The following is a 144,179-nucleotide window of genomic DNA, read 5'->3' on the forward strand; positions in this document are numbered from 1 at the left end:
TGCCCCTGTCTACATCAACAGGGACAAAGTAGAAAGGTCGAGAGCTTCAAGTTTTTAGGTGTCCAGGTCACCAACAACCTGTCCTGGTCCCCCCCATGCTGACACTATAGTTAAGAAAGCCCACCGATGCTTCTACTTTCTCAGAAGACTCAGGAAATTTGGCATGTCAGTTCCGACTCTCACCAACTTTTACAGATGCACCATAGAAAGCATTCTTTCTGGTTGTATCACAGCTTGGTATGGTTCCTGCTCTGCCCAAGACCGCAAGAAACTACAAAAGGTTGCGAATGTAGTCCAATCCATCAGGCAAACCAGCCTCCCATCCATAGACTCTGTCTACACTTCCCACTGCCTCAGCAAAGCAGCCAACATAATAAAGGACCCCAGGAACCCCGGACGTTCTCTCTTCCACCTTCTTCCATCGGGAAAAAGATACAAAAGTCTGAGATCACGGACCAACCTCAAGAACAGGTTCTTCCCTGCTGCCATCAAGTTTTTGAATGGACTTACCTTGCATTAAGTTGATCTTTCTCTACACCCCAGCTATAACTGTGACACTACATTCTACACTCTCTCTTTTCCTTCTCTATGAACAGTATGCTTTGTCTGTATGGCGTGCAAGAAACAGTACCTTTCACTGTATGCTAATACATGTGACAATAATAAATCAAATCAAATCAAATCTCACATTACTATCTAATTAGCCAACATGCATACTCTCTCTAATAATGTATTTCACAAAGAGCTGCATATGTTTAAACCTATGCGGAAATCAGCCTAAGCAGAGGTTTGTATAAAGCGATTCTTGCATAATTAATATATTTTTTGAAATGCTGGGTGTAAGTATCACAATTCTGAAAGGAATTTGTTAATTTTTACTCACTTTTATGTTTGAGGGCAGCAGTTGGACAGGATCATACCCAGGCAACGATGTTAGAACATGGCGACTGGCTTTGCAACAGCAAAATTAACACAGCTTCTACTGCATGTCACTTGAAGAAAATATTTTAGTATTTATTCAGTTGGTTTCCCAGTGGTTATTACATTGAAATCCAGTTTTAATAATCACAGAAGCCACAAGTGAACAGCCGGGGCTGTTGCGAGCATTGTTACAGCGAGGACATCATCTCCAGCAGAGAGGTAGGAAGAGGGCGGCACGGTGGCACAGCGGTTAGCACTGCTGCCTCACAGCATTAGGGACCCAGAGTCGATTCTGGCCTCGGGTGACTGTCTGTGTGGCGCTTGCATGTTTCCCCATGTCCGTGTGGATTTCCTCCGGGTGCTCCGGTTTCTTCCCATAGTCCAAAGATGTGCAGGTTAGGCTGATTGGCCATGCTAAATTGCCGCTTAGTGTCCCAAGATGTGTAGGTTAGGGGGATTAGTGGGGTAAATATGTGGGTTACAGAGAAAGGGTCGCAGTGGAAGGCTCTATCAGAGAGTTGGTGCAGACTTGATGGGCTGAATGGCCTTCTTCTGTACTACTGTAGTGGTTCTATGAGGATGCAGCTTAAAGTCAACAGACAGATGATTAAAACGTGAAGGATTACATCTTCAAGGGCCTGTACAAATGGTGTGTATCTTTTCTCACTTATCTAAAGCATTGAGAATACACACAACAGTTGAGATGCGGAAAAACATATCTGCATCTTGATCGTGAACTGTGAGTGAGATTGAAGCGTTTTCTCTCCTCAGGTGAAATCCAAAGTCTTGCAGCATCCTCTGCGTTATTTCAAACTCTGTATCTGTAAGCTGAAGGGCTAGTGCTTCCAGAATCTCCTCAGCTTCATGCAGATTTTCTACTGGATCCATTCCCGTGGGAAAAAAGCTTTCCTCAATCCTTTCCAACTGGAAAACCAATCAAAATAAAAATAGTTCAGAACGATCTTTATCTCTGCGGCTTGAAACAGTTCCATGAAAGATCATTCTCGTATTTTATACCACGCAAACTACAGTATAAATTGCAGAATTAATTAAAGACAACCAACGGGTAACTCGGCATAACTAATTCCTCTCCTCAGCTACATCCAAGGACGGGATTTTATGGCCTCGCTCATCCCAAAACCCGTAAAATCCAGCCCAAGGTCAATGGACCTTCCCACGCTCCTCCTCTCGCACGCTCCGATTCCCGTGGCGGGAGGGATGGTAAAATTCCTGCCCTAGAGTTAGCTCATAGGTTTCATTCTAATTTTTTTTAATTCATTCGTGGGACATGGGCGTCGCCGGCTGGCCAGCATTTATTGTCCATTGTAGTTGATAATCTAACCACATTGCTGTGGCCCTGGAGTCACATGTAGGCCAGACTAGGTAAGGACACCAGATTTCCTTCCCTAAAGGGCACTAATGAACCAGGTGGGTTTTTACAATAAGCGACAATAGTTTCATGGTCATCACTAGATTCTTAATTCCAAATTTTGTTTTGTAGAATTCAAATTCCACCATCTGCCATGGCAGGATTTGAACCCGGGTCCACCAGAACATTAGCTGAGTTTCTGGATTAATAGTCTAGCAATAAAACCACTAGGCCATCGCCTCCCCTAAATCTAATTGTTTTTCCCTTTCAAATTTCTTGTTTCCTTCGGGTATGGAGCAGTGCTGGGGAACAATTTCACTGGTGCCAAGTACTTTCCAGCATCTCCCTCAGGTGTCCATTCTGAAAATCATAGAATCCTGCAGTGCAGAAAGAGGTCATTTGGCCCATCGAGTCTGCACCGACCACAATCCCACCCAGGCCCCATCCCCATAACCCCATGCATTAACCCTAGCTAGTTCCCCCTGACGCTAAAGGGGAATTTAGCATGACCAATCCATCTAACCCGCACATCTTTGGACTGTAGGAGGAAACCAGAGCATCTGAAGGGAACCCACGCAGACACGGGGAGAACGTGTAAACTCCACACAGACAGTGATCCAAGCCGGGAATCGAACCGGTGTCCCTGGTGCTGTGAGGCAGCAGTGCTAAGCACTGTGCGACCGTGCCCCATTCTTCTGTGGGATAGGTTCTTAACTTGCAATGTTATCAAGTCTGAATTTTATTTTGCACTCTTGTACACAAGGGGATGGAAATCTATGTTGAAGGCATCAGGTATAGCACGGCATTCGCTGACTGTACGGACTGAAGCACTGACCAAAACGGTTTTCTTATTACACACATCCTTTCAATTCATATGTTGGAACAGGAATTCACAATGAATTTGCACCATTAGTGCAATGTGTAACTAACAGTGCATTGTCCTCAGCTCAACTCAGCAAAAGTATCAATTTTGTGATCTTTAAACACTGGGGCAGAGCAAAGACACTAAATACAGGATCTCACTCTGGTGGAAAAGAGAACAAAGAACAAAGAAAATTACAGCACAGGAACAGACCCTTCGGCCCTCCAAGGCTGCACCGACCATGCTGCCCGACTGAACTAAAACCCCCGACCCTGTTGGACAACGGGTCTGAGGGTGAATATGCTCCTCAAAAGAGATCACAAATGTTGAAAGAGCATCTGTTAATAGGAAGAGATAGAAGCGGGATAGAGGGTGTAGAACAAAGAACAAAGAAAATTTCAGCACAGGAACAGGCCCTTCGGCCCTCCAAGCCTGCACCGACCATGTTGTCCGACTGAACTAAAACTCTCTACCCTTCCGGGGACCATATCCCTCAATTCCCATCCTATTCATATATTTGTCCGGACGTTCCTTAAAACTCACCATCGTATCTCCTTCCACTACCTCACCCGGCAGCGAGTTCCAGGCACCCACCACCCTCTATGTAAAAAACTTACCTCGTACATCTCCTTTAAATCTTGCCCCTCGCACCTTAAACCTATGCCCCCTAGTAATTGACTCTTCAACCCTGGGAAAAAGCTTCTGACTGTCCACTCTGCCCATGCCCCTCATAATCTTGTAGACTTCTATCAGATCGCCCCTCAACCTCTATCGTTCCAGTGAGAACAAACCAAGTTTCTCCAGCCTCTCCTCATAGCTAATGCCCTCCATACCAGGCAACATCCTGGTAAATCCTGGTAGTTTAACAAGGTTAAGGAATATGGCGCAGAGTGGGAACGCTACAAGGGGCAGAAGTCCATGTGATCAAAATTAATGAAAGATGCCAAACTTCAAGGGTTGCGTGGCTGGAAAGAATTTGGGTTATCCACAGAGGTGGAAGATAGGGGGCAGCCAGCCTGATCTCGTAGATGGTTATGCACAGAAAAGGTACCTCCTGACGGGAGTTTTAAAGCTAACACCAGGCTGGTGGCATGAGGTTTTGAAGAAAAATCTGGTGACCAGATATAAGGAGCAGGAAAGGTTTATTTGAAGATGTTCTTGGCTCCGTGAGCTACAAATTCTTGGGAACGTAATTCGATTGGTGTTAAAGCTGCTTTTTTTCAGGGGCACCATCCCAAAGGGAAGATCTTCCCCATCCTCTGAAAGAGGCGCCAAACACAGAGGAGACACTCTGGACATTTAATAAAAGAGTATACGGTTTAAATGGCATCTCCAGAGTGAGGTCAGTTTTGCTAAAGTTCAGTTGCCTTCAGTTGAAAGCAGACCCTGCAATGTTTTATTGGCACAATGGAGGGAAAGCTTCAGGCATCTTCATGAGGCATTTTGTAGACGGTTGTTTTGTAGGGTGGGGTAGCAAATTTGAAAAGATTGTCATTAATGGGCATGGAACAGAGTTCAAGATCGGAAGACATTTAAATACAGTGGAACCCTGATTTAACGCGAATTCGGATATAACGCGATGAATCATTGGACCCTTTTTTTTCCGCTAAGATTTAGCAAATTTAGCGCGACCCCGATTTAGCGCGACCCCGCTTTTTTCGTGATAGCATTTTATGTACCCCAACCATCGTGTTATAACAGGGCCGCACTGTACATCAGATTGAAAATCAGGCAGTGTGATCAAATGTCACTTTACATCGGCAATGCTTTTCGAGAATGTTAATCCCATTGCAACCTGTCAGCATAGGGCCTCACAAAAGGATGCAGCAAGGGCGGCACGGTGGCACAGTGGTTAGCACTGCTGCCTCACAGCGCCAGGGACCCGGCTTGGGTCACTGCCTGTGCGGAGTTTGCACGTTCTCACCGAGTCTGCATGGGTTTCCTCGGGTGCTCCGGTTTCCTTCCCCAGTCCAAAGATGTGCAGGTTAGGTCGATTGGCTATGCTAAACTGACCCTAGTTTCGGGGGGGATTAGCAGGGTAAATATGTGGGGTTACGGGGATAGGGTGGGATTGTTGTCAGTGCAGACTCGATGGGCCAAATGCTCTCCTTCTCGTACTGTTGGGATTCTATGATTCTATGAACTCCTAAAACTGAACAAGTGGTACTCAGAAGTCAAACTGGGCAACTGAATTGGTGAAGCAACTAATCAAAACCAGATGTCAGGTTTGATGTTTTAGAATTGAGCACTAAAATGAATGATCCCAACGCTGAAGAAATTATTTGAGCAAGGTTTACTTTAGAAAGGCGCTGTGTGTCGATGCAGGCTTGGTGCGTCAAAGGGCCTGTTCCTGCGCTGCACTGTTCTTTGATCTTTGTCCAAACAAGACAGTGACAACATTAGAAATCAGAAAATTGTGTTTTGAAATCCCCATGATGTTCGAGAAATGAAATGTTGTTTAGTGATGCGTCTGATGCAAATCAATGTGATGGGTTTTCAAACACAAGAGGATTTATAATATTTCTCATGGGGGGAGGGGAAATGGTAAATGTTGCTTTTTTTGCGTGGGAAGCTAAAAAGATATGAAGAGTTGTAAAAAGTACATTGACAAGGGAGACTCTCTCCCTTGTTGATGGGTGGATTCTTCATATCAAATAGGCTGACAGAAATGTCAAATGGAAAAGGGTATTCGGAAACAATAGCTCATACATTTCCTTTCTAACTATAGGACTCTGTCGCACATGGAGACAGGATTAACCCCGGAGGAGCTATTGACACCTTCAGACTAGGATTAGCCTGATGTTCCCAAATTTGGGGGTCGGCAATGTTGAGTTAAAACAAGAAACCGAGAAAAAGGACCATGATGTTCGGAGAGTTATTTTATCCTTTCCTCTCTCACTCAGCTGAATTAATAACAAAGTGTATTTCTTACCAGCTTTAGTTGTCTGGATATAATCTTCATCTCAACACTTGTAGCCAATAGGTTTAGAGTGTCAGCATTCAATTCTGAAAAAGAAGCATAATAATTCAGACATCCTGTGGCGTAGGCTGCACTGAGTTGCACTCGCACACTGGAACAACGATAGCAACAACCAGAATTTATATACCGCCTCTAACACAGTGAAATGACCCAAGGCACTTCCTAGGAGATTAATCAAAAGGAAATTGACACATAAGAATGTGCTGAAACAGAAGACCTAAAGCTTGGTCAAAGAGGCAGATTTGAAGCGACATTATAATGAATAAGCGTGAGGTGGAATGGCAGAGAGGTTTAGGGAGGAGATTCCAAAGCTAAGGGTCTAGGCGACTGAAGAAAGATCCACAAGTGGTAGAGCGATTAAAATCGAGGATGCACCGAGAGGCCAGAATTGGAGAAGCGCCGATGCCCGGGAGGAGGTTACACGTTTAATGAGGGGCCAGGCCATCGGCAGTCTTGAAAAGAAGGATGAAAATTGTAAACACGAGAAGTTGCAAGTCCAGGAGCCAATGTAGCCTCGCAAACACAGGGTCAATAGGTGAATGGGGACCTCGTGCAAGTTCAGATGCAGGCAGCAAGGTTCTGGATGAGGTCAAATTTTAAGTAGAATGACATTATTTAATCCTATTGGTTTTTATTCAGCTGCATGTGCCTAAAGGTTCCTCTGAAACTAATAGCTGCTGTTGATATTCTCACTGGCCACATCCAATGCCTGGCTTCTCCCCAACTACAAATTGAAATGTCCTGTTCCAGTAAGAACTTTGCATAAGCTTGGTTGTAGACACGTGTATCCGCCCCCCCAACCCCACCTCTATAATTAAGAACTTAAATGTTTAGTGAGCAGGCAGGGGCAGAAATACTGCTCTCTAGAAATTTCAAATAAGGCCAGATAGATTGAGAAAGTTTCTAGGGAGGCCAACAAACTCTGAACACATTGTAAGCTGGATTTGATAGAATAATAGAATCCCTACAGTGCAGAAGGTGGACATTTGGCCTACTGAGCCTTTACCCACAACAATCCCACCCAGGCCCTATCCCCATTTGAGTCGGTCCTGGACTTAACCTCCATGAAATATCAAACTGGTCCTTGTTAGTCAACCTCCAGCAGGGAGTCTTATTTGAGTTCACTTCAGAGTCAGGTCAAACTTGACCCAGGGTGACATGGTGGTTAGCATTGCTGCCTCACAGTGCCAGGGACCTGGGTTCGAATCCCAGCTTGGGTCACTGTCTGTGCGGAGTCTGATTCAAAGAATCTCCCACTCCGATTTCAGCAAGGGAAAGCTGAGGAGTTTCAAAATTCTTCACCCTCACTTGAGAGCCAGGGATATATTAAGCACAGTAGATACTGGCAATCAACCAACTGGATCTGTCGAGGTGTCTGTCAGCTGCTAAGCAGCTGACAGAAACAACAACATGGATTTATATAGCGCCTTAATGTGATAAAATAGCGAGAGACTTCACAGGAGTGTTATCAAAAACTGACACCAAGCCACATAAATGGATTCCAGAGCAAGTAACCAAAGAGGTGGTTTTAAGTAATGTCTTAAAGGAGGAGAGGAAAAACTCAAACCAGAGGGCACAACCTCAGGCTGAAGGGACGATCCTTTAAAACAGAGATGAGGAGGAATTTCTTCAGCCAGAGAGTGGTGAATCTGTGGGAACTCTTTGCCGCAGAAGGCAGTGGAGGCCGGGTCATTGAGCGTCTTTAAGACAGAGATAGATAGGTTCTTGATTAATAAGTGGATCAGGGGTTATGGGAAAAAGGCAGGAGAATGGGGATGAGAAAAATATCAGCCATGATTGAATGGCAGAGCAGACTCGATGGGCCAAATGGCCTAATTCTGCTCCTATGTCTTATAGACTTAGGTGTAGAGGCAGAGAGATTTCGAGAGAAAATGCCAGGGTTGAAGGCTGCAGGAGGCAGAGGGTCAACAAAAACAAAATCAGAAAATGCTGGAAAATCTCAGCAGGTCTAATAGCATCTGTCGGAACGTTGGCTTTATTCTCTCTCCACAGATGCTGCCAGACCTGCCGAGATTTTCCAGCATTTTCTGTTTTTGTTTCAGATTCCAGCCTCTGCAGTATTTTGCTTTTATAGGAGGCAGAAGACGATTTGTTAATTATGTTACGGATAAGTGTTAATGAAATACACTTTCTATCGTACCATTGAGTGCCTGGATGAAAATGGCTGCAGTGGTTATGATTCCGTTCTGATGGGGAGTCAAGGTGAGGGGCTGTCCCGGTGGATCAGCCGTCCAAATTCCCATCAGATCCAGCAGCTTCTCCACACACGCTCTGTTCTCATCTTCCATCAGCTTCAACACGTGGAGGTCGGGTTGGAGACTTTCACACATCTGGTCAAGCTGTGAACATGGGCGGCGGGGTGGAGGGGGGAGAGGGAGATGTTAGAAATAGATTAACGTTTTTTTCTATTAGGACAAGGGTTACTTTGTTGGGAATTAGAACACTTCCCAAATTCAGAAGTTCAATGCTGGTATCTTGCATCCTCTGATAAGAGATTACATAGAATCCCTACAGTCCAGAAGGAGGCCATTCGGCCCATCCAGCCCGCACTGACAACAATACCACCCAGGCCCTATGCCCATAACCCCATGTATTTATCATGCTAATCCCCCTGACACTAAGAGGCAATTTAGCATTACCAAACCACCTAACAGGCATATCTTTGGATATTACACGGCCTGAGGCAGAATAAAGTTTCTCAATTTTGCCTCATCGATGTGTTTTAACTCCATTGTTGCTGCCCCAGTGAGTAATTCTCACCTTTTTAGGAAATCTGTGTAAAATTGGTTTTGACAGTGGCAACTCACAAAAAGAATCGGCATAAAACTGTTCATAAATTGTCACTAATCTCACTCAAAGAGGCAGGAGGACATTGGGTGCGGTAGATGAGAAAGGAAAAGCACATTGGAATAACAGGAGCATTCTTCCAAACTGGAGCTGGAGTCTAAGATTGCAGAGAGAGTGGAATATGTATTGCTCTATTCCACACTGCAGTGCACCACAGCTCACACAACACTGACACTGAGAGAAACAAAGATTCCCCAGTACCAAGCATCTCTGAGCTCACAAATAGAAAGACAAAGCATAAATAAGTTCCTGCAACTCACTTGTTTTAAAGTCAATTTGAAAGGAACTAAATTAAATGATTTGAAGTCTCCTTTGAATTGGTGGATTGTTATGAATGTGCAATAGGTTGTCCAAGATCATTAGTGGACTAGGGTCTGGTTAGTTTAAATGGCTAGTGTGTGGTTCTGAATTGGAGCAACACTGCATGGTGGTACAGTGGTTAGCACTGCTGCCTCACAGTGCCAGGGACCCAGGTTCAATTCCTGGCTTGGGTCTGCGGAGTCTGAACATTCTCCCCTTGCCTTTGTGGGTTTCCTCCCACAGTCTGAAAGACGTGCTGGTTAGTTGCATTAGCCATGCTAAATTCTCCCTCAGTGTACTCAAACAGGCCCTGGAGTGTGGCGACTAGCGGATTTTCACAGTAACTTCACTGCAGTGTTAACGTAAGCCTTCTTGTGACAACAATAAATAAACTTTGAAACTGATTTCCAATTGAATTGTTGAGAAAATCAAGGTACAAACCATTATCTCAAGATCTGGAACATAATCAGAGGTGCGCAGAATCTCTCGGAAAGTGTCGAGGATCAACAGACTTATGTCTTTCGGCAGCTTAGCTAGTTCAGTGAGTGGAATGTCAGCTTTCCAGCGAGAGTTTGATCCTAATGAGGAAAAGGGATTATTACTGAGAATCGAGCGCTTTATAAAATTACAAAGATAATCAATAGTCAGTCAGATACAGTTCCATTCACCCAAAGGGAGAAAGTGAAGTTAGGTGCAAAAGTTAATGTAAATAACAGAGTGAGGTTTTTTTTTCAATAACAGATAACCTGATTAAAAGAGCAAAGACTAGAATAAGCTCCACCACATAGGGCAGATCTTCAGACCACTCATCTTACCTGACTCTGACGATTTCATCTCTGATCGTGGGAACGGGGTCATAATTAGTTCAATGAGATGGCCATTCACATCCTTAATCTGACTACAAGAGTTCACATTGCATGGGGACTTCAGTATCTCAGAGCACCATTCTCAGAATTGTTTGAAAGGGAGATCTTGAAGAGTTATGGACAAATATGAATTTCCGTGAGGGTTCCCTCGATCTCCCAGTGGAAGATCGGTGTAAATCCTGGAGGAATGGTGGGCTGACTCCTGTGAGGAATGGTAACCACCGTGGATTGCCACTCCATTCCTACTTCTTCTTACTCAGCAATCAAGCTCCACATTTCTGGCTCGGACTCCCGAACCAGACTTCTTCAGAAATGTTGAACATATCTGTCCTTCCTCATAGTACAGGATCCTCAGGAGAAGCCAAGCCTTTTTGGCTTAGCTGCCATATTTTGGTAAGTCTTCATTCATTAAGACATTGAAAATGTTTTGGCATTTCAGTGTTTTAGCGAGTGTCAGTGAGGTAGGTGGCACGGTGGTAGGTTGGTAGGTGGTTAGGCTGGCAGGCTGGCAAGTGGAAGGTTAGGGAAGGAGATAGGATAGTAAGATGGTGCAGTGAAGTCAGGTCAGGTCACGTCAGGGGAGTCGGAGGGTCGGGGGGAAATTGGTCAGGGGTGCAGTAGGGAGTCTGGAGGATCCATTGAAACCATAGAATCCCTACAGAGCAGAAAGAGGCCATTCGGTCCATGGAGTCTGCACCAACAACAATCCCACCCAGGCCCTATCCCCATGTCCCTACATATTTACCCACTAATCTCTCTAATCTATGCATCCCGGGACACTAAAGGGCAATTTAGCTTGGCCAATCAACCTAACCCGCACATTTTTGGACTGTGGGAGGAAAACGGAGCACCCGGAGGAAACCCACGCAGACACGGGGAGAACGTGCAAACTCCACACAGACAGTGACCTAAGCCGGGAATCGAACCCAGGTCCCCCGGCTGTGAAGCAGCAGTGCTAACCACTGTGCCACCGTGCCACCCCTATGAATCAAACATGGGGTGGGATTTTCAAGCTCGTTTCATTGGTCAGGGACAGAAAATCCCAGCCATGGCTTTTCCCTGGCTAACATTCCCCAGATAGGTAAATGAATCGGAATCCCCTCACGTCTTTGGCTCTAACTCAAGAGCTGGAGACATTTCCGGATGGTTCCAGATGCAGGGGAATTGCCCACTGGATTCAATGGAATGTTCAACCATTGAATAGATTCCATATCCATAGAATCCATAGAGTGTAGAAGAAGGTCATTCAACCCATCAAGTCTGCATCAGAGACATCAAGTCTCTGACAGAGTATCTTACCTAGGCCCACCCTCCACCCTATCCCCATAACCCCACACATTTACCATAGCTAATCCACCTAATCTACACATCTTTGTATGCTAAGGGGCAATTTAGCATGGCCAATCAACCTAACATCTTTGGACTGTGGGAAGAATCCAGAGCACCTGGAGGAAACCCACGCAGACACGGGGGGAACGTGCAAACCCCACACAGACAGTCACCCGACGTCCCTGGTGCTGTGGGGCAGCAGTGCTAACCACTGGGCTACTGTGCTGCCCTGGCCTTCCCGGGTATTCACAGGCAATTCCAACAGAATCCTTCCGTTGAGACTTCCAAAGGGTTTCGCAGTGCATCTTCCAGGAGCATCCGATCTCTAACCATCCGGAGACCAGAAAATCCGAGCAGTGCATTTTTATTAACATTATCAGGATAATTATGCATGTTAGAAATCTTTATGATGGTCCAAATTATGTGATAATATGATTAATAATTTGGGTTGATGATGGTATTTTGAGAAGTGAAGCTGGATTCAACGTGGTCCAGTAAATACTGCATTACTTCCACCATCCACCACTTCTCCATGTCTGACTTTGAACACTTCATCGTTTCATCAAATTCATTCTTCAAATGCATATAATGAAAATATAACAAAACTTACTCCAAATTCTAAATCAAAGAAAGGATTTAATAAAGAAACGTCATTACTCCAAACTTGGGGCCTTGCCCCAGGCCAATCCAAGCTCTCCACTCAATTCCCAACAGGTTCTTATTTATAGTGAGTCAGCTGGTCAGCTGACCATCACATCATTCTGTAATTGGTTCCATGGTTTACTGGGTCAGCTGACCCTTACAGCTCGTTACCATTGGTCACATTACATCCAATACACAGTTGTCATCGGTTACATTCTAACATCCATGACATGAAACATAAAACAAACCTACCGATGAAATTTGAAACGAACGTACCGGCAAGGAAACATAATAGTTTAGGTTCCTTCCAAATCATTTCTGAATAAACAGAAAAAAAGTTCAAATTTTGAGACAGTTGCAGTTTATCATTCATAGAAACATAGAAAACAGAAGCTGGAGTCAACCATTCAGCCCCTCGAGCCTACTCCACCATTCAATTCTTTGATTTGATTTGATTTGATTTGATTTATTATTGTCACATGTATTAGTATACAATGAAAAGTATTGTTTTTTGCGTGCATACCGTTCATAGAGAAGGAAAGGAGAGAGTGCAGTATGTAGTGTGACAGTCCTAGCTAGAGTGTAGAGAAAGATCAACTTAATGTGAGGGAGGTCCATTCATAAGTCTGATGGCAGCAGGGAAGAAGCTGTTCTTGAGTCGGTTGGTACGTGACCTCAGACTTTTGTATCTTTTTCCCGACGGAAGAAGGTGGAAGAGAGAATGTCCGGGGTAGGTGGGGTCCTCGATTATGCTGGCTGCTTTGTCGAGGCAGCGGGAAGTGTAGACAGAGTCAATGAATGGGAGGCTGGTTTGTGTGATGGATTGGGCTACATTCACATTTGTAGTTCCTTGCGGTCCTGGGCAGAGCAGGAGCCATACCAAGCTGTGATACAACTGGAAAGGATGCTTTCTATGGTGCCTCTGTAAAATATGATCATGGCTGATCCTCTAACTCAATGCCATACTCCAGCACTCTCCCCATACCCCTTAGCATCTTTGGAGTCTAGATTTGGATTGACACAGAACACAAGTGCAACATCAATGATCCTTTCCTTGTTTTACCCATTAATCATCACATTTATTTTCTCCCCTTCTCTACCATGAGTTGTCACTCTACTAATGACTGGAAAGGAAAAAACAAAGAGACAATTATCTTGAATTACACTGCAATAGTAAAGTGGCAACACTTAATTTTGTAAAACATCTTGGGATTTGGGTGTCATTGGGTCAGGTTGACATTTGCTGCCCATCCCATGATGCACTTAAATAGAACCTCTGCAGTCCATGTGGTGAAGATGTTCCCACAATATCCTTAGATAAGGAGATCCAGTGAGATCCTGGAAAATGTGGACCATTTTCCATATTAAGGGAGCCTCCTCTGAAAGAAAGGAGACATAGATGATAAAGTTCATCATCACCTCCCATATGCTAGCTCAGACTTCAGCCAACTGAGGAAAAGAGCATTTGAGGACGAGAATCTCAGACCGGAAAACAAGGTCATGGTTTATTGGCAGTTGTGAATTCCATGCTCCCATCTACTTCAGAAATTTGGACAACACACTTGGAGAAGGGAGACCAATGGTGCTTTTTCAGATCCTCGAAATCCAGTGGCAAGATAGGAGAACCAATACATGGAGATAGGACAAAAAATGAAAGATTATTGAATTACTCATTCACCAGGCAATTTGCTACTGGGAAGATCTCCTGACTGGCTCTTAGTTTTGCTTTTAGTTCTGATGAAAAATCATCCACCCTCGAAACGTTGGGGCAGCACGGTGGCACAGTGGTTAGCACTGCTGCCTCACAGTCCCAGGGACCTGGGTTCGATTCCCGGCTTGGGTCCCTGTCTGTGCGGAGTCTGCACGTTCTCCCCGTGTCTGCGTGGGTTTCCTCCGGGTGCTCCAGTTTCCTCCCACAATCTGAAAGACGTGCTGGTTAGGTGCATTGACCGGGACAGGCGCCGGGGTGTGCCGACTAGGGGAATTTCACAGTAGCTTCATTGCAGTGTTAATGTAAGACTTGTGACTAATAAATAAATTTTACTTTTACTTTCTGTTTTCTCTCCTTACAGATGCTGCCAGACCTGCTGAAATTTTCCAGCATTTTCTGTTTTAGTTTCTGATTCCAGCATCTGCAGTATTTTGCCTTTGTCTGAGTTTTCTTGTCTCTGTTTACTTACCCAAGGTGTCGTCCTGAGTGATCCTGAGTTTTGAGACCTTGAATGCAATAGTAGTTCCAGCGGGAAAGGATAATTTCTCGTTCATATTTGCCGCAACCCCTCCTTTAACCTAGTACAACAAAGAAAATTAGAATATTTAAAACTGAAACTGAATTCTCAGCAAAGTCAAAACCTTTTGAGAGGTCCTTCCTTAGGTAACAAGAGCTCACAGTTTTCAAGTTGTGGCCTCAAAAAAGTCCTATCCAATTGGAGCAAGCCTTGTTCATTCTTAAACTTAGAATCATAGAATCCTGCAGTGCAGGAGGAGGCCATTCGGCCCATCGAGACTGCACCAACCACAATCCCACCCAGGCCCTATCCCCATAACCCCATGCATTTAGCCTAGCTAGCCCCCCTTGCACTTGAAAGCTAACATACCATTTTCCTTCCAAATTGCTTGCCATTGCTGAAGATTGACTTATGGAATCATAGAATCCTACAGTGCAGAAGGAGGCCATTCGGCCCATCGAGTCTGCACCGACCACAATCCCACCCAGGCCCTATTCCCGTAACCCCACATATTTACCCTCCTAATCCCCCTGACACTAAGGGGCAATTTAGCATGGCCAATCAACCTAAGTCACGCATCTTTCGGAGTGTGGGAGGAAACAGGAGCACCCGGAGAAAACCCACGCAGATACGGGGAGAATGTGCAAACTCCACACAAACCCAAGCCGGGAATCGAACCCGGGTCCCTGACGCTGTGAGGCAGCAGTGCTAACCATTGTGCCACCATGCCGCCTTTAAGAATCTTCCTTTACTAAGATCCATTCGTTTGCCTGGAAACTAACAGGCAATTTTCTCAATTCAGCACAATGTTAAGGACAATGCAGTCAAAATATCCCACCATAAGCCACCTATATTTCAATTAATGTTGCAAATGAATTGGCTATTGCTCAGTGTTAGCTTGGTAATACTCACATGTATCATCTGAAGACGCACTTCCACTCCAGTTGTTGCCATGGATGTTGTAGTTAGAGAGCATTTTTGGTTTGTTTCAACCACTTCTGATATGACGTACAAAATATCACCCTTCAGCTGTTTCACAAAACAGTTTCCTCTGTTTACCTTCCTGAAGGGGAAAAAAATTAGAACTCATCCATTTTTTTAAAAAGTTTATTTATTAGTCACAAGAAAGGCTTACATTAACACTGCAATGAAGTTACTGTGAAGTTCCCCAAGTCGCCACACTCCAGCGCCTGTTCGGGTCAATGCACCTAAACAGCACGTCTTTCAGAATGTGGGAGGAAACCGGAGCACCCGGAGGAAACCCACGCAGACACGGGGAGAACGTGCAAACTCCACACAGACAGTGAATTGAACCCGGGTCCCTGACGCTGTGAGGTAACAGTGCTAACCACTGTGCCACCATGCCGCCAGGATATAAGAATGACCAGAAGAAGTGTTTTTGTTATGCAGAGATCATAGAATCCCTGCAGTGCAGAAAGAGGCCATTCGGCCCATCGAGTCTGCACCGACCACAATCCCACCCAGGCCCTACCCCCATATCCCAACACATTTATCCGCTAATCCCTCTAACCTACACATCTCAGGACACTAAGGGGCAATTTTAGCATGGCCAATCAACCTAACCCGCACATCTTTGGACTGTGGGAGGAAACCAGAGCACCCGGAGGAAACCCACGCAGACACGAGGAGAATGTGCAAACTCCACACAGACAGTGACCCAAGCCGGGAATTGAACCCGGGTCCCTGAAGCTGTGAGGCAGCAGTGCTAACCACTGCGCCACCATGCCGCCCTCAATTTTGTGAAAGACTGACAGAGGAAATGATTTTAACTTGTTGTCCATATCCATGGATACCTATGAATTACGTCAATGCTATTATTACGGGGATCGTTCTCTGTGTAATCCTGAGCATAGTGTACTTCAGTGTAAATACAATATGTTAGTAGAAAAAATGCAAATACACGACCAATTACAAAGATGCTGAGTGCATTGCCTCATACAGAGGGTGGCACGGTGGCACAGTGATTAGCACTGCTGCCTCACAGGGCCAGGGACTCGGGTTTGATTCCCGGCTCAGGTCACTGTGTGTGTGGAGTTTGCACATTCTCCCCATGTCTGCGTGGGTTTCCTCCGGGTGCTCCGGTTTCCTCCCACAGTCCAAAGATGTGCGGGTTCGGTGGATTGGCCATGCTAAATTGCCCCTTAGTGTCAGGGGGACTAGCTAGGGTAAACACGTGTGATTGTGGTTGGAGCAGCCTCGATGGGCCGAATGGCCTCCTTCTGCACTGTGGGGATTCTATGATTCAGGGCTTCAGAAAGGAAAATCAACTCTAACCCGTGTACAATAATATTCAATGTAGGGATGTGGAGTGTGATACCAGGGAGGTTATATTACTGGACTAATAATCCAGAGGCCAGACAAATTATATGGACTCATGGGTTCAAATCCCATCATGGCAGCTGGAATTTAATTTGAACTAATTAAACAAATGTCCAATAAAAAGCGAGTATTAGTAATGATGACCACAGAACTATGGGATAGTTCATAATGTTCTCGAACGAAATCTGTACGTCTGACGTGCAATTGACTGCTGGCCGACACCCCAACGTGAGAGATTTTTAACTGTCCTCTGAAATGGCCTAACAATCCAATTGGCCTTATTAAAGTAGACAGCTCAATGCCATCTACTCAAGGGCAGTTAGGGTTGTGCAATAAGTGCTATCCTTGCTAGCAATGCTCACATCCCAAGAATGAATAAAATAAAAGAGATAAAAGTTTACAAAATAAAGCACAACATTAAATTATGGTATAAAGCAACTGATGTTTCCAAAGATCATTATTAAGCCTATAGTTTCATATCCACTGTTAGTTATTATAGTGGACGACAATCTTGTAACTAAATGGTAATTTGATATATAATCTACTACCTGAGTTTGATAGGAACTGCTACTAAATATCCCTCACTGGTCCACAGCAGAGTTTAACTGCTTAACTGTCAAGTGCAAAAGTCTACATTGCCTATTGCCTTACTTTGGGTTGAGACATAGATACCTGGTTTGAACAACCTCATGCAATGTGTTTTCTGAGATTGTTCGCTTTACCATTTCTACGGCAGACATGATATCTGTCTTGGCTCCTGTTGCATGCACTCCAGCATCAATGGAGTAGCCACTTACACCGATGTCTCCAGAGGCTGAGATGGTACCTTGCTGAGAGTAGCAGCTAAAACTTGAGCTTTGTAATCCTGCAGAAACAAAATAAATCCACCACAAACATCATTTGTTCCTCTCTTTCTCCTCTTCCTGTAATTATACATGCATGGCGTTGGGTGTGGACATAACTAGGCTAATCTGAGAACGCATTTGCTGACAACACTCACTGTCCATTCACACATGGAGCTGGCCACTAGGGTGAGGTACTGGAAAATCCCAGTTAGTGTCCCCCAACGTGGAGTCAAGATCTTTAGGTGGTCAGGGATGGAGGGAGAAAATTGAAGGGAAACAGATTTGATCGGGGCAATTTTGACTTTAGGCTGCAGTATTAAACATAAGAAATAGAAGAAGGAATTTAGTACGGTCTCTTGAACCTGCTCAGTACATTCATAGCTGATCTTCTTCCCAAGTTCACTTTCCTGCCTGCTCCCCTTATCCCTTAATTTACTAAGAGACCAAAAATCTATTCTTCCCTGCCTTAATTTCATTTGATGTGATTTGTTATTGTCACAGGGCGGCACAGTGGCGCAGTGGTTGGCACTGCTGCCCCACAGTGCCAGGGACTTGGGTTCAATTACGGCCTCGGGTCACTGTCTGTGTGGAGTTTGCACGTTCTCCCCTTGTCTGCCTGGGTTTCCTCCGGGTGCTCCGGTTTCCTCCCACGCTCCAAAGATGTGCGGGTTAGGTGCATTGGCCATGCTAAATTGACCCTAGTGTCAGGGGATTAGCAGGGTAAGTGTGTGGGGTTACGGGAATAGGGCGTGGGTGGGATTGTGGTTGGTGCAGAGTCGATGGGTGGAATGGCCTCCTCTATGCTGTAGGGATTCTATGATTCTATGTATTGGGATACAGTGAAAAGTATCATTTCTTCCGTGCTACACAGACAAAGCATACCGTTTATAGAGTACATGAGAGAGAAGGAAAGGAGAGGGTGCAGAATATAGTGATACAATCATAGCTAGGGTCTAGAGAAAGATCAGCTTAATATAAGGTAGGTCCATTCAAAAGTCTCAATGAGCGTTCAAACCAGTGATAATGCCTCACCTACCAAGCATCTTGTTTTCATCAAGGTCAATTGAAACGTAATTGAGAGAGATGTTTAATGGGTGACTGGGTCAGCATGGTACATTTTATATAAATGTCAAAATGTCTCCCGACTTGTTCAATGAGACGTAGCAACTCCAGATAACATTTATGACAAATCAAAATCAACTTGAGATAAATACTTGTAGACTTGACATTGTCTTGGATGGTCAGGCATGAGGACTAGGAAGGCAGACTGAGGAGGGAGAGAAACCTTCTTCACTTTTACATACAGACATACTACAATGCAGGAACAGGTCTGAGAAATTACTGAGAATTTAACTTGATGTAGAAAATTTATATGCATTAAACAAGGAAGAATCACATATAGAATCATAGAATCCCTACGGTACAGAAGGGGACCTTTCGATCCATCGAGTCTGCACCGACAACAATCCCATCCAGGCCCTATCCCCGTAACCCCAGGTATTTACCCTAGCTAATCCCCCTGACACTGCACCACCGTATCAATTTACATTTGTTCCGCGGAATGATATACACTCTTCACAAAAATAAAGACTGCATTCTCTCCCTTTGACATTGCTGACTTCTTTTCCTGTTCTGTATTAATAGCAGTCTTGTATTCGGGAGACACGGTGGAAGAGCTATTCTATGCCAAGGTGGTGATAAGTCTCACAACACCAGGTTAAAGTCCAACAGGTTTATTTGGAATCACGAGCTTTCGGAGAGCTGCTCCTTCATCAGGTGAGCATCACTCACCTGCTGAAGGAGCAGCGCTCTGAAAGCTCGTGATTCCAAATAAACCTGTTGGACTTTAACCTGGTGTTGTGAGACTTCTTACTGTGCCCACCCCAGTCCAACGCCGGCATCTCCACATCATTGTGGTGATAATCCAGGAAAGTGATGATGCAACGCTGGCTCAACTACTCATTTAAAACTGAGTGGGAAAGTCAGAGAGCTCTTGTTCCAATGTGAACGTGCTGTAGACCCCAATGTCCCACAACACCAAACACTAATGGGGACCACCTAGACCCCACAGACTGACATAGTTAAACTTAAATAAATGGCAAGGTTACCAAAGTTTAAATCGCCGCCATCCTTCAATATATCAACCAGTCTGATGTGCGTCAAAATGTATTTGTTCTTTGTGAAAAAGAAAACTTTTCTCTTCTTCCTGACAATGTACAGGGGCTTGAGGATGTCAGAATAATAGGTGCTCGGTGCAGGGATCAGTGTGTTGCCATCAGGGTCAATCTCTTTCACAATTTTACAGGCTGCTTGTTGGAACATTATTGTAAAAATCTGCAAAGATACAAGAGAAATCATTTGCCATTAAATGTTGAAGCTGAAACAATAAGCATTACATGACTTTAACCACCTTCCCTTGATGGGCAATGGTAAATTCCACACCATCAACATCCTGGAGGTCACCATAGAGCAAAAACTTAACTGAAGCAGCCACGTGTGTCCACAAGGGGAGAGGTTGGGTATTCTGCAGCAAGTTACTCACCTCCCGACTCCTCAAAGCCTTTCCATCATTTACAAGGCGCAAGTCAGGAGCGTGATAGAGTACTCTTCACTTGCCTGGGTGAGTGCAGCAACATGTGAGGGCTCGCAGGTCCGACCCCTTGGTCGAACCGGTCCAACTCCTCCACGCCAACCCTCAGTATGCCTATGTGGCATATCCTGACAGGCGAGAGGACACTGTCTCCATTCGAGACCTGGCGCCCGCAGGGGACGTAGCAACTCCTGTCGCTCCCATACCCCCTGTCACGAATCCCCTACTACTCATTTCTTCCCCAGACGTGGCGCGGTCAGCACCGGGACCAGTGCATAACAGTTATACTCCCATGTACAGCTTGCCTGAGACTCGGAGATCGGCGCCACCACCGAAGGTTCCAGGATCCCCTGCACCATCGCCTCACCAGGGCCAACCGGCCCGGGAGTCCTTGAGGGGACAGCCGGACGCTGTTTTGGAGAGAACGCCACCGCAAGCACCTGCTCCGGTTTCGCAACCGGTGTTGAGGAGATCACAGCGACGGTGCGGTCCTCCAGACCGTCTGGACTTGTGAATTTTGTACATATATGACCTGTTTTTTGCACCCCGCCGGCCTTTGTTTTTGAAGGAGGGGTGAATGTGGTGAACCATCGTTGGTTACCACTGGGGGTTGTTCTTATGTTACTGTTGGGTTAGGGTGTTGTCACTGTGGGGGTTGTATAACGTTGTTGGGTTAGGGTGTTTACCTGTTGTAAATGTTATTATGGCACATCCCGGTGGGGCCCCGCCTCCGGAGGAGAGGTATAAGACCCTCTGCTCCGGCAGGACCCCTTCAGTCTGAACTGGTGTACTCGTGTTAGTTTGTTCCATTGTTTGATAATAAAAGCCTTCAATAACTGAAGCCTTGTTCCACGTGCTTGATTGTCGCGCATCAGTCATCCAGACTCGAAATATTGGTCGGAATTTTACCGGCACTCCTGCATTCACCGTTGGCCTCGGCTGGGATCTTACGAGCCTCGGGCGGGCGAGGCACTAAAATTGCAGCTGTTGGTTCTGTTCTCTCCCCACAGAGGCTGTCAGATCTGCTGAGATTTTTCGACATTTTCCTGTTCTTTGTTTCCGATCCCAGTATCCGCAGTATTTTGCCTTTACTTTTAAACATTTACTTATTCCCGCCACACAGTGGCAGCACTGTGCACCATCCAAAGATGCACTTCAGCAACTCATCAAAGCTCCATCCAGGCCACCATCTATAGGCGCGGTCTCAGCTGTAGAGAAGGACAGGGACAGCTGGTGCATTGCTACACTGTGATTTGGAGATTCCTCACACGCCGGCCTGATGTGCAAATCATCATTCCTTCACTGTCACTGAGTCAACTTCTGAACACTACCCCTATTAGTATCGTGGACATAGAGTGCAGCGGTTCAAGAAGACCACGAACTTCTCAAGGGCAATTAGCGATGGTCAGTAGATTCTGACCTTTCCAACAATAACCGCCCCCCCCCCCCCCCCATGAATGAATAAAAATGACTGGCAAATAATGATAGTAAGGAGTCTAACAACACCAGGTTAAAGTCCAACAGGTTTATTTGGTAGTAAATGCCACTAGCTTTCGGAACGCTGCTCCTTCGTCAGGTGAGTGGGGAGTTCTGCACTCTATGTCCACGATACTAAGAGGGGTAGTGTTCAGAAGTTGACTCAGTGACAGTAAAGGAATGATGATTTGCACATCAGGACGGCGTGTGAAGAATCTCCAAATCACAGTGTAGCAATCAGAACTCACCTGGCGAAGGAGCAGCGAGTGCTCCGAAAGCTAGTGGCGTTTGCTACCAAATAAACCTGTTGGACTTTAACCTGGTGTTGGTAGACTCGTTACTGTGCTTATCCCAGTCCAACGCCGGCATCTCCTAATAATGATAGTCCAAACTTTGTTATAACAGTTATACTGTTTACTGCCAAATCTGTTATTGTCTTTTATATATATTATGCAAGAAGATAGCATTAGGGTGAGGGTTACTGAGACAGGAGCACAAGGGAAGTTATCCTAGGTCACAAACACCACCCCTCCACCCAACCAGGGAAACCGAGACCCATTTTGTTCTTGTCCATTATGTCGTTCGGAGTTTGTGCTGTGTATTTATTGTTAAAAAACACACAGAATGAGAAAGTTCATTGTTTGCGCATCTTCGGAACCCCAATTGTTATAAAGAGTTTAAAGATTTGAGAGGGCAAAGATGAGGGGGAGAAATTGTATGCTTAAAATTCCACAGTGTTCTCAGACTCCAACATTCCAGTTGGTGGCAGAGCTCAGAACTCCCAGACTAAAACTGGGAACAACTTATCCAAACTTCACTGGTCATGATATGGACATGTGGGCAGGGTTCCGAAGTTCGGCTGGATTTAGGAACAGGTCTGGTTCAGGAACTTTAGGATTAGGAGCAGGACGGGGCTTAGACAAGCAAGCACGGTTTCGAGAAAGGGGTGTCAAGGAACTGGGGATGGGGTTCTGGTTCAGAGACTTGAGGAAGCGCTGGATTCTCAGACCACAGATCCAAAGAATCCCTTCAGTGTAGAAGGAGGCCATTTGGCCCATTGAGTTCATGCTGACTCACTAAAAGAGCATCTTACTCAGGCCCACCAACCCCCCCTCCATCCGTGCCCCCACCACCACCCTATCTCCATAACCCCACGCATTTACCTACACATATTCGGACACTGAGGGGCAATTTAGTGCGGCCAATCCACCATCTTTAAGTTTTAACTCCTGGAATTGAGACTTTACCCCCAGAATCTTTGCCAAAAGGCCAGCATAACTGAAAGAGCCAGGCTTTACCTCGGATGGGGCTCAGTGGGGAGTACTCTCGCCTCTGAATCAGCAGGTTATGGGTTCAAGTCCCAGTCTGGGGGCCAGCATGTTATGAAGGGTGGGGGTGGGGGAGGGGGGATGGTAGCAGACTGTTTAACCCCCCAAATCAAAGTCAGCAGGAAGCTGACATCCTGCACACCAGCCCACCCTGCAGCATGACACACTGTGATTGGGTTAAATTGCCCGCCAGGAGGGTTTCCACCCCTCACTGGGACTGGCCGGTCGCTCCAGCAATCCCGGCAATGCCAAGAGCTCAACAGTGGGCACTGCCAGGACTGCAAGCAGTCCAGAAAGAAGGCCCAATGAACCCTGCAGCAAAGTAAGTCCAGGATATTGGGTGGGGAGGGAGGATTCAGCCAATCTAGGGATGGGAGCTGGGGGATGAGGCAAGCGGGGGAGGATGAAATTTGGCTAAGAGGAGGGTAGGAGGAAAGGAGGAGTGCTATCTTTGGAGGCTGCCCCAGGCTGCACAAATAGCACTCCCGCGGATGGTTACCCCACCCTCCTGCTTGTACCTTTGGAACCTTTTTACCTACTGCCCATGCCAGCCCTGTTATGGTTAGGCAGCATGTTGTCAGGGTAAACTGGCTTATTAACAGGCCCAATTGATCCTTAATTATTTATTTAAATACATCAGGTAGGCTGCAAATTATAGCCCACCTACATGCCCATAAAACCCGCACCCTATTGGCAACATGCCTGGCAGGGGCATGTAAAATCCAGTCCTGAGGCCTGAGCACAAAATCAAGGCTGAATCTCCAATGTAGAATTGAGAGTGAAGTGTTGGCCTATTGAAGTCCTTTAGATAAGGTTTTTTTTTAATTCATTCGCGGGACATGGGTGTCGCTGGCGGGCCAGCATTTATTGCCCATCCCTACTTGCCTAAGGGCAGGTGAGAGTCAACCACATTGCTGTGGCTCTGGAGTCACATGTAGGCCGGACCAGGTAAGGACGGCAGATTTCCTTCCCTGAAGGACATTAGGGGAACCAAATGGGTTTTTCTGACAATCGACAATGGTTTCATGGCCATCCGTAGATTCTTAAGATAAGATATCAAACCAAGGCTTCATCTGCCCTCTCAGATGACGTATTATTTGAAGAAAAGCAGGGAAATTCTCCTCAATGTCCTGGTGAATATTTATCCCTCAATCAGCACCTCAAGAATGAGATTATTTAGAACATAGAACATAGAACATAGAACATAGAACATTACAGCGCAGAACAGGCCCTTCGGCCCACGATGTTGCACCGACCAGTTAAAAAAAAAACTGTGACCCTCCAACCTAAACCAATTTCTTTTCGTCCATGAACCTATCTACGGATCTCTTAAACGCCCCCAAACTAGGCGCATTTACTACTGATGCTGGCAGGGCATTCCAATCCCTCACCACCCTCTGGGTAAAGAACCTACCCCTGACATCGGTTCTATAACTACCCCCCCTCAATTTAAAGCCATGCCCCCTCGTGCTGGATTTCTCCATCAGAGGAAAAAGGCTATCACTATCCACCCTATCTAAACCTCTAATCATCTTATATGTTTCAATAAGATCCCCTCTTAGCCGCCGCCTTTCCAGCGAAAACAATCCCAAATCCCTCAGCCTCTCCTCATAGGATCTCCCCTCCATACCAGGCAACATCCTGGTAAACCTCCTCTGCACCCTCTCCAAAGCCTCCACATCCTTCCTGTAATGTGGGGACCAGAACTGCACACAGTACTCCAAGTGCGGCCGCACCAGAGTTGTGTACAGTTGCAACATAACGCTACGACTCCTAAATTCAATCCCCCTACCAATAAACGCCAAGACACCATATGCCTTCTTAACAACCTTATCTACTTGATTCCCAACTTTCAGGGATCTATGCACACATACACCTAGATCCCTCTGCTCCTCCACACTATTCAAAGTCCTCCCGTTAGCCCTATACTCAACACATCTGTTATTCCTACCAAAGTGAATTACCTCACACTTCTCCGCATTAAACTCCATCCGCCACCTCTCGGCCCAACTTTGCAACCTGTCTAAGTCTTCCTGCAAACTACGACACCCTTCCTCACTGTCTACCACACCACCGACTTTGGTGTCATCAGCAAATTTGCTAATCCACCCAACTATACCCTCATCCAGATCATTAATAAATATTACAAACAGCAGTGGCCCCAAAACAGATCCCTGAGGTACACCACTTGTAACCGCACTCCATGATGAATATTTACTATCAACCACCACCCTCTGTTTCCTATCCGCTAGCCAATTCCTGATCCAATTTCCTAGATCACCCCCAATCCCATACATCTGCATTTTCTGCAGAAGCCTACCATGGTGAACCTTATCAAACGCCTTACTAAAATCCATATATACCACGTCCACTGCCTTGATCATTATCACACTGCTGTTGTGGGATCTTCCTGTGCACAATTTTGAATTTCCTACAGTGGTGACAATATCTTTTGTAAAAAGTACCTCATTGGCTGTACGGCATTTTAAGATGTCCAGTGGCCAAGCAACAGGCTAGCTAAAGTCAAATTGTAATTTTATTTTTCACTCAAAACCCATCCACTCGCACAGTTAAAATTTACAGGGTTACCTGTTGGACAGGGAAGGTTCTGCTAAAGGTTATCACAGAGAGTAGAGAGATTGGTGGGGAGGTTACAATGAAGAGCGGGGTTGGGTCAGGGGGTAGGTGGAAAGGGTGTCAGTTGGAATCATAGAATCATGGAATCATATAGTGCAGAAGGAGGCCATTTGGCCCATCACATCGGCACTGACCACATCCCACCCAGGCCTATCCCCATAACCCCATGCATTTACCCTAATCCCCCGACACTAAGGAGCAATTTAGCATGGCCAATCCACCGAGCCCACACATCTTTGGACAGTGGGAGGAAACTGGAGCAGCCGGAGGAAACCCATGTAGACACGGAGATAATGTGCAAACTCCACACAGACAGTGACCCAAGCTGGGAATCGAACCCTGGTCCCTGGCGCTGTGAGGCAGCAGTGCTAACCACTGTGCCATTGTGACGCCCAGTTAGCGGGTGGAATTTTACATCCACTCTTGCCCATGGGGTTTTTTTGGTCCTGCCAAAGTCAACGGACTTTGGGACGGCTCTCCACATTTCTCACCCCAGTGGGTGGGGTGGGGTATCAATCTCTGCCCATAGCCAGAGTCAAATCAATGTTGGGTCAGTGATGACGGTGGGCGATGGAAATTGAGGGGTACTTGTTGATGTGGCATTTGGATATATCAACGGGATGGTGGAGGGGCTATAGGTTTGCTTGTTGGACTTGGAGCGAACACCCTGCATCTCCTGGCCCACAGCAGCATCGAGGCTCTTACCTCTTGATGATCCAACTCTTCTCGACTCCTTATCTTGTCAGTCTCCTCGAAGGTTTTCAAAGTCTGACACAGATCTCACTCCTTATCTTGCCTCTTATAAAAGCAGAATTGGACGGGGGTGGAGACACATTGAGTTCTTCTTGGAAACGTTTGCAAAACTGACGTCCGGTTTTCCCTATGTGACCACAGTGATTAGATTTCATTACATACTTCATTAACTGTACAGTGCTTCCAGATTCTCAGAATGTTGTGAAATTCACAATTTCTCAGAATCCAAAGATGTGCAGATTAGGGGAATTGGCTATGACAAATTGCCCTTTAGTGTACCAAGATGTGTAGTTTAGCGGGTAAATGTGTGAGGTTGTAGGATTCGGTGGGGTGGTGGGCTTGAGTAAGATGCTCTATCAGAGAGTCGGTGCAAACTTAATGGGCCGAATGGCCTCCTTCGATACTGTAGGGTTCTAAGGAAATAGAGACCATCTGTTCAGATGCCTCTGATGCTTTCATCTTCCTCTAGGCCACCAACCCAAATTTCCCCAAGTCTCCCTCCACCCACCTTATCCCTCTATCCACGCAGCTCTTGAGTTTCTCTTCCTTCTCCCCCCAATGGCCTCTCCATACTTTTCCCATCTTCCAGGCCCACTTTCTTCTCTGTCTGTGCCATCCCGGTAAACATCCAACCACCCAACTTTCCCCCTGCCCTTCATGTTAACATGATGTGGAGATGCCGGCGTTGGACTGGGGTAAGCACAGTAAGAAGTCTCACAACACCAGGTTAAAGTCCAACAGGTTTATTTGGTAGCAAATACCATAAGCTTTCGGAGCACAGCTCCTTCGAAGGAGCTGTGCTCCGAAAGCTTATGGTATTTGCTACCAAATAAACCTGTTGGACTTTAACCTGGTGTTGTGAGACTTCTTCATGTTAACATACATGTCTGGTGGTTCCCTTTCCTTTCAGAACTGTTGTCATCAGCACATCCTCAAAGTCACCAACTCTGTACAGGCTTCCACGCCTCTGTTTGAAAGTACTTGAATGTGACATTATCTTCCAAATGTATGTCCAGTTCTGCCACTTTCTCTGTTGAATTCACTTTTTACCAACTTAGACATCTCTAACTAAAGTCACAAACTGCATCCTCTATGGCTCGCACTGTTGTGTATTACCTTTTCTCATTCTTTTCAACCTGTCTGAGATCGTTGACCTGGTCGACCCCATAGTTTTCCTCCAGTCCTTCCCCTCAGTGGGACTGAGCCCCACTTCAAACTCGTCTCCCACTGTAGCTGCAGCATCTCCAGCAATGGCTTCTCTTCTAACAACTATCACCTTTAAGGGCGGCACGGTAGCACAGTGGTTAGCGCTGCTGCTTCACAGCTCCAGGGACCTGGGTTCGATTCCCGGCTTGGGTCACTGTCTGTGTGGAGTTTGCACATTCTCCTCGTGTCTTGCGTGGGTTTCCTCCGGGTGCTCCGGTTTCCTCCCACAGTCCAAAGATGTGCGGGTTAGGTTGATTGGTCATGCTAAAATTGCCCCTTAGTGTCCTGAGATGCGTAGGTTGGAAGGATTAATGGGTAAATATGTAGGGATATGGGGGTAGGGCCTGGGTGGGATTGTGGTCGGTGCAGACTCGATGGGCCGAATGGCCTCTTTCTGTACTGTAGGGTTTCTATGATTTCTATGACATCCATGGCCTCCTCCTCTTCTCATCTACCTGCTGCCCCTTGATGAGTAGCCATCAGTTCAGCTTCCAATTATAAATTCATGAAATCCAGCTCTGCCTTTCTGTCACCTTTCTCAACCCCTCCGCCAAATCTGTCTTGCCATGCTGGTTGTCAAACTTGGATGAGTTGCAATTTCCTTCAGATTAAAAATGGATAAGTGCAAGAGATCTGTTCTTTTTCTTAACTCTTTCATGGAATGTGGGTTTTGCTGGCTAGACAAGCATTGATGTGGAGATGCCGGCGTTGGACTGGGGTGAACACAGTAAGAAGTCTCACAGCACCAGGTTAAAGTCCAACAGGTTTATTTGGTAGCAAATACCATAAGCTTTCGGAGCACTGCTCCTTCGTCAGAAGGAGTGGAAATGTGCTCTCAAACAGTGCAAACAGACAAAATCAAGTTGCAGAATACTGATTAGAATGCGAATCCTACAACCAGCTAGGTCTTAAAGATACAGACAATGTGGGTGGAGGAAACATTAAACACAGGTTAAAGAGATGTGTATTGTCTCCAGACAGAACAGCTAGTGAAATTCTGCAAGCCCAGGAGGCAAGCTGTGGGGGTTACTGATAGTGTGACATAAATCCAACATCCCAGTTTAGGCCGTCCTCATGTGTGCGGAACTTGGCTATCAGTTTCTGCTCAGCGACTCTGCGCTGTCGTGTGTCGTGAAGGCCGCCTTGGAGAACGCTTACCTGAAGATTCAAGGCTGAATGCCCGTGACTGCTGAAGTGCTCCCCCACAGGAAGAGAACAGTCTTGCCTGGTGATTGTCGAGCGGTGTTCATTCATCCGTTGTCGTAGCGTCTGCATGGTTTCCCCAATGTACCATGCCTCGGGACATCCTTTCCTGCAGCGTATCAGATAGACAACGTTGGCCGCGTTGCAAGAGTAGGTACCGTGTACCTGGTAGATGGGGGGAGACAATACACATCTCTTTAACCTGTGTTTAATGTTCCCTCCACCCACATTGTCTGTACCTTTAAGACCTGGCTGGCTGTAAGATTCGCATTCTAATCAGTATTCTGCAACTTGATTTTGTCTGTTTGCACTGTTTGAGAGCACATTTCCACTCCATCTGACGAAGGAGCAGCGCTCCGAAAGCTTATGGTATTTGCTACCAAATAAACCTGTTGGACTTTAACCTGGTGTTGTGAGACTTCTTACTGTAGACAAGCATTGTCCAGCCCTAATTGCCCTTGAGAAGATTGTGGTGAGCTGCCTTCTTGAACCATTTCAGTCTATGTGGTGTAGGTACACCTGTGTTATAGATCTGGTTGAAGTGTGTAGTCGGACAAGTTGACAATGGACTTCCCTGCAGTGGTACTGTCTTCTACTGTGGTACCGGGGGACAACTTGCCTGGTCTTGCAGAATTTCACTGGCTGTCCTGTCTGGAGACTATACACATCTCTTTGACGTGTCTTGGTGTTCTCTCCACTCACATTGTTTGTACCTTTAAGACTTGATTAGTTGTAAGTATTCGCATTCCAACCATTGTTCTGTAAATTGAGTTTGTGTCTTTATATGCCCTGTTTGTGAACAGAATTCCCACTCACCTGAAGAAGGAGCTTAAGGCTCCGAAAGCTTTTGGCTTTTGCTACAAAATAAACCTGTTGGACTTTAACCTGGTGCTGTTAAACTTCTTACTGTGTAGGTACACCCACAGTGCTGTTGGGGAAGTTGTTCCAGGATTTTGACCCAGTGACAGCAAAGAAATAGTGATATATTTGCCAAGTCAGGTGTGTGGCTTGGAAGAAAACCTCCAGGTCGTGGCGTACCCGTGGGTCTTCTATCCTTGTCCTTCTAGATGGTAGGGGTCGTGGGCTTGGAAGGTGCTTTCTGAAGAGACTCTGTGAGTTCCTGCAATGCAGCTTGTGGATGGTACACACGGCTGTCACCTATGCGTTGGTGTTGGAGGGAGTAAATGTTTATGGATGGGGTGCCAATGAGGTGGGCTGCTACAAAGCAGATGGTGTCGAGCTTCTTGAGTGTTGTCAGAGCTACACTCACCCAGGCAAGTGGAGAGTATTCCATCACACTCCTGACTTGTTACTTGCAGATGGCGGACAGGCTTTGGGGAATCAGGAGCTGAGTTACTCGCCGCAGGATTCCTAGCCATTGGCCTGCTGTAGTAGCCACAGTATTTATGTGGCTAGTCCAGTTCGTTTCCTGGTCAATGGTAACCCCCAGGATGTTGATAGCTGGGGATTCCGAGTGCTCCGGTTTCCTCCCACAGTCTAAAGATGTGCGGCTTAGGTGGATTGGCCATGCTAAATTGCCCCTTAGTGTCAGGGGGACTAGCTAGGGTAAATGAATGGGGTTATGGGGATAGGGCTGGGTGGGATTGTGGTCGGTGCAGAGTTGATGGGCTGAATGGCCTCCTTCTGCATTGTAGGGATTCTATGATTCTATGATGGCAATGCCATTGAATGTCAAGGGGTGATGGTTAGATTCTCTCTTGTGGAGATGGCCATTGCTGGCATGTGTGTGACACTAATGTTACTTGCCACTTGTCAGCCCAAGCTGGGAAATTGCCCAGGTCTTGCTGCATTTGGACAGGGACTGCTTCAGAGGAGTTGCGAATGGTGCTGAACTTTGTGCAATCATTACGGAACATTCCCACTTCTGATTTAATCCCATTCTAATGAAAGCAAGCCTTTGTCTTGTGTCAGCTTTGGTCAGTTGGTAGCACCTTCATCTCTCAATGACAAAGTTCTGGGTTCAAACCAACCCAAGGGATTGAGCAGAAATTCAAGTTTAACACCCCAGTGCTTCACTGGGGGATATATCGCAATAAGAAGTTTAACAACACCAGGTTAAAGTCCAACAGGTTTATTTGGTAGCAAAAGCCACACAAGCTTTCGGAGCTGCAAGCCCCTTCTTCAGGTGCTTGCAGCTCCGAAAGCTTGTGTGGCTTTTGCTACCAAATAAACCTGTTGGACTTTAACCTGGTGTTGTTAAACTTCTTACTGTGTTTACCCCAGTCCAACGCCGGCATCTCCACATCACATATATCGCAAAGCAGACTATCTGGTTATTGTCGCACTGCTGTTGTGGAAATTGCTGAGTGTGTGTTGGCTGCCGTATCCTGCATTACAACAATGACTGCACTTCAATAAAGTACTTCATTGGGTGATAAATAATCATAGAATCCCAACTGTGCAGAAGGAGGCCATTCAGCCCATCACAATCTGCACTGACTACAATCCCACCCAGCCCCTATCCCCGTAGCCCCACATATTTACCTGCTGGTCCCCCTGACACTAAATGGCAATTTAGCATGGCCAATCAACATAACCCGCACATCTTTGGACTGTGGGAGGAAACCGGAGCACCCGGAGGAAACCCATGCAGACACAGGGAGAATGTGCAAACTCCATGTGGTGAACCATTGTTGGTTACCACCAGGAGTGCTGAGCCATGGTCTGGCCAGTACTATGAGTCTGTAGATATGTTACTGTTGGGGTTAGGGTTGGGCTGTTCTACCTGTTAATATAGTTGTTATGGTACACCCCAGTCGGCTCCGCCTCCTGGGAGAGGTATAAAGGTCACTGATGTGCCTGGTGACCCTTTAGTCTGGGATCGCATACTGTATATGGTAGCTCTGTTATTGTTGGCAATAAAAGCCTTTATTTCCTGAGTACATCACGCCTCCCGTGTGATTTATCGCGCATCAATTTTATTGCCAACAAGCAAATTTTTTTTTTGGAAAAAAAACGACAAAGAAAACATGGAGCAAATGCTTAAACCCGAACGGCTTATGTTGGACCCACGTGCGGCGGGAGCATCGAACACTTTCGACCACTGGTTGAAGTGTTTCCAGGATTACCTCGACGCCTCCACAGCGGTCACCGACGACGCCGACAGACTCCGGGTCCTCCACGCGAGGGTAAGCGACGCTGTATACTTAGCGATCCGTGGGGCCACCGACTACAAAGGGGCCCTCGAGCTTCTCAAGAAGCGATACAACAAACCGCCAAATGAGATGCATGCTCGATACCTTCTAGCCACTCGACGGCGGCAGCCCGGCGAAACGACGGAACAGTACGCGTGCGAGCTTCAACAGCTAGCCAGAGCCTGCAACTGCAAGGCAGTGTCGGCAGACCAGTACATGAACGACCTAGCTCGAGATGCGTTCGTGGCGGGAATCGGCTCGTCGTACATCCGCCTTCGGCTGTTGGAGCAAGGTAACCTCGACCTCACTAAATCTATAGAGTTAGCTGACGCTCTGGAAACGGCCTCCAAAAGTCTGGCGATGTACCCTGACGACCACGTGGAGACAGCCTGGCAGGGGCAGTCACAGACCCCACTTCATTCAGTGGGACCGAAAAACTGCGCGATTGCGTTCCCAGCCTCGGACCCGATGACGGCAGCAGCTCCAGGTGGCCCGCGGTGTTACTCCTGTGGGGGGGTGAAACACCCTCGGCAGCGATATCCAGCTAAAGCGGTGTTGTGCTCCGCCTGCGGCAAGAAGGGGCACTATTCCAAGGTATGCCGGTCCAAACTTCCATCCAAGAACAGCAGTGCGGCGTGTGATTCCCCGGAGCCGGCCTCCTTGTCTTCTGCATCTTCAAGGTCTTCTGCCACGTGCGATTCCAGGACGTCGCCATTCCGAACGACGGAGTCGCAAGACACGTGTGACCTGCAGGGGCCGCAGGTTTTGGCGCCATCGTCCACGTGCGACCTATGGGGGCAGCCATTTTGGTCGGCACCGACCACGAATGACCAGCAGGGGTCGTCATCAACCATCTCAGCTGCCTGCAGTTGCGCCCACGAACCAACGGTGGCGTCGATCATCCTGGACCAGGCCAAGCCTCACAGACTCGACAAGTCCATGATGGACATACAGGTAAACAAACGCCCGATTTATTGTTTGTTTGACAGCGGGAGCACGGAGAGCTTCATTCATCCAGACACCGTGAAGCGGTGTGGTCTCCAGATTCGGACTGTCAAGCAGACAATTTCGATGGCGTCAAGGTCCCGGTCTGTCACTGTGCTAGGGAGTTGAGTGGTCAATCTGACGGTGCAGGACACAGTTTACGAGAACTTCAAGCTCCTTGTGTTATCGCACCTTTGCGCGCCAATACTCCTAGGACTAGATTTTATGGTCCACTTGAAGAGTGTATCCCTGCAGTACGGTGGGCCACTCCCTCCACTTTCAGTGGGAGACCCGCAGCCTCTAAATTGCCTAACGCGCTCCACATGTAGTCTCTCAACGCTTAGGATTACCACACCCTCCCTATTCCAGAATCTCGTGCCAGGCTGCAAGCCCATTGCAACAAAGAACAGGCGTTACAGCGCTGAGGATCCGATCTTCATTCGATCTGAAGTTCAGCGGCCCCTCAAGGAAGGGATCATCCAACCTAGCACTAGTCCTTGGAGAGCGCAAGTCGTGGTGGTTAAGAATGGGAACAAACCCCGGATGGTCATAGACTATAGTCAGACCATTAACAGATACACGCAGCTGGATGCGTATCCCCTCCCGCGCATATCTGACATGGTCAATCAGATTGCGCAGTACCGGGTGTTCTCCACCATCGACTTAAAATCTGCTTACCACCAGCTCCCCATTCGCCCAGAGGACCGACAATACACGGCCTTTGAGGCGGATGGTCGCCTGTACCATTTTTTAAGGGTTCCTTTTGGTGTCACGAATGGGGTCTCGGTCTTCCAGCGTGCTATGGACCGAATGGTGGACAAGAACGGACTGCGGGCTACCTTCCCGTACCTGGATAACGTCACCATCTGCGGCCATGACCAGCAGGACCACGATGCCAACCTTCTTAGATTCTTACGCACTGCATCTCGCCTGAATCTGACCTACAACAGGGAGAAGTGTGTATTTCGCACGCGCCGCCTAGTTATCCTCGGATACGTGGTGGAAAGCGGGGTCCTTGGCCCTGATCCAGACCATATGCGTCCTCTCCTTGAACTTCCCCTGCCCACTAGCGTCAAAGCACTGAGAAGATGCTTAGGCTTCTTCTCATACTATGCACAGTGGGTTCCCAATTACGCGGACAAAGCCCGTCCGCTCATCAAGTCTACCTCTTTTCCCCTAGCAACAGAGGCTCGCTTAGCCTTTGCAAGAATAAAAGCCGACATCGCGAAAGCCACAATGCACGCTATCGATGAGTCCATCCCCTTCCAGGTGGAGAGTGATGCATCTGATTTCGCCCTGGCCGCCACACTTAACCAGGCGGGCAGGTCCGTCGCCTTTTTTTCTCGCACCCTCCAAGGCCCTGAAATTCGACATTCGGAAAAGGAGGCCCAGGCCATTGTGGAGGCCGTCCGGCATTGGCGCCATTACTTGGCGGGAAAATGGTTCACTCTGCTCACGGACCAGCGGTCCGTGGCGTTCATGTTCAACAACACGTTACGGGGTAAGATCAAGAATGATAAGATCTTGAGGTGGAGAATCGAACTCTCCACCTACAATTATGATATCATGTATCGTCCAGGGAAGCTCAACGAGCCCTCGGATGCCCTGTCGCGTGGAACATGCGCTAGTATGCAGGAGAATCGATTGCAGGCTCTCCACAATGACCTCTGCCATCCGGGGGTCACTCGGCTCTTCCACTTCATAAAAGCCCGGAATCTACCCTACTCGGTGGAGGATGTCAGGTCCATAACCAGAAGCTGCCGGGTATGCGCGGAATGCAAACCGCACTTCTACCGACCTGACAGGGCACAACTCGTTAAGGCCACTCATCCCTTCGAAAGACTGAGTGTGAACTTTAAGGGCCCCCTTCCCTCGACAGATCGGAACGTGTACTTCCTCAATGTGGTTGATGAGTACTCACGATTCCCTTTTGTCATTCCCTGTTCTGATATGACTGCTGCCACGGTTATCAAGGCATTTCGTGATCTGTTCACCCTGTTCGGTTACCCCTGTTACATCCACAGAGATAGGGGCTCGTCGTTCATGAGCGATGACTTGAGGCAATACCTGCTCTCATATGGGATTGCCTCTAGTAGAACCACGAGCTACAACCCAAGGGGTAACGGACAGGTCGAACGAGAGAATGCTACAGTCTGGAAGGCTGTCTTACTGGCGTTGAGGTCTAAAGGTCTTCCAGTCTCCCGTTGGCAAGAGGTACTCCCTGATGTGCTCCACTCCATACGCTCACTCCTGTGTACGGCAACCAACGCTACTCCTCATGAGAGAATGTTTTCATTCCCTAAGAAGTCTTCCTCTGGGACCTCATTACCATCTTGGTTGACGTACTCAGGACCTGTCCTCCCGCGGCGACATGTTAGGACCCACAAGTCCGACCCTTTGGTTGAACAGGTCCATCTCCTCCACGCCAACCCTCAGTATACCTACGTGGCATATCCTGACGGGCGAGAGGACACGGTCTTGATTCGAGATCTGGCGCCAGCAGGGGGCTTGGAAACCCCTGTCGCTCCCACACCTACTGTTAGGGACCCCCCCATCCATTATTTCCCCTCCTGACACGGCGCGGGCAGTATCGGGACCACCACTTAACCCTCTTACTCCTGTGTACAGCTTGCCTGAGTCCAGGAGATGGTCGCCACTTCAAGGCGTGCCTGAGTTCAGAGGATTGTCACCACCTCGTGGTCTACCGGCCCGTGAGGCTCTGGAGGAGTCGCTGGACACCGCCTTGGAGAGAACGTCACCGCGATTGCCTGAACCGGTGTCGTCGCCGGTGTTGAGGAGGTCACAACGACGGTGCAGTCCCCCAGACCGCTTGAACTTATAGACAAATGAACAATTGTTCTGTGTTTTGTACCCCGCCGGCCTTTGTTTTCAAAGGAGGGGTGAATGTGGTGAACCATTGTTGGTTCCCACCAGGTAGTGCTGAGCCATGGTCTGGCCAGTATTATGAGTCTGTATATATGTTACTGTTGGGGTTAGGGTTGGGCTGTTCTACTTGTTAATATAGTTGTTATGGTACACCCCAGTCGGCTCCGCCTCCTGGGAGAGGTATAAAGGTCACTGCTGTGCCTGGTGACCCTTTAGTCTGGGATCGTATACTGTATATGGTAGCTCTGTTATTGTTGGCAATAAAAGCCTTTATTTCCCGAGTACATCACGCCTCTCGTGTGTTATATCGCGCATCACTCCACACAGACAGTGACCTAAGCCGGGAATCGAACCCGGGTCCCTGGAGCTGTGAGGCAGCAGCGCTAACCACTGTGCCACCATGCCGCCATGTGGAAACATTTGGTGGTCGTGGAAGGTGCTGTATACATGCAAGTCTTCCTCAGTTCATTTTAGAGTAACAAGGGCGAGAGACAGAGAACCAGAGTTCAAGGTGGAGAGGGAGGAAGGTGCTGAGTAAAGGTATTTGAGATAAGTTTGGAGGACTAACCTTGGACATTTACTTCAGCGGGGTTCGGGTGCAGGGGTGTAAGAGTTGTGGTCCAGGGAGTTTTAACTCCAGGGCCTGTGTGTTTTTATACTGACAGGTTCCTTGACTAAAAGTCAAGTGGGGGCATCCTGCAGCAATAGGCAGCTGCCCGGGAATAGATTTGATTTGATTTGATTTGATTTATTATTGTCACATGTATTGGCATACAGTGAAAAGTATTGTTTCTTGCGCGCGAGACAGGCAAAACATTCCATTCATAGAGAAGGAAAGGAGAGGGTGCAGAATGTAGTGTTACAGTCATAGCTAGGGTGTAGAGAAAGATCAACTTAATGCAAGGTAGGTCCATTCAAAAGTCTGACAGCAGCAGGGAAGAAGCTGTTCTTGAATCGGTTGGTACGTGACCTCCCGAAGGAAGAAGGTGGAAGAGAGAATGTCCGGGATGCGTGGGGTCCTTAATTATGCTGGCTGCTTAGCTAAGGCAGCGGGAAGTGTAGACAGAGTCAATGGATGGGAGGCTGGTTTGCGTGATGGACTGGGCTTCATTCACGACCATTTGTAGTTCTGAATAGGTCGGTTTGGTGCTGATGAGGTTGGATGTTGTTGAGGTCAACATTGCTTGAAAGAAGAAATTCTGCTAAAATATGAGATATATCTTTGAACACCAGTTAGGGAATGGGCAAGTTGGGTTTGTGTTCCTGATTTTAAAAATATCTAAGGAACAGAATGTTTCCCTTAAAGTAACCCTGACCATCAATTTTCAGTAAGCGAGTTGCTTAATACACCCCAAAGAATTGCACGAGTCACTGAACCATATCCTCCTTTTTGTTTGGGAACAATTGATCACTGACTTTAGGAGGATGGAACTTCTCTCGAATATAAAAATATAAAACGGCTTTTGTCTGTCGATGAATAGTAACATCTTCCTTGTAAAACCTTTGGTGATAACACTGTCAAAAATAAAAGACAGAGGCAGAAAAAGCCCAAAGGTGTTTAAATTCAATTGGAAATTCTGATGAAAGACCATTAACCTGAAACATTGGGAGGGGGATTCACTGACCTGGTCAGACAGCCATCGAAAATCCTGATGATCCGCTGAATGGGGAAAAAATCAGGATTCCTGCTGGGCATGAGGGCTGTTAGGAATCACCTGACCCTTCCCGATTGGGTTCCTTCACATGGCGCCTGGCAACCTGATTTTGAAGGAAACCCTCTAATTCTAACACTGTGAAGCGGGCTTCACGGTGCTTTCATGCCCCACCCACTCCCTAATTCACCTGCCTCTCCAGAGGGTAATTCACCAGGTGGGCTTTGGTGCTGGTAATGACTAGCATACACCTGGTGTGCTGGACCCTCAAGGGTGTTCAAGGAGTTAGGTCCATTGGCCATTTGCCTCTCTGTCACTGACAAGTTGCAGAGTAAAGTAGTCCAAGGGGAAAGAGCATCTGTCTTGCCACATACCATTCATTCAGTGCTGAAGGAGCAGGGAGACCGTAATGCTGAAATAGTGAAGAAGATTAATGACATCTGAACTCATGTGAACTTTGAAGTCCTGAGCTTAAGGTCCCCCCCTAAAATGGTGCTTCCCCCTCTCACTGACCAGGGGAGCACCACCAACCCCTCAGCAACGAGGGGCACCCTCCCCCCACCACTCAAATAACCCCCCGCCCTCCGCCATATCACACAGGCATGAGGGTGACCCAACCCAACCCCCCCCGCCACCTCAGGAACCCCCTCCAGCTCCCCCATTTAGTCCCACCTTCAGGCCACATGCCTTGGCAGTGCCAATGGCACACTGCACCCTAACACCCTAGTACTGGAGCCTTGGGCTCTGAGGGGGTTCAAGGAGGTACGTCCAGTGCCCATGTGCCCTCTACCACTGTTGCTAGAGGACACATGGGCACTGCAGAAGAAATGTCCCCCAAGAGTTCTGGGGGTTGGGTGGCTCTGGCTGAGGGCAATGGGTTGACCTCACCACTCTCTCCCCCGGGATGTGGGTCTCGTGGCTGGATTGCTCCTTCCGGCCCTGGCAGACCTGAAGATCACCCCGGCATGGTGATTTCAGGCAGCCCTGTGATCAATATTGTCTTGCTGCCTATTGGCTGTGAAACGTTGAAGTGACCAGGTCACTTTAACCTCTGTGCCCCCTGGAAAGCTGGCTTTTAAATCACAGCAGCACTTCCATTCTGCAGCAAGGATTTTTCACCCTCTCTGTCAGAAGCTGCAGGTGTGAACAGACTTCTTTGAAGTCCTCTGACAGAGAAGAGATATCCATTTCACTGGTAGTGATGGTTCCCTTCATCACATCTATTCACTCAGCCTCAGAGTATTCACATAGCTTTTATTTGAAGACTCTGAGCCTCCCCAGAAAGCTGAAACCTTTGACACCCTCTCAATTCCATTGAAAACCTTTGATTTTCTCTTTCAATTTAATCATGCAGTGCTTTGAAATAGGCTTTGATTGATAACTCAATAGATTTCGACTCAGTCTCCAATTGGCTGTGTTTTCTTATCTTTCCCTTCATGCTTGAATGTATCTCAAGTGCCTCCATTGTTTCTAACTGCAATATTTACAAAGACTCTAAGCTTGATTGACAGCTGTGGTTTCTGCAAAGCGAATGTGGTCTGCAATAGAGATAATGAAATCCCTTGGGATTTAAAGCACCAGGCTAGGGTGTCAGTGCCAGGGTGCAGTGTCTCATTGGCACTGCCAAGGCATGTGGCCTGAAGGTGGGACTGAGTGAGGGTCTGGGGGAGCGGTTGGCCTCAATTACTTTCTGTGCTAGTGAATTCCACACATTCACCACTCTCTGAGTGAAGAAATTTTTCCTCACCTTCGCCATAAAAGTTTTACCCCCTTATCCTCAAGCTATGACCTCTAGTTCTGGACTCCCCCACCATCGGGAACATTCTTTCTGAATCTACCCTTTCCAGTCCTGTTAGAATTTTATAAGTTTCTATGAGATCCCCTCTCACTCTTCTAAACTCCAGTGAATATACTCCTAACTGACTTAGTCTCTCCTCATATGACAGACCTGCCATCCCAGGAATTGGCTTGGTAAACCTTCGCTGTACTGCCTCTATAGCAAGAACATCCTTCGTCAGATAAGGACGCCAAAAGTGCACGCAGTACTCCAGATGTGGCCTCACCAATGCCCTATACAATTGCAGCAAAACATCCCTATCCCTATACTCAAATCCTCTCGCTATGAAGGCCAACATACCATGTGCCTTCTTTACTGCCTGCTGTACCTGCGCGCTTACTCTCAGCGGCTGATGCACGAGGACACCAAAGGTCTCACTGAGTAACCACCTCTCGCAATTTACACCCATTCAAATAATAATCTGTCTTCCTATTATTGCAGATTCTCCCAGTGACAGCACGAGTCACTCCTGCTTTCACACAGACAGGAGAACGTAGCCTGCAAACTGGCGAATCATAGCCATTGTCTTCATTTCGCCACAAGCCTGTCCTGCTGATCCACGATTTTCTGTTTTAATTTTGGATTCCAGCATCTGCAGTATTTTGCTTCTGTGTTCATCAAGAGCTCCGAAGTTGTGTTTCTAAACTAGAGTCTAGAACTAGAGGGCATAGGTTTAAGGTGAGAGGGGAGAGATACAAAAGGGTCCAGAGGGACAATGTTTTCACACAGAGGGTGGTGAGTGTCTGGAACAAGCTTCCAGAGGCAGGAGTAGAGGCGGGTACAATTTTATCTTTTAAAAAGCGTTTAGACAGTTTACATGGGTAAGATGGGTACAGAGGGATATGGTTCAAACGCGAGTAATTGGGACTAGCTCAGGGGTTTAAAAAAAAAAGGCAGCATGGACAAGTTGGGCCAAAGGGCCTGTTTCCATGCTGTAAACCTCTATGACTCAAGAACTACCCCATAAACGTTACCGTACAAAGCTAAAATCTATCCACTTTATTTTTCTCTTCTGAATGACACTGAAGGAATGTTGGACAACAGTAACCGTTTAATTGGCTTGTCTCAAGATTCTTGCCACTGAATTAGTGAGTTGGACACTAGAGGGCATAAATTGATCAGAATGACCTGAGAGAGAGGTTCGGAGAAGCTTTACGGGGGGCTGGAATAGCTTTACCAGAAAGTGACACATGGCAGAATCCAGAACAGATTTCGAAGTGGAAATGGGTAAATATTCGAAAAAGAACATTTTTTTTGAAAAGTCGAAGGGGAATAGATGGGGGGATTTTCTTTTTTTTATTCATTCATGGGACATGGGCATCGCTGGCTGGCCAGCATTTATTGCCCATCCCTAATTGCCCTTGAGAAGGTGGTGGTGAGCTTCCTCCTTGAATCGCTGCAGTCCAGATGTCGTGGATTGACCCACAATGCCGTTAAGGAGGAAATTCCAGGATGTTGACTCAGCGGGTGTCAAATGTGGAATGTGGAGCTTTCCTTCAGAGATCTGGTCAAGGGTGACCTCCTGTTATAAAATTCCGTGGCTGGGAAATTCAACTGAAAGTAGAAGAGATTTCTGCTACACACCTGCCCAAGGAATGTTGGCAGACAGGGAAAAGCTCCTTCAGCTCTTGGTCTTTTTGTCTGTCCATCCATCAATCCTTTGTCAAAACATTGCCCTCTGAATTATCCTCCATGGGCTGTTAGTTCATGATGTGAAAAGAACCTGTGCAACACAAGTAAAATCATTGTAATGCACAATGGAATTGGCAAGAATTACCAATGGGGCTTCAAGGCATGAAAACCCTGGCTGTGATTCTCCCATCCCGCTGCGGGCCGGGAGAGTCTCGCGTCAGCCAATTTGCAGGGTTCGCGCACATGTTCGCGCCCCGCTAGCGTCTCCCAGTGCCGGATCTCCGGTGGTGTCCGATCGGTGGGGAGAGACAAAGACCATTTAAATGGTCATTTGCATAGAATCTAATTGTGACGAGTGGGCCCCGGATTGAAGTCTCAGGGTCCACTCGCATCTCCCACCGCCAGAATGGTTCACTCCAGTGGGGTTTAGAGTAGCTCCCCACCAACAGAGAACTAGCGGCCTGACCCCGCTGAAGTGAGGGGGGGGGGGGAGCAATCAGGGCCCCCTCAGAGGGTCGGGCGGCAGGGGGATTCCCTTTGGGCATTGGCACCCTGGCAGTGCCAGTCTGTGCCCACTGGCACAGCCGAAGGGGCAAAGTGCCAATGCCCAGGGAGACTGCGGGGGGGGGGGGGGGGGGGGGGGATGGTTATCGGGGCAGACCGGGAGGGGGAGGTGTTTGGGGCTAGCCTGGGAATGGTCAGGGGTCCAGTGATCGGACTTTGGGGTGCGAAGAGCTGGTGTCATGGGGGTCGCTGGCCAGCAATCGGGAGGCCATCAGTGCAGGGACCCACTGCGCATGCAGCGATCTCGGCGCTGACAGAGCGACACATGCACAATAGCCCGCTCAGCGCTATGCTTATTTCAGCCTCTGCAGCGGGAACAGGCTCCGCCCCCTGGTTTTTAATGAGATTCACGCTGGCGGCCTGTGCAGTGCACAGAGGGTGGGAGATCCTTCTCCGAACTCCCACTGAAAACACAGCGTGAATTACTCCGGTTTTCATGCAAATTCAACCCTTTGATTTTTTTGGGAGAATTCCAGGCCATATGTCCAGACATGATTACTGCAAGACTGTCAATGTGGTTGTTTGTGTATTTAAGCTTGTTTCTTAAGCATCAGCAATATTGCTGGCACTTTCGATCGGAACAGCAGAACTGGTTCTCGTTTCCCCATTCGGAACTGGATTTAGCTAACAGAGTTAACCAGTGTTACTGGGACTTCTTTGTATTGAATGAGGTGTGATAACCCTCAGGACTCAGGTGGGAATCTCTGATTGACCTCCCTGTGGGGCTCGTGGAATACGAGTTCCCGTGGTAACAGGCAATTGCCTAACCAGGTGGAACTTGTATCCCGAGCCCTTGATAAGGGGGACCCCTGAACGGGTCCAGTCTTCTATTGTCCCTGATGGGACTCGTGTATACGCACCACAGGATTGATGCTTAGCTTTTGCTTTGATAAATAAAACATCATTCCTTTCCTTCCTGAGTTATGACATGAGGTTTTCCAATTCAATTGGTTGATTTTTAAAAAATACTGGGAATGTACCACATACACACATTCTTCAAAACCAATCATATAAGGTTCTGCTCCGAATGAGTGGTAAAAAATTAGCACAAACTATCTGTCTGTAGGTGTGCCAGTGGTTCAGATTATAGCGCTCCCCCATGATAGGAAATGGAACTGCAAATAGTTTGCCCAGCAAAGATCATACACTAAGAGCGACATTTAATGCAAAATAAGTGCCAAATGAGTGAAGAAAATTGGGGAGTTTCAGACCTGTTTTTTTTTGGACGATTTTGAAAATGCAATCTTATGGCACTTAGGTGATGGGGCTTTGGAGCCTGAGCTTGCAGGGGAAGCTGGCTGCTGAGTCCTAGGGGCGCCATTGTGCGGGCACCCCGATCTCTCAGTGTACTGCCACCCTCCTTCACCCTCCTCACGGACATTGGACCCCTCCCCCCACCAATCGCCCCGGTCTGCAGCCTTCCCTCCCTCTCCGATCGCCCCCCCCGGGAGAATTCCCTCCCTCCCCGATCATCGCCCCAACCCACCCCCCCCCCCCCCCACCCCCACCACCATCAGTAGAGTTCCCACCCACCTAAATTGCCCCCTGATGGAGTTCCCTTCCCTCCCTTCCACCTGATCCCACCCCCACCCCCCCAGGAGAGCTCCCTTCTCTCCCTCCCACCCCGATCGCCGCCCGGCAGATTTCCACTCTTCCCTCCCGTCCTGGCAGAGTTTCCCCTTCCCTCCCATTTCGGTGGAGACCCCCCCCCTTCCCACCAATGCGGAGCTCCCATTCCTTCCCCTCCCCTCCTCACCCCCAGTCATAGCGGCACCCCACAGATTCTGCCCTCACCCAGGCCCCACCCCCTTGGCACTGCCCCCGGCACAGTTATGGTGCCTGGACGGCACTGCCAGGGTGTTCAGTGGTAGGTGCCAGGGTGTCTGGCGGGTACTGCAAGGCTGGCACTGCCCTATGGGCACTACCCAACTCTGCCCCCGACCACCCAGAGGCTTCAATGGCCTCCGATCCCCCCCGCCAAGGCCACCACGTCTGGTGCCCGATGATGGAGACCAGCTAAGCATGCATTAATATCTGAATTGGCTTCACACCCAGTTTCGCTGGCAAAGCGGGGCCGGTGCGATCGGGGGAGGCACAAATTGGGCGTTTCTCGTTTCTCACCTCCCGTCCGATCTTACCACCTCGCCTCGCCGAAGGTTGGGTGGGATGAGGTCGTAAGATCGCGCCCTAACAGCTTCTTCATTGAAAGGTCACAAGGGTAGGTTTGTCAAGAGCTTCCGCTCCATTCTCTTATCAATCTACCCCAGAATGCAGCAAAGTCCTGTCACATCAAGCATTCCCCTTTTCACCACATCATCCTCCAACAGGAAATACTGTGTACTCTGACCTGGCTCAGAGAATTCGAAGCCTAACAGGTTATCATGACACAAGGGAGACAATGGCAGAGTCCGAGACAGTTCGGGCATTCTCTAACAAACCCAGATACGATTTTACGCAAAAGGATAGCCAGGAAAACTTGGAAATTAAAGATACCAGTAGAATTTGTCCGATCTGGCCTTGTGTAACTAAAATGGAACTCCAGTATTATCAATGCAAGTATTACTGATTTTTACTGGGGTGTGAACATTTGGAACTGGTCTTCCCTTCGAGTTAGCTCAATCTCTGAGCCACTGTTACTCCTGGTTGAGTTGGACCTCATATGCAGCATTGATATTCCTTGTGCATCAAGTCATTGCACTTCATTGCTCCAAACTAGATCCAAACATTCATCACATGTTTATTTGAGGATAGTTTCAAGCCTGTGATAAATCTGATTATTGGATAATAGATTACTAGAATCATAGAATCCCTACAGTGCAGAAGGAGGCCATTCGGCCCATCAAGTCTGCACTAACCACAATCACACCCAGGCCCTATTCCCGTAACCCCACATATTTACCCTGCTAATCCCCTGAAACTAGGGTCAATTTAGCATGGCCAATCAACCTAACCCGCACATCTTTGGATTATGGAAGGAAACCGCACCACCCGGAGGAAACCCACGCAGACACGTGGAGAATGTGCAAACTCCACACAGACAGTACCCCGAGGCCGGAATTTAACCTGATCACTGGCACTGTGAGGCAGAAGTGCTAACCACTGTGCTACCGTGTCGCCCTAAACTCTACTAGTTTAGAGTGGGGAAACAAGTTTCTTTATTTTTGAGGCAGATTTATCATACTTCCATTGCTCAATGCAAACAGCTTATATTTATCAAGTGCCTTCAACGCGGAAAGAAACAATCAAAATTAATTGGTGCTAAGGCACACCGTGAATTTGCTGTCGACTAAATGTCTTTGTGTTCGACTATAATGCCAAATTCAAAATAAAAAACAACACTTTCCATTGACAATTGGGTGACACGGTGGCACAGCGGTTAGCATTGCTGCCTCAAAGCTCCAGGGACCCATGTTCAATTCCGGTCTCAGGTGACTCTTCAGGGAAAGAAATTGCGGCCTCAGAGGCCAGTGTCCCTTCATCAGATTCTCTTTATTTACAAACTTATCCCCACTCCTAAGAGTGCTTCTGGTACAAAGTCAGAGACCTTGTCAGTAGACCCGATCAACACTCTATATATATATGCATCTATATATATATAGTGATACTCCCTGATTGGGCAGGCAATCACTACCTCAATTAGGGAGCTCATAGTCCATGAGGCCCACCTCATGGGCTTCGTTGAGGTGTCCTTAGACAGACCCACAATAATGTGGCTGACTCTTAACTGTCTTCTGAAATGGTCTGTTCAAGGGCAATTACGGTGGACAACAAAATGCTGCCCTTGGGGTGGCAGAGTGGTTAACACTGCTGCCTCACAGCACCAGAGACTCAGGTTCGATTCCCAGCTTGGGTCACTGTCTGTGTGGAGTCTGCACGTTCTCCCCGTGTCTGCGTGGGTTTCCTCCGGGTGCTCCGGTTTCCTCCCACACTCCAGAAGACGTGCTGTTAGGGTGCATCGGCCGTGCTAAATTCTCCCTCAGTGTACCCGAACAGGTGCCGGAGTGTGGATTTTCACAGTACCTTCATCATAGTGTTAATGTGAGCCTTACTTGTGATACTAATATATAAACTTTAAAACTTAAAACTTTTGTCAGTGACGCCCCATCACATGAAAGAATAAGCAAAGTTTGAACAAGTTTGGACAAGTTTGGAACTCTGGGCTGTAGTTACCGCAACCCACCGCTAGGGGCACTGTTCACGGTCCTATGACGTCTATCTGACTGCGCCGGAAGTGACGCAGTCATTCCGCGCGGCGGGGGCCGAGCGGAGGGAGGGAAGGGGAAGATGGCGGCACTGCAGGGCTTTCCCGTCTCTGTCGCTTACAGTCACAGCGGCTCTGCCGACACGGCGGCCGGCCCGCAGCCCCCGCCGCACGCCGAGCGGAGTAAAGAAGAGGCGACAGGTACAGACCAGGCCCCAGGCCGGTAAAGCCCCGCGGGGAGGGAGGGGGACAGGGAACGGGACATGGGGGGGGAGGAGGGGAGAGCCGGCAATGGAGCTAAAGCGGAGACATTGGCGGGAGTCGGGCCTCAGACTGGGGCTGGATTACCCGCCCCCCGGCTTTGAGAACCCCTCACTTCCACTGACTCCTGGGGACCCTCTCCATTCAGCCCTGTGTGAGAACAGGCCCCACTTAAAGAAGCTGAGTGAATAAATCTGAATGGGGGCAAACCGCAGCATCTCAGATCCTGGCTGATTAAACCAATAGATGCAGGGTTGTTTTGTTGGGGGTGGCAGGGTAGGGATCGGTTGAGTTGTCTTCATGCTAGAGACAAACCTCTACCCTGAATTTCCAATATTGTTCAACGATAGCCTCCCCGGGCACGCACACCTTGCCGTCAAGGTGGTACAGTGGTTAGCACTGCTGCCTCACAGCGCCAGGGACCTGAGTTTGATTCTGGCCTCGGGTGACTGAGCAGAGTTTGCATGTTCTCCCCGTGTCTGCGCGGGTTTCCTCCGGGTGCTCCGGTTTCCTCCCACAGTCCAAAGATGTGCGGGTTAGGTGGATCGATCGTGGTAAATTGCCCCTTAGTGTCAGGGGGGCCAACAGGATAAATATGTGGGATTACGGGAATAGGGACTGAGTGGGAGTGTTGTTGGTGTAGGATCGATGGGCCAAATGGCCGCCTCCTGTACAGTAAGGATTCTGTGAGTATGTTCTCCTTGCATTTGACTGACAACCTGGTGACAGTGCAACTCAATCTCTGACTAAAACTTTTTCAACCATCGCTGTCACTACCTGAGTCATAACAGTCCTTTTAAAGATCTATGAGGGTGAATGTACTCTTATTTGTGTCTGACTATTAGCATTCATTTCTGGCTTGTGTGAATGATGTTTTCCATAATAATGAAGACATGGTGCTGCTTGCAAGAAAGTCGGAGTTAACTCTATTTGACCGATGAGGCTGCAGATAAGTGTGTAAGAAATGGGAACTGAAATTCCATCACGTGTAAATTGGAGGTTCAGATCTGATCACTGCCCTATTAATATGTTTATAGTATAGATTCAGAGAATTATGGCGCAGAGGAATCCATTCAGCCCATCATATCTCTGCTGGCTGAAAAAGATTGAACCAACTTGATCCAAATCTCCACCATCTGTAGCCTTGAACGTTATGGTACTCCAAGTATACATCCAAATATGGGGCAGCACAGTGGTGAGCACTGCTGTCTCACAGCGCCAGGGACCCGGTTTTGATTCCTGGCTTGGGTCACTTTCTGTGTGGAGTTTGCACGTTCTCCCCATGCCTGCATGGGTTTCCTTCGGGTGCTCCGGTTTCCTGCCACAGTCTGATAAACATGCTGGTTAGGTGCATTGACCCGAGCAGGCGTCGTAGTGTGGTGATGAGGAGAATTTCACAGTAACTTCATTGTGTTGATATAAGCCTTACTTGTGACTAATAAATAAACTTACTTAAATGTTATAAATCCAGTGAGGTTTCCTGCCTCCGCTACTATTTCAAGCAGAAGTTCCAGACCCCCGCTGCCCTCTGTGTCAAAAGATTTCTTTTCAATTCCCCTCTAGTCTTTCTACTGATTACATTAATTCTTCGCCCTAGTTTTTGACCTCTTTGGTAAGGGTTTTTGTGACTGGAAGTCATTTTCCAGTGAGGTTCCACAGGACTCGTTAGGTTCCTTGCCTCTTGTGATACTAGAAATCAATCATAGAAACCCTACAGTGCAGAAAGAGGCCATTTGGCCCATCGAGTCTGCACCGACCACAATCCCACCCAGGCCCCTACATATTAACCCGCTAATCCCTCAAACCTACACATCTCAGTACACTAAGGGGCAATTTTAGCATGGCCAATCAACCTAACCCGCACATCTTTGGACTGTGGGAGGAAACCGGAGCACCCGGAGGAAACCCACGCAGACACGAGGAGAATGTGCAAACTCCACACAGACAGTGACCCAAGCCGGGAATCGAACCCAGGTCCCTGGAGCTGTGAAGCAGCAGTGCTAACCACTGTGCTACCGTGCCGCAGACTCATGACTTGTGCTTAAATGTTGGTAGGCAAGGTAGTGAGGGAGAAAGCTGTACTGCATGAAGGTATTAATGAATTGCTGAACTCATAGAATCCCTACAGTGCAGAAGGAGACCATTTGGCCCATCGAGTCTGCACCGACCACAATCCCACCCAGGCCCTATTCCCGTAACCCCAGATCAGGTAAATTTAGCATGGCCAATCAACCTAACCCGCAGATCTTTGGACTGTGGGAAGAAGCCGGAGCACCTGGAGGAAACCCATGCAGGCACGGGGAGAATGTGCCAACTCCACACAGACAGTGACCCAAGGCCAGAATTGAACCTGGAACCTTGGCGCTGTGAGGCAGCAGTGCTAACCACTGTGCCGCACTAACTCGGCAGAAAAGTGACAAATAAAAGTCAATCCAGAGAGACTTCAGATAATGCATATGGGGAGGGGAAACAAGGCAAAGGGAAAACAATGAATGGTGGATTATTGAGAAGTACAGAGGAACAGAGGTGACTTGGTGCTCACATCCACAGGTGTCTGAATGTAGTAGGACTGTTAGATAGGTGGTCAAGATACATTATTAGCAAAGGTACAAAATATAAGAGCTGGGGAAATTATGTTAGAATTATATAAAATGCTGGTTAGAATACTGCATGCAATCCTGATCACTGCACTACACGAAGGATGTGACTGAACTAGAGAGGGTACAGAGGAGATGTGTCAATCCGTAGTTGGCCCTCTGCATGACGTTATTGACACGTGCAGTATTTTAACGCATGCAAGTTGCTGCTGTTATTGCTCGGACAGGAGAATTTCAATTGAGGAAATATATAATTTTCTTGAAGCTGAGGAGTGATTTAATTGAACTGTATAAAATTCAATACAAAAGATAGGAAGGAAATAGCATACCAGAGAGTAAGTATTAGGTGTATATCCAAAGCATTGTATACAAATTATCCGAGTCTGTTACAAGGGAAAGTACCAAAAGCACAATCGAAAAGAGGATGATTTTTGAGTGGCTTTGTAAGGAAGAGCCCGATGTGCTTTTGGAAGAATTCTGAAGAGCAGTGGCTAAAAAACTGGCCCTGGTGATGGAATGGGGGGAATGCAGCAGCAATATAATCTCTGATAACTACTTACTTGTGGTGGCACGGTAGCACAGTAGTTAGCACTGCTGCTTCGCAGCGCCAGGGACCCGTGTTCGATTCCCAGCTTGGGTCACTGTCTGTGTGGAGTTTGCACGTTCTCCTCGTGTCTGCGTGGGTTTCCTCCGGGTGCTCCGATTTCCTCCCACATTCTGAAAGACGTGCTGGTTAGGTGCATTGACCTGAGCAGGCGCCGGACTGTGGTGACTAGGGGAATTTCACAGTAACTTCATTGCAGTGTTAATGTAAGCCTTACTTGTGACTAATAAATAAACTTCTAGAAAAAACTTTTAGGTTTGCTCTTCAGTTTGACGGTATCTCAATCCCTTGGTGTGAAGGGATTAGGGTGGCACAGTGGTTAGCACTACTGCCTCAGCGTCAGGGACCCGGCTTCAATTTTGAACTGTTTTTTGAATTTGTACATTATCTCTGTGTCTGCATGGGTTTCCTCTGGGTGCTCTGGTTTCCCCCCATACTCCAAAGATGTGCAGATTAGGTAGATTAGCCATGATAAATGTGTGGTGTTATGGGGCAGGGTGGAGGAGCGGGCCTGGGTGGAATGCTCTTTTGGAGAGTCAGTGCAGACTCGATGGGCCGAATAGCTTCTTCCTGCACTGTAGTGATTCTATGGGTTTTGCCTTATGTGTAAAGATATCAACTTGACCAGAATGGAAATTAGAGGCATTGAGGGAGTGAAAAGAATTTATCTTCGGAAATGGTGCATTTAAATTTGCCTTTGTTTCTCACTGAGAATTTATACGCAAAAGGTGAATATTCATTATTTTTATTAGAAATCGTCAGCTATCAACAGAGAAAATAGGAATGGTCACTTGTGATGGGAAATATTTGAGGAAACTTGAGCAACATGAAAAGGAAGGGTCAGGCATGAATCAGCGAGGAACATGGAAAATACAACCGAGTCTTGCTGATGGTCAAGATGCCTTTGTGCTGGGTTCAGGGCATCTGTGATCAGAAACATGTTGAATATCTTTAGGAAAAGGGTACATAGAAGCAATCAAATCGCAGCAGTGTGAAAGGAAATTTTAGAAAAAGAGTGAAGTGAGGCAGTTTTACGAATAATATTGCTGGTTTAAAATGAAAATATATTGATAGCTAACCTTTAAAAGCAAACTCTGCTTCATACAGGAAGGAGGTAAGGGTAATATATTGTTAAATGAGGGCTGTAGTTTGACTGCAGTGTCTGTAGATAAAAGCAAAATACTGCAGACAAAAACAGAAAATGCTGGAAAGTCTCAGCAGGTCTGACAGCGTCTGTGGGCAGAGAATAGAGTCAACGTTTCAAGTCTAGATGGCCCTTCGTCAGAGCTCTGACGAAGAGTTATCCAGACTCGAAACGTTGGCTCTATTCTCTGCCCACAGCTGCTGTCAAACCTGCTGAGATTTTCCAGTGTCGGTAGAGTTTGATGTGCAATAAACAGATCTGAGTTGTACGATCAACTATACTTTGGATTCATTTTGTCATCAAATGGACTCTTACCTGTACACAATTCCATTTTCAAACTGTTCATTTTTAATATCATGAGTAAATAGATGAATATTTAATTTTAGCAACTTGCTTAATTCAGCAGGAGTACTTGAGGCTTTGTCAGAAAGTCAAGGGTTAAAGCCCTGCAGTAATGAGAGAGTGCTGCATTGTTAGATGTGCTGTCTTTCATTTGAACCAAGGTCTGTGATTATGCTGACAAAAGACCCCATGACATTATTTAAAGAAGCAAAGGTAAGTTCCTCTATCGCCATGGTCAGCATTTATCCTTCAACCACCTTGAGTAACTGCCCATTTATCTCATTACTGTTCGAGCCCTCAATGGTTACATTTGCCGAGTTAATTGCAGTGATTGCGTTTCAAAAGTAACTTGTTGATTTTTAAGTACTTTATGATGGTTTGAGGATTTGTAGTGTATATATAAATGCAAGTTCTTTAGTTTCATTGTAAACACATGAAAACAAGCAGCCCATTCTACAGGCATACGTAGGAGCATGTGAATTCGGAGCAGAAGTAGACCTTTTGGCCCCTGGAGCCTGCTCCACCATTCAATAAGATAATGGCTGATCTGATTGTGGCCCCAATTCCACATTCCACCAACCTCTGATAATCTTTGACTCCTTTGTCAGTCAAGAATTGACTTGCTGCCTTAAAAATATTCAATGACCCTCCACACTCCACCAATGCCTCCACCACACTCTGGGGAGGAAAGTTCCAAAGACTCTCAATGCTCTGAGAGAAAAAATACCCCCTCCTCTCCATCTTAAATGGGAGACTCGTTATTGTTGAACTGTCTAGATTGTTGTTCTAGTCTCCTCAACAAGGGGAAACATGCTTACAGCATCCACCTTAACAAGGCCCTTCAAGATCTTGCATGTTTCAATAAGATCACCTGTAATTCTTCTAAATGCCAATGGTACAAGCCAATCTGTCCATCCTTTCCTCATAAGTCAGCTGAGTGAATCTTCTCTGAACTGCTTCTGACACATTTATATCTTTCCTTAGAAGAAGGAGACAGTACTCCAGATGTGGTCTCACCAAAGCCCTGTACAACTGTTAACAAAAATCCCTACTTTTATATTCCATTCCCCTTGCAATAAACAACATTCTATTTCTTTCCCTAATCACTTGCTGTATCTGCATACTAATCTTTTGTGATTCATGTACCAGGACGTTCAGATCCCTCTGTAACACAGAGCTCTGCAATCTCTATTTGTTTAAATAATATGCTGCTTCCCTCTTCTTCCTGTCAAAGTGGGCAAGTTCACATTTTCCTACGTTATACTCCATCTGCCAAATTTTTGCCCACTCATTTAACATAGCTGTGTCAATTTGCAGATTCCTTATGTCCGCTTCACAACTTACTTTCCAACCTACCTTTGTGTTATCAGCAAATTTAGCAACCGTACGTTGGATCCTGTCGTCCGGGTCATTGATAGAAATTGTAAATAGTTGAGGCCCCAGCATTGATCTCTGTGGCATCGCAATCGTCATAGATTACCAACCCGGAAATGATCCATTTATGCCTACTCTTGGTTTACTGTTAGCTACCAATCCTCTATCCATGCCAATATGTTACTCCTTACACCATGAAGTCATATTTTGTGGAGTAACTTTTAATGTAACGTCTTTTCAATGCCTTCTGCAAATCTAAGTACCCCACATCTAGGGGTTCCCCTTTATCCATGTTACTTTTTAGTTCAGGGGTCTCCAAACTTTTCAGTACGAGGGCCACATCGTATATTTTACACATTTTTGAGGGCTAAAGAAAAAATATTAATTTTATAAATGAATTGGCGATGATTAAGCCTGTGAGATCGAATGAAATTCACTGTTGAAACAACAGGTTTCAGAACGCAAGACATATCCACATATTTTCCTCACAATGCTTGTTGATGGATAATGCAATGCAGAAACATGGGCTTTGAGAATCCACCAACCTCACAAGCTTTTGTGATTTGTCCAACCAAACCTTTCTTCAGCCCAGACATGTTCTTTCCTCCATCAATTGTCACGCATTGCAGTTTATTCCACTCCAGATTATATTCTAACAGTTTTTTGCAATTCTTTGAAGATGTCTTCTCCAGTTACTGTGCTGTGCATGCTATGCACTGATGCTAATTCTTGTGTCACATTAAACTCACTGTCGACGCCACGGATGAATACCTGGAGTTGTGATGTGTCACACACATCAGTCGATTCATCAAGTGCGAGAGAATACAACTGAAAATGTCTTGCTTTGTCTGCAATTTGATTAAATATATTGCTTCCTATATCCTCAATTCTACGAGCAAGAGTATTTGGCGCAAGACTGATGATTTTGAACAGATTTGCTTTTCTGGGCATAACTCTTCCACTGCTTCCATTATACACTCTTTGATGAGATCTCCATCGGTGAATGGCTTTCCTCTTTTACAGTAAGGAGTCTAACAGCACCAGGTTGAAGTCCAACAGGTTTATTTGGTAGCAAACACCACTAGTTTGCTACCAAATAAACCTGTTGGACTTTAACCTGGTGTTGTTAGACTCCTTACTGTGTTTACCCCAGTCCAACGCCGGCATTTCCACATCATTTCCTCTTTTAGCCAACACATAAGCTAGTTTGTAACTGGCCCTGGTTAAAGCTTCATTTTCAGTTCTCTTCTGCATAAAAAAAGCTTGTTGGGAAAGCAACCTGCGTTGCATTGATTCAAATTTTTCCGAACGCTGTGTTCCTGTGAATTGGGAATAACTTGGTTCATGTTTGGTCTCATAGTGCCGACGGACATTGTACTCCTTCAAAACTGCAACAGTTTCGTTGCATGTGACACACAAGGCTTTATCACCTGCTTGTACAAAGAAGTACTTTACACCCCATTCTTCATTAAACAGGCGGCACTCACTGTCCACTTTTCATTTTTCCTTCCATAACTGAATTGGTCTGAATTTGCGCCATCATTGTCATTGTTCTCGCTCATTTCAGACAATAGGCCGGTAAAGAGGGCGGGGACTCCCATGGGTCCATCAGACACCGCGCGGAGCGGCAGCAAATGTCTGGCCTGTGGCTTCCGTCCCCGCGTCCGGATTCTGAGTCAGCGGCGGGGTTCCGGACGCGGGAGTGTTTTCGGCAGCGGGAATCCCGTCCTGCCCCGCTGGCTGCGGGCCAGATGTTAGCCCACTGCAGGCCGGATGTGGCCAGCGGGCCGTAGTTTGGAGACCCCTGTTTTAGTTCATCAGAACTCAAGTAAGTTAGTTGAAATGATTCCCCTTTCGCTAAACTATGTTGACTGCGCAAGATCATACTGAAACTTTCAAATTGCCCTGCTTTGTCCTCTTACATAATAGATTCCAACATTTTCCATATAGTAGATGTTAACTTAACTGGCCAGTAGTTTCCTGCTTTCTGTCTCCCCCCACTTTCTTGTATAGAGGAGTCACATTAGCTTTTTCCAATCTGATGGGACCAATCCAGAATCTAAGGAATTTTGGAAAATTAAAACCAATGGATTGACCATCTTAGCAGCTAAGTGCCTTCTAGAAATCTAAGTACCCCACATCTACATATTCCCCTTTATCCACACTACTTGTTACTTCATCAGAATGCCAATAAATTAGTCGTAATGATTTCCCTTTCACTAAACCATGTTGACTCTGGGATTGCGCTGAGATTTTCAAATTGCCTTGTTTTGTCCTCTTAAGTAATAGGTTCCATAATAGATTTACTAATAGATTTTTCCGACAGTAGATGTTAACTAACTGGCCAGTAGCTTGCTGCTTTCTGACTCCAGGATGAAGCCCACCAAGACCTGGGAACTTATCAGCTTTTAGTTCTAATCATTTTCTTTGTACCCTTTATCCAGTGATTATAATTGATTTAAGTTCTTCCTCCCCTTTCACCTCTTGGTTCACAATTATTTCTGGTTTGGTAATGTGTATTAAACATAATATAATAGAAGATATTCCTGACAATCAAATTAGGTAATTTAGTTATGGATTTTTCTTTCTCAACTTTTTAGCTGCATGGTTAACAAGCTGAGAGTTTTGTAATAGTGGTCACAGGCTAGCGCTGGGATTCTGTATTCAGTAACTTGCCTTCAGCTATATAAAGCTTTAGTTAAACCACATTTGGAATATTGCGTGCAGTTCTGGTTGCCACACTACCAGAAGAATTTGGATGCTTTGAAGAGGGTGCGAAGATGTTTCACCAGGATGTTGCCTTGTCTGGAGGGTTTTGGGTATGAGAAGAGGTTGGATAAACTCTAATTATTTTCATGGAAAGACTTGAGGCTGAGGGGAAACCTGATAGAGGTCTACAAAATTATCAGATAGTCAGATGCTTTTTTCCATGGTGAAAGGGTCAACTACAAGAGGGCACAGGTTTAAGGTGAGTGGGAGTATGTTTAGGGGAGACGGGTGCGGGAAGTTTTTCACACAGAGGGTAGTGGGTGCCTGGAACGCACTGCCAGGGGAGGTGGTGGAAGCACACATTAACAACGTTCTATATCTTGATAGACACGTGAGCGGGAGGCAACCAGAGGGATAGCAACTGCGTATTGGAGCAAGCTTGATTGGCCAAGGCCTAATCCTGTGCTATATTGTTCTTAGAGAATCTAGCTGATGCTGAATGAAGATTTGGGAGGAAATAAAAGGAAACTGCTCATATTTCTAGAATTTGATTGCAGAATAGCATTACCATCATCCTGGACGAAATCGTCTTCTCGTCATCTGAGCAGATGGTAAATTATGCAACATAGAATGTTGCAAAGAGAACAAAATAGATGTAACCGGACACAATAAATAGCTGTTGGCCATATTGAATATTACGGCAAGATCCTTTTGCATCAATATAGCAACCAGCTTAGCCCCTCTTAGCATTAAGCCTCCTCCGCTGAGAATAATCCGATAGTTGTAAATCTTTGTTGTGTGGCGTTAGCTTGTAAAAATCTGAACTTGGGAGAAGCGGTGAGATTAGATGTATTGAAACCACCAAATTAAATGGAACTAAAATCTAAGTGCGATAAAATGTTTTCAGGATTAAACTCTAAATCAGGTTGTTAGATATTACAAACTGAGATTCAAATTACCCCGGGTTATTTGATTGGAAGATGCCAGTGTGCTGTTTTATTTGCTACCGTTATATTACACGAAATGTTAAAAGGATCAGATGGTGAGTATTTGCTTTGCACAATCCAGGGTGCGGTTTAAACAAAAACTGACCCCACCACACCAGGTTTTACAAAGGGACAGAGCGAGATAGGTAGATCTGCCATTTATTCCAGCACTTATGGAGGAAATGACTAACGCTTGTAACTGCGATTCCACACCTCGGGTCATGGAGCATTCTGATTATAAATGTTGTCATTCCTGTCCTTGGAGAACGAGGGATTCTAACAGCGGAGAGAATCCCAAGGGGCTGAAGCCTCTTTGTTGAAATCCCTTATTCCCTTAGTGAGGTGTTGCCAGCGTTTCACTGTTCCTCGTGTTTTCCGTTTACTCATGTTAAACAAAAACAACCAGAGGACCTGTTTGATCCTCTTTCTTCACGTGAGAAGCTTTCGCAGTTTGGATGGAGCCTTGACTGGATATCAGGCTCCTTTGGAGAAGAGGAAATGAAAGTAGCATCAATGCATTTTTTAAAAAATCTTTGAGAGCTAGGGTTGATTGAAAAAAAATTCTGAGCATGAATCAAGAATGGACAAGTATTTCGCAATAACTATAAGAATGCAGCTATTGAAATAGTGCTAATCTGTACTGATTTGCCTTGCTTACTTTTACAATTTGGCTGGTGCTGCAAATAGTTGTGACTTTCTAGTCCAGTAGTTCCCAATCAGTGTGCCATGAAGCAACACCAGCCCCCACCAAGTGTGCCATGAAAAAAGATTCAAAATTCATGCAATTTAACTAAAGCTAACCTTCGTCTTCAGCTCTGTTTTAAGGTTTAAATTTATTTAATTACTGTCGCAAGTAGACTGACATTAACACTGCAATGAAGTTACTGTGAAAATCCCCTAGTCGCCACACTCCGGCGCCTGTTCGGGTACACTGAGGGGGAATTTAGCACGACCAATGCACCCTAACCAGCACGTCTTTGGGACCATGGGAGGAAATCGGAGCACCCGGAGGAAACCCACGCAGACACGAGGAGAACGCGCAGACTCTGCACAGACAGTGACCCAAGCCAAGAATCGAACCCCGGGTCCCTGGTGCTGTGAGGCAGCAGCGCTAACCACTGTGCCACCGTGCCGTCCTATGTGGTTGGCATATTCAAGGCCCAACCAGACCTGGACACCTCGCGCATGCACCGGCTGGGAAGGAGCCGCACATGCGAGGTTTAAGATATTTTATATTGGGTTAGGCCCATGCACATGATCAACGGGACTTGGAGCTGAAGATAAAGGTCCCATGTATCTACACAAAACTTGGAGAAGCAAGAGAGAGGGAGAGGGTTTTAAAAAAGAAATAGACGAAAGGATAGGGAAAAGTTAAAAATGACGTTTCCAGTATGGAAAGAAGGCAGAGAAACTAGGAGGTTTGCCTCAAAATGTTTTTATAATATAGAGGTGTGTCGTGGCATGTAAAAAGGTGGGAACCTCTGTTCTAATCTACTATTTGGTGTGTGCTTGTATCTTAGATGCTCAAAATTGTCTATAGGAATTCAGCAAAGTATGAAGCATTTCAACTGCAAATATTAATTTGTACCATGGGAAAATTTAATTTAGTGTGTACCGACAGAGAGCATTCTGAGATGTGTACTTAATAACTGGCATGTTCTCCCAAGAGTGTCATATTAATTTTCTTTTTGCTTGTTTTGCAGAAGCTGAAAAGTTGAGTAAAATGAACTCCTTGCTGGAGAAACTGCACGCGAAATATAGCCAGACACGACCCTGGACTGAGACAGCAAAGCTTGTGCGGCAAGCCATGGTAAGATTGCAGGGGCGGCACGGTAGCACAGTGGTTAGCACTGCTGCTTCACAGCTCCAGGGACCTGGGTTCGATTCCCGGCTTGGGTCACTGTCTGTGTGGAATTTGCACATTCTCCTCGTGTCTGCGTGGGTTTCCTCCCACAGTCCAAAGATGTGTGGGTTTGGTTGATTGGCTGTGCTAAAATTGTCCTTAGTGTCCCGGGATGCGTAGGTTAGAGGGATTAGTGGGTAAAAATGTAGGGATATAGGGGTAGGGCCTGGGTGGGATTGTGGTCGGTGCAGACTCGATGGGCCGAATGGCCTCTTCCTGTGTTGTAGGGTTTCTAAGATCAGGCAAGAATCAATATGCTGTTCTGAGGTTTAGATCGCAGCTGGCAAAAATGCCACAGTTTTTAAGAGAGTTGTGTTTAAGTGCGTTCACCCAGCTCTTTAGTGCCTCAGGTTAAAAATGCATTTCCCATTGTGAAGCTGAATCATTCATTCAGCAGTCTGAGATAGCTGATCACTGTTTGCGTGACAGTGGATGGTTCAGTTGGCAACGGTATCCCTGGATCACATTCAACCAAGATCTTACTCTTTCCACCCAGTGATCGCTCAAAGATCCCGAGTCAACACCTTGGTAGCGAATAGATGAGAATTTATTTTAGGCACAGAATCTGATAATACCTAGGTGTACTATTCGTCATCATGATCCATATTATCTACCGATAAACGGGGCGGCACGGTGGCACAGTGGTTAGCACTGCTGCCTCACAGCGCCAGGCACCCGGGTTCGATTCCCGGCTTGGGTCACTGTCTGTGTGTGGAGTTTGCACGTTCTCCCCGTGTCTGCGTGGGTTTCCTCCGGGTGCTCCGGTTTCCTCCCTCATTTTGAAAGACGTGCTGGTCAGGTGCATTAACCCGAACAGGCTCCGGAGTGTGGCGAAGAGGGGAATTTTGCAGTAACTTCATTGCAGTGTTGATGTAAGCCTACTTGTGACTAATAATTAAACTTTAACTTTTAACTTTGAACGTATATCCTAGCCTGCCTTCTTTCCATCTTACAATTAACAGCCATTCTAATTGATGTATTGTCTTTATATAAAGGAGAAACGTGGCATAATGAACACAGGAGGCCACCAGCATCTTATTGCCTGCTTGGAGACTCTGCAGAAAGCATTAAAAGGTGAGTAAAGATTGCCACAAGCTGATACAGGTGATACACGTGATCATTGTTAAGGGCTGTCGGGTCGATAAAGAATTTCAGCATGAACACGAGTTTACTATGAATGCAATGGAAAATAGGCCATTTGGCTCATCAATCATGTTCTTTCCACAGACCCATGTGCAGTCTTCTCTTGCTCTATGGTTACCTCTATGCAATGCATTTATTAGCCTGTGAAAACATTGCATGTAATCTTTACGACTTTAAGTTATGCAGAATTTTAAGACAGCCAGTAGTTTCCAGCAGAGGCTATTCGAAACCAACTAGGGCAGGAACTCCCATCTCATTTTCTCTTCTGTAGATTAAGGTCGCGAGAATCAATTGTGCAATTCTTAACTGAAATGAGTTAGCTTAGCACAAACCAGAGATTCTCCCTGGGTCTGTCGCTTATTGTTATGTGGTGTCATTATTCATATGGCCCACTAAGGGGACCCATTTTCACTCCTTTCAGTCATCGATAATGATCAATGCAATATAAAAAAACTAACATGTTTTAGTATTTGTATGTGCAGCCATGGATGAAAGCTTTGTTCTCTGTGCATGTATATATTGGATGGGCCCAGGTTATTTTTAGATCTATATCTCATAAGGAAATTGTTTCTTATACACTTGTCTCTTTGAGACTCAGCTGTTTTAGAACTCCACTATGATCTGCAACTTGTCCAAAACTTTATCCCCCATGATCTTCCAAGGTCCAAGGCAGAACATTCCCTGCCCTCGCTGGCCTTGTCTGGTGCCCCTGTCCCCAGCACGTTCAACTTTAAAAACTATGTCGATAACTCCCTCCACTGCTTACCCGATTCTCCCTCTGCAGGTTCCCCAAGCCCTGCTATCCTTCACATTCTAAAATGGCCTTCTATTCATCCCCTTTTCCCTTTTACACACTATTTGTAGAACTTGATGTGGAGTAGCCGGAGTTGCTGATGAAAGAGCGGCGCTCCAAAAGCTCGTGCTACCAAATAAACCTGTTGGACTTCAACCTGGTGTTGTGAGACTACTTACTATTTGTAGAACCATCAACCACGGTGGCACAGTGGTTAGCACTGCTGCCTCACAGCGCCAGGGACCCTGGCGCTGTGAGGCAGCAGTGCTAACCACTGTGCCAGTGGAGTCTACATGTTCTCCCTGTGTCCGGTGCTCTGGTTTCCTTCCACAGTCCAAAGATGTGCAGGTGAGATGGATTGGCCATGCTAAATTGCCCCTTAGTGTCAGGGCTACTAGCTAGGGTAACAGCATGGGGTTATGGCGATAGGGCCTGGGTGACATTGTGGTCGGTGCAGACCCGATGAGCCGAATGGCCTCCTTCTGCACTGTAGGATTCTATGATCTATAACCCCACAGCCCTATTCTCTGAACTCCCTCCTGCAACTTCTGTAGCTCTTTCTCCACCATCAAAAGTCATCTCAAAGCCCAGTTTTTCCAGCAAGTTGATCTGCTGTCTCTACGGCATGGGGTGGCATGATGGCACAGTGGTTAACACTGCTGCCTCACAGCGCCAGGGACCTGGGTTCGATTCCCGACTTGGGTCACCGTCTGTGTGGAGTTTGCACATTCTCCCTGTGTCTGCCTGGGTTTCCTCCGGGTGCCCCGGTTTCCTCCCACAGTCCAAAGATTAGGTGAATTGGCCATGCTAAATTCTCCCTCAGTGTATCCGAGCAGGCACCAGAGTGTGGCGACTAGGGGATTTTCACAGTACCTTCACCGCAGTGTGAATGTAAGCCTACTTGTGACTAATAAATAAACTTTAAAAACTCAAACTTGCTTTAAAGGCACCATACAAATTCAAATGTCGCCCTTGTTTTCTCTGAATCTTCACATTGATGCTAACTCTCAATTCATACTCACTGTTTCTTCAGTCATGTCTCTGCCTGCAATGACAGACCGTCTGGAGTCGATTGCCAGACAGAATGGGTAAGTCACCCTGCATTGAATGCCGAATTAATTCCTTGATCTGCCACAGTTCAGGCTGTTTACTAAGCAATGAAAGTGTTTTTAAGGTGCCTAATCCCAGTCTATCCATCTCTTTCATCCAGCCTTGGTTCTCACCTGAGTCCTTCAGGTACCGAGTGTTACATTACTTCAGACATGTTCTATGTTGAAGTGCTCCTGGATTCAACGGGGCAAGTCTGTGATGTCAAGGTGGCGCACCACGGAGAAAATCCCGTGGTAAGCTTTTCGTTATTTTTCTACCGGGGTTCTGTGATTATTCCACTGCCTTCCCACTTAGTGATCTGGGCCTCAGTTAAAATTCTCCACTTCGGACTTCATGTTGCTTCATGGGAGCTACGTAGCCTTAAGTGTGGGAGAGCTGTCTGTAAAACAGATAACTGTACTCATTTACATTTGGAACCCCTAACCTTTGTTAGGATTGTAGTCACACATCTTCAGCTATTTGTACTTTATCCATACAAAGATGGTCAGTAATAAATCCAATAAGGAATTCGGGAGAAATAAATTTACCCTCAATGTGGTTAGAATGTGGAAATCGCAACTTCAAGTAGTAAGTTCAGGCTTATTGCATAGCTGCATTCAATGGCAAGCTAGGTAAGCACATAGGAAAGACATTAATACAAGGATATGTTGAAGAGTTTGGAAGCAAAACTGAGCGATTTTCGCAGATCAGAAAAATAACTATTTCCAATGCTCAGTAACTGGGGGCATCAATTTCAGATCATCAACAGAATGAAGGGAAAGGATAGGTGTTATTTTACACAGTTGTTACAGGATAGAATGATGTGGAGTTGCCGGCATTGGACTGGGGTGGGCACAGTAAGTAGTCTCACAACATCAGGTTAAAGTCCAACAGGTTTATTTGGTAGCACGAGCTTTCAGAGCGTTGCTCCTTCATCAGGTGGCACTCACGAAAGCTCGTGCTGCCAAATAAACCTGTTGGACTTTAACCTGGTGTTGTGAGACTTCTTACTGAGGATAGAATGAGCTACTTGAAACACCGATGGAAGTAAAATCCATATTAATTTTCAAATTGAAAACATTGCAGAGAAAAATAAAAAGATCACGGAGAGAGGGCAGAGAAACAAGGTTACATTAACATTCTTTCCGAGAGTGGGTACAAGTGTGAAGGAATTAAAGGACTCCTATGCTGAAAAGCTCTCTGATTCTGTAAAACTCCATTTTATTTGTGACCCAGGCGTGCAGTGTATCGAGAGCTACCACAAATGACACCCCTGAGTTTCCACCAAGGGGATGAACAATGCCCGATATTGTAGCCCTCCCCCATCAAGGTGTCATTTCACCTTTTTCTGAGTGTGCCAAGCTGAACCTCGTCAAAGAAATAAAGGGGGGAAAGTAGTTGTAATTATGAATACTTTTCATAACCATAAGATATCTCAAAGCAGTTCACAGCCTGTGAAGTAGTTCTGTAGTGTAGTTGGCGTTGTATTGTCGGGTACGTGACATAGAACATAGAACAGTACAGCACAGAACAGGCCCTTCGGCCCACGATCTTGTGCCGAGCTTTATCTGAAACCAAGATCAAGCTATCCCACTCCCTATCATCCTGGTGTGCTCCATCTGCCTATCCAATAACCGCTTAAATGTTCCTAAAGTGTCTGACTCCACTATCACTGCAGGCAGTCCATTCCACACCCCAACCACTCTCTGCGTAAAGAACCTACCTCTGATATCCTTCCTATATCTCCCACTATGAACCCTATAGTTATGCCCCCTTGTAATAGCCCCATCCACCCGAGGAAATAGTCTCTACACCAGTTTAAAAAAATGACTAGATAATCTAGTTTTGGCGGTGATCATTACAAGATACATGTTGGCCAAGACAGCAGGGGGACATCACTACTCTTGGAATAGTGCCATGGGATCTTTTACAACCACCTCAGAGGAGCGATGGGACATTGATTTTGGTTCCGTCCAAAAGGTGACCCTTCCAACAGTGCAGCACTCCCTCAGTACTGCACTGAAGTACCGGTGCAAAAGCAGTGCATAGTAATGTTTAAAATGGCCTGTCATATCTGGGAGCCTTGTTTATTTTTGGTGGGACGGCACGGTGTCACAGTGGTTAGTACTGCTGCCTCACAACACCAGGGACCCGGGTTCAATTCCGGCCTCGGGTCACTGTCTGTGCCGAGTCTGCATGTTCTCCCCGTGTCTGTGTGGGTTTCCTCCGGGTGCTCCGGTTTCCTCCCACAGTCCAAAGATGTGCGGGTTAGGTTGATTGGCCATGCTAAATTAACCCTAGTTTTGAGGTAAATATGAGAGGTTGCGGCAATAGGGCCTGGGTGGGATTGTGGTCGGTGCAGACTCGATGGGCTGAATGGCTTCCTTATGCAATGATTAGAATCATAGAAACCCTACAGTGCAGAACGAGGTCATTCGGCCCATCGAGTTTACACCAACAACAATCCCCACCAGGCCCTATCCCCATACTCCCACATATTTGCCCTGCTAATCCCTCTAACCTACGCACACCAGGGCACTAAGGGATTCTGCAAACACTGACAAGTTTAAAAATGCTGTTTCTTAAATGCAAATTCTGTTGTTGAATTTTTAAAAAATAAACAATGATAATTGGAAGAACCTTTTCAATGAGAAACTCAACACCCAAATGCTTAAATGCTTGTTTCTGCAATTGCCAGACTTTTTCTAAAAAAAAATATCTTTACATGATGTTTTTAAACATGTTTTTCCTAGAGTTGCCAAGAATTGGTGCAATACCTGAGGTAAGGCATTTTTTGAACAGCTGATGGAATTGATATTTTCCATTTTGTGAATAATTTAAAGTCTTCATGATGGGAGTAAAGGCCGTCAACCAATCTGGATGGTAAATATGTAGAGCTGGTCGGTATTAGTGAGACGTCGACTCAGGGAAGCAGTGACTTGTGAGCGCAGAAAACCAATTCGGATACTGGGATGGAGCAGCATTTATCGAATTCTCCTGTAACCAAATATAGAAATAAGCTGAAAATCTCTTTTTAAATGTTGCCATTTAAGTGTGTTTCTATAATATAAGAAGTGTGTGATTTTATGATATTCAAGTTTCTGAAGTAAATAGCATTGCATTGATTTTGTAATTCATGTTGCTTCTCAGCTGAGAAGGTTGAAACAATGGGCTGAAGGTGCTGGGCAGGGCAGTTTTGCTATTTTGTTTCTCCTAACAGACTGCTAGCTTTTTTTATTTATTATTCTTTGATGGGATGTGGGCATTGCTGGCATTTGTTACCCATCCCTGATGTACCTTGAATTGAGTGGCTTGCTGGACCACTTCTGAGTGCGCTAAAGAGTCAGCCACATTGTGATGGTCAATGGAAGGGGAGGCCGGGCTGGTCTATTACTAGGTCCACCAGTAGATGATAGACAACAGCAGGAGAACGCTCTCCATTCATTCCCCCATCCCTCACAATTTATGGTGAATTACCTGTACCTATGTCGGACCAGCTCAAAGGAGCGGAACAGTTGAATCCTTGTTCCATCATTCCTCGGTATATTGCAGCACTACCATTCTTCGCCAGAGTCATCACTTCAGGAAGTTATAGAAAGGGAAATAAATATACCTTGGAAGGTGTAGGCTCCTTTCTTCACGCATTGCTTTTATATTGTACTTTCCTGATAATGGAAGCTAATGTTTTTATTGTATTGCAGAGAGAAGAATTTTTTGGAATTCTCGAAACATCTTAAAGGTCTCGTCAATCTATATAAACTCCCTGGGGACAAGTAAGTATCGGACGTTTTATCTCTTTTACCCCAAGTTTTCACTAATTCGTAAGTGTTGTTGTAATTGTTTGCAGAAATACATAGACCTGGTGCAAATATGCTAACATTTATGTTGATCTAGCACTGCCAATCACAAAACTTGGGACCAAGGTGATCACAAGCTAGTATCATAGAATCCCTACAGTGCAGAAAGAGGCCATTGGGCCCATCGAGTCTGCACTGACAATCCCACCCATCCCCTATCCCCGTAATCCCACATATTCACCCTGCTTAATCCCCCTGACACTAGGGTCAATTTCACATGGCCAATCAGCCTAACCCACATATCTTTGGGCTGTGGGAAGAAAGCGGAGCACCCGGAGGAAACCCATGCAGACACAGGGAGAATATGCAAACTCCACACAGACAGTGACCCGAGGCCGGAATTGAACCCGGGTCCCTGGCGCTGTGAGGCAGCAGTGCTAACCACTGTGCAACCATGCCGCCCAAATTAAAGTTTATTTATTAGTCACAAGTAAGGCTTACGTTAACGCTGCAATAAAGTTAGTGTGAAATTACTGTCTGGGTCAATGCATCTAACCAGCACGTCTTTCAGAATGTGGGAGGAAACCTAAACACCTGGAGGAAACCCACGCAGACACGGGGAGAACGTGCAAACTCCACACAGACAGTGACCCAAGCCAGGAATTGAACCCGGTTCCCTGGTGCTGTGAGGCAGCAGTGCTAACCACTGTGCCACCGTTGCGCCCAGGGAGAGTTAGGGTTGTACGGGTGGCTTTCGCCTGTCTGGGACAACATTGCATTAGGTCACTTGTGATGCCTGGAGTGGGTAGTGAGGTACTCCCATCTTCCATCTTGTCTTATTATGCCCCTCCTCCTTTGGAATAAAGGGATCTTCTGTGGCCTTCCAGAAAATAGGCGGAGACTTTTTCCTAGCTGGGAACGTGTCTTGCTGCCAAGCAAACTGTAACATACGACAAGCTTATTTTGTGCAAGGTGACTTGGACTTAGTATCATCGAATTATTTTTCGAACACATTCATGAGTCGAAACTTCTCTCTCCTGAAATGAGTCAAGTGGAGGCTCCAGTGGGGTGAAACCCATTGCACGGCTGAGTAATAACTACAGCGTTTTTGCACTTACTCGCTAAAGTGCCACATGCATATTTTTAAATTGTTATAATACACCCTGACTAAAATAAGAGTCATCTTGTAATGTATTTACTGTTTGTACCCAGACAATCAGTTTAACGTGTCTCGTTTAGATGCAGGGATACTGTAGTGAACTAATGTGATCTGCTGTACCCATGTGCGAGCCAATTCAAGATCGTGAATCTTGCCAGTCCTGTTACATACTGTAGCCACAGGAAGGAATTGTATCTTAATGCCTTGATTTTTACCTTTGCTGCAGTTTAAAAGATAACTGTTGTTTCCTGGTTTCATGTTTCTTTTTCTCTGGGTAGAAGGAGATACAGTAAGAAGTTTAACAACACCAGGTTAAAGTCCAACAGGTTTATTTGGTAGCAAAAGCCACACAAGCTTTCGGAGCTGCAAGCCCCTTCTTCAGGTGAGACTCACCTGAAGAAGGGGCTTGCAGCTCCGAAAGCTTGTGTGGCTTTTGCTACCAAATAAACCTGTTGGACTTTAACCTGGTGTTGTTAAACTTCTTACTGTGTTTACCCCAGTCCAACGCCAGCATCTCCACATCATGACTACCATAGAAGGAGATAAGCATCACTGTATGATTACGGTGGTGGAGTCTAGGGACATTAACCAATGGTTAATAAAAAAAAATGTCAGATAGTGAAGTTATCACTGAGGTGTGGCTGGCTGAGCTTTTTGTCTGCAATTCTACTTGTATCCTTTTATTTTTGAATATTTTGTCCACTGGAGAATAATTCAATGTTAATAGTTGAGAAGAAGCATTCTGTAAGGATACCCATGTAAAGTTAAGGATAGTTAAAGTGTATTTATTAGTCACAGGTAAGGCTGGAATTTAATCCAGATAAATGCGAAGTGATGCATTTTGGAAGAACTAATGTAGCGGGGGAGTTATACAAGAAATGTCAGAGCCATCAAGAGTATAGAAACACACAGGGACCTAGGTGTGCAAGTCCACAAATCCTTGAAGGTGGCAGCACAGGTGGAGAAGGTGGTGAAGAAGGCATATGGTATGCTTGCCTTTATAGGACGGGGTATAGAGTATAAAAGCTGGAGTCTGATGTTGCAGCTGTATAGAATGCTGGTTAGGCCACATTTGGAGTACTGCATCCAGTTCTGGTCGCCGCACTACCAGAAGGACGTGGAGGCTTTAGAGAGAGTGCAGAGAAGGTTACCAGGATGTTGCCTGGTATGGAGGGTCTTAGCTATGAGGAGAGATTGGGTAAACTGGGATTGTTCTCCCTGGAAAGACGGAGAATGAGGGGAGATCTAATAGAGGTGTACAAGATTATGGAGGGTATAGATAGGGTGAATAGTGGGAAGCTTTTTCGCAGGTCGGAGGTGACGATCACGAGGGGTCACGGGCTCAAGGTGAGAGAGGCAAGGTATAACTCCGATATCAGAGGGATGTTTTTTACACAGAGAGTAGTGGGGGCCTGGAATGCGCTGCCAAGTAGGGTTGTGGAGGCAGACATGCTGGCATCGTTTAAGACTTAGCTGGATAGCCACATGAGCAGTCTGGGAATGGAGGGATACAAACAAATGGTCTAGTTGGACCAATGAGCGGCACAGGCTTGGAGGGCCGAAGGGCCTGTTTCCTGTGCTGTACTGTTCTTTACATTAACACTGCAGTGAAGTTACTGTGAAATTCCCCTAGTCGCCACAGTCCGGTGCCTGTTCGGGTCAATGCACCTAACCAGCACGTCTTTCACAATGTGGGAGGAAACTGGAGCACCCGAAGGAAACCCACGCAGACACGAGGAGAATGTGCAAACTCCACACAGACAGTGACCCGAGCCGGGAATCGAATCTGGGTCCCTAGCGCTGTGAAGCAGCAGTACTAACCACTGTGCATAGCCGTAAAAAACAGCTGTATGGAATGTCTCAATAGCCCCGTAGAAGAGTAATATAGAACACAAAGATAGCTATGGAGAAAAGGCTCTTCTCCCCTGATCAGTGTACACCTCTTACTGCTGCCTGCAGCACAGATCACTGCTTGACTCCCTGGAGATATTTCAGCATAGATGAGAATCGGGGGTATGTTACATTCTCAGTTTTTCATTTCTTGTCCTGCAGTAAGCTGAAAACTAAGATGTACCTGGCTCTACAGTCCCTAGAGCTTGACCTTTCAAAGATGGCACACATGTTCAGGTAACTAGTCACTTCTGTGGTTTGATGCAGCTATTGTTGAGATTGGTTTGTGACGAATGGGATCAGAATGATTTAATGCAAAAGATAAGATCGTTGAAAATAATTCTGTGTAATGTAAATGCAGTGGCTTTTCACGAGGGGCGAGAAGAACCTGTGTGGGATTGATTTGGAACAAGTACAGATTCTTAAACGTCGACGTGCAGCTACAGTGAAGTGAAAGGAGCATTGATACTTCCCGCAGCTGTGATTAGTGGGTTCCTAAATCAGAGATATGTTGTATTTATGCTTTTATTGTTTCCTTTGTGTTCCTAGTAGTGATCTAATTACTGAAAGCTTTAATTTGAAATCTGATTATCGATGCAAAACGGTTCGTACAGAGATTATGAACTGATGCTAAAGGTTTGCAGGTTGCTGTGATTGACGTTGAAATTCCTCACCCAAGCACATTAATTATGAAACCCGTCCCAAATATAAACATTTCTCGCTCCAGAAGATAGCTGATTCGTGCTGAGAGGACAGTTCCACTGGCACTCAAGTGGCATGTGTGTCCTGAGACAGAGTATGTTGCCTGGCTAGCCTTTATCATAGATTTGCTGCAGTGCAGAAGGAGGCCATTTGGCCCATCGAGTCTGTGCCAACTCTCCGACAGAGCATTCCACCCAGGTCCTATCCCCGTAACCCCATGTATTTTACTCACTAATCCCCCTATACTACACATCTTGAGACACTAGGAGACAATTGTAACATGGCCAGTCCACCTAACCTGCACATCTTTGGACTGTGGGAGGAAACCAGAGCACCCAGAGGAAACCCACGCGGACACGGGGGAGAAAGTGCAGACTCCACTCAGGCAGTCACCCAAGGCCGGAATTGATACTGGATCCCTGGTGCAGTGAGGCAGCAGTGCTGACCACTGTGCCACCATGCCGCTGTTCCATAGAGGCCTCACATTCAAGCCCAGTTGAAATGCTCATACATTTTCCAGTTGGATTACTGGAAAAGAGTTGGAACTCTAACCTCTGCCAATTCCCTGTAGCCGATTTAACATTCCAGTTAAGATCTTTTAGGGCAGTGTTGTCCAATCGGATTTCAGTGCCCAGTAAACTTTTGGCAATCAAGTCACCATATTCGACATAAAATATGCCACAAAAAGTGTGGTGAATCTTGGAACAATCTCCTAAAGGTTAACTGGAATTGAAGGATAGGATTAAAGATGAGCCATGGTGCACTGTGACAGCAGCTCTGTCGAAGAATATTTTTAGTAGCAGCAACTAATTCCTGTGGACTGTGGAGAGGCCAAGCTTGTTCCTGTCTTCACCCGGTGGCCATGTGCAAATCTTTTAGTTTATTCGTTCGTGAAACATGGGGCGTCGCTGGCTGCCAGCATTTATTGCCCATCCCTAGTTGCCCTTGGAAGGCAGTTGAGAATCAACCACATTGCTGTGGCTCTGGAGTCATTTGTAGGCCAGACTGGGTAAAGAAGGCAGCTTTCCTTCCCTAAAGGACATTGGTGAACCAGATGGGCTTTTCTGACAATCGACAATGGTTTCATGGACATCATTAGATTCTTAATTCCAGAATTTTAAAAATTGACTTCAAATTCCACCATCTGCCGTGGCGGGATTCGAATCCAGGTCACCAGAACATTAGCTGAGTTTCTGGATTCATAGTCTAGCGATAATACCAGTAGGCCATCGCCTCCCCATCTTCATAGATGGATAGTAATTAGGAGTGCAAATTCTGGCTGATTACTCTCATGTGGAGTACTCGCTGTTCCAGGCATCAGAACAGGGAATATCCTAGTGCCTCTGTCAGGAGGGTCACAGTTTTTTTTTTAACTGGTCGGTGCAACATCGTGGGCCGAAGGGCCTGTTCTGCGCTGTAATGTTCTATGTTCTATGTTCTATGTTCTGTCTGGCTTCTCACTCGAATTGACTAAGCCATCAACGGAGCTGGATATCAAAACAGGGTCTTCATTATTTATGAATGCACTAGATGGGAGCATTGGAATATGATAAAAATTCAGAAAATCCTTCAGACTATCAGTTAGAAATGTTATTTTGCAACATTGGTTTCATAATCCTGTCATTAAAACTTTTTTATTCTTCATGTTGTAGATTAGCAACAAATGCAAGTAACCTTGATACAATACTTCAAGGAAGTGTTGGTTATCTTACCCCGAGGAGTGGTGGTATGTTACTTTCAATATTTGATCTGTGCTTATTTCAGGACAGTATCTAGATAAACAGCTTGGCATGAGGGTGATTGATTTTAACTGTGTTATACCACTGAAACAATAGCAGCAATGGAATTCGTCTGCATATTTGTAAAGCTCCAGGTAGTCTCAGAACTGTTAGCAATCTTTTAAGTTTTTTAGTTTAACGTTCTTCCCCATGACTACAAATAGTAACACCAATTTTGGAGAGGCTTGGGTTGTTTTCTCCGGCGCAGAGAAGACTGAGGGGTGACCTGATTGAGGTGTTCAAGATTATGAGCAGCATTGACAGGGTAGATAGGGAGCAGCTGTTCCGCTTTGTTGAAAGGTCAGTTACGAGGGCACACAAGTTAAAAGTGAGGGGTGGGAGGTTGCGGGGGGATTTGAGCAATATCTCAGAGGGTGATGACGATCTGGAATGCGCTGCCTGGGAGGGTGGTGGAAGCGGGATGCCTCACATCCTTTAACAAGTACCTGGATGAGTACTGGAACGCCATAACATTCAAAGCTATGGGTCAAGTGCTGGCAAGTGGGATTAGGTGGGCAGGTCAGGGCCTTTCATGCGTCAGTGCAGACTCGATGGGCCAAAGGGCCTCATCTGCACTGTAGTATTCTGTGAATCTGCCCAGTCAGAGTGGGAATGATCAGGTAACTCCCGTGTCAGTCGTACCTGGTGACTGTGCTGCTGGGGGCTGACATACATAAAATTTGTATCTGTAACTAGCCTCACTCACTGAATTTTGCTAGGCAAATCACCATTTTTTTATTGGGAGATGTTGCTGTAGTTTTGGTCATGAGTTTTGTTTGCTAAAGTTTGTTTAGAGTATGTTTGCTGAGTAAATTGACCATTTGCAGTAGTGTACTGCTTAAAATGGTCTGCTGTAAGACAGACTGCTATCAGCCCTGCCACAAGTCCAACTCATGGGCTACCACAATAGTGTGGATAGACACTGTCCCAGCACAAACCCCTTCCCCTACCCTGGAAGCTTGTGGCTACGTTAAGGCAGCAGCTCTGCAGCATCTCGCTCTAGTTCCTGTTCTTAGCTCAGACAGTGAAAGGTAGGTTAATATTTCAGTGAAATCCTTCATTAAGAGAGATGAAAGATACCACACAAAGCTATCTTTCAGGTGCTAATTGATCTTTGTATTTTCTGTGCTTTCAATTTTGTTTCCACCGATTTGTTTAATGGTGGATGTGTTTTGAGTCGAAATATCTTTGCTTGATTTTACAGGACACTTAATGAACTTAAAGTACTACATCTCTCCCTATGACCAGTTTGAAGAGGGAACTGGTGCATCTCTGAACCTTAATGAAAATAATGGTATGCTTATTGTCAGTAGAAAATTAATGGGCTGGGATGAGTAACATCCAGGACAGTGAGTTCTTGATAAATGGAGTTTTTGATGCAATTTCCTCTATCTAGTCCAGTTGTAATGTTGTCTGTGCTGAGGATCCTCTGTGTTATCTAGGAACCTACCGAGCAATGGCAGGGGGGATTAATCCCCCGATTTCATTTTGAATCAAATGTATCAGCAGCCAAAGACTATATACAAGTTAGAATTTTGTCCATTTCAAAAGTGATTTGAAGTTTTGTCGATGTCTTTGCCCTTGTATCTGTGCACCCACTCCAAGGAAAAACTAGACACAGCAATTAGTATTATGGTGTCTGGACTTATTCCATTATAGAATTGACGATTTTTCTTACAGAAACCTTAGACGTAACTAATGTATGTGCATCTCCAAATAAATTACAGGTTATTTTTGGAAGGAACTCCATTTTGTGACAGACAATGGCACAGTGGTTAGCACTGCTGCTTCACAGTGCCAGGGACCCAGGTTCGATTCCTGGCATGGGTCACTGTCTGCGTGGACTTTGCATGTTCTCCCTGTGTCTGCGTGGGTTTCCTCCGGGTGCTCCGGTTTCCTCCCACAGTCCAAAGATGTGCAGGTTAAGTGAATTGGCCATGCCAAATTCTCCCTCAGTGTACCCGAACAGGCGCGCAAGTATGGCGACTTGGTGATTTTCACAGTAACTTCATTGCAGTGTTAATGTACTTGTGACTAATAAATAAACTTTACTTTGTGATTTGTTTTTCTCCCCTCCTATATTAAAGGTTTTGGACACAGCTTTCGCTGAGTAATAGAAACCAGGGTAGAGTGACATACTTAAGGGATTGATGAGCTCATGACAACATTAAATAAATATTGGGTCTGAGGGCCATAAACGATATGTTTTGTGGATCCGGTTGGGAATTCGCACTGAGACTATAAGATTTTCCGGCTGCTGTAAGACAGACTGCTATCAGCCCTGCCATAAGTCCTACCTTGCATCCAACTCATGGGCTACCACAGTAGTGTGGATAGACACTGTCCCAGCACAAACCACTTCCCCTACCCTGGAAGCTTGTGGCCCACGTTAAGGCAGCATCTCGCTCTAGTTCCTGTTCTTAGCTCAGACAGTGAAAGGTAGGTTAATATTTCAGTGAAATCCTTCATTAAAAGAGTATCCAACCAATTCTCCTGTAAGATCATCTGATTTGAGAAGCCTGCTCCACGCTTCCACCTAATTCCGTGTAAAAAATAATGGAACTGTCTATACATTTTCCATCTACGTTTGGCCCATATCATAGAATCCCTCTAGTGCAGAAAGAGGCCATTCGGCCCATCGAGCCTGCGTCAAAAACAATCCCACCCAGGACCTATCCTGTAACTCCATGTATTTATCCTGCTAATCTCCCTGACACTAAGGGGCAATTCAACATGGCCAATCAACCTAACCGGCACATCTTTGTGACTGTGGGAGGAAACTGGAGCACCCGGAGGAAACCCAGACAGACACGGGGAGTATATGCACACTCCGCACAGTGACCTGGGTCCCTGGCGCTGTGAGGCAGCAGTGCTAACCACCGTGCCACCCCATGCTTTTGGCTGTCTAGGGCAATCTGATATTGAAGCCATACCATCTATTCCAGCATTGTGGACACCTGAGATTATTGGACTTAATTTAGGCCATTTTAAAATGCGATTGTTTTATAGTAATCCTACGTCAGTCAGCCGAGTATTGTAACTTTGGCAAGATGTTTAATTCCTGTGACGTGATCAAAAACAACACATGAGTGCAACAATCATAATCCCAACTTCTATAAAAGGAAAATGCAATACACATGGTGGAAGTACCAGACTCTAGAAAAACACAGTTCGAAAGCTTTCCTTTTAGACTGATAAATAAGTTTAGGTGAGTATTATAAACTGCTTCAACCGTGGAAGTTCCAAGTGTTCTTGTGATACGCTCAGACCCGTGTATTATTTTGTATATTGCTATTTTATAGGTAACAAACATTTAAGTAGTAAGGATTTGGCACTTCTGTTTATTTTCCGTTCTGATCTGTTGTAGTTCTGCAGCTAATTGTTTTTATTCTCCCTGTGCAGTTCCCCGTTCCTTGGGCATGAATGTATTTGTAACGATCGAGGGCCCCACGGGAATGTACAAACTGCCTATAGCTCCCCTGATCACTGGCTCCCATCCCACAGACAACAAAGGGTAAGGAAACATGCTGTTGGTGAATGGGGAATTTGGGCTTAAAGAAATCCTTGCTCATTAAGCGCTACAGTTTGGAAGTAATAGCTTAAGTATAGTGTTAAAAGGGACTTTCCTAACTTGGCTATGCAATGATTGATGACATTCCTAATAATTGTCCTCATCGATATGCATTTACACCATAAACTGGAGGCTGGTAACACTGCAAATATGAAGTGAATGCAGCTTGAATCCAGAATCAAACACTAAGTAGATCTTTGAAGGTGACAGGACATTGAGTAGTTAGCGAAGCACGTGGGTTTGGGCTTCATATGTAAAGTTGAGTACAAAAGCAGAAAAGTTACGCTGAACCTTTCAAAAGCTTTGGTTAAGCCACAAGTAGAATATTGATTTGATTTATTATTGTCACATGTGTTGGGATACAATGAAAAGTATCGTTTCTTGCGCGCTATACAGACAAAGCATACCGTTCATAGAGAAGGAAACGAGAGAGTGCAGAATGTAGTGTTACAGTCATAGCTAGGGTGTAGAGAAAGATCAACTTGCTGCAAAGTAGGTAGATTGAATTAGAGCTTTGTTAGAGAGTTTAAAAGAGTTAGAATGAAGTTTTAGAAGCATGGAACGAGAGTAAAAGGTAGAAATAGAAGGTATGCAGGGCACAGCTTGCAAGAAGTCGCCTCACTCCGGCACCATCTTGGGAGTCCGGTCACCACACTTTAGGAAGAATGCAAGGGTCCTTGAGAGATTTACCGCTGATTTCAGGAATAAGGGATTCTAGCTACAAGGTTAGGTTGGAGAAACCGGGGTGCTTCTCCTTGGAGCAAAGAAGGGTGGGGAGATTTGATAGAGGTTGACAAGATTGTGACAGATTTCGTAGAGTAGACAAAGGAGAGTTGTTCCCATTAGCTGGTGGTACAAGGGCTAGGAGACACACATTGAAGGTTTTGGGCAAGAGAACTTTTTTTAATGTGGCAAGTGGTAATGACGCAGAACTCACTGCCTACAGGGTTGGTGGAAGCAGATACGATCAGTGATTTCTAAAGGAAATTGGATGGGCACATGAGAGTGTTATGTATTTGTATTTATTCCTATTGGAGCTATGCTGTATTGGTGTATGCACCGGAAATGATGTAATAGACCTAGTGTTGGAAATAGAGAGACGAAGCAGCCATGGAAGAGATCACACACCGTTAACAAAGCTCAGTTCGTTTTTAACCAAAGTCTGCCCTGCATATCATGTATCCAATACACAGAGAAATAAACTTGCAGGGCTACGGGGATAGAGCAGGGGAAAGGGACTGACTGGAAGTTGAATCTTAGCTCTGGGTTTATATGGTGTGTTTTGGTACAAAACCACAGTCCCTTCAAACTAACATTCGATTTGTAACGAGTGCAGCCTCGGCTGCAGGAAGAGGTTTTTTTGATTGCCAATCCAAGTGGGTGTGCTGCATCTCAATAACAAACCATCCATCAATCATCGTGAGCGCAACTATTCGTTAGGTGCTTACCAAGCCTGTCTTTCGTTTTGGTGATTTTATGTAATATGCTTTGATGTTGCAAATTAATTTATGTTCTCTGCGGTTTTGTATGCTGATTTGCATAATTTGATGCAGGAATTATTTTAAAATAGGCACTCTAATGTCACACACCATTATGAACATTGTATAATTTTTAAGTTGGATATATAAGTATGTTAAAAAGGTGAAATGGTTTCAGTTTCATTTAGGTTGTTTGTGAGCCTTGGTGCCTGGGAGACTGGATAGACTCCTGACTAAAATATCAGGCCTTTTGAGTTTGTTTGCATATATACATTTTAATGAGGTCTTACTACCCCAAACTTAGAGATGGGTTCTAAGGGGTTGAATGTTCATTGATTCTACGAGGGAGGGAAAGTCAAAATACTCTAACATTGCCTCGTGACAGTGATTTAGTGACACTTAGGAATATAGGAATTAGGAGCAGAAATAGGCAAATTCAGCCCTTTGAGCCTGCTCCGCTATTCAATCAGATCATGGCTGATCTTTCCTTGGTCTCAAATCCACCTCCCCACCTGCTCCCCTTATCCCTTTTTTATTAGAAATGTATCCATCTCCTTTTTGAAACCGTTCAACGATTCAGACTCCCCCGCGCTATGGGGCAGCAAGTTCCACAAATTCACCACCCTCTGAGAGAAGTAGTTCCTCCTCATCTCAGTTTTAAATCTACCGCCTCTCAACTTATACCTATGACCTCTTGTTCTACATTTCCACACAAGAGAAAACATTTGGTCTACATTTACTTTATCGATCCCTTTTAAAAATTTTATATACCGCGATTAGATGCCCTCTCATCCTTAGAAACTCCAAGTATCAGCCCAAATTGCTTAATCTCTCCTCATATGCCAAACCTTTCATCCCCGGAATCAATCTGGTGAACCTCTCAGACACAGAACAAGACAGGAGTTGAGACGGACAGTGCTGTGTGTCAGGGAGTGAAGACAGTGATTTTCAACTCTGAGAAGGAACTCGTCAAGGCTATTGGGTCAGTAGTTAACTGAATAATCAGTTATAGAACTCAGTAAAGTGATCACCTTAGCAAAGGTGCTGCTGGAAGACTGGGTTTAGGGAATTCATTTGTTTGCTCTGCTATTGAGGGAACAATGATTAGAGTGTGGCGCTTGGGTGTCTTGGGGAAGGATGCAAGTTGGGTGAAAAGTATCGAGTGAATGCTCAGGAATTCACCAGAAGAAAGCCATTTGCAACTGTGCCGGTCCAAAATGAGAAGGTGTTTGTGTCAAACTAGTGCTTCACTGGTTTATGTGTCGCTGGGGCAACGATATAGTGGGAATTTGAATTGTCATCTTGTGTTTGTACTGAGATCTTTCCCATCTCTTTTGTCTCGTGTAAGATAGTTCATTTTTTGGTTAATATTTTATTTGTGTTAAAGTTCATCAGCAGACTCCTGTGAATTTGTTCAGTCACTTCCTTCCATGTTTTAAAAAAAATATTTTGGATCTATCAAGCCCTGGGGTCTAAGTTGTCTAGTATTTACATTAGCTGGGATTGTAACTCCAGTCCTAAAAAGGAAGAGAAGCCTATTGTCAAATCCCCAGGCTTTTGCTTATATCATCTAGTAAATCATGGAACCCCTACTGTGCAGAAGGAGGCCATTTGGCACATCAAGTCTTCACCGACCACAATCCCACCCAGTCCCTATCCCCGTAACCCCACCTATTTACCCTGCTAATCCCCCTGACACTAAGGGGCAATTTAGCATGGTCAGTTATCCTAAACTAAACACCTTTGGAGTGTGGAAGAAAACCGGAGCACCCAGAAGAAACCCATGCAGACATGAGGAGAATGTGCAAACTCCATGCAGACAGTGACCTGAGGCCAGAATTGAACCTGGGTTCCTGGTGCTGTGAGGCAGCAGTGCTAACCACTGTGCCACCGTGTCACCCATGGCAATGACACTAGGTTGTGTCAAAAGCCACAGTGCCACCTAGTAATAGTGAATTAGATATCTGTCTTGCACAAGTCTATTCTTTTTATTTACCATAATTATTATTGAAAATACCAGTCACCTGTTAGTTTATAGGTTTCATTTTCCAAAATTTAGCATTTTATGTTGCACAGTGCTAGGATGAAGTAAAAAAGGTGTTTGCATTTGCAATGAGGCTTATGTCCTCAAGGGATACCAAAATGCTTCATAGCTTTTTTATCAAGTCCACCCATTGTTATGGAAGAAACTGGTAGTCAGTCATTTTGCCAAAGGCTTACAGGCAGCAAGTGAACTAATGACCAGTTCATCTGTTTTTCATGCCTGCTGGTTGAGGGATGAATGTTGGCTTGGGCACTAGAAGAACCGTCTGATCGAAGAGCGTCGTGCAATCTTTGCCATCCATCTGAATCACAAGAACAGGCTGATGGGACCTTGCTTTGACATCTTATTTGGAAGACCCCATTTCTGACAATGCAGCACTCCCACAGAATGGTGCCAGGTGTGAGCCTGGATTATATATGCGCTCAAGTCCATTGTGGGACCTGAACTCAATCCTCTGATTTAGTGATGGAGGAGCCAAACAGACATCTAAATTCTGGCAAAAACACATATAATGGTGGTAGCACTGGGAGCAATTTGAATTGATAAATTAAGGGTGTCCTACAATAAATATTAGAATATTTATATATAGGTGTATATATATTTAGGTATATTAGAATTATTATTTTGCCTTAAACAAAATATTTCCTCTTTTCTTTTGTTACTGACTAACTAAATAAGATTCTGGTCAACATTTACAGCTTAAGAGTTCTGAAGTGCTGCAGGTAAATCTGACTCAGTGTCCTGACTGTTGGGTAGTTGTGTAGTAATCCTGCCTCTTTTTTTCTCTTCCAGCACACCTTCCTTCTCTTCTGTGACTAATACCAACAGTGTGGATCTTCCAGCCTGTTTTTTCCTAAAATTTCCACAACCAATTCCTGTATCAGCTTTTTGCATTCAGAAACTTCAGAACTTCTTAGGTTAGTTTACATGCCCCGGTCGCGAGAGAAACATGAGTGCAGGGTGCCATCATATTTGCCCTTCAAGGGTTTTGCATATTCCAGTTTGATAACACTTAGCAGCATTAAATAATGGAAGTTTGAAGTATTTCCTTGTATCCTTGATCAAAACTCTACTGTTAGCACGGTATGCTGCTTTTAAAGTTTCACTGCGATATTTTTAGTTTGTAGATCACTATTTCATAGTATCCCTACAGTGCACGAGAAGCCATTTGACCCATTGAGTTGGCACCAAATTTCCAGGCTCACCTCCACACTATCCCTGTGACCCCGTGCATTTATCCACCTATCTACACATCTTTGGTCACTGAGGGGCAATTTAGCATGGCCAATCAATCTAACCCGCACGTCTTTGGAGTGTGGAAGGAAACCGGAGCACCCGGAGGAAACCCACGCAGATGCAGGGAGAATGTGCAAACTCCACACAGACAGTGACCCAAAGTCGGAATCAAACCCAGGTCCCTGGTACTGTGAGGCAGCAGTGCTAACCAATGTGCCACTGTGCTTATTAACTCAGGACATTGTGAGATATTACATGATGGTATTTTCTCTGATGTTGACGCTTCTCTGTTTTAATAATGACTCACATTTATTCCGTGCCTTTAATATTGTGAAGAATCCCAAGACATGGCACAGAAACAATAACAATCAAAATGTGACCCTGAGCCACATAAAGAGGTAATAGCGCAGATGACATGGGGTAGGTTTTAGGAGTGTCTTAAAGAAGGGGAGAGAGAGAGGCTTCGGGAAAGAGTTCCACAGCTTAGGGCTCAGGGAACAAGTGTGCCTTCAGGGTCCCCTAAAGGAAACCAGACTGTCAGTGTTAGAAACATTGGGAACTGCCAAAGTGCTGCTTGGTTGACTCCACGATCTATGTCGAGTTAGCTGATCCCAGCTGGGGAAGCTTGTCCATAGACAAGGGAGCGTTTTTAAAGAATAAAATGATTCTGGGTTCCTGATTCTGATCTCTGTTTAAAATTTGGTCTGGAGCAGAATCGGCTATTTCTGTGATCACCCTGCAGATTCATGCCCCACATCACAGAGAACGTGGAAGGGTTTTACCCGACACTTTTCTGAGGTTAAAAAAAAGAGGAATTTGGGCAGGGAAAGATTGGATTGTTAAATTGAATCAGTCCTGTTCCCCTAGTCCAGGCTCAAACACTTGAGTCTAAATTAAGAATCTAGTCTGGAATTAAGAATCTACAAATGACCCTGAAACCATTGTTGAATATTGTAAAAACCCATCTGGTTCGCTAATGTCCTTTAGGGAAGGAAATCTGCCATCCTTACCTGGTCTGGCCTACATGTGATTCCAAAGCCACAGCAATGTGGTTAATTCTCAACTGCCCTCGAAGCAACGATTGATGGGCAATAAATGCTGGCCAGCCAGCAACGCCCATGTCCCACAAATGAATTTAAAAATAAAGTCTGAATTTACAATGTTTTCAAAGCAGAATTTAACACAAGTTGATTTGGATTTTTGCCAATCTTCTGCTAAATTTTAAAAAGCATGCTCACGCCATCTAGTAGTGAAAGTGGATACTACAAGGGAATTAAGTACATGTTTCTATTGCACCCTATTGACAGAAATAGATTACGGACTATGGTGTCTAAAATATGAGCAATTACTGTAACATTTTCACCATGTTCTTTTTATAAGGAATGGATAGAGTATACAATTTATGGCCGTTTTAGCTCAAAAGTCAACCAGAATTTGGAATTGTGTCCATTATATTCGATACACAGTCTGAACAGAAGAATCGCAAGTTCACTCTGTGACGGCATGTGATTTTCTGCTTTCTTCCCATGACCGTGTATCTTTTTGGACAGGTACCCCGCTCTTCGATCCTCCCACCACTCTGGTTCCACTCTATGAACTGATCACGCAGTTTGTACTCTCCGGGAAGGATGGCGCTGCATCAACTTTGAAGCACAACATGCGGTTTTATGCTGTGAGTGACAATATTACTGGCATTTATCCACATGTAATAATCCTGATGATTCATTTGAAACATTCATAGAAATCATAGAAACCCTACAGTGCAGAAGGAGGCCATTCGGCCCATCAAGTCTGCACCGACCACAATCTCACCCAGGCCCTACCCCCACATATTTACCCGCTAATCCCTCTAACCTACGCATCTCAGGACTCTAAGGGGCAATTTTTAACCTGGCCAATCAACCTAACCCGCACATCTTTGGACTGTGGGAGGAAACCGGAGCACCCGGAGGAAACCCACGCAGACAAGAGGAGAATGTGCAAACTCCACACAGACAGTGACCCGAGCCGGGAATCGAACCCAGGTCCCTGGAGCTGTGAAGCAGCAGTGCTAACCACTGCGCTACCGTGCCGCCCAAAATATAAACTCAATGAAGGGGGCACCCGGATTTGAACCAGCGACCTCTTGATCTGCAGTCAAATGCTCTACCACTGAGCTATACCCCCCTTCATTACTTCAAACATTACTTTTGATTTATTTGTTAGCTGATTTGTGTTTCCGTGCTGAGTCAGCTGACCTCAGCTGGGACACTATTAGCCCCACCACCCTAAGATCTGAGAGTGTAAGTATCAGCCTGTGTTCTTCCATACTATTCATAGGTACCTATTGGAGGGCATGCATCTGTGTGGGCATTTAGTAAGAACAAAGTCAGATTTGACTCTGTTTTACTCCACAGTTAAATAACCTGTTGATGTTCACCATCCTCACATGAAAGAGCTCTCTCAATCTCTGTGAAACTGTAAAAATAGCAAGACTTTTAGTAAGAGAGCAAATTGAGGTTCTATCTCCTGAATTAAATATTGCATTGTGTCAATATTCAACTAGTCGCATGCGGCAGCCCCACAGTGCCTCCCCGCCCACCCCCAGCAGCAGAGCGGGATGGGAGAATCGCGGTCACAGTCTTTCACTGTTTCACTTGGTTGACTTCATCATAGAATCCCTACAGTACGAGAAGGAGGCCATTCGACCCATCAAGCCTGCACTGACAACAATCCCATCCTATCCCCGTAACCCCCACATATTTATCCCGCTAGTTCCCCCCCCAAGCTAGGGTCAATTTAGCATGGCCAAACAACCCAACCCACACATCTTTGGACTGTGGGAGGAAACCGGAACATCCGGAGGAAACCCATGCAGACATGAGGATATTGTGCAGACTCCACACAGACAGTGACCCAAGCCGGGAATCGAACCTGGGTCCCTCGTACTGTGAGGCAACTGCGCTAACCACTGTGCCACCGTGCTGTTCTGTCTGTTTAAATAAGGTTCAATGGGTAGTCGGAGAGAACAAACTAAATAAAGGAAGCCCTGCATTTTGACAGATATCCTCCTTTGGGTAACATCTTTGACAAAAGTTCTCTGCAAGTTAACTGGAAACTCAACTGTTTTATTCTGCCTCATATGGGTATTCACGATATATTTAACTAAATTAAAAGTTTGATGTTGGTGTTTTGCCAGTCTTTACCAGGGCAGCAGCATTGCTACTTCCTGAACAAGGACGCTCCAGTCCACGATGGAAGGTGTCTACAGGGTGCACTGCTTCATAAAATCCCTTTCAGGCACCCAGGCCAGGTGCCTCAAATTCTGGAACTTATCCGACACCAAGTGTCCTACAACACACTGATTGGAAGCTGTGTGAAAAGGACTGTGCTGAAGGAAGGTATGTGGAAGTTTTGTATGCACGAACCTGACCGTTCTGCGTATTGGGATTCTGTGTTTGTCCTTTTGAGAAACTGTTGCGTCCCGATCTGCTACCCGCCCCCGTAGGGGGGAAAGCAGGAACTTGTTGGTCAGTTCTGCTATTTAATTGTTGAAAATAGCTTCTGCGACTAAGCCAATGCATGTGACCAACTTCCTTGTGACATTTTTAACCCTTGAAAAGGCGACAAAATGAATTTGTTGTGACGCCCCCGAGCCGAATGAAACATCTGTGCGGCAAGCGCAACACTCAGCAGCGTAACTGCTCTGCCAAGTTTTTTCATGGTTGCCCCTCACTTGGCACAGTGGTTAGCACTGCTGCCTCGCAGTGCCAGGGACCCGGGTCACCAGCGTCAGGGACCCAGGTTCGATTCCCAGCTTGGGTCAGCCCCGTTGTCTTTGCAGAGCCTGCACATTCTCCCAGTGTCTGCGTGGGTTTCCTCCAGGTGCTCCGGTTTCCTCCCACAGTCTGAAAGATGTGCTGGTTAGGTGCATTGGCCATGCTAAATTGCCCCTTCGTGTACCCGAACAGGCGCCGGACTGTGGCGCATAGGGGACTTTCAGAGTAACTTGATTGCAGTGTTAATGTAAGCCTACTTGTGACTAATAAATAAACTTATTCATGATCAGTTTCTGGCAGCTAGGGCTGAACACTGAAAAGGGCAATGATTTGGGTATGCCAGTGCCCCTGAAAGGGCAAGTGGATAATAAAGCTTTTTATACAGGTTATAAATATGATCTGCCCATTCATAGAGGGCTAATTGGGGAGACAAGGTATCTCAACAAAATCAACTGGCTGGCATAATGACTGGAAGTACAAATCCAAGTCTGTGGGCTGGTGATTTAGTGGCGCTGTACTTGTACCTCCTGATTGCTCAGTGATACTCGCTGTTGTGCTGTTTGCCATTCCAGGAAGTAATGGTGGGAAAGGTGACTTTAACTTGGTGGTGTGCTACCTGTGTTGCAGGTTGGTTGCCGGTCTCCTTGCAGAAGGTGGCATCAGCCTGCAGGTGGCTTCATAGAATCACCGAATCCCTACAGTTCAGAAGAAGGCTATTCAACCCATTGAGTCTGCACTGACAACAATCCCATCCAGGCCCTATCCCCGGAATCCCACGTATCTACCCTGCTTATCCCCCTGACGCAGAAAGGGGCAATTTAGCATGGCCAATCAGCCTTACCCACACATCTTGGGACTGTGGGAGGAAACTGGAGCACCCGGAGGAAACCCGCGCAGACACGGGGAGAACGTGTAAACTCCACACAGACCCGAAGCTGGAATTGAACCCGGGTCCCTGGCACTGTGGGGCAACAGTGTTAACCACTGTGCCACTGCGCCGCCTATGCTGACCTGGAGTTTGTAGTGCCGGTTTCACTTGGCCTGTAGCCGGTATGGTTTGAGGTATAAAGAGTGGGTGTGCACATACCAGCGCTCGTGCCTGCTGATCATCCCACACTGCCTTCTGTCACCTTGTGCTATCTCAAATATACTGCATTGGAAGTGTAACATTTTTTCCAGAAAGTTTACCATTAAGCACTCAGAAGAAAAGTATGAGATTATGCAAACAAATGTGCTGCAAAATGGAACAAATGATTTTTTAAAAACATTTTAAAAATGCGGTTGCATTATGTATAGCTTGTTTCCAAGACAGGCCACTTAAGGTCTTTCTGAGATCCTGCCAGAAACATTAGTTCACCTATCCAGTTTAGCTTGATTTTCCAGTCCCTATTACCTGCTTTGCTTCTGCTTTGGGGCCTTTTCAAATCGTGTACTTGTATTGTTTTTTTTTCTTTTATAGCCTTGATTGGCCATGTTGAATTGCTCCTTAGTGTTGGGAAGGAGGGGGATTAGTGGGTTAAATACGTGGGATTACAGGGTTAGGGTCTGGGTGAGATGTTCCGTCAGAGAGTCGGTGCAGAGTCAGTGGGCCGAATGGCCTGATTTCTGCATTGTAAGGATTCTATGATTCTTTCATGGGATGTGGGTGTCGTTGATGGGTGGCGCATCCCTAATTGGCCTTGACCTGAGTGGATTGCTCGGTCACTTCACAGGGCAGTTAAGGGTCAGCTACATTGCTGCGTGTCTGTAGTCACATGAAGGCCAGATCTGGTAAAGACAGCAGATTTCCTTCCCTGGAGGACATTAGTGAACTAGATGGGTTTAATGACAATCGGTAATAGTTTCATGGTCACCATTACTGGGACTAGTTTTATATTGCAGATTTATTAACTGAATTCAAATTCCACCTGGTGGGATTTGAACCCATGTCCCCAGAGCATGCATTAATTAATTTATTTTTATTCACGTCACAAGTAGGCTTACGTTAACACTGCAATGAAATTACTGTGCAAATCCCCTAGTTACCACACTCTGCGCCTGTTCGGGTACACTGAGGGAGAATTTAGCATGGCCAACGCACCTAACCAGCACGTCTTTCGGACTGTGGGAGGAAACCGGAGCACCCGGAGGAAACCCACGCAGACATTGGGAGAACGTGCAGACAGTGACCCAAGTCGAGAATCAAACCTGGCTGTGAAGCCTGCCACCTAATCTCTGGGTTGCTAGCCTAGCAACATCACCACTATCTTCAGGACTATGTATTGTCATACTCCGAGAGCATCAGTCAATTTTTAATTTTTATGGACTGTCACATAACAAGGTCACATTTGTGGTCCGTCACTTGCTGTATGCCCTCAGGAAATGGCAGATTTTCTTCCTGAGTGCTTCCTGGGCCACTTCAGAGGGCATTCAGAACCAACAAGTGACTGCAGTCAGGCGCTGACTATGGCTTTCCTATGCTGAAGTTTGTTCACAAACGAGTTGTATTTTGACAACAGCCTGGGCAGCTGTCACGATCAATGCGAATACACAATTCTGTCCACAATTACCAAATTTGCTGAATTCAATCGTGTAACTTGCCATGGTGAGGTTTGGACTCATTCCACACAGGGTCACTTATTATGGAAGCAAGGAAATTAGATTTTGGTTGGAGCATAGTTGGAATACTGAATGGAGTTCAGTATAGTTTTAAAGTTAATTTATTACAAATGAGGCTTATTTTGACACTGCAATGAGGTTACTGTAAAAATCCTTAGGCTACTAGAATGGCTGTAGTTTGGCGAAATTGTGAAATTTATTTTACTGGAACAAAGGAGGAAGCAATCTTATTACTCACTCGCAAAGAATTTCATCATAAAGGTTCTGTTAACTCGTGCTCACCAAGAACTGGGTGACAATTCAAAGTAAATTTCTTAACAAGGGAAAGAGGACACTGTCTTGGTCAAGTTGGGATGGGATCTATTTCCAGGAATGAAAAGAAACAACAGCACCCACTTTCCAGTCTGTTACTCAGAACAGTTGTGAAATTGTTTCTTTAAAAAAGAAAGAAAGGAATTTTATTCCTTTCCTGCACTGCTTTCTTATCATTCTGTGTGAATTGTTTGATTGCAGATTTACCTGGTCGTTTGCAGTTTGAGGTGTGTCCACTGACTGATACCAGCTTCAGCCTGTCCTTCCAACACCCAGTCAATGACTCGCTCGTCTGTGGTACGTTGCTTTACTGTCTCAAATCTTTAACTAGTTACTTGTGATCCTATGTAAGGCCGTTTACTAGAATACTCATTGCTGGGATCAGGTTCTGAAACATCAGGTTTTTTTTTGTAACTGCTTATAAAATACCTGCGATCAACTTTTGCAGGTTTTCCCCCAGCGTGCCATTTTCTCCGAATTTATAATCCCTGACTGCTGCTAAGGTACAAATTATACATGATGTAGAGATGCCGGCGTTGGACTGGGGTGGGCACGGTAAGAAGTCTCACAACACCAGGTTAAAGTCCAACAGGTTTATTTGATATCACAAGCTTTCGGAGCGCTGCTCCTTCATCAGGCGAATGGCTCACTCGCCTGATGAAGGAGCAGCGCTCCGAAAGCTTGTGATACCAAATAAACCTGTTGGACTTTAACCTGGTGTTGTGAGACTTCTTACAGATTATGCTGACAGTGCCCCAGCAGTATCTTGTCCAAATGACCGTTTTTCATCAATAGGCTTAAACTAGGTGACCAGCCATGACGGGAATCCGAGTTGGGCCCACTAAGCACAGACCAGCGACTGAACCTGGGATCTTTCTGTATTCGTACTGGTCAGTGCACTCAACCATCTGGTGCGAGCCTTTTCAAATGATCGAACCCGACAGCACAGAAGGAGACCATTCAGCCCTTTGTATCTGTGCCAGCTCTTTGAAAGAATTAGTCCCCACTCCTGCTCTTTCCCCATAGTCCTGCAAATTCCCCCCCCTTTCAAATATTTATCCAACTCCCTTTTAAAACTTATTATCGAAATTGCTTCCACCTCCCTCTTCAGTGGTTTCTAGATTCTAACAACTCCCTTTTTTGCCAGTTCCAGTAAATAAAAGTCAAGGAGTGAGCACCCAGCTTTGAACTGGGGGACTTCTTGATATGCGGTCAAATCTGTACCTCAGAGCTATACCCTTTGCCTAAATAATTTTAAGATGACCTCTATACTTTTTCTGCATCCTGTTCAATTATTTTAAATGTCGCCTTGGTTCTGAATAATGTGTTATTTTGAAGGCTCCCAAAGAGTAATTGGTACTCAGTCTGTTCTCCATTTCAACTACCATTTCATCTCAATTTTCAATGCTGTTTGTTTTGCCAGTTGTGATGGATGTGGTGGACTCGAGGCAAGTGAGCTGTAAGCTGTATAAAGGGCTATCCGATGCCCTCATCTGTACTGATGACTTCATCACCAGAGTGGTGCAGCGGTAAGGGTCTTCTCCAGAATGAATGCATTGGAGTAAAAGCAGGATTCTGGGTGGGATTTACTGATTCACAGTCACCGAGTTACTCAAATTCCATGTCTCTTCAGTAACAATTTGAGATTCATACCAGAGTTTTGCAGATTACATTCACAGGCAGTAAAAAAAGACAAATGGATTGTTGGTCTTCATAGCGAGAGGATTCAAGTACAAGATGGGGGATGTCTTGATGCAATGATACAGGATTTTGCTGAGGTCACACCTGGAATACCGTGTGCAGTTTTGGTCTCCTTATCTGAGGAAGGATGTTCTTGCTCTTGAAGGAGAGCAGAGAAGGTTTTCCAGACTGATTTCTGGGATGGCAGGTCTGACATATGAGGAGAAATTGAGTCGGTTGGGATTGTATTCACTGGAGCTCAAGAATGAGGAGAGATCTTGTAGAAACCTATAAAATTCTAACAGGACTAGACAGGGTAAATGCAAGAAGGATGTTCCTGATGATGGGGATGTCCAGAACCAGGGGTCACAGTCTGAGGATACAGGGTAGACCATTTAGGACTGAGATGAGAAATTTCTTCACCCAGAGAGTGGTCAGCCTGTGGAATTCGCTATCACAGAAAGTAGTTGAGGCCAAAATATTAAATGTTTTCATTCAAGTTAGATAGTTAGATGCAGTTAGATATAGCACTTGGGGTGAAGGGGATCAAAGGTTATTGAGATCAACGTTTTGAGTTGAATAATCAGCCATGATCATAATGAAGGGCGGAGGAGGCTCGAAGGGCCGAATGTCTTCCTCCTGCTCCTATTTTCTATGTTTCTCCAGTAGTCCAGTGGGAAGAGGCATTGCTTGGTTTAGCACCACCACATAGAGAACAGAAGCTCTCAGGCTCAATTTAAGGTCAGCATTTTGGGGCTCAAGAGAAGAAGATTCAGCCAGGGTACCCTACCCCTTATCACTTTACAGCTAGTTCTCCTGGAAAATGTGCAAAAGTTGGATATTAGGAGAAGAAAAGTTTCATCGATTGTGATACCATCCATAACTAAATAACCTGCTCATAACTCATTAATTTCTCAGCTGGGAGGCAAGCCACTTTTGGGCTGCCAATTAACATCAAACAATGCCCTAATAAGATTTCCTTCTATAAAGGAAGAAGAAAATCAATAGGAAAGAATTCGTTTAGTTCCATTGTTGTTTTACTCAGGATCTTTTGGAAAAGGAGAGACTTTTACAATAGTTTTTTTTTTCCACAGCACTTCCTGGTTGTTCTTAAAGTAATAATGTTGGGAAAAAAATGACAGCTGATAGGTGACAGTGCATAAGACAAGAATACAGAAAAGATAAATATGGAGCACGTTAAGACTGTAACAGAAGGACAGAGAAGGAAAAAGATAAATTTACAGGTGATGTCAGGAGAATCTTCAATATGTGGGAATATAGTGGAGACAAAAACTTGGAATTGTTTGAGATATAGTTAGATGATGTGATATGATTACTTTCTGCTTGAATGGGCCTTCTCCTCCTCATTATGTAAAGTATATTGTGGAATGGAGTGGGCTCATGTTCACAAAGCTCCATTTCTGATCAATTCAAGGTTTTGATTTGATTTATTATTGTCACATGTATTAACATAGTGAAAAGTATTATTTCTTGCGCGCTATACAGACAAAGCATACCGTTCACAGGGAAGGAAAGGAGAGAGTGCAGAATGTAGTGTTACAGTCATAGCTAGGGTGTAGAGAAAGATCAACTTAATGCGAGGTAGGTCCATTCAGAAGTCTGATGGCAGTAAGGAAGAAGCTGTTCTTGAGTCGGCTGTTACGTGATCTCCGGCTTTTGTATCTTTTTCCCCGATGGAAGAAGGTGAAAGAGAGAATGTCTGGGGTGTGTGGGGTCCTTGATTGTGCCGCCTGCTTTTCCCCGAGGCAGCGGGAAGTGTAGACAGTATCAATGTTTCTTGTTTTATTGAATTCCACTTTGAGACCAAGCTGAAGAGTTTTGTACTGTGGGGGTTGAAGCGCTGATGAATGAAAATAACCTTCGGTGATGTTACTAATGCCACCTGTGTTTTCCAGATGTATGTCCATCCCTGTGACGATGCGAGCAATCCGTCGAAAGGCTGAGACCATCCAAGCCGACACGCCGGCCTTGCCCCTCATTGCAGAGACCGTTGAGGACATGCTGAAAAGGAACCCACCCCCAGCCACCAGTCCCGGCTACAGCACACAGCTGGGCAACAACCCAGCAAGTGGCACCACGACTCCGACCAGCACCTTTCCTGGCCCCATCTCCACCATCTTCAATTTGGGAAACATGGGGGTGAAGGAAAGGCACGAGTCAGGGCACGGGGAGGATTCCTTTAAGGTAAACCAGAACCCCATCCTGACGAGTTTGCTGCAAATTACAGGGAGTGTCGGTTCATCCATTGGTTCAAGCCCTACACCGCCCGGCCATACACCACCACCAGTATCTTCCCCTGCAAGCAATACCAAAAATCACCCCATGCTCATGAACTTACTCAAGGACAACCCAAGCCAGGATTTCTCTACGCTGTATAATAGTAGCCCTTTGGAGAGGCAAAATTCTTCATCGAGCTCTCCGAGAATTGACGTGGCTTCAGGTAGCACGAAACAGAAAAAGAAGAGGACGAGGTCGCAAACAGATAAGCCCAAGCAGCAACAGACTGAGGAGGACTTCCAGAGAGAACTCATCTCCATGGACTTTGATGCTCCGAACAGTGTCTTTGATGTAAACCTGGCAGGAGATTCTTTGGACACTCCGCACATTACCCCTGCCCCCAGTCAATGTAACACACCTCCGACTACGTACCCTTCATCGGTGGTGCACACTCAGCAGTCCAGCATGCAGAGAATGGTGCGCCTACCGAGTACAGACAGCATTGGAGCTGATGTCACAGAGATTCTATCGGACATAGCGGAACAGACGGCAAAGCTGGCCACTACCGGGGACAACTGCCAGTCCATTGGGACGCCCGTAAGAGATTCTTCAAGCTCTTCTCATTCTGCTGTGAACAGTACGTTTGACGCGGATGTTTTCCAGGGTGAAGGCAATGAGAACACGTACACTGATCCTGCAGATTTAATAGCAGACGCAACAGCTACTCCGACCAGTGACTCTTCAAACCAGTTTTTTCCTGATGGAGTGGATTTTTTATTAGATAATCAAAGTGGAAATAATTTTGTGAGTGGCTATTTTGATGAGAACAGCCAGAGTGGTGACGTTGACGACACCAAGAGCTTTGCTTCGCAGGCGCTTGGCTCGATGAACGTGCAGGCCATGAGCAGTGACGCTGGAGAACGTTCCAAAGGGAGCAGCCACGCGGACATGGTGGATTTTAGCATGTTTACGAGTGGCAGCAAGTCTTTAGGACCATCTGATGGGATGGAACACAGCGGGAATCAGAGCCCTTTGTTGAGCACGGTGGAGGTCGGAAAAATTGACAAATCTCAAAAGCAGCGATCCGGGAAGGAAGGGAATGGCAGCGGCAGCAGCAGTTTATCCGGAATCGGCATCGATGGAAAACCCGGGAAACGCACCAGGACGCCATCGAATGAGGGCAAAAGCAAAGAAAAGCCTCCAAAGCGTAAAAAAACGGACTCAGAAAGCAAGTCCCCGTCTCATAGTGTGTCGAGTCGTCCTTTCACCCCACCGGCTAGCACCACTGGCTCCAAATCCCCTGGGAGCTCCGGCCGCTCTCAGACACCACCGAGTGGGGCTACGCCTCCGATCCCAAAAATCACAATTCAGATTCGCAAAGAAATGGTTGGCAAATCATCCTCGCACAGCCAGTTTGGATCGGGCCCTTCATCCAGCAGTAAAAGTCACCACTCTCATTCCTCCAACTCCTCTTCCTCCAGCAAAGTGAAAAGCAACAAGGCTGAAGGCTCTTCCGGTTCCAAGATGAGCAGCAGCCTTTATTCAGGTCAGAGCAGTAGCAGTTCGAGCCAGTCCAAGAGTTCTTCGCAGTCCATGGGCAAACCCAGCTCTTCTCCAGTCACCAAGCATGGGTTGGCCACCAGCAGTAGCAGCGGTAGCTTGAGTTCCAGCAGCAGTAGCAGCAACAAAATGAAACCTCAAGTTAAGTCGGCATCTTCCCTGGTTAATCCATCTGGAGGGAAACCCAATGTGTCTCCCTCCCACTCGAGACCTTCGGGCAACTTGGATAAACTTTCATCACCATTGAAACCCATTCCAGGGACTCCGCCGACAAAAGCTAAATCTCCAGTAAGCGCCGGCTCGGGAAGTTCTCACATGTCAGGGTCTAGCTCCAGTTCAAGCATGAAACAGTCCTCTGGCATGGTTTCCTCCAGTTCTTTGAGCCAGAAGCCTCCAACCTCCACCTCTTCTTCCTCGTCCTCTGCTTCCGCAATGTCTTCATCTCAAAATGCTCATGGAAATTTAATCAAGGGAAAATCACCAAGTCGAACCAAGAAGCCATCCTTGACTGCAGTGATTGACAAATTGAAACATGGTGTGGGTGGTGTAGGCGGTTCGGGTACGGAAGACTGTCCAGACGGTCAAATGGCTGCAGCAGCAATGCCTTCTGCTCATAGCTTGCCATCCAAGCACAATATGTCTCCTGCAGATTACCAGGGAAAGCGAGAGAAAAGCGATAAAGAAGGAAAATCCAAGGTCTCTGTCTCAGGCAGCTCAGGTGACAGCGGAAAGAAATCTTCCGACTCCAAGAACGGCGGCGGTACTGGTGTGGCAAAAATTATCATCAGCAAACATGATGGCGGTTCTCCCAGCATTAAGGCCAAAGTAACCTTGCAGAAGCCAAGTGACGGTAGCGGAGATGGTTTGAGGCCACAGATAACTGGCGCAAAAAACTACGGTTCACCGTTGTTCAGTGGTTCAACGCCAAAGCACGAACGGTGTTCACCAAGTTACAGCAAGTCTCCCGCCTACACCCCTCAAGGTGGCGATAGCGGCAGCGAATCGGGGTCGTCCTTTGCTGAGAAATCCCACCAGAACAGTCCGAGCTCAGACGACGACATCCGGCCGCTCCCCGAGTACAGCTTAGAAAAGCATAAAAAGCACAAAAAAGAGAAGAAGAAAGGGAAGGACAAGGATCGCGACAGGGACCGCGACAGAGACCGGGAGAAGAAAAAATCTCACTCCAGCATCAAGCCAGAAAGTTGGTCAAAGTCGCCGATTTCAACTGACCAATCCCTGTCTATGGCAGGGAACACGTCCCTGAACTCCGAAAGGTCATCTCGCCCCAGCCCAGCATTTTTGATTGGCGATGATGATGACCTCATGAATGTGGCTCTGATTGGTAACTGAGATGAAATGCATTGTTCTTAAAGCAAGACTGTCTACTGTACGACGATAGTATTTTGTTTCCGATTACACGAGGGCTCTTGGCTTTAAGCCGGTAACTCATCTCTATTTCAGCAGATCTGCCGGCGCATTCATAACAAAGTTTTCAAGGTGTTAAGTTTGTCGTTATTTTTGATGTCAGCAATCACTTATCAGCCAGTGTATGAGAGATGCAACTTTTTTTTAATACACTTTTGAGGGGTTGGGCTTTGTCAGGTTTTACATAAACATTTTTTGTCTTCCCTTAACTATCCCTTATTTTAAGGGAGCAAGGTCTACCCAAGTATGGGGAACCTTGTCTGAAGACTCCCTCCCCCCGAAACGAAGGGTTGGCCTCAGAAAAGTCTTAGCAAAGCTTCGAAGCTTCTAAACCTGGCTCGATCCAACTTGTGTTTGGCTCCCACGTTTTACAGCTTTTTCTTTTAATGACTGAGATCTATTTTAAAATCAAAAGAGGCTGAGACTTTGCGTGCTAAAAGTCTTACATAGTTTTCAAATAAAGATGGCCCATGTGAGAGCTTTCTCCCATGTTTCCCATCTCGCATGCGAAAGATAGCAGATTTTATTTAACTGTTTGCCAGGCCCAAATTCTTTTATGTAAAAACCTAAGATGCTTTTAACATGCTTTATTTTTAACTATTTATTAATCTCTTAATTTCAGTATTTTTTCATACGCTTATTGAAATCATTTTAACAGCTTCTTTGTAATCCTTTTTGAAGTTGAGGTTGTGCGTTGCTTTGTTGTGCTGCAGTTTGTTTTCTCCCAGTTTTTTGTGAAGAGTAAGAATATGTGCTATTATTTGTGTCAACACTTTGAGGCTGATGGTTTTGTTTATTTGAAGGATGTTTCCATCATTTTTCTGTCACCTTCTGTCGAAATTCACTGTGAGAATTTACCTCGTCACCTTTCCGACTTCCTCCTAGTTTCATGCCATGAGTTGGGCAATAAAGGATTTTGCATGCAAAGGAACCGAAGGGGCTTAAACTGAAAACATTCACCTATTATCTGAAAAACTGAACCAGCCAAACTTGCTCACTGATCTCCCAGATCCGCGTTACATTTAATGCAATTTTGCGTCCACAACATAACCAAGTGGTACATAAATGTTCGCCCATTTGTACTGATGGTAGATTGGTGCCCCCTGCCTGACCATTACTTAAACGCTGTTCCCAAGAGGAGGGAGAGAATCCTGACATAAAATGATATCTGCAGTGGTTAGCACTGCTGCCTCACAGCGCCAAGGACCGGGTTCGAGTCCCAGCTTGAATCACTGTCTGTGTGGAGTTCGCACATTCTCCCCGTGTCTGCGTGGGTTTCCTTCGTGTACTCTGGTTTCCTCCCACGGTCCAAAGATGTGCGGGTTAGGTGGATTGGCCATGCTAAATTGCCACTTAGTGTCAGGGGTAAATGAGGATAGAGCCTGGGTGGGATTGTGGTTGGTGCAGACTCGATGGGCTGAATGGCCTCCTTCTGCACTGTGGGGATTCTGTGGTTCTATAGGATGCTTAAATCCAAGGCAATAACTCTTAATGCTCCCCTGGAGAAAAACACGATTGGTACCAAAACAGAACAGCGCTTAATTGAAAACTCAAAGAGCTCATGTACCATCTTCACATTCCTGGTGGGGAGGGTCCTGGCCCACATTAACCATTTGATGTATGTTTACTGGAGGAGTGAAGCATCTTTAAAGCAATTGTATCATCCATGCAATAAGACCGTGAAAATCGTAGACTAATGGTCAACCTGGCTTTGTCCCTTTGTTGGATGAACATTTTAATTCAAGACTTTATGAATGAACAAAGAATCTAGAAAGGGAAACACAATGAACATAAAAAAAAGAAGGTTCCTTTCAGGGTTGTTCTGACACTAGATTTTAATAAAAGCTACAGGTGGGTGGCACAGTGGTTAGCACTGCTGCCTCACAGCACCAGGGACCTGGGTTCAATTCCAGCCTTGGGTCACTGTCTGTGTGGAGTTTGCACGGTCTCCCCGTGTCTGCGTGGGTTTCCTCCGGGTGCTCCGGTTTTCTCCCACAATTCAAAGACGTGCGGGTTAGGTTGATGGGCCGTGCTAAATTGTCCCTTTAGTGTCAGGGGGACTAGCTAGGGTAAATGCATGGAATTATGGGGGTAGGACCTAGGTGGGATTGTGGTCAGTCCCGATGGACTGAATGGCCTCCTCGTGCATTGTAGGATTCTATGATCTTTCTTACAAGTCATTTACAAAATATTTACGAGTGCAGCGTAACTGCGCCGACTGCTCATATCCATTTTAAAGTGAGTGTTGACGACCTGAAAATTAAATTTGGGACCCTAAATAGTTATTGAGTTGTTTAGATCTCAACAGTGGTTCAGATAACGGAAGAGTTTTTTTGCCTGCTGCCCTGTATATTGTTGTCCAGTTTGGCCAAAGAAATCATACTCAATAGTATTGCCAAATAAAGGTTCATTGGCATTTTGCTCAGTTGATGGATGATTTTGATGAATGATAGCAGTTACAATTTATCCAGTGTGTAAAGGTGACTACTGAATGTACTGAACAGCTGTGAAGGGTCTGTGACCAGAATCGGATAGGTTGTATTGTGCACATGGCCGGTACTTTTTACTGAGCTTGGGAGAAAGGCTGGCATTTATGGATCGGACACTTGTTTATGCACCCAACCTGATTTTGTTTTGCCAACTGAAGTGAATGGAAAGAAAATGTTTTGGGTGTTAATGGACAGGTGATCCACGCCACCAGTGCTCCACCCACGCTCAAAAGCGAAAATTCTCCTCATTCTCTTATCTTAGAGCAGTTCTTGGCTTTACCAGTGCCAGATCAACCTCAAGAGTATTTCCTTTCCTCTTCCCGTTGACCTTAGCTCAGATTCTCATATCCAGTGTACATTTGTTGCATCACTGTGTCTTTCATCAGCCCTCCCCAATGCTTGGTCCTCAAGGCACTGACTCTTACAAGGGCAGAGGAATGCAAACACCAGCTGCCAACCATTACTGCAACCAAGTAGCCGTCTTTTATAAGCCATGGCAGAGAGTGTGTCAGCTGGCTCTTTGACTGTGATGGGCATTGTTTCAAAGCCCCGTCCTGTTCTTGACTAACATCCTGTGCAGTTGCAGCTTCCAAACAGTGTCACATGATGGTAATCAGGTTAAAGTCCAACAAGTTCATTTGGAATCACGAGCTTTCGGAATGCTGCTCCTTCATCAGGTGAGTGGAGTCGCCTGCTGAAGGAGCAGTGCTCCGAAAGCTCGTGATTCCAGAATAAACCTGTTGGACTTTAACCTGGTGTTATGAGACTTCTTACTGTGCCCACCCCAGTCCAACGCCGGCATCTCCACATGATGGTAATCAGGAGCAGGAACGTGGGCTGACTTGCCTACCGCTGGTGTGGGGGTAACCCCCCCCCAACCGCAAACCCGATTGAGGTCAGCTCACTCAGCAAAGACTGCAAACCCACCCTGTTTTATTCATTGGTTAAAGCTTGTGCATTTTGTGTTGGGGAATACCTTGTTTCTTGGGCAGGAGAATACGTAGATTGTAGCAGTTTCTTAATAAAGGTACAGACGGGGAAATAAAAGTATTTGTGGGGATTCCATCAGGCATCATGAGAAAGTATCTTGTACAAAACTGACGACTTTTATTGGTAAAATTGAAGACACCAGTCATGTACAATTCTTTTTTAAGATCAGTCAAGTTTGAAGAAAATTGCATTGACAGTATTAAGAAAATCATTCGATTCACACTGAGAAATGTTTTCAAAATATGAAATTAAGCCCCGTCATTAACAAATGACAGCGTTTATTATACTTGTAATTTTCCAATGCAAAAGCTTTCGTATTGTTTTTGCCAGCAGTGTGTGAAAGCCACAATTTTAGCAACAGTGTACTTCAGATTGCCTTTGGCACAGTTCAGCAGCTCAGAAAAGATGCAGATGCTGCGACTTTCTCAACCGCTATGTTTTATGCACCCTGGCTAACCACAGGTGTGATACCAGATGATAGAAGCAAAACATTACAGCACAGGAGCAGGCCATTTGGCCCATTGAGTCTGTGCCAGCGGTAAGCTCCACCTGAGCCACTTAAACAAATCCAGCATTTTGCTTGCTCCCTGCACCTTTTATTTGCTCCTCTCTTTTGAGCGTCTGTCCAAATCTCCTGCAGATGAGTTTATGGGCTGTGTTTCAATTAGAATCTGTGACTGAAATTTCTGAATTCCCCACACCTACAAAAAAAAAATCTTTGTTTTAATCCTTTGGCGATTATTTTAAGTTGGGGCACTTTTTGTGAAATACAAAGGGGAAGCGGTCAAAGTGCACATCTGGTTAATAAGCAGCCAAAAGGGAACAAAGTAGGTTCATTGTGTTTGGACTCCTCCCCGGAACTGCTCCGCCTGCAATTCTTAGTCCATCCTTCTCTTCCAGCTGCTGACTGGCCTGAGCTAGCTCCAACATTTTGTGCTTTTATTTAAATTTACAGCGTGATGGTTTTCTTTTTAATCCCCTCTGCAATTCATAGATATGACGTGTAGCGGCTGTCGTTTGAATCAGTTCTACTTTCATAAGCATTTCTCCAGTTATTGGAAGCAGACTGATGTTCAGGGGGCAGGAAAAATGGGGCGGCACAGTGGTTAGCATTGCTGCCCAGGGACCCGGGCTCGATTCCCAGCTTGGGTCACTGCCTGTGTGGAGTCTGCACGTTCTCCCCATGTCTACGTGGGTTTCCTCCGGTGTTCCAGTTTCCTCCCACAGGCCAAAGATGTGCGGGTTAGGTGGATTGGCCATGCTAAATTGCCCCTTAGTGTCGGGGGAGGTTGGGAGGGGGGGGGACTAGCTACGGTAAATGCATGGGGTAGGGTCTGGGTGGGATTGTGGTTGGTGCAGACTCGATGGGCCGAATGGCCTCTGTCTGCACTGTAGGGATTCTATGGATTCTAAAAGAGCACAAAAATCAATGAAAATGTTGAAACTTTTATGGAGTGTTGAAGTATAAGTCTTCAATCGGGCTGGGTGAGAATGTCAGGCAGTGAGAATGATTGCTGAAAGGCAGAACAGACAAGAGGAGCCAAATGGCTAACTCCTGTTGCTAGTTTGTATATTTTCAATGGAGGCCACCGTTATCAGAATTGACTGAAAAGCAAATAACCATTTCTTGATGTATTGTTGGAATTTTAATTGAAGTTGGACACACTGATGTACAATTTACATTTTCCCAATGCTTTCACGTGGTGTTGCGTATGCCTGGATTGTTGGTGCAGAATCTCTTCCCAGTAGCCTGGAGAGTTAAGTTACTCCTCTGTATTAAGCTAAGCAGGACAGACCAGAACGCCTAATCTCTCATTCCTCGTCCATGCTGAGTTTTATTGTAGCCTTGGTTATCCCTTGGCTTTAGGGAGGAGAAAGACCATCCTTAATTCCTCATCGCTGCTCAGTCATCCCCTGTCAGAAAATATGGGGGCGCTGGGCAAAGACAGCAGATAGTCAAATGACCAAGAACAGGCAGCCAGTCTAGCCCAGAATGAAGGAGGACCCCTTGGTGAGGCATCAGCAAGCACCCTGGAACTACCCCGGCAAGAGTGGGTGACGACAGTAATCGCAGAGAAGCTGATGCAGTGAAGCCATTTCAGAATCCCTATTCTGGAACTAAAGATTGCGTTTCCCCCACCCTCCCAATTAGGCAGCCATTTCGAAGTGTTCATTGGTCGGCTCTGTATATATAAAAATGAAAGTCAAAATGTGTGATTTTTCTTTTAAATTATTTCCAGAAGCATTCAGATATTTGGTTTTGTAAAAAAAACTATTTTTATACATATTTTGGCATAACACCTTGTAATTTCTCTTTGTATAGTGATCTTATGGTGTGGCAACTAAGGTTCCCAGTGTTTGCCTCAAGCAGATGTAGGTAAAGAAAATGGGGTGACTGTTTTGGTATTCTGCTGAGCAACTCTTGCCTTTTCTTTCCATCCAGCATGTAAATTGATTTGCAAATTTCCTCTTATTTAACATAAAGGCTAGATTTGTGCCGTACCTTTTTTTTTTGCAAAATGTAAATGTATTTTGTTTCTGGCACGCGCATTGCAATAGAGGGTGTTAACTTTGCGGAGAAAAAAAATATACAGGTGTTATTGTTCATACTTGGAAATAAGCATTTTAGCAGAAGCATCTCTGCGTGTTAACAATTGCATCTTCAGGAACCTGATCTGTACACTGCAATGTTGAATGGTTCTGGCATTGTAATTCTGACGTTCCCATTGCATTTGTTTTTTTTTAAAATAAATTGTGGGGAAGCTGGGGGGATGATTTGAGTGTACAACGTCCTTTTGTTTTTGATACCTGTGTTTGACAGACTATTGGGTTTGAAGGCTTTCAAGTGAAGTACCTGTGAAGTACATTCAGAATCTTAGAAGAAGGCATTTCAGTCCATGACAGGGCTACCCCATTAATTCCACTCCACTCCTGCAAGTATTTATCCAATTCCATTTTGAATGTTGCTATTGGATCTGCTTCCGCCACAACCCAATGCAGCGCATTCCAGATTTTAACAAGCTGCTGAGTGAAAGTCTGCACATCACTCTTTTATTTAATTTTTTACTGTTCTCTACCTTTTATTTCTTTATTGTCTTTCTTCATTTTTCTTTCCCCCTACTTTATCCCCTTCCCTTACCTTTCTTCCCCCTTTGCTTCTCCTTTTCTAAATTCTACCTCTGTCCCATCCATTCCATACACCCCCACCCCCCCCCCCCCCCCCCCCCAACATCTTCATTTCAGCCGTTTGGCCATTCGCACCTTCTATTCTTTCTATGGGCTGCCATTAGCAGCCTTTCCCCCTGGTTTCTGTGGCTATGACTCATCACTCATTCCCACACCCTGCAGTATAAATATCTCCCACTTTCTGTGCCTTTTAGCTTTGACAAAGGGTCGTCTGGACTCGAAACATCAGCTCTTTTCTCTCCTTACAGATGCTGCCAGACCTGCTAAGATTTTCCAGCATTCTCTGTTTTGGTTTCTGCACATCACTCCTAGTTCGTTAACGTTTGTCCACCTAGTTACTAACTTTTCTGCTATTGAGAATAGTTTCTCTTTTCGCTCTTGTCAAAGCCATTGATTTTTTTCATGATTTTGAACATCCTTCTCAAACATTTTAATGTGAATGAGAGGTGAAAGGTCGTCTCGACCAGAAGCACTAACTCTGTTTCTATCCATCAATGCCGCCTGATCTGATCTGAGTATTTCCAACATTTTCTGCTTTGATTTGAGATTTTCACCATCCGCAGTATTTTGCTTATCTCTTAACCTGAACAACTCCAGCTTCTTTAGTCTCGCCACATAACTCAAGTCCCTCATCCTGTATTTTCTAGTAAATCCCTTCCGCACCCTTTCCAAGAATTTGACATCTTCCTAGTGTGTGGTGTGCAGGTTTGAACACAGTACTCGAGTTGGGGCCTAACCAGTGTTTTATAAATGTTTAGCATAACTTTTTTTGCTTTGTACTCACTGGCTCTGTTGTTAAAGGATCGCATGTGCTTTTTAAACAACCTCAATCTGTCCTGCCATCTTCAAAGATTTATGTACATACATTACCAGATCGCTCTGTTAATGCACCCCTTTTAAAATTGTAAATTTTAAAATGTAAATAAAATTTTAATTACTTGTGACATACATTTGCATTGTCTCGATCCAGTTCCTGGTAGACTGCGATACATTGTGCAAATTACAATTGTTGGAAGCGCTAGACCTCACATTTTTGACCTCACAGTCAACAACCATGGGTCAATTTGATGCGTCACATTTGGGACGGGATCAATTTGATGTGTCACATTTGGGATGATGCAAATTTGCATGAAGGCTTGTCGAACCTGCCCGTCCTGGGCATACTTCACGCTGAGACTTTTTCTATTGCTGAAACAATTTGGCTTAACTGAAATATCAGTGAGGAGAATCATCGAATCCTACCGTGCAGAAGGAGGCCATTCGGCCCATCGAGTCTGCACCAACCACAATCCCGCCCAGGCCCTATCCCCACAACCCCATGCATTTACTCTAGCTAGTCCGCCCGGACACTAAGGGGCAATTTAGCATGTCCAATCTACCTAACCCGCACATCTTTCAGACTGTGGGAGGAAACCGGAGCACCCGGAGGAAACCCACGCAGACACGAGGAGAATGTGCAAACTCCGCACAGACAGTGACCCAAGCCGGGAATCAAACCTGGGTCCCTGGCGCTGTGAGGCAGCAGTGCTAACCACTGTGTCGCCCAAGAAGAAAGATGCCTGTTTGTGCAGCAATTAATCATGTCTTACAATGTCCCCAAAGCACTTCGCAGACAACAAATGACTTTGAGGTACAATTGTTGCTGCCGAGGCAACTACGACCATTTTGCAAGATCTCGCAAAAGACAGTACAATGGCTAACCAGTTAACCAACAAGATAAGTCTGAACCACTGGGCCAAATATGTGGGTCTCGTTTTAATATTTCAAAAAATTGGAAACGAATTATTCTGTTTTTAAAAAAAAATAACTTCCAGAACAACTTCTGAAAGCAGGATCTGGGGTTCTGCCATGTTGAATCAAGTGAGTCGAGGAGGTCTTTTCAGATGTTATGTTGGTTCACATTGAAGCGAGTTGGGATTACTGTCTCTTGATGCCGATCTAGGAGAGTGAAGCATTGGTGTAGGAGATGGGTGGAGATGGGATTGGATAAGCATAGGAGATATTGCAGAGCAGAAAACAGGTGGGGGAGTGAAGTTTTGATTTATTGTCACAAAAATTAATGTACAGTGAAAAGTATTGTTTCTTGCGTGCTATACAGACAAAGCATACTGTACATAGAGAAGGAAAGGAGAGAGTGCAGAATGTAGTGTTACAGTCATAGCTGGGGTGTGGAGTAAGATCGCCAAATCTGTAAGAGATTGAATTAAAGCATTGTGAGAGAGTTTATAAGAGTTAGAATAAAGTTTTAGAAGCATAGAACAAGAATAAAAGATAGAATTAGAAGGTATGGTGGGTACAGCTCGCAAGAAGTTGCAACACTCCAGCGCCATCTTGGATGTCCTTTCCTTGGTTAGCTAAATTACTCTTTCAGGGAGCTGGCTAGTTGGTCAATTTAGACAGGTCGATGGATGAACAAGGTTGCATGTTCCAATACACCAAATAAACTGAGGTGGCTGATCGCCACTGGAGTCAGGACGCTACAATCAACTTCAACATTCTTCAAATAGTACGTCAGGATTTATTTTTCTGATTGTGATCTGGTGACTGACGCTGAAAGTGCAGGTGTGCTCCACATCAGAAGAAAATGGGTGAAGTATCGGTGGGAAGCATATGGGATTAATTGAGTAGCTTAACTAAGGAGGCACCGTGAATGTCTTGTGTGGGGTTATTCTGTGATTCAAGTCGACATCTCTTGGGAAGAAGCAATAGCTGCAAAGAAGTAAATATCTGACTTCAGAGATGGAACATGGAGACCAAATATGGGGAAACTGCAGCTGAGAGCCAGAACCATCCTGTAACGTGGAATGGAATGGAATGAGAGACATGGTTTAATTATCACTAATTGATGGTATGTAATGGGGGTAGCTGGTTTTAAGGATGGGTGTAGTGGAGTCAAATTTCAGCTTCCTTTTCAGCATCCTAATTAACTCGTGGAGATGCCGTCATTCAGATGAGGTTGTGCCGCCTTGTCCTAGCAGATGTAGATAGTGCAATTCAAACTGGCACAGTGGTTGGCATTCCTGCCTCACAGCGCCAGGGACCCAGGTTCGATTCCCGGCTTGGGTCACTGTCTGTGTGGAGTTTGCACGTTTTCCCCATGTCTGCATGGGTTTGCTCCGGGTGCTCCGGTTTCCTCCCACAGTCCAAAAGACGAGCTGGTTAGGTTGATTAGCCATGCTAAATTCTCCCTCCATGTACCCAAACAGGGGCTGGAGTGTGGCGACTTGGGGATTTTCACAGTAGCTTCGTTGCAGTGTTAATGTAAGCCTACTTGTCGCACTAATAAATAAACTTAAAAAACATTTGCCCTAACTTACATACGTCTTCCTATCTGAGGATTGCAGAAACTGATTAAAGCAAACCTATGATTGCCCCAGCCAAAACCAACTGACTGAACTTATTCTGCATATTGGAATCTGGCTGATCTGTCACACACTCTTAATTTTTGCCAGTCCCCTGGAAACATTTCTCAAAGCCACTAAGTTGGTGTGCTTGTTGGATGTGAATTAGAGTCACAGGCTGCTATTTTACGACCTTGCTCAGGTGAGACTTGTAAAATCCCACCTGAGGCCGACGGAGAATTCCGTTCTGCGAGTCTCGCCCACCCCGATTCCGGGGCAAGCGTGGTGGTAAAATTCCAGCTACAGAGTCCAACCGGACAGAAAAGGCCCTTTGCCCACTGAGTCTGTACCAACAACAACCACCACTAAAGTCGCGCTAATCCCAATTTTCCATATCCCAGAATATTATATTTCAAATGTTCATCCAAATACTTTTTAAGGTTTCCAGCCTCCACTACCTTCCCAGGCAGTGCATTCCAGATTCTCACCACCCTCTGAAAATGGTTTTCTTCTCAAATCCCCTCTGAATCTCCTACCCCCTCACCCTAAAACTATGCCCTCTCGTGATTGATCCCTCAATCAAGGGGAGTGGTTGCTTCCTATTTGCCCTGTCCAAACCCCTCATAATCTTATACATCTCAATCATGTCCACCCTTGGCCTTCTCTGCTCTAAAGGAAATAATCTGAGCCTATCCAGTCTCCTCTTACAGCTCAAATGCTCCATCCCAGGCAACATCATGGTGAATGCCCTCTGTACCTCCCCTCCCCTCCCCCTGCACCCCACCCCTACAGCCTTCCTGTAGTGAGGTGACCAGAACTACACACACTACAACTCTGGCCAAACCAACATTCTATACACAGCTCCAACATAACCTCCTTGCTGTTATACTCTATGCCACAAATGATAAAAACAAGCGTCCCATACGCCGCCTTAACTCCTTATTCACCAACTCTGCTGTTTTTTGGGACTTGTGACTAAGCATCCCAAGATCCATCTGTTCCTCTGAGTTTCTTAGTGTCCTGCCATTCATTAAATACTGTTCTGTTACTACTTCCATAGGGCATCACCTCACGCTTATCAAGGTTAAATACCATCTGCCACTGCTCTGCCCATCTGACCAATCCATCTATTTCTTCCTGTAACCTATGACCATCTTCACTATTAACCACCCTACCAATCTTGGTGTCACCTGCAAACTTGCTTATCATTCCCCCCACAAACTCATCTATATATAAAACAAAGCAATAAGGAACACAACACTGAACCTTGTAGTATGCCACTGGACACTCACCTCCAGTCACTCAAACAGCCTCCACCACTACCCTTTGTGTCCTATTACTAAGCCAGTTGCAGATCCATCTTGCCAAGTTTCCTTGAATTCCATTTGCTTCAAACTTCTCGATCAGTCTCCCGTGTGGGACCTTGTTAAAGGCTTTGCTAAAATCCATATAAACCACATCAACTGCACTTCCCTTAACCACACACTGTCGAAAAATTCTATCAAATATGTTGGGCATGACCTCCCTCTGACCAAGCCATGCTGACCACTCCAGAAAGAACCCAAACTTTTTCAAGTGGAGATTAATTCTCTGCTTCAGAATTTTCTCCAACAGTTTCCCTACAACTGACGTGAGACTCACCGGTCTGTAATTCCCTGGTTCATCTCTATCACTCTTCTTGAAAAGTGGAACCACATTAGCCGTCCTCCAGTCCTCTGGCACTCACCAGGAGATGCCGGCATTGGACTGGGGCACTTACCCGGTGGCCAGAGAGGAATTAAAAATGTCAGAACCCCCATTTTCTTGCCTCGCCTCCCACAGACGCCTGGGATGTAATTCATCCAGGCCTTGGGTCTGTTTTTAAGGTCTATTTTTAGGGTCTATTTATTTTAAGGTCTATTTTTAAGCCCATCAAAGCCTCCATTTCTTATGTCAAACTGCTCAAGGTCCTTCCAGTGCCTTACCCTCAATTCTGTACCTAGGTTCTCCTTCTGCCGAGTGAAGACTGATGAGAAGTATTAATTTAACATGCTTCCACTATCCTATGTCTTCACACAACATTGCCCCCTTGGTCTCTCATGGGCCCTATTCTTTCCCTGGTTAACCACTTCCCCTTAATGTATTTATAGAGTATCTTGGGATTCTCCATAAAATTATTCACAAGTCTTTATTCATGCCCCTTTTTGCTTTTCTAATTGCTTTCTTAAGTTCCCTCTTGCACTTCCTATATTCCTCTAGGGCCGCAATTGAATTGCTCCCTTTGGACTTGCTAAAAGCCTTTCTCTTCTTCCTTATCCAACTCTGAATTGTCCTAGACATCCAGAGTTCCCTGAATTAATTGCTCCTACATTTTCCCCTATGGGGAACATGTTGGACCTGTATTCTCCCCATTTGCTTTTGGAATGCCCCCCACTGCTCTGCTGTAGACTTTCCCGCAAGGAGCTGTTCCCAGTCAGGCCAGATCCTGCCTTATTTGACTAAAATCTGCCTTCCCCCAATCCGAAACCATCTTTGCAGGCCATATTTTTCCTTGTCTGCAACAAACCTGAACCGTACCATGTTGTGGTTGCTCTCACTAAAATTCTCACCCACTGCCACATTGAACATTTATCCAGCTTCATTCTCCAAAATCAGATCAGCACCGCTCCATCGCTTTTTGGGCCTTCTACATATCAAAACAAAAACTCCCCTGGATGAATTTAAAGAAATCTACCCCCCTCGAAGCCCTTTACACTATAACTATCTCAATTTATGTTGGGAAGTTGAAATCCCCGAGTATAAATATCCGATTATTTTTAAACTCCTCAGTGAATTGAGGAGGAAACCCACGCAGACACGGGGAGGATGTGCAAACTTCACAGTTATCCGTGGCCGGAATTGAACCCAGGTCCCTGACGCCGTCCAAGATATCTTCTCTCCTTGCTGCAGTAATTGACCCCTTAATTAATAACGCAACACCACCTCCAGTTTTTACACTCCTCTGTCTCGCCTAAAGATCCTATACCCCGGAATGTTGAGTTGCCAATCCAACTCTCCCCTCGGAGAGGGAGTGACATGGTGGCACAGTGGTTAGCACTGCTGCCTCACAGCGCCAGGGACCCGGGTTCAATTCCAGCCACGGGTAACTGTGAAGTTTGCACATCCTCCCCATGTCTGCGTGAGTTTCCTCCGGGTGCTCCAGTTTCCTCCCACACTCCAAAGATGTGCGGGTTAGGTTGATTGGCCATGATAAATTGACCCTAGTATTAGGGGATTAGCAGGGTAAATATTTGGGGTTATGGGAATAGGGCCTGGGTGGGATGTCGGTGCAGACTCGATGGGGCAAATGGCCTCCTTTTGCACTGTAGGGATTCTATTCTATGATTCTCAGCCATGTCTCTGCTTTGGGATATGCTGAGCACATAAAAGGCATAACAATGCAGACTCTTCCTTAGTAGGTATAATAACTCATTCTCACCGCGGTTGCATCCTGTAAATACTGTGGGTATTCAGTCTAAACACTGCAAAATCTGTGCCATTCTTGGACACTTTTCTTCATATTTCTGATCAATCACCTGAAGAATAAATTCTAGGAGAAAGTGTTTGTGGAACTGCAGCATTTGTTGAGTAATTGGTAATGATTCATCCAAACTAGAGGAATTTAGACATGTTTTTTCTTATTGCAATATATGATTAATGTGAGTCTCTAGCCCAAGTCCCATTTAATTTTTGGAATCCAAGTTATAGACCATGCACCCATTAATATTTGCATGATTAACAGTGACAGGCATAACTGATGTATGAAATGTATTGGAATTACTTTGGCATGTCTAGAGTTTAATATATGAAGCTACATTTTGTTTATTTAGTTCTTCCATGTTAAACCAATCCAATAACATTAATTAAACAAATATTATCGGTAGTCTAAGGGTAGGGCTCCATTAGTTGATAGCTGCTTAACTTTTAGCTTCCCATAGATCAATGGCTCATAAATAAACTTGAATGATATGTCCTAGAGATGACCAGAGTCCAATTAAGGTGTTTATAACAGCGATGTGGTGTATAGAACATGACCGTCTAGTATGCGAATCCAAAACAAGGAGACGTAATATGGGTGGCACAGTGGTTAGCACTGCTGCCTTACAGCGCCAAGGACCTGGGTTCAATTCCGGCCTCGGGAAACTGTGTGGAGTTTGCACGTTCTCCCCGTGTCTGCGTGGGTTTCCTCCGGGTGCTCCGGTTTCCTCCCACATTCCAAAGATGTGCAGGTTAGGTGGATTGGCCACGCTAAATTGTCCCTTAGTGTTTCAAGATGTGTAGGTTAGGGGGATTAGTGGGGTAAATACGTGGGGTTATGAGGACCGGGCCCGGGTAAGATGCTCTTTTGGAGAGTCAGTACAGACTCGATGGGCTGTATAGCCTGTTTCTGTACTGTAGGGATTCTATGATAATCTTACAACTCAAGCTAAACTGATGAGCAATGAATTGAGGAAATATTTCTTCATAAAGGATTGCAAGTGCAATAGTCCAGAAAACACCAGTTGCAAAGTTAACTGAGGTGTTCCACAGGGAGATGATAACTCTTTAGGCAATAAATGTATTATAAGATTTGGAGAACAAGCAGGGAATTGGGATTAAGAAGTTAGAATGTTCATGCCACAGTTGATATCAGTTAGCTTAGCACTGGGTCTGGTGCCATCAAACCTACATGACTTGCTGCCATTGCTAACTTACCACTGGGGAGCCAAGAATCCTCTTTGTCAGTTACAATCTAGTGTAGCAAATTTGCTTAATGTGGAATGGATGGATTTATTTTGGGGACAGAGTGAGAGAAGATGATTGCACCTATAAATATGCAAAACTGATCTGATCACATGTATCTCAGATCAGCATGAATTGGAATCCTCGGGAGATTGGGTGGGGGTGCGTTGGATGTTGCATTCATAGAAGAGGGGTATGGAATTGTTTCTATCCAGAGGGCGGTGAACGTGTGGAATTCACTACCACAGAAAGTAGTTGAGGCCAAAACGTTATCTAATTTCAAGAAGAAATTAGATATAGCTCTTGGCGCTAAAGGAATCAAGGGATACGATGATTTGATGATCACCCATGATCATAGTGAATGGAGGAGCAGGCTCGAAGGGCCGAATGGCCTACTTCTGCTGCTAGTTTCTATGTTTCTAACAGAAGGAATTGGCAGGTTTAGAAGATGCAAATTCTGGTGATGCAGTTTTGTTTGTGTGTCATGAATAACCGAATGAAAAATCTTTTACTTTATTTTATTTGTTCATGGGCCGTGGACATCGCTGGCTGGGCCGACATTTATTGCCCATCTCTGAGGGCAGTTAAGAATCAACCACATTGCTGTGGATCTGAAGTCGCATGTAGGCCAGACCAGGTAAGGACATTAGTGAACCAGATGGGTTTTTGCGACAGTGGTTTCACCATCATCATTAAACTTTTAATTCCAGATTTTTATTGAATTCTGATTTCACCATCTGCCGTGGTGGGATTTAAACCCAGGTCCCCAGCGCATTACCCTGGGTCTCTGGATTACTGATCCAATGACAATACCATCACACCACCGCCTCCCCAAAATTAGAAGAATTTGTCTCACTTGTTTTAAAGCATCAATCATGTTCTTCCATTGTGACCATAGAAGTAGGCCATTCGGCCCTTCGAGCCTGCTCCTCCTTTGTCATTTTTGGCCATTTTAAGTTTTAAAGTTTATCTATTAGTGTCAGAAGTAGGCTTACATTAACACTGCAATGAAGTTACTGTGAAAATCCCCAAGTCGCCGCACTCCGGCGCCTGTACAGGTACATTGAGGGAGAATTTAGCATGGCCAATGCACCTAACCAGCATGTTTGCAAAATTAACTGTGCTTAATTTATCTGTGCAGCCAACAGGTCCACACCTATTGGTGCAGCCAATAGGCATGCACCTATTTGTTTAGCCAATCATTGCCATCATCAGTGCCTCAAAATAAGGCAAAATGATGTCTGCCAGGGCTTTATGATTCGTGTGTCCTTGTGTGATTCCGCAGGCCCGGCCCGGAGCCGCAGGCCCGACCTTTGCGCAGGGAAGACAAGAGTTACCCTGAGGCAGGGGATTCTTGAGCCAGGATTCTGCTCTCTCTCATTCCACTGTCGTCACTTCTCCGCAGCAGAGTTTATCCTGCCAGTTTCTAATTGTGCAGTAGCCGAAGCATTACCACATGGCATGGTTGGTGGAAAGTTCCTCCCAATTTGCCCCTTTCAGAGTGAAGCCTTCAGAGTGTCTTTTTCTTCAGAGCAGGGGTGCCATTGTTATGTTGTGAAAATGGGATCTGCTTTGGAAGTGGGTTATTTGACATGTGGATCCAGTGTACAGAGCCGAGGAGTAGATGTTGTATGATCCTGTGCGGAGGAATGGCTTCGGTTAGGATACTGGAGTTTGTTTGCGTGCTTTCCCACTTGACTTTGAGTATCCCATGGAGACAGCAATGGTAGAAGTCCTCCAGTTTCTCCTGGGTGTGCCTTTGGTAGGTGACCCATGTCTCGCTGCCATCGAGAAGGATGGTGACAAGAGCATCAGAGACTAAAGGCAGCCGATAGGTATGCACCTATTTCATAGAAATCATAGAAACCCTACAGTGCAGAAGGAGGCCATTCGGCCCATCGAGTCTGCACCGACCACAATCCCACCCAGGCCCTACCCCCACATATTTACCCGCTAATCCCTCTAACCTATGCATCTCAGGGGCAATTTTAACCTGGCCAATCAACCTAACCTGCACATCTTTGGACTGTGGGAGGAAACCGGAGCACCCGGAGGAAACCCACGTGTGGGTTCTACATATGACAGTTCTACATATCCTTAACTAATATGCAGCCACCTGCCAGGGCAAATCAGCTATCGGATTTATGCAACTTTTAATAACATAAGTTTGCATTTAGAAAAACAAGGGAAAGATAGAGTTCAGACTTAAGATTAAAAGTGTCCGAGCAAATGGCTACTATGATGACAATCCTAAGTAACATGGACCCACTCACACTGTAAATAAGTGGGTCTTTTTCTGATTGGCAGTCAGTGACGAGTGGGGTTCCGCAGGGATCTGTGCTGGGACCCCAGCTGTTCACATTATAGACTAATGATTTGGATGAGGGAACTAAATGTGTTATCGCCAAATTTGCAGATGATTCAAAGTTGGGTGGGAGGGTGAGCTGTGAGGAGGATGCAGAGATGCTTCAGCGTGATTTGGACAGGCTGAATGTGTGGGCATCTGCATGGCAGGTGCAGTATCATGTGGATAAATGTGAGATCATCCATTTTGGTAGCAATAATAGGGAGACAGATTATTACTTGAATGGGTGTAGATTGAGAGAGGTGTATACTCAACGAGACCTTGGAGTCCTCCTGCATCAGTCACTGAAAGTAAGCACGCAGGTAAAGCAGGCAGTAAAGAAGGCAAATGGTATGTTGGCCTTCATAGCGAGAGGATTTGAGTATGGGGATAGGGATGTTTTGCTGCAATTGTGTAGGGGATTGGTGAGGGCACACGTGGAGTATTGTGTGCAGTTTTGGTTTCCTTATCTGAGGAAGGATGCTCTTGCTATAGAGGGAATACAGCGAAGGTTTACCCAGGCTGATTCCTGGGACGGCAGGTTTGTCATGTGAGAAGAGACTAAGTCGATTATATTCACTGGAGTTTAGAAGAGTGAGAAGAATCTCATAGAAACTTATAAAATTCGAACAGGGTTAGACAGGTAGATTCAGAAAGAATGTTTCCAATGGTGGGGGAGTCCAGAACTCGGGGTCATAGTTTGAGGATAAGATCTTTTAGGACTGAGGTGAGGAGAAATTTCTTCACCCAGAGGGGGTGGTGAATCTGTGGAATTCACTACCACAGAAAGTAGCTGAGGCCAAGACGTTGTCTGATTTCAAGAAGAAATTAGATATAGCTCTTGGGGCTAAAGGGATCAAGGGATATGGGGGGAAGGGGGGATCGATGATTGAATTTGATGATCAGCCGCGATCAAAGTGAATGGCGGAGCAGGCTCGAAGGGCCCAATGGCCTATTCCTGCTTCTAGTTTCTATGTTTCTAAAATACACAACTCTGGAAAACAGGAGAGGAAGAAATCTCATGTATACATTCCTGTTTGATACTTTCTCTGTATGAAAAGAATAAAAACAAATATTTTATAAAGATATGACATGCTGTAAAGTTGTTCATCAGCTCTTCAGTTGACTTTTAAGTTTGGCTTCGTTTGGAATCTCTTTGTCAAGAGTCAGTGCAGCTAGAAGAATAATTCCTAAAGGTTACTATTCGACACCGAGTTGCAGCAGTGATACAGCAATTTGTAAATGTGCCACGTTGTCTAATCATTGCTAACAAAATGTTGTGATCAACACTGGGCAGATCTGGCACTTTGCTCCCTGAAGAGACACCAGGTGGTTCCTGGCACGTTCCACACACAGACAGCCCTGCTTGGTTACAACACTCTCTGCGTAAGAATACATTATCAGCTTATGAAGCAACAATTCAAATTACTAGAAGTGCCGTTTTGAAGGAGCGGCTTGGCTCAATGTATTATGGAGAGAGCAGGTACAAGATACAGTCTGCTTCTTGCTCAACTGTTCCTGTCAAACTGCTCTTCAGGTGTGAAGCTGCATAAATACAGGAAAGAGAACAGATTGCAAGATTGTGCTGATGGGTTAGATGAAGTGAGGCAGGAGGATTCTTGTGTGGAGCTTGAAGTTGATGAACAAGATCGCCGTGATGAATGACTGAATATAGAGGGCTGCATTTGAAGGGACGGCACAGTGGTTAGCACTGCTGCCTCACAGCGCCAGTGAACGCAGGTTCGATTCCCGGCTTGGGTCACTGTCTGTGCGGAGTCTGCATGTTCTCCCCATGTCTGCGTGGGTTTCCTCTGGGTGCTCCGGTTTCTTCCCACAGTCCAAAAGACATGCTGGTTAGGTGCGTTGGCCGTGCTAAATTCTCCCTCAGTGTACCCGGACAGGCACCGGAGTGTGGCGACTAGGGGATTTTCACAGTAACTTCATTGCAGTGTTAATGTAAGCCTACTTGTGACACTAATAAACAAACTTTAAACATTTGGGCAAGATGAGATTTTGCAGGGTGACGGCAAAGGAAACAATGGATTTTGATTTGATTTATTATTGTCACATGTATTGGGATACAGTGAAAAGTATTGTTTCTTGTACGCTATACAGACAAAGCATACCGTTCATAGAGAAAGAAAGGAGAGAGTGCAGACTGTAGTGTTACAGTCATAGCTAGGGTTTCGAGAAAGATCAACTTAATGCGAGGTAAGTCCACTCAAAACGTCTGATGGCAGCAGGGAAGAAGCTGTTCTTGAGTTGGTTGGGAAGTGACCTCAAATTTTTTATATCTTTTTCCTATCGGAAGAAGATGGAAGAGAGTATGTCCGGGGTGCATGGGGACCTTAATTACGCTGGCTGATTTTCCGAGGCAGCGGTAAGTGTAGACAGTCTCAATGGATGGGAGGCTGGTTTGCGTGATGGACTGGGCTTCATTCACAACCTCTTGTAGTTTCTTGCGGTCTTGGTCAGAGCAGGAGTCATGCCGAGCTGTGAAACAAGAATTGAACCTGGAGATGACAGAAGTGTGATTAAAGATTTTGGGCACCTTGGAGTAAGCCAGAGGTCCAGACTGGTAATTCTGTCCATCAAGAACTGATGGTTTTGGTGATGGATCGGCTATAGGATTCCAACATCAGCTGTGTTTTGAACGGGGTGCCAGGTTTGCACATAGTGTCTTCCAAACTGAGCAAACTTTTCTCTCCTTACAGATGCTGTCAGATCCGCTGAGATTTTCCAGCATTTTTCTCTTTTGGTTTCAGATTCCAGCATCTGCAGTCATTTGCTTTTATCCACCATCTGCCATGACAGGATTCGAACCCTGATTTCCAGGTCATTAGCTGGGTTTCTGGTTTAATAGTCTAGGTTAACAACAGTGTATTGCTCAACTTCATCATCTTTGACAAAGGGTCGTCTGGACTCGAAACGTCAGCTCTTTTCTCTCCTTACAGATGCTGCCAGACCCGCTGAGATTTTCCAGTTTGGAAACACAGAAAGGAATAAAGTCACTGGCAAAGGAGCAGAGTCCATGACCGTGCCAAAACAAAACAGGTGCTTTTGTCGTCAGTGTTCATTTGAGGGAAATTATGATTCATCCAAAAAATATGTTGGCAGTTTGACAGCACAGAGATGGTTGGGTAAAGAGTTTATGCTGTGTGCCATTAGGATATGCATGGAAGCTTGCCTGCAGATGGTGTCACCAAAGGATTGCATATAAATGAGGAAGAGGAGAGATTGAGTAATGAGCACTCTGTCAATCACTTACCGGCAGCAGAAACATTGTTTAAAATATGTGGCGGGATGAAGTTAGAACTGACAGTTTTTAAAAATTCATCCATGGGACATTGGCATCACTGGCTGGCCAGCATTTATTGCCCATCCATAGTTGCCCTTGGAGGGCGGTTGAGAGTCAACCACATTGCTGTGGGTCTGGAGTCACATGTAGACCAGACCAGGTAAGGACAGCAGATTTCCTCCCCTAAAGGACAGCAGTGAACCGAGATGGTTTTTACAACAATCGGCAATGGCTTCATGGTCATCAGTAGATTCTTAATTCGGGATTTTTAAAATTCAATTCAAATTTCATCATCTTTGACAAAGGGTCGTCTGGACTCGAAACGTCAGCTCTTTTCTCTCCTTACAGATGCTGCCAGACTTTCCAGCACTTTTCTCTTTTGGTTTCAGATTCCAGCATCTGCAGTAATTTGCTTTTATCCATCATCTGCCATGACAGGATTCGAACCCTGATTTCCAGGTCATTAGCTGGGCTTCTGGTTTAATAGTCTAGATTAACAACAGTGTATTGCTGGGGATTGGAGGTTTGAGAGTATTGCGGCTAATCCAGATTCTTTACCCACACAGAGTTTATACTATGATCAAAACTTCTTGAATGGTGATCAAGACATGACTCAGTTCTTTCTCCTCCTCTCAGGAAATATTATGGCGACTTTTGCCGTGAGTTATCAGCCAGCTGTACTTAAATCGGCTAACTCCAAAAGAGAGAAGTTTTATTTATAAAGCGCCTTTCCTGATCTCGGGCAGTTATGTACTTTCTAAAGTATAGTCACTCCGGTAGCGTGGGAAAGGAATAGCAAGCTCCCACAAATAACAACTAGGTAACGATCAGATCATTTCTTTATGATTCATTGAGAGATAAATATTGAGGGAACTTCAGATGATGCCATGGGACCTTTTACAACAGGCTGAGAAGGAGAAAGAGGGCCTCAGTTTAACGTCTCATCTAAAAGATGAGCACGGTGGCACATTGGTTAGCACTGCTGCCTCACAGCGCCAGGGACCCGGATTCAATTCCTGCAGTGGGTGACTGTGTGGAGTTTGCACATTCTCCCCATGTCTGCGTGGGATTCCTCCGGGTGCTCCAGTTTCTTCCCACAGTCCAAAGGTGTGCAGGTTAGGTTGATTGGCCATGCTAAGTTGATCCATAGCGTCAAGAGGACTAGCAGTGTAAATATGTGAGGTTACGGGGATAGGACCTGGGTGGGATTGCTGTCGATGCAGGCTTGATGAGCCGAATGGCCTCCTTCTGCAGTGTAGGATTCTACGATTCTACAACTGACAGAACAACACTCTGGTGAAATATTGCATGTTATGTCTCAGGAGTGAAAAGTAAAAGTTTAAAGTTTATTTATTAGTGTCACAAGTAGGTTTACATTCACCTTGCAATTAAGTTACTGTGAAAATCCATTAGTTGCCACACTCCGGCGCCTGTTCGGGTACACTGAGGGAGAATTTAGCATGGCCAATGCCCCTAACCTGCACATCTTTGGATTGTGGGAGGAAACCGGACACCCGGAGGAAACCCACACAGACACGGGGAGAACATGCAAACTCCACGCAGACAGTGACCCAAGCCAGGAATCGAACCTAGGTCCCTGGTGCTGTGAGGCAGTGGTGCTAACCACTGTGCCGCCGTGCCGCCCACCGTGTCGAGTGAGGCTTGAACACACAAACTCCTAACCTAAAGGCTACCACTGAATCCAGGATGATACTTTGGTGCAGGCTCAGGCTAAACAGCGAAGTTCTTTGTTTATGGAGTTCAGTTTCATGTTGCACAGTGAATGTAGGTCACTGAGGACTTGAAACTGAAGGAGTTTGACATCTTGTGGTGTCCTGTTTGCTGGTTGGAGGTGGCACGGCTGCACAGTGGTTAGCACTGCTGCCTCACAGTGCCAGGGACCCGGGTTCGATTCCCGGCTTGGGTCACTGTCTGTGCGAAGTCTGCATATTCTCCCCGTGTCTGCGTGGGTTTCCTCCGGGTGCTCTGGTTTCCTCCCACAGTCTGAAAGACGTGCTGGTTAGGGTGCATTGGCCATGCTAAATTCTCCCTCCGTGTACCCGAACAGGCGCCGGAATGTGGCGATTAAGCGATTTTCGCAGTAACTTCATTGCAGTGTTAATGTCAGCCTTACTCGTGACTAATAAATAAACTTTACTTATAATTTTGTATTAGCTCAACCTGATCACAGCAATCAGATTTGTATAATCTCCCAGCTCTTCACTAAGCACAATTATCAGCCAAAAGTGATTCTTCCATCTTTCCTAAACCCCTCAACACTCTATTTCAAACCTTCCGCGGTGAACATACCAGTGCTAACCAGGTGAAGGATGCACGATCCTGCTGATTGTGTTTCCGCTCTTTGAACTGTTCTGATGGTTAATTTTCAATGAAGCACAAGTTTTAAAGTTGTATCTAATCCACATTATCTTATTTTCATCCGAGAACTTGTGGGCGAGGAGAACGGAGCTCAGCAGGGGGTCGGGCAGGGGGCTAGGAAAATTAGTAGCACCCTCACTGTAGACTGGCTGTCTCTGCATATACATGAAATAGTCAGCGCAGACAAAGGGGATGTTTCACTATAATCTATCAACAGGACACAGCTAAATGTCCTTGCTAACAGCACTGAAACTGTGATTAAGACATGATTAAATGACCATTGCCTGAACAGATATTCCATCCATCTACCACTAAAGATTATAACATTACACGATTAAACAGCTATTGTCTCAGCCCTACTTCCTTGAATCGTATGCAAATAATTTACCGGTGTGCATGACTAGAAACAATTATCTTTACTTGAAGTTGTGGCCTCTGAAAAAAGCTGACTGTACACAATTGGGCAGGGCAGACTGAAGAAGCCTGAGGAATTCCTTCAGTTCTCTCCTTATCGATAAGAAGGCAATAAAATATCCATCACTCATGAACGCTGTGTCTGAATATCTTTTTAGCTCCGACAAACTGCGAGTGACAGACTTTTACCCACCCACACAATTTCCTGAAACCCTGTCAGACTTAAAAGATTTGGTTTCTGAGCAGGGAGATAGTATCTTATGTGGTCTTGAAGTTCCTCTTTGCTCCTCTCACATGTGCCTTCAGAAAAAAAAACTTTTATGTGTTGCCTTAAATAACAAAACTTTATATTTAAAATTCTCATTGGCAATATTTTTAAAACTTTTTTTACAGGATGTGGGTATCACCGGCTAAATCAGACTTTGTTCGCTGTCCCTTATTGCCATTGAGGAGATGGTGGTGAGCTGCCTTTTTGAACCGCTGCAGTCCATGTGGTATAGGAGCACCCACAGTGCTGTTAGGAAGGGACTTCCAGGATTTTGAACCAGCAACAGTGAAGGAATCAGCGATATAGTTCCAAGTCATAAAGGTGTGTAGCTTGGAGAGGACTTTTCAGGTGGTGGTGTTCCCATGTCTCTGCCGCCCTTGGTCCTCCTTAGTGATAGGGGTCACAGGTTTGGAAGGTGCTGTTGAAGTATTAAAATAATTAAGCCATATTTCTACAACAGTGAATTATATTTGTATTGCACCTTTAACAGAGTAAAACCAGGTACTTCATAGGAATATTATCAAATACAATATGACACACAAGTAAATGCAAGGCAATATGCCCAAAAGTTTGGTCAAAGAGGTAGGTTTTAAGGAACATCTTCATAGAATCATTGAATCCCTACAGTGCAGAAGGAGGCCATTCAGCTCATTGAGTCTGCACCGACCACAATACCTCCCAGGCCCTATTCCCAACACCCCACATATTTACCCTCTTAATCCCTTGACACTAGGGACAATTTAACACATCTGAGCAACCTAAACCACACGTCTTTGGACTGTGGGAGGAAACCGGAGCACCTGGAGGAATCCCACGCAGACAATGGGGAGAATGTGCAAACTCCACACAGACAGTGACCCGAGGCTGGAATTGAACCTGGGTCCCTGGCGCTGTGAGGCAGCAGTGCTAACAACTGTGCCACCGTGCCGCCCCCTGTTGAGAGGTCAACAAACATAGAGATTTCTGGAGGGGGGGGGGGGGTGCAATTCCAGGGCTCAGGACTTGGACAAAAGCACAGTTCCTAAGGGAGCAATGAAAATTGCAGATGCTCAGAGGCCAGAATTGGAAAAATGCAGAAATTTTAGAACGTTGTAGGTCTGGAGGGGATGACATGAATAGGGAGGGTGAGGCTGTGGTGGAGTTTTAAGCAAAGATGAGAATTTTAAAATCGAGATGTTGCTTAACTGGGAGGCAATGTAGTTGAGTCAGCAAAGGCGTTATGGGTGGGTGTGACTTAGTGCGAGTCGGGATATGGGTGGCAGAAGTTTGGATGACATTAAGGTCAGTGAGTGTTCAAAGTGGAAGACTGGTGAGGAGTGCTCTGGAATAGCCATGTCTGGAGGGAACAAAGTACGGATGGGAATTTTAACAACAGGAAAGCTGAGGCAGGGCAAAGTCAGGAACTGTGAAGAAGGTAGAAATAGACGGTCTTTGTGATGGTACAGATAGGTGTTTGGAAGTTCACCTTGGTGTCAAATCCCAAAATTGAGAAAAGCCTAGTTTAAGCAAAGGAAAGGAAGAAGAGAGAAAGATGAAGTTGTTAAGTTGAGGAACAGAGTTTGTGGTGGGGCTGAAGGCAATGGTTGCAGTCTTCACAATATTTAATTAGAGGTGATTTTAGAGAGACAGTGATGAAGTTATTGCCAGCGCACAATGAAAACCTGCTCCATTATTTTGGATGATATCATGCTGGGGCGGCACGGTGGCACAGTGGTTAGCACTGCTGCCTCACAGCGCCAGGGACTCTGATTCGATTCCTGCCTTGGGTCACTGTCTGTGTGGAGTTTGCACGTTCTCCCCGTGTCTGCGTGGGTTTCCTCCGGGTGCTCCGGTTTCCTTCCACAGTCCAAAGACATATGGGTTAGATTGATCGGATATGCTAAATTGTCCCTAGTGTCAGGGGATTAGCAAGGTAAATATGTGGAGTGTCGGGAATAGGGCCTGGGAGGGATTGTGGTCAGTGCAGACTCGATGGGCTGAATGGCCGCCTCCTGCACTGCAAAGATGTGCAGGTTAGGTAGATTGGCCATGTTAAATTGCCCCTTAGTGTCAGGGGGACTAGCGAGGATAAATGCATGGGGTTATGGGGATAGGGCCTGGGTGGGATTGTGGTCGGTGCAGACCTGAATGTCGTCCTCCTGCACTGTAGGGAATCTATGATTCTATAATCACTAAGGAGCAGCACGTAATGAGAAATAGGAAGGAGCTAAGGATAGATCCTTGGTGGACATCAGAGATAACTGTGCGGAGGTGGGAAAAGAAATATTGGAGGTGATCATCTGGTAATAGATCCAAATGCTTTCCCATCTAGCAGAACAACAATGGGGAAACATAGGTAGAGGACAGCATGGGCAACCATGTCAAAAGTTGAGGACAGGTTGGAAAGGACAATGAGAGATAGTTCATGCTGAATGATATAGCTGAACAAAGATTAAACAATGACAGCAGGACCAAAAAGCATGAGATTAACAGTGACAACTTTAACACAGCAAAACGTTTCAAGACATTTCCCAGGAGTGTAACCAGACAAACATTGAAACAGCCAAAGCAAGAGACATTAACACAGATAACCAGAAGCTTGATCAAAGAGGTAAGTTTCAAGCAGTGTCTTAAAGGAGGCGAGACAGTGGGTTTAGGGAGGGAATTCCAGAGCCTGGGGCCTAAATGGCAGAAAGCAAAGCTGCTAATACTGGGATGACAGACGTGTGGAGGATTCTCAAGAGGCCAGATCTGGAGCAGTGTAGAATTCTCAGAGGGTTGTAAGGCCAGTGGATTGCAGAGATTGGGAGCGGTGTGGCTATTGAGGGACACTGAATGTCATCACAGACTTTATTCACTATAGAGTGGTCTTGTGAACCATGGCAACTTCTGGCTCAGGAAACCAAAGGCTCGCTCTGTCAAAGAGAGTGAAGAAACATTACAACAAATGAAAGTAACATCTTCTTATTACCCTGCTTTCTTTTTTTGTCAGTAGTAATACCAACTTTCAAAGTACGATAGGCAGTGGGCGATAGCACAAATATCGTAGAATCATAGAATCTACAGTGCAGAAGGATGCCATTCAGCCCATTGAGCTTGCACCGACAATAATCCCACCCAGGCCTGATCTCTATAACCCCACTATATTCCCTGTTAATCCCCCTGACACTAATTTATCATGGCAAATCAACCTAACCCGCACGTCTTTGGAGTGTGGGAGGAAACCGGAGCACCTTGAGGAAACCCACAGGGAGAATGCGCAAACTCCACACACACACACACACACACCCAAGGCTGGAATTGAATCCAGGTCCCAGTCGCTGTGAGGCAGCAATGCCACTGTGCCGGCCATATCGTAAAACCCGTGCCCCTAAATGCAACTAGGAAACTGCGAATGCTTTCACTTTAATGAAAATGTAACAAACTCCACGCTGTGTGGAGTTCGCACGCTCTCCCCGCGTCTGGATGGGTTTCCTCCCAAAGATGTGTGGGTTAGGTTGATTGGCCATGCTAAATTGCCCTTTAGTGTCCTGGGATGTGTAGGTTAGAGGGATTAGTGGGGTAAATGTGTGGGGTTAGGGGGATAGGGCCTGGGTGGGATTGTTGTCGGTGCAAACTCGATGGGCCGAATGGCCCCCTTCTGCACTGTAGGGTTTCTATGAACATGAGTTACCCTGGCAAAAATTAAAGCTCCTTCCTTCAGCAATGCTAAAGGAGAAGGGATGATACAGGCTGTGGTGCAGCCACAGTTCAGGGCTGTTTTACACAATTATAAGTTTATTTTCACTGGAATTTGTTTTCTTCTTTCAGTTCAAAGGAAAGTGACTTCCAGACCTTTCAGTAAAGTACTAGAGTTTGGAAAACCTGCCAAAGGACAGGCCTGAACAGCTCCACTGACCTAATGGGTAAACATGCCATCAGTGAAGCATTAAGAATTACAGAAAAGTGACTGTGAATCACAGACTATCGCTCTGTGTTGAAGAAGCTGATTTCAGATCAGTTAGCAGTGGGAATGCTTCAGTGCACAACAGCAGCCCTCGGTCACGGAGGGGTAACATTAGACAGGGTTCCTGCTGCAGGTTGTCATTCAATGACATCCTCTAAACCACCTCGGAAAAAGTGCAACATCCCCACCGACACCTGGAAATCTCTGGCCTAAGACCCGCCCAAAGTGGAGGAAAAGCATTTTGGAAGGAACTGAACACCTCGAATTTCATCGCTGAGAGCAAGCTGAAACCAGGCGTCGAGAGCGAATGGAACATGTGGCAACCCGGGCACCCCACCCACCTGCTCCTCCAACCACCGTCTGTCCCACCTGTGACAGAGACGGTAGGTCGTGCTTGGGCTCCTCAGTCACCTGAGAACTGATCGTTAGCATGAAAGCAAATCTTTCTCGATTCCAAGGGACTGCCTAAGAAGAAGATCCCTGCTGACTGGCTACTCGTCTTTTCTCTTCACAGACACTGACCGGCATGTCCATTTCCAGCACTTGACTATTTTCTGTTCATGCTTTTCATCAGGAGTCCCACAAAGTGAGTATACAGCACATAACCAAGATGGCTAATGAAATGCTATCCTTTATTACAAGAGGAAATTGAATGTAAAAGTAAGAATGCTATTCTTCAGTAAGAAGTCTCACAATACCAGGTTAAAGTCCAACAGGTTTATTTGGTAGCAAATACCATAAGCTTTCGGAGCGCTGCTCCTTCGTCAGATGGAGTGGAAATGTGCTCTCAAACAGTGCACAGAGACACAACATCAAGTTACAGAATACTGATTAGAATGCGAATCCCTAAAGCCAGCCAGGTCTTAAAGGTACAGACAATGTGGGTGGAGGGAGCATTAAACACAGGTTAAAGAGATGTGTATTGTCTCCAGACAGAACAGCTAGTGAGATTCTGCAAGCCCAGGAGGCAAGCTGTGGGGGTTACTGATAATGTGACATAAATCCAACATCCCGGTTTAGGCCGTCCTCATATGTGTGGAACTTGGCTATCAGTTTCTGCTCAGTGACTCTGCGCTGTCGTGTGTCGTGAAGGCCGCCTTGGAGAACGCTTACCTGAAGATCCAAGGCTGAATGCCCGTGACTGCTGAAGTGCTCCCCATCATTCTTCTCCACATCATTCTTCAGTAATACAGGGCATTGATGAGACCACATCCCGAATACTGTGTGCAGTTGTGGTCTCCTTATTTAAGGAAGGATATAAATATGTTGGGCGTGGCACAGTGGTTAGCACTGCTGCCTCTCTGCGCCAGGAGCCCGGCTTCAATTCCAGCCTTGGGTGGAGATTGCACATCCTGCCCATGTCTGTGTGAGTTTCCTCCGGGTGCTCCGACTTCCTCCCATAATCCAAAGATGTGCAAGTTAGGTGAATTGGCCACGCAAAATTTTCCCTCATTGTCCTGGGAGTACAGGCGCCAGAGTGTGGTGACTCGGGGATTTTCACAGTAACTTCATTGCAGTGTGAATGTAAGCCTACTTGTGACTAACAAATAAACTTTACTTTATACTTTATCTGCATGGGTTTCCTCTGGGTGCTCCAGTTTCCTCCCACAATCCAAATACGTGCAGGTTAGATGGATTGGCCATGCTAAATTGCTCCTTAGAAATTGTGTATGTGCGTGCACGGCTATACTTGATGTGGTGCAGTGCCCTTCAAGGTATAAGCCCCTGGTAAAAGATTAGCAACCATCTCCAGGAATAATTAGCTACAGAAACAGACAAAAATCTCACCCATGCACCTTCAGGTGTGGAAAGGTTGAGCGAGAGAGATCAATATGTTGGAGGTGGTTAAGAGGAGGTTTACTCGACTGATAACTGGAATAAGCTGGTTGTCCTGTGAGGAAAGGTTAGACAGATTGCACTTGTTTCCATTGGAGTTTAGAAGAATGAGGGTGGACTTGATTGAAGTCTATAAATTCCTGAGTTGTCTTTACAAGGTGGACAAGGAAAGGATGTTTCCTTTGTAGGTGACTCCAGAACCAAGGCACTGTTTTAATATTAGGGCTTTGCTTTGCGGGACAGAGATGAGGAGAAAATTGTTCCCTGTGTTGTGCGACTTTGGAACACACTGCCTCAGAAGTCAGTAGAATGGGGTTGTTGAATATTTTTATAACAGAGGTAGATAGATTCTTGTTGGGCAAAGGAATCAAAGGTTATCGGGGTAGATGGGAATGTGGAACTTGAAAGACAAACAGATCAGCCCTGAACTTACTGAATGGCGGAGCAGGCTTGAAGGGCCAAATGGTCGTCTCCTGCTGCTATTCCATATGTTAATACCTCATTGAAAATTACAAAAGTCTTAAGAGGCTGGACAGAGTGGCTTTAGAAAAGATGTTTCCCCTGGCTGAGGAGTCTCGAACCAGGAGACATCGTCTAGGAATAAGAGGCAAGCCATTAAATGAGGAAGAATTTCTCCACTCAGCGATGGGAATCTTTGGAATTCCTTATACCTATCAGGTGTGGAGGCTCAGACATTGAGTGTATTCAGGACAGACGTCAAGGGATATGGGGATAATGTGGGAAACTGGCATTGAGGTAGATGATCAGCCATGACCTAACTGAAAGACAGAACTGGCTCAAGAGGTTGAATGGCTTACTCTGGCTCCTGTATGAAGGGCAACAAATTCTGGCCTCAGACTGACACCAACATCCCATGAAAGATTAAATAATGAGAAAAATTAAACAAAAACAGAGCCTGGGTAATTGTCAGTATTGGGGGAGCATTGAGAGTGTGTGGATTTGGAATTGTCAGTATTGGGGGAGCATTGAGATTATTTTAGACATTTGGAATTGTTAGTATTGGGGGAGCATCGACTCAGGAACAGCTTCCCTGCTGCTGTCAGACTTTTGAATGGACTTACCTTATTTTAAGCTGATCTTTCTCTACACCCTGGCTATGACTGCAACACCACATTCTGCACTCTCTCATTTCCTTCTCTATGAAAGGTATGCTTTGTCTTATAGCACACAAGAAACAATACTTTTCACAATGTTAATACATGTGACAATAATAAATCAAATCAAAAGCATTGAGAGTGTTTTTGGATTTGTTGTTGTCAGTATTGGGGGGACAGTGAGAGTGTTTGGGGGTTCGTTATTGTCAGTATTGGGGGGACAGTGAGGGTGTTTGGGGGGTTTGTTATTGTCAGTATTGGGGGGACAGTGAGAGTGTTTGGGGGGTTTGTTATTGTCAGTATTGGGGGGACAGTGAGGGTGTTTGGGGGGTTTGTTATTGTCAGTATTGGGGGGACAGTGAGAGTGTTTGGGGGGTTTGTTATTGTCAGTATTGGGGGGGACAGTGAGAGTGTTTGGGGGGTTTGTTATTGTCAGTATTGGGGGGACAGTGAGAGTGTTTGGGGGGTTTGTTATTGTCAGTATTGGGGGGACAGTGAGAGTGTTTGGGAGTTTGTTATTGTCAGTATTGGGGGGGACAGTGAGAGTGTTTGGGGGGTTTGTTATTGTCAGTATTGGGGGGGACAGTGAGGGTGTTTGGGGGGTTTGTTATTGCCAGTATTGGGGGACAGTGAGAGTGTTTGGGGGGTTTGTTATTGTCAGTATTGGGGGGACAGTGAGAGTGTTTGGGGGTTTGTTATTGTCAGTATTGGGGGGACAGTGAGAGTGTTTGGGGGTTTGTTATTGTCAGTATTGGGGGGGACAGTGAGAGTGTTTGGGGGGTTTGTTATTGTCAGTATTGGGGGGGACAGTGAGGGTGTTTGGGGGGTTTGTTATTGCCAGTATTGGGGGACAGTGAGAGTGTTTGGGGGGTTTGTTATTGTCAGTATTGGGGGGGCAGTGAGAGTGTTTGGGGGGTTTGTTATTGTCAGTATTGGGGGGACAGTGAGGGTGTTTGGGGGGTTTGTTATTGTCAGTATTGGGGGGACAGTGAGAGTGTTTGGGGGGTTTGTTATTGTCAGTATTGGGGGGACAGTGAGTGTGTTTGGGGGGTTTGTTATTGTCAGTATTGGGGGGACAGTGAGAGTGTTTGGGGGGTTTGTTATTGTCAGTATTGAGGGGACAGTGAGTGTGTTTGGGGGGTTTGTTATTGTCAGTATTGGGGGGACAGTGAGTGTGTTTGGGGGGTTTGTTATTGTCAGTATTGGGGGGACAGTGAGAGTGTTTGGGGGGTTTGTTATTGTCAGTATTGGGGCAAAGGGGGGCGGGGCTGAGTCCATGCTTGTTTTTCCCGCAAAAATGACGTAAGGAGGCAGGCCCCGCCCCCCCGGCACCTGGCAGTAAAAGCGGCGCGGATTGGAGGAGGTGGTCAGCTGGGGGGCCTGAGGCGGAAGCGGGAGAGAGAAGGCCGGCGGCGGGATTTTAATGAAGCGGTTTGGGCGGAGCGGGGGGAGCGAGTGAGGGAGGAGCCGGGGGAGGGGGGAGGTTAACCGGCTGCCCGGGGTGGGTCAGGGCCGGTAGTCATTGCGGAGCGGTGAGCGGGGCCGGTCCAATCGGCGGGCAGGATGTTGGCGGGTGGGTGGAGTGTCCTGTCTGTTTTTGTTTTAATGTTTTTGTTGAAAAGTTGAGGGGAAGGAAAAGGGAGCGAGAGAGAGAGAGAGATCCCCCGGGACACGCACAGGCCGGGCCCCGGGCCGCAGCCCCGCCGCAGGATGAATGGAGTCACCAAGAGCAGGTTCGAGGTGAGTCACTCCCCCCCCCGCCCCCCCCCCACAGCCCCTGGTTGCTAGGGAGGCTCGGAGTCCAGGCTTCAACGCTGCCCCTGGCCCGGCTAGGCCCCCCCTCCCCCAGCACCCACCCCCCTCGTCCCCCCCCAGCACCCACCCCCCTCGTCCCCCCCCAGCACCCACCCCCCTCGTCCCCCCCCAGCACCCACCCCCCTCGTCCCCCCCCAGCACCCACCCCCCTCGTCCCCCCCCAGCACCCACCCCCCTCGTCCCCCCCCAGCACCCACCCCCCTCGTCCCCCCCCAGCACCCACCCCCCTCGTCCCCCCCCAGCACCCACCCCCCTCGTCCCCCCCCAGCACCCACCCCCCTCGTCCCCCCCCAGCACCCACCCCCCTCGTCCCCCCCCAGCACCCACCCCCCTCGTCCCCCCCCAGCACCCACCCCCCTCGTCCCCCCCCAGCACCCACCCCCCTCGTCCCCCCCCAGCACCCACCCCCCTCGTCCCCCCCCAGCACCCACCCCCCTCGTCCCCCCCCAGCACCCACCCCCCTCGTCCCCCCCCAGCACCCACCCCCCTCGTCCCCCCCCAGCACCCACCCCCCTCGTCCCCCCCCAGCACCCACCCCCCTCGTCCCCCCCCAGCACCCACCCCCCTCGTCCCCCCCCAGCACCCACCCCCCTCGTCCCCCCCAGCACCCACCCCCCTCGTCCCCCCCCAGCACCCACCCCCCTCGTCCCCCCCCAGCACCCACCCCCCTCGTCCCCCCCAGCACCCACCCCCCTCGTCCCCCCCCAGCACCCACCCCCCTCGTCCCCCCCCAGCACCCACCCCCCTCGTCCCCCCCCAGCACCCACCCCCCTCGTCCCCCCCCAGCACCCACCCCCCTCGTCCGCCCCCAGCACCCGCCCCCCTCGTCCCCCCCCAGCACCCGCCCCCCTCGTCCCCCCGGCACCCGCCCCCCTCGTCCCCCCCGGCACCCGCCCCCCTCGTCCCCCCCGGCACCCGCCCCCCTCGTCCCCCCCGGCACCCGCCCCCCTCGTCCCCCCCGGCACCCGCCCCCCTCGTCCCCCCCGGCACCCGCCCCCCTCGTCCCCCCGGCACCCGCCCCCCTCGTCCCCCCCGGCACCCGCCCCCCTCGTCCCCCCCGGCACCCGCCCCCCTCGTCCCCCCCGGCACCCGCCCCCCCCGGCACCCGCCCCCCTCGTCCCCCCCCGGCACCCGCCCCCCTCGTCCCCCCCGGCACCCGCCCCCCTCGTCCCCCCCGGCACCCGCCCCCCTCGTCCCCCCCGGCACCCGCCCCCCTCGTCCCCCCCGGCACCCGCCCCCCTCGTCCCCCCCCGGCACCCGCCCCCCTCGTCCCCCCCCGGCACCCGCCCCCCTCGCCCCCCCCCGGCACCCGCCCCCCTCGCCCCCCCCCGGCACCCGCCCCCCTCGCCCCCCCCCGGCACCCGCCCCCCTCGCCCCCCCCCAGCACTCGCCCCCCCCAGCACCCGCCTCCCCCCAGCACCCGCCCCCCCCAGCACCCGCCCCCCCCATCCCCGGCACCCACCAATTCCTCTGCTGGCACTCACCAACCCACCCCCAGCATCCACTCCCCCTCTCTGACCCACCCTCCTGGCACTCCCCAGCTTTCCCCCTTGCTTCTCTCTACCCCCCCCCCCTTCACCCAGCTCTTCCCCCTCCTCGTGAGTGTCTCCCAGCGCATTGCTCCCTGCCCCCACCCCCTCAATCCAACCTTGCTCCCCCCCCCCCCCCCCCCGTCACTTCCCCTCACCTCATAACAAACTTGGTCCCCCTCCCTCGCCCCATCCCCAAAAAATAACACCTTTTGTCCCACCTTTCAAACCCCGCTGCCATAAAAATTGCTTTATTAAATTCCCTTTGCATTTCCTCTTCTGAAGCCAGGGACTGTGTATTCCTTTGTGTGCCATGTGCAACAGCTGATCAAAATGCTTTGAACACACCCCCCCCCCCCCCCCCCCATCCACCGTGTTATGTCTGCTTGTTTTATGTCCTTTTTGTCAAGATGTGAAAATCCTTCTTGATTTTCCTGTTTACTTTTTTCTTTTAAAAAGTGAGCAACGTTTAAAAAAAAATTCTGAAAATCGAACATCCTTGTTTATTTTATGTCCAGTGGACATGAGGAAAAGAATCCTGATCTGCTTTTCTTTTTTTTACAAGTTAACATCCTTTTAATTTTTTTCTGTTAAGTCGACATCCTTTTCCAAATTTTACCTGATCATCCTGTTCACTTTTTGGATTAAAAAAAAATAATGACCATTCTTTTAATTTAAAAGAAAAATCAGGCATAGAATCATAGAATCCTACAGTGCAGAAAGAGGCCATTCGGCCCATCGAGTCTGCACCAATCACAATCCCACCCAGACCCTATCCTACATATTTACCCACTAATCCCCCTAACCTATGCATGCTGGGACACTAAGGGGCAATTTAGAATGGCCGATCAACCTAGCCCGCACATCTTTGGACTGGGAGGAAACCGGAGCACCCGGAGGAAACCCACGCAGACACAGGGAGAATGTACAAACTCCACACAGACAGTGACCCAAGCCGGGAATCGAACCCAGGTCCCTGGAGCTGTGAAGCAGCAGTGCTAACCACTGTGCTACCGTGCCGCACATCCTTTTTAATTTTTCCCAACCTTTTAAAAAGTGAACAGCCTTTTTAATTTTTAACATTTTTGTGCCTTGCATCATGTCAGGTGATTGTGTGTATTAAACAAATATTTCCTGTCCCTTGACCTGTGATGCTGTGAATTTTGGAATTAAGTATTTAAGAAATACTTCCTTGTCTTCAGTTGTTTTGAAGTTACACTGACTATTTTAATGGTAGGATTTGTGGGGGGGGGGGGGGAAACAAAATTCCATCTGAGTTTGGGATCATGGCTTCAAACAAGACTTTGAGCTGGCTTCATAGAAGCCTCCTATACCACTTTAATACTATAATTGCTATTTATATGTTACCAAGTTCTTTAATTGTAATTATTAAAGAAAAAACTTGCTTAAATGTAACCATTGCGCAGCGAAGGAAGTGAGGTTGTTTGGTAAGCATCTGAATAATTGTGATTATGAAATGGAATGGTGGTATCCTCCATACAATAATGTTGCTTTATGCTGTTGATGGTTTTAGGTTATCTGCATTTACTGCTATGGAATTATTAGTGTAACTTTTGGGCTGTGAGACAGGGAGTCCATGACTTTATACTAATGTTGAGGCAGTTTTTAACAGGACAATAAAGGTAGCTTTAATCTATATTGGTACAGTATGAACATTCAAGAGCTGGGTGGTTATCTTTGGTTGGTTTGGTTATACAATGTAGTCAGTTGTTTAGGAGACCCAAGGTTTGCCACCACCAGACCTTCAAATAAGTACACGTCGGCAATTCCATCCACTTAACACCTTGTCCGTGTTTTGCTAGTCTTTTAGGCCTCTTGAAATCTTGTAGTTAATGTTTTGTTCATAAAACGAAGATAAATGCATTCCCAAACAGATAGCAAGAGCTATATAAGAAAAATAATCATCATGCAAATTGCAAAACATTTGATGTTGAGAAGGCTCCCGTCTCTCATGTGTTGTGGTATACTGAGAAATGGGCATGCTTTAAAGTTTAAAGCTCACTTATTATTGTCACAAGTAGACTTGCACTGACACTGCAATGAAGTTACTGTGAAAATCCCCTGGTCACCACACACTGGTGCCTGTTTGGGTACACCGAGGGAGAATTTAGCATGGCCAATGCACCTAACCAGTAAACTTTCAGACTGTAGGAGGAAGCTGAAGCACCCGGAGGAAACCCATGCAGACACGGGGAGAAGGTGCAGACTCCACACAGACAGTGACCCAAGCCGGGAGTTGAACCTGGGTCCCTGGCGCTGTGAGACAGCAGTGCTAATGCTGTGCCACCACTAATATAGGTAGAGTCCAATCATGCAAATTTTTAAATAAAAGGGTTGTAAAATTGTAACAGTTGGGGGGCTTTGATGTTTTTGCTCTTGGAAAAGTAAAGCGACAGTGATTTGAATTCTATCTGAATCCTACATCGCTAGCAGTGGAGGCTGTGCCTTTAAAGTTGTGTGAGACCCTGCACAATATTCCTGGTGCTCTTAAACAGTTAGAAATTATGTTACTACAGGGAGAAAGGATTAGAGAGTATGCTGAGTTAATTTGTGTAAATTAAAAGTGACTTGTTGAGCCGAATCCTCTTTGTTCTCAAAGCAAGTAGTCGTGTCACTAGCGGGGGTCGAATTGGTGTTACAATGGGAGTCTGAGTATTCCTGCATGTGACAGGAAGAGCCAGTGATACAGGAAAAAAAAATGTTTCTGGTGATGCCAGGAATTTACGCTGTTATTTTGAATACTGTTTGTTATTTCATTGTCTGTCTGGTAAGCAGTAGTAATTTGTTAAAAGAAGGGCGTGCAAAAAGAGCAATATTAAATCAAACAATGCATTTTGTGGAGTAGCTGAGGGCCAATGAAAGTTGCCTCGAGTGTGGTTTTTGGGCAAGAGTCGAACATGAACCACAACCACAAGGATTTATATTGAACTCTGCAACTGCTGGACTTGTATGGTTCGTGACATAGTTACTGCCACCAGGAATCTGCTCCCTGCTCCTCCTCCTGCTCTTTCTCTCTCTCTCTCTCTCTCTTCCCCCCCCCCCCCCCCCCCCCCCCTCGCTGTCTTCAAGACAATATTTTCAACTGGAGTCATTGCCAAGGCAGGGTGTGGTGTAGTTTTGGGAGTGAGGATTTTTTTGACAAGGGTGATGGAGGAGAAAGGAGTGAGGAGGAAGCAATGTGGTTTCTTAATTCTGAAAGCCTTTAAATTAGATTATTATAACTAAGCTGTTTTGTCCTTCTCAGCATTAAAGCGGAACCTGGTGGGTTTTTTTTTAAAGAGTTTATTTATTAGTGTCACAAGTAGGCTTACATTAACACTGCAATGAAGTTACTGTGAAAATCCCTTGTCACCCCTGTTCGGTTACACTGAGGGAGAATTTAGCATGGCCAATGCACCTAACCAGCACGCCTTTCGGACTGTGGGAGGAAACCGGAGTACAAAGAACAATACAGCACAGGAACAGGCCCTTCGGCCCTCCAAGCCTGCGCCGCTCACGTGCCCAACTAGACCATTCTTTTGTATCCCTCTATTCCCAGTCTGTTCATGTGGCTATCTAGGTAAGTCTTAAACGATCCCAGCGTGTCCGCCTCAATCACCTTGCTTGGCAGTGCATTCCAGGCCCCCACCACCCTCTGTAAAATACGTCCCCCTGACATCTGTGTTGAACCTTGCCCCCCTCACCTTGAACCCGTGACCCCTTGTGTTCGTCACCTCCGACCTGGGAAAAAGCTTCCCACTGTTCACCCTATCTATGCCCTTCATAATTTTATACACCTCTATTAGGTCGCCCCTCACCCTCCGTCTTTCCAGGGAGAACATCCCCAGTTTACCCAATCTCTCCTCATAGCTAAGCCCCTCCATACCAGGCAACATCCTGGTAAACCTTTTCTGTACTCTCTCCAAAGCCTCCACGTCCTTCTGGTAGTGTGGCGACCAGAACTGGACGCAGTATTCCAAATGTGGCCTAACCAATGTTCTATACAGCTGCAACATCATATGCTAACTTTTATATTCTATGCCCCGTCCAATAAAGGCAAGCATGCCATATGCCTTCTTGACCACCCTCTCCACCTGTGCTGCCACCTTTAAGGATCTGTGGACTTGTATACCCAGGTCCCTCTGTGTGTCTATACTCCTGATGGTTCTGCCATTTATTGTATAGCTCCCCCTTACATTAGATCTACTGAAATGCATCACTTCGCATTTATCTGGATTAAATTCCATCTGCCATTTCTCCGCCCAATGTTCCAGCCTATCTATATCCTGCTGTATTCTCTGACAATGTTCATCACTATCCGCAACTCCAGCAATCTTTGTGTCGTCCGCAAACTTACTGATCACACCAGCTACATCTTTCTTCAAATCATTTATATATATCACAAACAGCAGAGGTCCCAGTACAGAGCCCTGCGGAACACCACTAGTCACAGACCTCCAACCGGAAAAAGACCCCTCCACTGTTGCCCTCTGTCTTCTATGGCTAAGCCCGTTCTCCACCCATCTAGCTAGCTCCTCCAGGAGCACCCGGAGGAAATCCACGCAGACACGGGGAGAATGTGCAAACTCCACACAGACAGTGACCCGAGCTGAGAATCGAACCTGCATCCCTGGTGCTGAGAGGCAGCAGCGCTAACCACTGTGCCGCCCCCATGGGCCCAATCCTCAGTCTGTGTTGAACTAACATCATAGTCCCTATCCTGATCACTATCCCGTGTCTATCGTGTGTCTGTCTGTGTATATCTGGTTGCCCTGTGATGATTCCCACAGTTGAATAGCTAGCTCATTGGCAGTTATTGTTTAGGCTCACTCATGGAGCACAAACACAGGGATGAGGCACTAGGGTGGTACTGATTTTTTTTCAATGCAGGATTGAAAGTTGGGACAGAAAAAAGAAGGCTGCATTCTAAGACTTTTGATGTTCAAAAAGAGAAAAAACTCCCCTTAGACCAGGAAGAGTTGTCGACTGTAAACTTGACAACTGAGTGATTGAACGGGCTGTGGAATAACTTCTGACCTTCTGCCAAACAGAAATAAACCAGCTACCTCTGACAGAATGAGTCATGGGGGCATTAGGCAGGGTGATACGTGTGTGTAAAGGAGCTACCAATAGCTCCAGAAGCAATGGGCTCAGAGTTGGGTTTGTGTTTGGGAGAGGGAGAAGGAGAAGAGGGTTGCCAGAATTGGGAGAACTAATTTTACCTGACTGTGTTCACCTACAGCAAGGGTTGGGCAAAACGTCATGCGGGAGTGGCACCTTGCCTGTGCTTCTCTTAACTGTGTCGTATTTCCTTGCGGAGGGTGGATGATGCTGGCAAAAAAAAATTAAGTGCTGGCTATTCTAATTTTTCCTCCTAGTTTTCACCCCTCCTTGAAGGTGCTGCCTTTCTGGGGCGCAAGTTATATGGGTGAAGGCAAAACTGCAATACTTCACTCGAATGGCCATTTATAATGTGTGAGGTAGCAGTATATCACTGGGTAGTTCAGTCACTGCAGTCCAGTCTGATCTTATACTTGTTGGACATCCATATTTGTACTTTTCAGGAGGGTTTGTGCTCTGAATTCTCATTAAGACCAAGAGACCTGATCAATCTCTCCGCTCTCCTCTCTTCCAGCTTAGCCACAGGACATTGAGGCGAGTGCACTTATAAAACCCTCACCAGCTACCCTGGTGAGATCTGCCAACTCTGCGTGAACTATAAATCAAACTTGGGATCTGGTGCTTTGTGTGGCTGAGTGTTGTACATATCCACTGATCCATTGCATTGTCTATCCACAGTTTACATTTTGCCTTATTTCTGCCAGAATGTAACTGTGTTAATATAAATGGGAGAGAAAGTATTATCCAGTATCTCCTCTCTGGCACTCTGCTGGTAGCACAGAACTCTCTCTGGGGTACCCATAGGGTTAATTGAAGTTCAGGCATTGTGTACAGTTTGGTAGTTTGTCTCCATGTGGCTGCCTCAGGTTCTGTATTATGATTTCTAATATCAAAGGAAAATAATGATTTGGAAAGGACAAAAATCAGCATGAAGGTGCTGAATGTTCGAGATAGTCAGATGCTGTACTGGGGTTTTGTTTGGGGTTCAAGAGGTGAACTCTACTTCTGTTACCCCGTCCTTAATGTTGGTTCTGTAATTTACTGCAGAGCTTTCAAGCGATTGCATCCCTGCGTCACTTGGCTTATTTTGAGCAAACTGTTGCTTCTTTGGAATTTGCCTCTCATCTTGGCATCGTGTTGTTGGGTGAGCTGGTAATAATCTATTGTTTAGCTCCCTAGCAGAGGGGTGTGTGGAGAAAGCGGAATTTTAAAGACCACATTATCCTTGCTGAAACAGCCCGAGTGCCTACTTATCAGTGGCAGTAAGGTGCATGTTGGTGCATGCGGCAGCTAATTGGTCTTTTAAAAAAATTTATGCTTATTCACAGCTCCCTGCTGGCCACAGATTACATAGCGTGCACCATATAAAATGTCAGTCCCAGGGGAAGGGGGTAGGGAATGGAACAGTCAATTTTACGAATGGCAATTTAGCAGCTCAACCGCTTCGTGTGTTGGAGTTTTTATTTTTTGTTCAACTTCCTTTTTCTGGAGGTGGTCCTTTGGGGATTGTTTGGAGGAGTTGGGGGGGGGGGGGGGGGGGGGGGGGCGGTTGGTGGCGGCATCCTGCTATAAAAAATGAGGTCTAAGATATCATTGACTGTGGATGTCGGCCCCTGAAGAATGGTGTAATATTCCGAGTGGAGCATTTGACAGAATGATCAGTGACAGCAGTGTAATTCCCATAGGGAGTAAAGAGGCTAGAGCAATGCTTGTGTGTGTTTTGGATATCATTAGTCCTGATCAGTAGCACACTTCCATAACTGCTTATGCAACTGGATGCTTGTGTTATATTTTGATTGCCACAGGGTGGCTGGCACCATGTTCTCTCTCCTCCACTTCTTCAAACTGCAGATCTTGCAAAATGTGGAAACAGAAGAAAGCTGGGAAATTGTTTCCTCAATTTAGAATGGCGAGACTGTCTCCTCCACCAGCAACGCCCCCCCCCCCCCACCCCCGCCAGCCGAATCTGATCAACGTCTTTCCAGCCATGTCATATTTCAGCACCTTTTTTGAGATTGGAAAAAAAATGATGTTTAACTTTAGTGTAAGTATTAATACAAGGACTATTGAATATCACCTCAGTCCAATCTAGTGATGGGTGGGAGGCAGACCTTGTTCACATTTTATTTAATATTATTAAACAATACAGGAATTTCTGTGCTTCCTAAGGTCATAATTGGGTGCAGAATAATCGAATACACGCCACCTCACAGGTTAGATCATATTTGCAAATCTTCACTTTCCGAATCTTATTGTGCTGGACTGCCCAAGCTTTGCATCATTTTGAGCAGCTTGGGTGCTTTGCCTCGATCCCTGAGGACCACATCGTTTAAATCCACGCTTCTATTATCTCGAGCTGCGCAAGTTAGATCTTGGTATCCTGATTTGCCGTTTTACCCACCAACGAGGCAGCAACTATGAAATAGCCGTTTCAAATTTCCAGGTTCACTAAACTGGTAAGGGGACAGACGAGAGATGGAAATGTAATCGCAAACAGAATTGAGTTGCCTTGACCTTCTGAGTTGCTGGGCCTCACACATCGCCCCTGGGTTATAGTTTATGCTACTTACCTAATACCTATCATTCCAAACTTGCTTATTGGATGGAACCAATTTGTAGAAGAGCTGGAAACTTCTCCCTGGTATCCTGGCCGATACTTATCTCTTCGCCACCATCACTGCAACAAACAGACTATCTGGTCTTTATATTATTGTTGTTCGTGGAGCCATGCTCTGGGCAAACTGACTATGATTTCACCCATTATAGAAGCTATCATAGTTTTCAGCAAGCCTTCACCATACAGCTGCAAATTAATGATCTCTTAAGTGCTCTAAAAAAAAAATCCATGTAAAGAAAAGCAGATTAGAATTTATGGAGCGCCTTTCATTTCGAGAAGATCTCTCAAAGCTGTTCGCAGCTAATGAACTACTTTTGAAATGTGGCCACTGTTCTAATATAGGATCCAGCCAATTTTATGAGCCCTTGCTAGCCCTTGCAGTCCATTGACCTCTGATTAGAAATCTTTAGCTTAGGTTGGTGCTTCTAGTGTGGGGAAAATATTCCAGGATTCAGATGAATCTTTCCATTTGGAAAATGTCAGTGATCCGAGATAATAAGGGTAGGAAAGCTCTCATCAAATCCCTACAGTGCAGGAGGAGGCCATTCGGCTTGTCATAGAATCATAGAATCTACAGTGCAGAATGGGGGCATTTGGCCCATTGAGTCTGCACTGATCACAATCCCACCCAGGCCCTATCTCCATACCCCCCCATCCATTTTACCCCAGCTAGTCCTCCTTACACTAGAGGACAATTTATCATGGCCAATCCACTTAACCTGCACATCCTTGTGGAGGACTGTGGGAGGAAACTGGAGCACCCGAAGGAAACCCATGCACACACAGGGAGAAGGGCGCCACGGTAGCTCAGTGGTTAGCACTGCTGCTTCACAGCTCCAGGGACCTGAGTTCGATTCCCGGCTTGGGTCACTGTCTGTGTGGAGTTTGCACGTTCTCCCCGTGTCTGCGTGGGTTTCCTCCGAGTGCTCCAGTTTCCTCCCACAGTCCAAAGATGTGTGGGTTAGGTTGATTGGCCATGTTAAAATTGCCCCTTAGTGTCCTGAGGATGTGTAAGTTAGAGGGATTAGCGGGTAAATATGTAGGGATATGGGAGCAGGGCCGGGGTGGGATTGTGGTCGGTGCAGACTCGATGGGCTGAATGGTCTCTTTCTGTGCTGTAGGGTTTCTATGATTTCTATGATTCTAATATGCCAACTCCATGCGGATGGTGACCCGAGGCTGGAATTCAACCTGGGTTCCTGGCACCGAGAGGCAGCAGTGCTAACCACTGTGCCACCCCTTTCTTTTTATCCCTCCTCACTTGTGATCTGGAAAGGAAAGGGCTTGCATTCATAGAGCCCCTTTCACTTCTCCAAGTACTTTACTGTCGGTGAATTAATTTTGTGAAGTGTAGCTAGCCCTTGTTTTGTGGGCAAACACAGCAGCCAGTTTACATACACCTGATAAGGTAATAAAGTGGCTGGGATTGGCCAAGACAGTGGGATAGGCTTCCTGTTCTCCTTCGAATAACATGAAGAAAGCTTTATATATATCTGAGCAGGCTGATACCTTGTTTCAATATTTCATCAAAAGATAGCAGTTCTAACCACGCAGCATTCCCAATACCGGACTGAAGGTCAGCTTGGGCTCCAGCCCTTGAGAAAGGCTTGAACTTGGAACCTGCTGGGTGAGAGCAGAGACAAGTGATAGCAATTTGGGAGGGGGAATATTTAAAAACTGCACTGATTTTCATTACATGTTTAAGGCGAATTCAGTGCTGACGTTTCATCATTTATTCTTATTTTAACTTTTAGTATGTGTTTTCCAGAATGACAACATCGTTTAGGTATCTTAAAATATGGTTCACAGAATCACAGATGAGTTCATTCGGCCCCTCGAGTCTGCACTGATTCTCTGACAAAGTATCTTACCCAGGCTGTCTTCCCTGCCCATTCTCCGTAACCCTGCACGTTTACCATGGCTGTTCCATCTAATCTACACATCTTTGGACATTAAGGGGCAATTTATCATCGCCACTCCACCTAACCAGCACATCTTTGGACTGTCGGAGGAAACTCGCACTGACACGGGGAGAACGTGCAAACTCCGCAGTCACCCAAGGAACTGGAAATGAACCCCAGGCCCCCTGGCGCTGTGCTGCCAATATAATATTGATTGGTGTTACACTTTGGCATATTTTGAGAACTGGTTTGTGGAGAACCTGTAGGTGACATGGCTAAATGTGTTAAACTGTAAACTTAGACAAAGGGGTTTTTACAAGGATTCTGAATGAGGGGAAGAGGTGAGAGAGGCTCTTCATTGGTGCTCTGTTTTACATTTTAATTGTGGTCGTGGTCATGGCAGCTCTTCCGTTTCCTATTTTCCTGATTCCTGCCATCAAGTTACACGCTGCTCTGTACTCTTTTTCTGTACTCCTCTTAACGGCTATGTTAAGAGGTAATAAACTGTCCAGCAAGTTTAAATGCCAGTTTGGATTTCCCCTAATGAGATCGAGTTTCAAGGTTGAGAAATGTGGTTGCTCTTATAAACTGATTTGTGTATTTATATTGAGGAATGAGCTACAATTGTTCACTGTTGGGTCTAGTTGTCTGACAATGACCAGTTCGTTTATTTACAAGGTGTGGGGTAGTGTTAAGTGTTTGCAGACGGTTTGGACAATGTTGATGTTGTATAAGCAAGAAAAAAATGAGGTGCTTGAGGGTAGTTGCAAGGCTGTGATCTGATTTTGAGCTGTTCAGAAAGATAAACTGCTTGTTCAAAACAGTTAATAGGTTCTAATTGTTCATTGAACCCATAACTGCAGCGGTTCAAGAAGGCAGCTCACCACCACGCTGGTGTGAGAGCTAATAGGGATGGGCAATAAATGCTGGTCTAGCGCAACCCACGTTCCATGAATGAATTAAAAAGAAAACTATAATGCTGGCTTTGAACACGCATCTTTGAGTTGTTTCAGTGTTGCAGCATTTTCTTTTTGTTAATTTTTAGGGCTTTAAAAAAATGTTCTGAGCTAACCATGGCTTTTGTTGTGGAGTAACAACATTTTGCGTCACTACAGCACAAGTTGGATGATTGATTGTGGTATCATTCAGCGCATTGGAGAGTACGGCTGGAGGCAACTGTTTCAGTTCATTTGCGAATGGCCAGAGGTGGTGGTTTGTGAGGGGTTTGGGGTCTTGAAGTAGTAAATCATCAGGATTGATGGTGGCTTGCATGAGGAACTTTTGGAAACGTGACTCTCACCCCCTCCTCCACTCCACAGTACAATGACCCACTGTTGGTCTAGTTTCAAGGGCAGCACCTTCTCATCAGTACCTCACCCGCACCTGCGTATGCAAACTATTCAGGAAGGGGTTTCTGGATCAGTGATCACGAGTGGAAGCTTGGCATTTTCCTCGGCCTATCCTGGAGAACAGAGACTCCAGGTCTGGTCTTTGTTTTCCCTGGATAGCAGTAATAGTTAATGCATTGTTTCTAAAACAGTGCGTCTTTGGATTGACTCACACCAGAAGTGCCATAGGAGATCTGCTACGTTTAATTTATTTAACAATTAAATGCAATACACAAAGCTGTATATGCATTGTGCAGGCAGAGCCCTTGTCTAGTAGAATATTGTATTTAATAACTTTATAATGTAGAACTTGCACCCATAAGTTTTGAGTCTTTGATCACAGAATAGACATTGAGGTAGATCTTCACTGAGCAGTATAAGGACACGGTGGACAGAGTACCCTTCGTTGTCCAGCACTTCCCCGGAGCGGAGAAGCTACAGCATCTCCTCCGGAGCCTTCAACATGACATTGATGAAGACGAACATCTCGCCAAGACCATCCCCACACCCCCACTTCTTGCCTTCAAACAACCGCACAACCTCAAACAGACCATTGTCCGCAGCAAACTACCCAGCCTTCAGGAGAACAGTGACCACGACACCACACAACCCTGCCACAGCAACCTCTGCAAGACGTGCCGGATCATCGACACAGATGCCATCATCTCACGTGAAAACACCATCCACCAAGTACACAGTACATACTCTTGCAACTCAGCCAACATTGTCTACCTGATACGCTGCAGGAAAGGATGTCCCGAGGCATGGTACATTGGGGAAACCATGCAGACGCTGCGACAACGGATGAATGAACACCGCTCGACAATCACCAGGCATGACTGTTCTCTTCCTGTTGGGGAGCACTTCAGCGGTCACGGGCATTCGGCCTCTGATATTCGGGTAAGCGTTCTCCAAGGTGGCCTTCACGACACACGATGGCGCAGAGTTGCTGAGCAGAAACTGATAGCCAAGTTCCGCACACACGAGGACGGCCTCAACCGGGATATTGGGTTCCTGTCACACTATTTGTAACCCCCACAGCTTGCCTGGACCTGCAGAGTCTCACTGGCTGTCCTGTCTGGAGACAATACACATCTCTTTAGCCTGTCTTGATGCTCTCTCCACTCGCATTGTTTGTATCTTAAAGACTTGATTAGCTGTAAGTATTCGCATTCCAACCATTATTCATGTAAATTGAGTTTGTGTCTTTATAATGCCCTGTTTGTGATCAGAATTCCCACTCACCTGAAGAAGGGGCTTGGGGCTCCGAAAGCTTGTGTGGCTTTTGCTACCAAATAACCCTGTTGGACTTTAACCTGGTGTTGTTAAACTTCTTACAGTATAATGAACGGCAGGTAGTGGCTGGAGCCTATTCAATAGGCAGCCCACTTTACATCCCTTTTGATTTGAAGTCAGTGGAAATTGCAATTGGGAGAGATGTAAATTGAGCTGTTGTCTCACTATCACTTGTTTCACCCAACTGTTTAAATTTGAGATCTATCCCACTCTGACCAGCAGGGAATGTGATGCTAAATTTCGAGCCAGCAAAGGGAACCCGTGATGTGACGTAGCACATAAACTTCTGTTTTAATTTGCATTTATGCAAATTTGTCACAGACTAAATGCATTTAAACCACAGGCTAATATTTTCCTTCCAAGTCATCTCCTATGACGTTCTTCACCGACCCAAGGGCAGAGACCCAAGGAGGAGATTCACCAGGATGCTGCCTGGGATGAAACATTTAAGCTATAAAGAGAGGTTGAATAGGCTTGGGTTGTTTTGGACTTGGTTGGGTTGGACCTGGTGTTGTGAGACTTCTTACTGTGCCTACCCCAGTCCAACGCCGGCGTCTCCACATCTCCACTGAACTTGGAAGTGAGTGAGTTGACTCCATGTCACTGAGTGGTGGAGGCTACCTCGTTGAATATGTTTAAATCATGGATAGATGGATTCCTGATCGGTGAGGGAATTAGGGGTTATAGGGATCAGACGGGAAAGTGGAACTGATCCACTGGAGCAGAGAAGACTGTGAGAGGTGACCTGATTGAGGGGCATAGACAGGATGGATAGAGAGCAGCTGTTCCCAAGTTAAAAGTGAGGGGTGGGAGGTTTAGGGGGGGATTTGAGGAAAAAGGTTTTTACCCAGAAGGTGGTGACAGCCTGGAATGCGCTGCCTGGGACGGTGGTGGGGGCGGGATGCCGAACATCCTTTAAAAAGTACCTGGATGAGTACGTGACACGTCATAACATTCAAGGCTGTGGACCAAGTGCTGGCAAGTGGGATTAAGTGGGCAGGTTAGGGCCTTTCATGTGTTAGTGCAGACTCGATGGGCCGAAGGACCACTTCTGCACTGCAGTATTCTGTGATTCTGAGCTAGTGGTAGTCAAGACGCAGTGAGCAAACTTCGGGTTGGCCGAGGCATTGCAAGTAGACCTGGTAGCTGGATGGAATTGCAAAGGTTTCCATGTTTGCTGGAAGTGCAGAATGAAGTGGATAGGTCTTTTTGGATGAAAAGATGCTGATTTTTATTTATTGTTGCTGTTATCTGCTGGCCTTTCAGTGGAAGTACTGAATCAACTCAGACACCATCTTGCACTGACCCACTCAGCTTGGAAATGAGAACATAAGAAATAGGAGCAGGAGTCGGCCATCTAGCCCCTCGAGCCTGCCCCGCCATTCAATAAGATCATGGCTGATCTGAAGTGGATCAGTTCCACTTACCCGTCTGATCCCTATAACCCCTAATTCCCTCACCGATCAGGAATCCATCTATCCATGATTTAAACATATTCAACGAGGTAGCCTCCACCACTCAGTGACATGGAGTCAACTCACTCACTTCCAAGTTCAGTGGAGGGTTTCATTGTTTTGTCAATCAACAAATCACTTTACAACACTAGGAGGGTACCGCAGTGAGGGAAAAACGTTAATGGGTTGCAGCTGTAGTCAACATCTCTTCCACATCAGCCCATAGAAATGAATTGCAGGTAAAACTGGTAGAGTCCAACCTTTCCTCAACCCACTCAACAAGCAATCCCCATCCTGCTATCACATACAGTTCTATTCAGCAGTCCAGCCACCAAATACCAATACACTCTTCAGACTAGTACAAGCGAGTCAGCGGAGTGATGAGCAACATTCACAGCAATCAACCTCTTAAATGACATGGTGTCAACTGTCTGACACTTGTGTGTTGTTCTGGATATTGCTAACGTTTATTTGCTTGGCTGGTTTTGTTTACTCTGGATTTCTCTGTCTCAGGTAATTTAGGGGCAGTGGTAAGCGCTCCCAGCTCTAAATCAGGCGAACACGAGTTAAGTCCCACAACAAGAGATTTGAGCACAGATTTCAGGCTCATTGTAGTACTGAGGGAATGCTGCACAGTTGGCAGAGTCACCTTTTGGTTAAGTTTAAACCGAGGCCCTGTTTGTGTCCTCAGATGAAGATAATGGACCCTGTGACACTACACCGAGAAGAGTACCTGACCAGTGCTTGTTCCTCAAACAACACGACTAAAACAACTTATCTGATTATCTCATTGGTGTTTGTGGGAGCTTCCTGTGAACAAATTGGTTATTCCTACATTGCAACAGCAACTAAACTTCTTGCTTGGTTTAAAAACTGGGTGAGATGGCGAAAGGCAGTATATAAAAGCATTATTTTGTGTTAAAATGAGCTTGCCTATCAATAACATTTAATAAAGTCACTGGTTTTGAGATCATTCAAAACAGATTTGAGAAAATTAGAACTATTCCTTGGAGAGCATGCGACCATTTTGATTCCAAGCTGAACGTCAAGAGGTTGATTGCTGTGAATGTTGCTCATCACTCCAGACTAGTACAAGCGAGTCAGAGAGTATTGGTATTTGGTGGCTGGACTGCTGAATAGAACTGTATGTGATAGCAGGATGGGGATTGCTTGTTGAGTGGGTTGAGGAAAGGTTGGACTCTACCAGTTTTACCTGCAATTCATTTCTATGGGCTGATGTGGAAGAGGTGTTGACTGTAGCCGCAACCCATTAACGTTTTCCCCTCACTGCGGTACCCTCCTAGTGTTGTAAAGTGATTTGTTGATTGACAAAACAATGAAACCCTCCACTGAACTTGGAAGTGAGTGACCTATTGTGCTGGGATGCATTAATGTAGCTGGCCTAACGACTTGATGATTAAAGTCATTAAAACTGTACAGACCCGGGGAGCTACTGTACTCGTAGCCTGTCCCAAAAAACAGCAGTCAGAAACCGCTCACACTGTTATAGCCAGCTGTTTGTCTTGTTGCTGGTGCAATTGTACTCGAGAGTGTGAGTGAGAACACGAGAGTCTGGCGAGCTGACTGTCTGCCAGGCTGTGTGTCTGGCTGACTCCATGACATTTATGTGCTTTGTGATGCTGGAGGCATAAACACTGCATCATTTATATTGCAGTGTTGCTGCTGAAGTCAGGACTGCTTTTGGTGGTGGCACCATAATGAGAAGAGGTCCCTCGGACACTTTAATAGCTGCTTTTTTTTTTAGTTGATTCCATTTTATTTCTTCGACTGGCATCTTAGCTGATTTCCCAGCATTTCCAGTCCTAATTACAGCTCCTGAATCCCAGCAAAAGAGACAGGCCCAGTTTTCTGTGTGTCTGAGTGAGTGGGATTTAGCAGAGTGGGCATCGGAGCTGTGTTCCAATAAAGACATCTTGGCCTGGAACTTCACCCTGGTTGCTCTTTCTTTTCAGTGTAATTGTTTTGATTGAAATCGGTCCAATCAGTGGTAAATATCTAGGAATTTGCAACTCGTTCTGTTCGTCACAATTTGAATTTCCATTATCTTTTGTGCGAGTTGAAAAACACAATGTTGGAAAGCCTGTACCATCCATAAAGCTGACCAAGCCCCTGATTGGGTTAATCACCATTGAGAATTTCTGATAAATTAGACTCGTTTGTAGGATTTCAGAGACTCTTGGAGTTGGGCTCTTTTAGGCACAATCTCACTAACTGGTCCGTTTTTAAAAAAACTTTTAAAGTAATTTACTAAAATTGGCTACTGTGCATCGGGGTGGTTAGCACTGCTGCTTCACAGCGCCAGGGACCCGGATTCAATTCCAGCCTTGGTTGATTGTGTGGAGTTTGCGCGCTCACCCCGTGTCTGCGTGGGTTTCCACCGGGTGCTCCGCTTTCTCCCCACACTCCAAAGATGTGCAGGTTAGGTGGATTGGTCATGATGAGTTGCCCCTTAGTGTCGGCGGGACTAGCAGGGTAAACGTGGGGTTACGGGGTAGGGCTTGGGTGGGATTGTTGTCAGTTCAGGCTCGATGGGTCAAATGGCCTCGTGCACGATAGGGATTCAATTAAGTCTCTCATTAGATCATTAGTGTAATTAATGTTATAAATTTTAAAATCATTTTCAGTTATGTAAAATCAGGCTGTTCTGTTGTGCAGAGCACTTCTTAAAAATACATATGATTTTGTGATATATATTTGTAACTATATTAATAAAGGGCGGCACGGTAGCACAGTGGTTAGCACTGCTGCTTCACAGCTCCAGGGACCTGGGTTCGATTCCCGGCTTGGGTCACTGCCTGTGTGGAGTTTGCACATTCTCCTCGTCTGCGTGGGTTTCCTCCGGGTGCTCCGGTTTCCTCCCACAGTCCAAAGATGTGCGGGTTAGGTTGATTGGCCATGCTAAAGATTGCCTCTTAGAGTCCTGAGATGCGTAGGTTAGAGGGATTAGCGGGTAAATATGTAGGGATATGGGGGTAGGGCCTGGGTGGGATTGTGATTGGTGCTGACTCGATGGGCCGAATGGCCTCTTTCTGCACTGTAGGGTTTCTATGATTCTATATAATTTTTTTAAAGCAGCTCATTTGCAACGGCTCACGGATGATTTTGTATTTGGTTGTATGCAAAGGAAGTTGAGCAGAATCCTGAGCAAACAATACTCATTTCATAAAGTGCTATTTGCACCTGGATCACTGAAAGCTCTCAAAGCAGAATCTTTTGGCCTTTATATTAGAAAAGAGCAGTTGATGCCGCACGCACTTGTACTGTTCTTGGCTCCACTCAGAAATAAAGCTGGCCATCTCTGTCTGGCAGCAGAGGGCCAGCTACTCATGTGACTCCCAATGAGCAAGAATCTCCTATGTGGGTCTGGAAAACTGGCTGAGCAGGTTAGCTGAGTTTCTGGTCTGGACACATGTGAGGTAATGCATTTTGGAAGGTCTAATACAGAAGAGGAAATATACAGAAAATGGCAGAACCCTTAAGAGTATTGATAGGCAGAGGGATCTGCATGTACAGGTACACAGGTCACTGAAATGCAGGTGGAGAAGGTAGTCAAGAAGGCATACGGCATGCTTGCCTTCATCGGTTGGGGCATTGAGTTTAAAAATTGGCAGGTCATGTTGCAGCTTTATAGAACCTTAGTTAGGTCACACTTAGAATATAGTGTTCAATTCTGGTCGCCACACTACCAGAAGGATGTGGAGGCTTTGGAGAGGGTACAGAAAAGATTTTACCAGGATGTTGCCTTGCATGGAGGGCATTAGCTATGAGGAGAGGTTGGAGAAATTTGGTTTGTTCTCACTGGAACGACGGAGATTGATGGTGACCTGATAGTCTACAAGATTGAGGGGCATGATAGGAGTGGATAGTCAGAAGCTTTTTCCCAGAGTGGAAGAGTCAGTTACCGGGGGCATAGGTTTAAGGGGCAAGGTTTAAAGGAGATGTACGAGACAAGTTTTTTTTTTTTACACAGAGGGTGGTGGGTGCCTGGAACTCGCTGCCGGGGGAGGTAGTGGAAGCAGATAAAATAGTGACTTTTAAGGAGCGTCTTGACAAATACATGAATAGGATGGGAATAGAGGGATACGGTCCCTGGAAGGTTAGGGGGTTTCAGTTCAGTCGGGCAGCATGGTTGGTGCAGGCTTGGAGGGCCGAAGGGCCTGTTCCTGTGCTGTAATTTTCTTTGCTCTTTATTCTTCTTTGTTCTCCTTGAGAACTGGCTTTAGGGCGGCATGGTGGCATAGCAGTTAGCACTGCTGCCTCACAGCACCCGGGGACCCGCGTTCGATTCCCGGCTTGGGTCACTGTCTGTGTGGAGTCTGCACGTTTTCCCCGTGTCTGCATGGGTTTCCTCCGGGTGCTCCGGTTTCCTCCCACAGTCCGTAAGACATGCCAGTTTAGGTGCATTGGCCATGCTAAGTTCTCCCTCTGTATACCCGAACAGGCGCCGGAGTATGGCGATTAGGGGATTTTCACTAACTTCATTGCAGTGTTAATGTAAGCCTACTTGTGACAGTAATAAACTTATAGAAAGTGACTGCATAGAGACTGAAGAGTAAAATGGTGATCCAACCTTTCCATTTATGTTGCCCGGTACCAAATGGCACTCAGTTGCAAGTCTCAAATAATCTCAAGACTGTTTAAATGTATAATGATCCAATGTAAACAGATATTTTGGATGTAGAATGTCAATGATTTAAAAAGGCTCAGCAGATTTTCCAAGGTGTTGCCCACTGTCATATGATTTACTGTTTTATAATAGGTTCCAGCCATGTAATACACCATACTATTCTGCTAATGTGGCATATGTATCCTTTTTAAGGTGACGGAGATGAATGGTTAAGTAAGCCTGGACTATGATCAATCAGTTTAATTCTGTCACGGAGCTTT

General features: G+C 46.0%; 3 protein-coding genes and 1 non-coding gene across 4 annotated transcripts in view; 2 read left to right on the forward strand and 2 right to left on the reverse strand.

Moving 5' to 3' along the window:
* Positions 1–248: 248 nt before the first annotated feature.
* LOC144500987 (uncharacterized) lies at positions 249–15,318 on the reverse strand. Its single transcript, XM_078224487.1, has 7 exons — positions 15,278–15,318; positions 14,318–14,426; positions 12,390–12,455; positions 9,742–9,878; positions 8,294–8,492; positions 6,085–6,158; positions 249–1,845 (listed from the first exon to the last, which is right to left on the reverse strand). Exons 1-7 carry the CDS (start codon positions 15,284–15,286, stop codon positions 1,585–1,587), a joined length of 855 nt encoding a protein of 284 aa, XP_078080613.1. The 5' UTR covers positions 15,287–15,318; the 3' UTR covers positions 249–1,584.
* Positions 15,319–45,714: 30,396 nt separating this feature from the next.
* med1 (mediator complex subunit 1) lies at positions 45,715–94,239 on the forward strand. Its single transcript, XM_078224136.1, has 17 exons — positions 45,715–45,855; positions 57,375–57,481; positions 58,570–58,648; positions 60,544–60,598; positions 60,721–60,853; positions 63,353–63,381; positions 64,301–64,372; positions 67,608–67,682; positions 69,800–69,873; positions 71,130–71,219; positions 73,328–73,439; positions 77,811–77,935; positions 79,805–79,926; positions 81,433–81,634; positions 85,124–85,219; positions 86,346–86,451; positions 88,519–94,239. The coding sequence occupies exons 1-17, from the start codon at positions 45,738–45,740 to the stop codon at positions 91,748–91,750; spliced, it is 4,827 nt and encodes a 1,608-aa protein (XP_078080262.1). The 5' UTR covers positions 45,715–45,737; the 3' UTR covers positions 91,751–94,239.
* Positions 80,349–80,420, reverse strand: trnac-gca (transfer RNA cysteine (anticodon GCA)). The gene has a single exon. It is a non-coding gene; the product is annotated as a tRNA-Cys (tRNA).
* Positions 94,240–123,729: 29,490 nt separating the features above from the next.
* Positions 123,730–144,179, forward strand: part of LOC144500743 (F-box/LRR-repeat protein 20-like) — a 147,333-nt gene continuing 126,883 nt past the window's right edge. Inside the window, 1 exon segment of the mRNA XM_078224137.1 lies at positions 123,730–123,890. Within this exon segment, the coding sequence (XP_078080263.1) occupies positions 123,861–123,890 (30 nt within the window). The 5' untranslated portion in view covers positions 123,730–123,860.

This window comes from Mustelus asterias, chromosome 11 (assembly GCF_964213995.1).
Source record: "Mustelus asterias chromosome 11, sMusAst1.hap1.1, whole genome shotgun sequence".
Classification (NCBI taxonomy): Eukaryota; Metazoa; Chordata; class Chondrichthyes; order Carcharhiniformes; family Triakidae; genus Mustelus; species Mustelus asterias.

Bases quoted from the DNA above. Each gene is read 5' to 3' on its own strand.
- LOC144500987 (XM_078224487.1), bottom strand. The intron at 12,456-14,317 runs GTAAGTAAACAG...CTGTTTATTCAG, and splicing joins CACTCAGGACGACACCTTGG to AAATGATTTGGAAGGAACCT. The intron at 9,879-12,389 runs GTAGGTTTGTTT...TTTCCTCATTAG, and splicing joins GTTCGTTTCAAATTTCATCG to GATCAAACTCTCGCTGGAAA.
- med1 (XM_078224136.1), top strand. From the start codon at position 45,738: ATGGCGGCACTGCAGGGCTTTCCCGTCTCTGTCGCTTACAGTCACAGC. The intron at 64,373-67,607 runs GTAAGTATCGGA...CTTGTCCTGCAG, and splicing joins TATAAACTCCCTGGGGACAA to TAAGCTGAAAACTAAGATGT. The intron at 79,927-81,432 runs GTGAGTGACAAT...GTGTTTTGCCAG, and splicing joins ACAACATGCGGTTTTATGCT to TCTTTACCAGGGCAGCAGCA.